Source organism: Vipera ursinii (genome assembly GCF_947247035.1).
Source record: "Vipera ursinii genome assembly, chromosome: 1".
Classification (NCBI taxonomy): domain Eukaryota; kingdom Metazoa; phylum Chordata; class Lepidosauria; order Squamata; family Viperidae; genus Vipera; species Vipera ursinii.
The window spans coordinates 153,688,149-153,832,327 of record NC_139512.1 but is presented as its reverse complement, the minus strand read 5'-3'; the positions used below and the strand labels follow the sequence as shown (position 1 = coordinate 153,832,327).

Here is a 144,179-nt window from a genome sequence, read left to right as displayed (position 1 = left end):
CTGTTAATGCAGCCTAGCACTATGTTGGCTTTTTTGGCAGCGGCGGCACACTTGCTGGCTCATATTTAAGTGATTGTCCACTAGGACTCCAAGATCCCTCTCACACTTACTACTATATGGGCTTGATCACAGTTAGTTTAATTGATGGCAGGTGTATACAGTACTGACTACTATTTAAGATCACTCTGAAAGTGATTGGTTATTACTGAGCACAGCCATATCCTTATTTATAAGAAGGTGTGAACTTATGAAGTTTACGATTATTCTAGTTTTGTCTTGTTATTTACTCGCTAAAAGATTTCAGTTTGATTTTCAGTTGGATTGTATAACTTATATGTTATATTAAAGGTGAAAAAAATTCTGAAGTGATTTATCTTGGTCTGGTTTGTTTTAACATCTCCAAAAATTGGCACACACAGAAATATGTAGATTTTATATATCCACTGTATTATGTATGTGTACATACAAATACATTTGCCTGAGACTTTTAGACCAGAATGAGTAAAGTCCACATTTTAGGAGTAATGGTGTATTTTTTTTACCATTTACTTGGTGTTAATATGTGTTGGTTTAGTGTGTGTGTTGATTTTTTCTCCTTTTTTATATATATGCTACTCAGAGTCATATCATCTGAATTGGCAATCATACAAATGCTATAAAAAGTATCCCTAAAATATTAGTAAAAGTTCATTGATGTATAATTACAGGCTACAGCCACCGCATCAAGATTTGTGTTTAAAATATGCTTATCATGTTAACTGCTCTGTATTGGATCTCTGATGTGCTAAATAATTCTTAAAGAATGTGCAATGCAGTTCCTTCAATATTTTCTGAAGAGCAAACCCTTGAATTCTGTGTGACTTAGTTCTCAGTAAAGGGTACAAGCATAGAATTTATGATTGTGAATTGTGATTGGCTGCCTTTTGAAGACTTTTTGGAAACTGCACTTAAGCCAGAACACAGCTACTAAGCTCCTAATGGGGAGAGGTAAAAAGGAGCACATATTGCTAGTATTAAAACAGTTGATTGTGAATCCATTTCTGTGGATTGGTGTTATATTCTTTTTTTAAAGCCAAAATGACTTGGGATGCATAAATCTGCCAGAACATTTAGCTTCTCAGCAGACTTTTTCCCCCCTTTCAGCTTCTGAAAGTGGGTGATAATTGATGAGAGAGGAATCTTCAGTTTTGTATCACATATATGGAATTGGACCTTCTCAGGGTAAATATACCTGGTGGCCAATCTGCTGAGTTTTCATAATCAGTTTGGATCCTGTAAAATGTCATCATAAGGTTAGTACTCTGTATATTTACGTGGTTTTTCTGCATTAGTAACAAAATATCTTGAGAGAAATAGTTTTATTTGGTATAGCAGTACAGACTAACTAAGAATGAACTCTGCACATTGACATGTTGTTAATCCCATTTCTGGATCTAAAATGGCTGCCAGAAAATGTTACATCTCATGTGATCTTTAGCAGTGAATGGAGTGCTATCTTTTACAAAAATGTCTGGCCGGGGCATCATTTATATTTCTTCTTCTTTAGTTACAAACATAACAACCAGAACTTTTTTTAAAAAAAACAACCTGTCTTTTCACAGGTTTCTGAGGATACTTTGATTCATCCGATAGGTAAAAAGTAGAGAAGATAGCCCTGTATTAGATTCCTCCAGTACAAATGCTGGGTGATGAATCCTGAGAAGGTTAAGCTTTTATTCTTTTAGAACTGATAAAAAGGAATTATCCACATGAATGTGGGTATGATCGCCAACATCTGCATTTTAAATTAAAGAACTTGTGTGACAAATAGTTCTTAGGAGACTAGTAGTGTTGCGATTCCTGAAATTCCTCTACAGCAGACATGTCAAATACAAGGTCCGGGGGCCGGATCCGGCCCGCGAAGTGGTTTCATGTGGCCCGCGAAGCCATCCTGGAAATAGTAAGGGAATGGCCCCCACTGCCTTGGCCCTGGCCCAGAGACCCTCCTCCTGCCAGAGACCCTCAGATCTGTCCCACTCCTGCCCAGGCCCCCATAGGCACCCTTGATGCGAACGACGTAGAGCTGGCCATGCCCACCCAGTAGGCCATACGCACTCTAGCCACGCCCACCCAGTACGCTATGCCCACCCTGGCCACACCCACCCAGCCCCTTGAGGGCAACCGCAATGCTGATGCGGCCCTCAATGAAATTGAGTTTGACACCCCTGAGTCTACATTATTTTCCACCAGGGTAGAATATTTTGTGTTGGATAATCATGGTTTTACATTTGTTGCTTCTGATCCTTATCTGAAGTGTGGGCCAAAGAGAGTTTAACTAAATCTAGTTGGCTATAGGTTTGTCATTTTAGGAAGAACCCAGCTGCTAGTAGGCACACAGTAAATCTGGAGCCAATAAAGCAGACATGTCAAACTCGCGATGTCACATGACATCGCACAACGTATCAAGACTGTTTTGCCATTGCCGGCAATGGGTTCGGTGCGGCTTCTGATTGACACCCCTGCAATAAAAGATAATATTTGAGGGGTCTTTGATATTCTCTGAGTTTGGTTACAGATATTTCATTATCCAAACTAGGTAACATCATCAGTGCCAAGTCTTGAGCTTTTGCTTGCAGCAGTGTAGATCAGTGTTTCCCAACCTTAGGAACTTGAAGATGCGTGGACTTCAACTCCCAGAATTCCCCAGCCAGCTGGGAGTTGAAGTCCACGCATCTTCAAGTTCCTAAGGTTGGGAAACGCTGGTGTAGATCATCTGTGTTTCTTAAAGGGAATAATTCTGGAGCCTCACAACAATAAGCAGTCAAATGTAACTTCCATACAGCCTAGATTTATCTTTTGAGTAGGTGAGGTGATTACGATAGGAGTTGCCTAATTACTAATTTTTAATATATGGCACAATGCCATACTATTCCATTCTTTATGGTTCCTTTTTCTATAAATTTCTTGAGGGAGTAAGAGAAAGAATATGGTTTGTGAAAAATGCCTTTGACATCAACATGAATCTTATAGTAACTTTAAACTCTTCTATGCTGCCTTATTTAAAGGAAAGTTGATATTCATCAAGGATTTGTTCCAGCTTTTTCAACAATATGAAAAATAGCTTGCTTGACTGTAAATATCTTAGCCAATTTAGCTTGATTTGATGAGATTAATTTCCTCCTTAAAAATAGGCCTGTCACCCTGGAAAGTGCTAATAGTGAAGGATTCATTTCTATAACGGACTATTGCGTGGATTTCACCCAGTACAAGAATATTCTGTCTTGTCTATGAAGTGAGCTCTGATTGTCTGCTGGGGCAATCTGAAGTAAGTGAAACAAATGCACCAATGTCTAGATGCTTGAGTTTCCATAAATATCCAGGCTATTGGACATGCTATCTGGAAATAACCCCAAATAAATTGAATCTTGCAATGAAGAATACTTGGGATATGTGGGAAACAAGAGGAAAATCAAGTAATGATGGTATCAAACAACAGGGAGAAGACTAAATAGCTTAATTCCTATTTTGCATCTGCCTTTTAATGAAAGGAAATATGGTCCAACCCATCAAAAACTGCAGCATGGCAGGCAAAAGAGAGATACAGAGATGCAGATCAAATAGGTGAGAAAATATCTAATTGCTTTGAGTGAATACAAGACTGCAGTCAGCTGGATTATATTCTAAAATAACTGACAGATATAACTAATCTTTGAGAACTTCTGGGGAAGCACCAGAAGATTGGAAAAGGGCTAATGTTATGTTTTTAAAAAAAGGAAAAAAATTGATCCAGGGAACTACAGATTAATCCAGTTGACATAAATAACTGGAAAAAATCTTACAAAAGACAAGCAAGCTGGGAGTTTGCAAGTACCTACAAAGAAGCAAGGTAATTACTAGAAACCAACATGCTTTTATTAAGGAATAGATCATACAAATCTTACTGCTTTTTTTTTACTAGATGACTAGATTAGTAGATGAAGATAATCCAGTGTACTTAGGCTTTGGTAAGGCAATTGGTAAAACCATAACCCACTTCGTGATGAAATAGAATAAGCACAAGCTCACAGTTGCATGGTAAGCTATTGCTGTTTGGTATGGTATGTGGAATTTAGAGTTCTTGTGTAGGGTTTGATTTTTGTAGTGCTTGGCTTTATTTTGCAGGCAGGTCATACAAAGTTGGTGTAAATGTTTTACACACAAATGTTGTTGCCATTGTGGAGATCGAGTATAAAATCTGCTAATACAATGAGAGGTTGATTTGTTGAGCTTTGATATGTACATATATTCCCATTTTCCTATATTTTATTCATGTTGAACTTAAGAATACATTTAAAAATGGAAAAGTTCTATTGAGGTCTAGCATGATTTGTTGGCGTTGGCTGTGTTGCAGTATTCATGTAGTTAAAATGCACCAGCTGCTGTCTGCTGTAATCTGTTAGTCTTACAATCTACAGGTTTTATTTAAAGAAACTGACATTTTTCTCTGCTGGTAGAGTGTTCTAATAAAAGTTTTTACTCTAAAGAGTTTTGCATGGCTGTGTGCCAATTTTTCCTATAAGAATTCATTTTAAAAATTTTTTAAAAAATGTTTAAAATCATTTTCTCAACCATTCTTTCCTGCAATTTGAATTTTAAATAGCCATCATTACAGACTACCACTCTAGCTACTCTTTTAGCCATTGCAAAGTATGCTGTTTGTTTCAAGTCCAGCCCTAATTTGATAGTAGGAAATATATTTGAAGAGACATACCTGGGTTTTATGACCTTCAGTTTAAGGGCTTCTCAGAAGATTGATAAGGAATCTTCAGAGGGCAATCTGGATTATTTTCTATTCTGTATTTTCCCAGCCAATGTCGTCACTGTTTTTTAATTCACAAAATGAATCCCAGTTTAAGGAAGAGAGAAGGCAAGGGAGGGAAGAAATTTAAGCATCAGGAGAAGGTACATAGTATCCTAGACAGTTGTTCCGAAAAGGAAGATGGGAGAAGCAATAGTCTTCATTTTAAAGGACTATATTTCGTTAGAATTGATAATTTGGAAATTCTTCATCTGCTAAAATAAGGATGAAGCTACAGTTGAGTCCAAATTAAGTACTACTAGGCAAGAACTTTTTTCTTAGGCAGCAGATTTCAGGAAAAGGTCAGAATTGGCTTGAAATTAGCATCAGAACTGCATTGCCCACCCTGTTACACACACTGACTTCAGTTGTCTTTAAAGAAGTCTGTATTATGTTAATTGGGTAAAACCTTAGCCAGGAGGATTCCCTGAACTCTGCCCCACTCAGTGTTTGTTTTCTTTATTCATCAGAAAAGAACATTGTCAAAAAATCTTTTTTATATAATTTTGTAAATATTTGCATGTATTTAACGTGACGGTTTCCATTATTTACTTGGTTTGTTGTTTATTATTGGATTGGTACTTGAGACAAGCTTTAGAAGACTTGTTGCAGAAAGGAACGTTTTGCAATTAAGTTAAGCAAGATTAGTAATAATATCAAAAGAGTAGGCTGGATTAAAATATAAATATTTTTATAAAATTGTCACCCTTGATTGGACATTTGTGTCTCTTCGCCACTCCTGCCTTTCTGCTGTAGATTCTGCGGAGGGAAGTTCATCTTCAATTTGTCTCCAAAGAATATTGCCAGTGCAATATCTTACTTTGTCGACTACCTGACAACAATACACTCTCCTCTTCTGAAAGAATAATCGTTCACCACTGAAACCACTTACCTGTAAACGTGGATCAGTTCTGCTCTTTAATGGTTTACATCAAGACAGTGCCAATACACATTGAGTAAGACAATTTGGAAAGTGTACCCTGGTAGAATGTTTATGAAACAATCCACTGGTGAAACTAGGAAAAGATGAGCTTGTTTGAAAAATTATAGCCAGTTCTTTTTAGTCCATAGTATTCTGCTGGACAGAGTAATACTATGAACATTTAAAACTATTAGGCTGTTGTTCCTACTTATTGCTAGCAAGCCTGTGGCTTATTTTGAACAAGTTAACTTGACCATGTTAAAAAGAAGTGAACACAAATTCTCAGTTTAGAGACTTTGAGGATATTTCCTAAATTCTAATCTGTAGGCTTTCTTAAAACTTACTGAAAATAACAGTTTTTAGAATTATTTCAGCTATATGCCAAGGACTTTTTCATATTTAAGAACTTATTTGCTGATGTAAAATAATAAAACAGTTTATAAACTGTTACAAGCAAGAGAAATCTATTTCGGTATGGAATTTTTTAGTGGAGAAATCTTTCAGCAATCCCTTTCAGAAGCTCTAATACTCTGCAGCTTTGTGGAGCAGTTGAAAGGATGCTTCATGCTTTTGTGAAAGTCCTTGAAAATGTTTTTACTGCCCGGATTTCCAGCAGGGATTGGCACTTAGTAATTGCTCCTGTGTAAGGAATCTCACTCTAACAATTTAGAATGTGTATAGAATGTGTTACAGTATAAGCCTGCATAGAGCCTTGGTGGAGCAGTGGGCTAATGCCTCCTTAAGTAACACCAGCTGCCTGCAATTAGTGCAGGTTCGAGTTCCACCAGGCTCAAGGTTGACTCAGCCTTCCATCCTTCCGAGGTAGGTAAAATGAGGACCCAGATTGTTGGGGGCAATAAGCTGACTTTGTAATAATGCCGCTTGGGGTGTGTGTGAAAGCCCTAAGAAGCAGGCATATACATAGAATGAAGGCTACTGCTAAGCTTGTGTAAGCCGCCCTGAGTCTTCGGAGAAGGGCAGGATATAAATGGAATTAAAATAAAATAAAATTAAAAAATATTGTTTTGGATTTATTTAGCCTTTTCAGATAAGCCCAAACATATCCTTGGTGCTCTTTCTCTTGTAAAATTCTGCCTGGTTTATAAAAGTGTTATTGAAAAAGCAGCAGAGCCTTGGGGAAAGCCACTAATATAGCATGGGATGATGGAATTGAAGTACTGTAGGATTTTTAACCTTTTATCATTTGCAACCAGCTTCCAGAATACATGGGGTTCTATTTTATAAGCTGATGTTTCCATGCAATGCATATATGATACAAAAATGACAGTCCCCTTAGGGTAGAACCAGTCCTTCCTCTCAGATCTTTCAGTTCTGAGATAACCACACCTACAGGTAGCCTTGCTGCCTCCCTCATCCCTTTCATTATAAACTGATTTATTCCTCAACACCAGCCTTCTGGGGGATCAGCAGAGGATGGAAGTGAGTTCTGTCTAAATAGACAAAGGAAACCAAAAAGAAAAGTTGGGAGTCTGTACCTCAGCCCAGCTAAGTGCGAAAAGGCAACCAGTCAAGATTGAAATTTTTTTTAAAAAAAAATAAATTTTATGAACGATACCAAGATATGTTTCCCCTCACACAACAGACATTGAACTACAAAATAACTTCCTAACACAATTCTAACTAATATTTCACCTTGCCTGAGGTCACCCGTCCAAAGACAAACCCTGTCACAAACTTGATGGTACCCATTTTTTTCCCTCTTAGGGTTCACAGGTAAGGTGACTCCCCTGAGGTACATATGACTGGCGTGCTCTTCAAAGAGCCAGCTGCTCTCCATTAGTGTTCCTCCTGTGTACTCTTGATGTACATATTAGTTGATTTGTTTTTTATTTATTTTTTGTATGTGAAGCCTATTAATGCAGGTTCTAGGTAACTTAACAATATGCATACATACACACAGAGACACACCAGAAAACCCCAAATACGTATAAATGTTTTAAAAATCAAAGAAATAAACACCAACAAATATAAATACCAAGGAGCCATGAAGGCCCTTAAATCTGACAGTAGGCATTTTGAATCACATTCAGAAGTTGACTGATAATCAGCTCAGTTTCCACCAAATTTATCACTGCTTAGGCTGCTGCATTCTCTACCAACTATACCTTCCAGATATTCTTCAAGAGCACCTCTAGGTAGTCCTTGAAGTAGTCCACACAAGTGATCAGGGAATGAGTGACTCTGAGAAGAGATCCGTGGCCTAGGAAAGTTGCAATTGGCGCACAAGGTGCAGAGTCCTTGGTGCTGTCTGAGGTGAGCCAAAGTTGCTGCCTATTCTTCAAAGAGACGGTATGAATTAGAAATCCCAAATTGTACGACAATCCTACCAGAGTAAAAAATGAAATTTCCTTGGAATCATTACTTTCACAAATGCATAGCCACTAACAGATTCAGTCAAAGTCAACTTCTTAATATCCAAACACCGACAGCCTTCAGGAACTGGATCACTACTTCCCCATATTATCTGTTTAGCTTGGGAATGAGATATTGGTGTCATCAAATCCAGTTTTCCTGTTCCTTAGGAATCCTTCAAGCCACATGACTTTATAAAAAAAATCACATTTATATAAATATTTGTATACAGTATTTATGCCTATATGTCTAACCTGGATATAATAATTGACATTATATAACTTGGAAAATTTAGCTGAGATAGATAACAATGTCCACATAATTCTTCCCCATATAGTCCTTTGAATTATACTGTTATAGAAATAGAATCACTATTTGACAAAAAGACTTGTTCTGAAGATCTTCCTGTAGTTCAAATAAAAGCGCATTAGGACCTCTTTCTGTACTCAAAATGTTATTTTCATTTTGGAGCTAGGTTTCTTTTTTTGCAGCGGATATTATTTTTAGATGATGAATTATTATTCCACAGTGAAGAGAAGCTGAGCTGTACTTGTATATAATATTTCAGTATTATTACATCGAGAAGTATTCAAGTTTTTGATCTTAATCAACGTCAAAACCATTCAAATCCTTCCAGATCTTAATACAGTGCTTATGTATACATTTACATCTCAGGTTTCCTCTAAAAAAATTCAGATTACATATGTAGTTGTCCTATCATGAAAGGACATCTCTAGATCAGAACCAAGCACTCTCATTTTAGCTAAATAAAGATTTACATTCGCAAATAAAGAATGCATTGCATTGCATTCAAATCCTTGGAGTTAGGAAACCTTGGCCTCCTGATCTACTCCTTAGAGAATCAACTCACGCACAAAAATTCTTTCCATAAAGAAAATGAGAGGAAACAAAGTGTGGATACTGAAAACAATTTTATATTTTTAATTGAACTTCTGGAAATGTGTCAGGAAATTGTCTTATTAAAAAATGAAGGGGAAGATAAGTTTTTATTTTACCTTTTATTTTAAAAATATATTATTACAAACCTTCTACCAAATTCTGTCAAAATTAAAATTAATTTTGGCAATTAAAAATAAAACCAGAACAATTTATTATTCCTTTTCTTAGAAAAACGCAATTATGGGTAAACATATGAATCAACAAATAAGAAAAGAACCCAAATTAAAATTCAGTTTCCGTAACTTATTATGATGGTAGAATAGAGGCCCCCAATCTTTGGGGCACCAGGGACCAGTTCTGTAAACAAAGATTTTTCTGCGGAGCAGAGGGGGTGTGGTTTTGTGTGCTGCCTGCATCCAGAATATGGGGCTTCACTTGTTTGTACGGCCTAGTTCCTGGTATGCCACGGACTGGGGGGTTGGGTACCCCTGTGGTAGAACATTTAAATGGTTTTGTCATAAGTATTACAAGCAGATAGAAACAGGTACAAGCAGAAATGCAGACAGGAAATGATGACATAAAGTAGACAAGAAGTCATCAACAGTTGCACATTGATATGTGTACATCTGCGCAGAACATTGGATTCTTTTTCTTGAGAACTATTTTTTTTCTTTGTGCTTGGGCAATGAAAAAGTTCTTGGACTGTGGCAACTACAGTATATCCTCGTACATAAATGAAGAATTTTAATCTAAAAAATACACCCCCAAAATTGTGTGTATATACAGTAGTGGCCCAAATTGTGGAAACCTTTTGGGAAAAGTGTACATTTGAGGTTTGATGGCTAATAACACCACTTTTTTTGGAGTAGTACCATAAAATTATATATCAATGGAAAGATAATTTAATCAAGAATGTAATGCAATAACTTTATGAAGGATTTGCTATTAGAATAGCAGTTATAAAGAAGAAAAGTGAAACACATAGAAAAAATGAGATATACAAAAATTATTACCATAGAAAAAACGAGATATACAAAAATTATCACCATAGAAAAAACAAGATATACCAAAATTATCACCATGTCAGTTAATAGTTGGGTAACCTTTAGCATGAATTGTGGCCTTACAACATCTTCCCATGGAGTGAACCAAGTCCTTTAGTTCTGCAGCTGTTATAATGTGAAACCAAGATTGATTGCTTCTATTAACTGGGTTTTATTGTGGGTCACTAACAAGTTTCTTTAGTCGGCTCCATAGATTTTCAATTGGGTTAAGGTCTGGGCTATTCCCCGGCCATTCCAGCAGTGGAATATGATTATCTTGAAACCATGTTTTGCACACAGCAGCAACCTAACATGGAGCTGAATCCTGTTGAAATATAAATGCTTCATTGTCTTGGAAAAGATCATGTGTGGAAGGCTTCAGTTTGGGCTCAAGTATTTCATTAATGTATTTTTGGCCATTTATATTCCCATTAATCACACAAATTCTGCCCACACCTTTTGATGTCATACAACCCCAGATCATAACACTGACTGGGTGTTTCACGGTACATGTAATGCAATCAGGATGCAAATCTTCTCTGATTCTTCTCCTTATGTATTTTTTTTATATACATATACAAGTTTTATTGATTTTTTTAATATTTACATATACTTGTGAAACATATATATTACATATATTTGTGAAACAATATGGTGGTTGGGTAGTTAAAATAAGAAATAACCACTTGTAAATAGTTCAGGTTACATCAACAGAGATGCCCTATCTAATTCCCTTAGTGATTACATAGTCAAAATAAGCAAGTTAGTACATTTCTAGTTATAACCTAGTCAATCAATAAAATTCAAAATATATTTTCATTAATACATATCAATATATACATACTGTTTTTAAATTTTATCTAATTGCAATAGGATAGAAAAAAGCTTAATTTTGGGTAACCCACAATTCCCTACTTCAATAAAGAATAATCTAACTCTTGCCTTCCTTTTGTGCCAATTATGCTTCCCTCTTGGCATCTTTAAATTCTCAAATGTATCTTCCTTTCTTCCTATACCCCTTATTTGAATCCAGGGAGCATATCCAAATGTCAGTTTTGCAAGGAGAATGTCCCCTTTGTAACCATTGTACTTTTGCTTTGATAATTCAGTTTTTGGTGGTTGATATAATATAGTTGTCATTAAATGTCAAATATTTTTGTTCTTCCAATTTTATCTGGGTTAGGTAGAAAGTAGTAGCTGGTATTATGGTTGTCATTTGATTAACTGAATTCTCAATATAGTGTATTTGAAGGCCTTTGGTGTCTTCACTCTTGGTGTTGCTTTCTTCAGGTGCTGTTGCTTTTTGGCTTGTAAGTTTTGTAGTTGCCATTAAAGTTTGGACTTTAAGGTTTTCTGTAGGTTGCTTTTGTTGTTCTTTGAAATCTCCTATTTTGGTGTTAGTTTCCACTTCTATTTGGTTTTGGGTTATCTTTTCCTCATTTAAAGTCAGAGTTTGATTTGGTGGCTTTAAGTTGTCAGGTTTTTCTTGCAGTTTAGCTTTAATTTGCTCTGTCATTGCCAAGATCGTGTACAGTATCAGTTTATAATCAAGTGGTGGGATGTATCATCCGTTTTGTTGTTGTTTGCAGTTAAATCTTCCATGGAGGCTGTTTTAATAATAGTCAAAGATTTTCCACCTCCTGAAGAGTTTTATTCAGTGCCAGGTGTTCCCACACTTATCTTCAAGGACAGCTCTGTTATTCAGTCAGCTCTCACAACAGAAAAAGGAAATTTACTTGCTGTACCAGGTTTCGCCACAAGATGTCATCAATAACATATAACATGCAATGTAAGAGGGTGTTTTTCCCCAAATTAATAAATAACTTTTGTAGGATTAGTCCAATTTTTTTCTTTAATTCACAGCTTAGAGAGAAGATAGGATAGTGAATCCCCAGCAACAAATAGAAGCTTTTTAGTAAATACAGATGAAATTGCTTAAATTCTTTGCTGAATTAATTGAATTTCTTTTGTAGCTTTGAGGCTTTAAGATTTGTTCCCAAAGTAGATATTCACCGTTTTCTCAAAAAATGGGGAAGGAGATTTTCAGGAAAGTCCTACAGGAAGATGGTTAAGGGAATAGGAAAGGTAAAAGCTCACCCAGATCCTCCAAGTTGCTTCTTAGTGCTAGGTAGTGCTTTTGGTTTTTGGCAGGGAGCGGCTTAGTGATCGGCCATCTTTATGGCCTGTCTCTTCTTCAGGCCAAAAGAGATGATCCCAGATTCCAGCAGAGGGCTGCCGCCCTTCCGCGATCACAGGGAAGTCTTCCTCTTGGTAATCGCCCCTCCAGGGCGATTTTTGACCCTTTTCAGGGTCCTCCAAAAAAGAAAGAAATGGACTGCAGGAAGCAGACTGTCCCTGTGCGTCCGGAAGCGCCGCGTGCGCAAACCGGAAGCCTTCTCCTTATGTATTTTATGTCATCACTACCAACCAGGGTAGTGGTAGTGATGGTCTCATCACTCCAAATAACATTGTCCCATTGTTCCTCTGTCCAGGTAACATGGGTTTTAGCCCAGTTTAGTCTTTTATCTCTTTGTTTGAGAGATAAAAGTGGCTTTTTTCATGGAATTCTAGATTTTAGGCCAAATTCCTGCAGTCTGTGCCGAACACTCCTTGCACTCAAGTTCACATTGCATTGCACCATTTCATCTTGTACACACCCAGATGATTTTCTTCTGTCACGTAGGCACAGTCTCTTAATTCTTCTATCATCACTTGCTGTTGTGCATCTTTTCTTGCCTTTACCAGTGTGGTTTTGTAGTGACTAAGTCTCCTTATACCTTTTCAAAAACTTAGAAATGCTACCTTTGGTTAAGTTTCCACCAATTTTTCTAATTTCTTTATAACTGTACCCTTGTTCACCTAATAATACTATTTTACATCACTTTCTGGGCGACCAGTCAACTCTTTGCACTATTATTTTAATTTTATTTTGTTTTACAAGTTTACTAAATGAAAGAACACAAAAACCCCCAACTAACTTGATAGAGATCACATAACACACTGACAAATGTCCTCTTCTCAGCTTCAATACATGACATCAATAACTGAATCCTACTGTGATCTGATTGGCTCATTTCCAAAACAAGATGACACTTGATTGGCTCTCTAAACACTCATGCTCATTGGCTACAATCAGATGAAGGAAAGCTACCTGATATCATCCTAAGCAAGTTGTGCTTCCTTTTTCTGGTTATTTGGCTATAACTTTTCAAAGAATACAAATAATTGAACAAACTTTGTTGCATTACGTTCTTGTTTAAATTATTTTTCCATTGATATATTCTTTTATGGTACTACTCCAAAATCAAGTGGTGTTATTAGCCATCAAACCTCAAATGTACACTTTTCCCAAAAGGTTAATCCCACTTTGGATAAGCCATCATTCAAGTTTGTAATCAAAATATCGTGAAAAATGTGCCATCTTCAGATAAGCAATTTTTGAAAATTTGAAATACACCAAAATTTTAAGGGTTGCTTTATATGCTGATGGTGCATTTTTCATGGTATTTTGGTTAAAAATTCCAAAGGTGGCTTATCTGCAGATGGGATTATCCCCAAGTAGTTAATAGCAACATGGGAACAAGAATCTAAATAGTGAAAAATAGGAAGCTAGTAAAATCCCAGATCAATCAAGATTGTTCCAGATTAGCTTGCTACTTCTGACAGTACATTCATTAAAATTGTGATATATGACATCATTTGTTTGCAACCTTGTTGATATGTTAGTCACTCTCAATCATATTTCACGTCAGTAAAGAAAATTGTATTGCCAGGTATAGTGGTTTTCACATAAGGTTTTATTTAGATTTCCCCTTGTCTCAAAGAAATAAACTGCAATACTCATAAATCAGCACTGTGAAATTCAGAAGAAATTACATTTCAGTATACAAATATAGCATTCTGCTGTTGTCACCTACTACTGCTATTTTTGCTTTCTAGCCTTGATTCATGCATTCCAACAATGCACTAATAGTTAATTCATCAGTAGTTTAATGTTACTTTATAAAACCTCATTTATTAACAATCCATACTAATTTAGAGACTTTAAAGACCCTAAAGCATATTGGATGCTTTTCTCTTCTAAAAAAAAATAGCGCTGGAAGTGGAAATGGTATGGAAAAAGGCAATAGAGAAAATTGAGGGACTACCGGTATATTGAGCTTCCCTACAAAAAAAATCACAGCATTTGATATTTTTAGTTTATACAAGTGAAAGGGCAGATAACAGAGCTAAAGCATGAAAAAGTTTTTCTGGAATTAAAAATGAGACAAAGTTTGAAGGTTCAACAGAAAGGACAGAAGGCACAATTCTATATTTTTTTTCAATTTCTTTCTTGTTTCTCTGTCTCATGTTTTCTATCTTCTTGTTTGTTTTGTGTATTACAATACATTAAAATTTTCTAATTAAAAAAGAAGGAAATACAGGTTTTTTTCCCTTCTAACAATGGGGATCATATATCGGAACTAAATGTGAGAATTTTCAGGGTGGGTACTAAAAGGCACACAATAAATAGTTACTATGAAATTTGCTTCCTTCAGATATGACGGAATGATGGCCACAAATTTGTATGGTTTTGTAAAATTCCTAGGCAGATTTGTGGAAGACTGAGCTGGGAGTGGCTGCTAACCTTGATGGCTATATAGAAGTAAAACCTTTGAATTGTGCTTTATTCCGTGCAGCTTTCTTGGTAACATACTACTTCTTGAATCATAAGTAGTGTATTTAAACACCAGATGCCAAGAAGCAACATAAATCAGTTACTTTCCTTATAAAGTTTCTGAGGCTTCTCCTGTAGTTGGCCACTAAGTGATACAGAATGATGGACTAGATAGGTCTTTTGCTTTGATCTATAAAAGATGTTCAGATACAGCGATGTGGATTCCTGAATCAAAAACATGTTTCACACTCGAGTTCAAGTAGAAGTAGATGGTTCATTCCTTCTGCAGGAAAATTGTGATGTTTGAAATCCCAAAAGTGCTTTTTCAAAAGGCGGCTTTCTTTGTTTTTCCTTGAAGACATTTCGCTTCTCATCCAAGAAGCTTTTTTAGCTCTAAGATGAAGAACTGAAGAAGCTTCTTGGATGAGAAGCAAAATGTCTTCAAGAAAAAGCAAAGAAAGTTCAAGTTGCCTTTGGAAAAAGCACCTATGGGACACTCATGACTAGATGACCGAGAATCTCCATAGACGTAATGTATGAAAGGTTGTGCATTTACAAAAGTTGTGCACCGCTCAGTGGAACCCGTTAAAAAACCTGATGCACAAATGAACAACATTATATAATATTAATGATTAACTGTAGAGCTTTTTTGAACACCTTTCACTTAATCACTTAATTCTTGTAATATTTTTTTAATCCCTACCTCTTTTTCAATTCCACTTTTACTTCTGTATGTATATATAACCTGATCTGGCCAGAAGTGTCAGACTAGGAACAGGAAATTCTGAGTTCTAGTCTAACAAGCCAGCTGGTTTTTAGGTGAGACACACACTCTCAGCCCCAATGGCCAAATAGTTCCAAAAAATACCACATAAAAAATATATGGATTTATCTATATAATCTACAAGAACAATATTTTAAAGAGCTATCATCACATCCTTTTTTCCAGAGGTTGAGCAATTTCTCAATAGAATTGCTTTCCAAGTTGCTAAGAAACTCCCTTATTTCTCTCTGGAACATATTTGAGTCTATTCCTTTGGTAGATCAATTTAATTACCGTATTCCAGTCCCGCTGCAGAGGCATGGCTCTGGTCAATCTCATAGTTATTAAAAGGTGATATTTCCAGGCTGGAGAACTAGGTACCATATCTATCCGCCCACTTCTCCATCATGTCTCAACTGCTAAGAGGGTATTGCAGCTGTAATGAATGATGTTCCTTACACGTTGGGCTCTGATGATCTAGAACAATTCCATCCCCAGAGCCAGAGAGTTGAAATCACCTGGAATTAGCATCCTTGTTTTTCAGTTACAAATCCAGAGGTGAGATCAACAAGCTCAGACAAGGACACATTTACATAAGCTGGGAAGATGATGTAACAGAAGCATCCCTAACTTGTCCCTCACTGTGGAGAGCCATGGATATGGCCTTGAAAGAAACGTTTGGAAGCGGTTGAAAAAACAAAGGCATATATTTTAAAATGAAATTATTGTTAAATAAAACTTGGTGGCCATGTGGCCACCTTCTTTTCTGTACATAGCTCAGTGAAGGTGAATAACAGAACAGATATTCTTATTCTCTCTCATTTACAGAATATTTATACAACTACCTGTTTAAGCGTACTATAGGCTGCACTATAAATAATTGCTTGAGGCTTTGATGCAAAGTCTTTGCACGTTATTAAAATGATTTAAAACAGCTGTGGTCAAAGGCCAACGATTATTTGTGCACGGTAATTGTTTTCTTATTTGCAAGAAAGCTCTTTGCACATGTGGTAAAAAATAAAGTTCTCTTCCAATAATTTGCTCTATATGTTTGTGCTCATCTTTGCTTAAACAAAAGAAAGAAGGAATAAATACTATAGTGCTTTAAAATTTGAAGTCACGCTATCTAGAAATTAAAATAAGATATTAAAAGTGGGAAATAATGCAGCAAAAATTTGTATAAAAAGTGTTGCAGATAATCCTTAATTTATTATAACAATTGGGACTGGAAATCCTAAATTATGAGTTCCTGAGATATGACAGCAGTTGGGACTGGAACCACTAAGCAATGTGATTGTAAATATTGGTATCATGTTACTTTATCGCTTAATGACAGCAATTCTGGCACTCCATTGTCATCATTAATTGAACATCACTAGTCATTAGCCATGGTTCCATCCCAATCTGAGCCATTCCCAGTTTGCTCCCTCCTTTTTTTCTTCCAAGGTAGGGACTACCTTCCCTTCAACTCCTTCCAACCACCTGTTCCCTCCCATCTCTGGCCTTTTGTCCATCCTTCATCCTGCCTTATAGGGTAGGCAAGCAGCCCCAGAACCAGAGCTTCATGGCATGCCACGACCGAGGGTCTTCTAAAAACCTCTGAGCCGCAGCACAGTCACTCCAGGAGCCACTCCCAGCCCTGCCCCAATGGGGTGGAACCATGGTCACAACTCCTGGAAGCCACAGATGACCTGGCTCAGTGGTACATCATGAAGCCTCAGCTGCCCTGGAAGCTTCCAACCTATCCTGGTCCAGCCCAGCAGCACAGCTGGAGCTGCCATTGTCATCCTGCACTCGGGGAGCCCTGCCACCCTATGGCTGCCCTGCGCCAAGCTGGCCTTTGCTGTCTTGTTCCCACTGCTAATGAGACATGCCCAGCCTTGACCCTTGACGAGGCAGCTGCTGACTACACAAGGCCTTCTCCCCTAGGTCTCTTGAGGAAACTGCCAGGCGTGGCCTCAGGAAGAAGGCCTCACACCGTCAGCTGCTGGTTTGAGAAGTGCCAGGTTCTCATCAACAGCAGAAGCAAGAAGATGACAAAAGTCACCTAGGGGCAATGGTGTGCAGGCCAGTGGGGGTCAAATGGCAGAAATAGGGATAGGCATATGAGAAAGTTGAAGCTTCCCCGTAGTTGTAACTGAGGCAGGCTGCCGAGTGTCTCAAGTTTGATCACATGACCACATAAATGCTGCAATGGCTATAACTTTGGGGACCAGACATAATTACCATTTGTTTAACATCGCCTTAACTTTGAAAAGTGCCTAAACAAATAATCATAATTCAAGGACTACCTGTACTAGCAAAGGTCAATATTAATTTCCAGGAAGAATTATATTACATGATTTAGTAACAATTTACCTTCTCTCCATGAGACTGTATGCTCTGCTGCCCCCTAATTTGGTCTTTGCAACCATTACATTCAATCAGCATTTAATTTATAAAACAAAAAGAGTCCAGATATGTTTAGAATATAAATTATGTATTTTAGGCCTAGGAAATGTGTTGCCACTGGATACACCTTGCCTGCAGACAACTTCTTTGGTGTCTGCCAGGTTTTCTATTCCACTTTAAATTCTTACAAAGATTATCATTTATTTTTTTTAAGAATTAATAGAATGTGGCATTTTACAGTCCAAAGCACTAGTCTCTAGGCTCTTCTTATTTACAAAAATGCCTTTGGAGTCCAAATAAGTAGTAGAGGAATTCATTAAAAATCTATTTATAAGATGGTAAATGCTGTGTTTCTAAATGCATTTACCTCTGTAGAGGATAAAAAAAAGGAAAATTAAGCTTAGGTACTAGAGAGTATCCGAGAATTTGGCTAGGGGCTGGGAAGTATTTTTACAGATGTCCTGCGAATAGCCTATCCAACCATTGTAGTCATTTTGTGAGAGCACTCACAAAGTAAAATTTTTCTGTTCAAAGATTTGGTGTGTGAAGAACTAAGCCATGATATTCTAAAATTAGTATTTTGTGGTATAATATCACTACAGGTATTCCTTGTTTTTGTTTACTAATTATTCAGTTATGACAATGATGGAAAAGTGCTTTTGTGATCATTCCTCACAAGTACGACTTTCGGGTCTGTAAAGGAAACAAACTGAAGTAAGATCCTAAGCACAGTCCCAATTTCATTTAGTGACCATTGTGCTTGACCATTGAGTTACCAGTCCCAATTGGGATAGCCAAACATGCCTATAATGAAACTATTTCTGGAACATGATAAGGAGGGAAAAGTAATTTAAAACTCAATTCAGTGCTGTATAAACACCATCATATCTTATTATTCATCAGATAAAAATAATGAGTTTAGTATTGATCCAATAAAGTAAATTTTAATTTGTTGTGATGATAACTCAAATAAGTAGGGGACCATGGCCCGAGATGAACTTGTTTTTGACAGGGAGAAGTGTGAACCAAGTATTACACATCAGTCATGCAAGAAAAGAAAGGTACCCAAAAAGAGAAGCCATCTTCTGGTTGGTGATTCAGTTATAAGGGATGTAAATTTAGGAAAGGATATAGAAGTTTCAAAAGAGGTCAGGTGTCTTCCAGGTGCTACTGCCAGTAGGGACCAAGTGACAAAATTAGTGGACCAGAGGAATGCTGTAGATATAATTTACTTGGATTTCAGTAAGGCATTTGATAAAGTAGATCACAACCTACTACTTGATAAGATAGAAAAATGTGGGTTAGATAGCATCTCCACCAGATGGATTCATAGCTGGCTGACAGGCTGTCAGCATCAATGATGGAACTGCATCTACATGGAAGAAAGTGTGTAGTGGGGTGCCTCAGGGCTCTGTTCTAGGCCCAGTGCTCTTCAACATCTTCATCAATGATTTGGACGAGGGGATAGATGGGGAACTCATCAAATTTGCAGACGACACCAAGCTGGCAGGAGTAGCCAATACTCAAGAAGATAGGCTTAAAATACAGGAGGATTTGGACAGACTCGAACACTGGGCGCTATCTAACAAAATGAAATTCAATGGTGAAAAAAGTAAGGTTCTACACTTAGGCTGGAAAAATCAAATGCACAGGTATAGTATAGGTGGTACCTTGCTCAATAGTAGTAACTGTGAGAGGGATCTCGGAGTCCTAGTAGACAATCACTTAAATATGAGCCAGCAGTGTGCTGCAGCTGCCAAAAAAGCCAACAAAGTGCTAAGCTGCATTAACAGAGGGACAGAATCAAGATCACGTGAAGTACTAATACCACTTTACAATGCCTTGGTAAGGCCACACCTGGAATACTGCATCCAGTTTTGGTCACCATGATGTAAAAAAGATGTTGAGTCTAGAAAGAGTACAGAGAAGAGCAACAAAGATGATTGGGGGACTGGAGGCTAAAACATATAGGGAACGGTTGCTGGAATTGGGTATGTGTAGTTTAACGAAGAGAAGGGTGAGGGGTGACATGATAGCAGTGTTCCAATATCTCGGGCTGCCACAAAAAAGAGGGAGTCAAGCTATTCTCCAAAGCACCTGAAAGCAGGACAAGAATCAACGGGTGGAAACTAGTCAAGGAGAGAAGCAACCTAGAACTAAGGAGAAACTTCCTGACAGTTAGAACGATTAACCAGTTGAACAACCTGCCTCCAGAAGTGGTGAATGCTCCAACACTGAAAGTTTTTAAGAAGAGATTGGACAACAATTTTTCTGAAATGGTATAGGGCACGGGTAGGCAACCTCAGCTCTTTTATGACTCATGGACTTCAACTCCCAGAATTCCTGAGCCAGCAGGAATTCTGGGAGTTGAAGTCCATGAGTCATAAAAGAGCCGAGGTTGCCTACCCCTGGTATAGGGTTTCCTGCCTGAGCAGGGGGTTGGACTAAATGACCTCCAAGGTCCCTTCCAACATTATTATTATTATTATTATTATTATTATTATTATTATTATTATTATTATTATTATTATTATTATTATTATTATCAGTAGTCGTAGTAGTAGTAATTTATGTATTGTTAAATAAAGTAGTGAAAAAGTTAGTTAAAAAATCTGGTATTTAGTTAAAAAATCTTGTATTTTTTCTAATTATTAAAAAAATAATGGCCATAATAATCCAAAATGTAATATTACACCAAATCAGCAAATACATTTGATAGTGCATAAAAGGCATTGCAATTTACCTACGGTATGTTTTCTGTGATACATGTGCCTGGATGTAACATTTTCAGTGACAAGCATGATTTGAAGATAAAATTAATTAAATAAAAATATACTTTAATTTAGTCAGATAAATTTTATTTAATTGTGAAGTATATCTAAAAATGCATTAGTCTGAATCAGTTTTCTCCAATCCTGTGAACTAATTTAAATAGGAATATTTCTGAAGGAAAGGAACCTACTTGATGAGTAGTTCTAGAGCAGCTAGAATTTGAATATTGGTACAACTTATCTGTGAATCCTCTCCTTTATTCTGACGCTGTTGGAAAAAATATAGTGTGTCACCAGTGTAGCCCTGCGTTAATTTTCACTCAGCCTTAAATGAGATAAAAATGTTCTAGAAAGAAAAACGGTGTTGGTAGTAGGAGAAAATGTGGCTTATCTCATAAAGCTCTCTCTTCTGTCTTTCAAGTCAGAATTTACTAGCCAATTTTTCAAGTCAGAAATTGCTGATTCTAAGTGATGAACATTCATTCATTAAATGTATTATCCTATCACATCAGGGAAACCATAATACCCCTTCCAATTGTATTCATAGGTAGAGGTATAGGTTCCCCCGCACATGTGTGCTAGTCATTTCCGACTCTAGGAGCCGGTGCTCATCTCTGTTTCAAAGCCGAAGAGCCAGCGCTTGTCTGAGGATGTCTCCATGGCTGGCATGACTAGACGCCAAAGGTGCAAGGAGGAACGCTGTTACCTTCCCACCGTAGTGGTCCCTATTTTTCTACTTGCATTTTTACGTGCTTTCAAACTACTAGGTTGGCAGAAGCTGGGATGAGTAACAGGCGCTCACTCTGTTATGCGGCACTCAGGATTCGACTTGCCAAACTGCTGACCTTCTGATCGACAAGCTCAGCATCCTACAGTAACCTTATTGGAAATGCTGGACAGAGATAGGATCTGAGACAGATTCCTCAAGCAAGTTTGATGAAAATTAACTTGAACCTGATTTTGTCTAGTCCTGTATCCTCCCCTTAATTGCATACTAGATGTCACCACATACGATTTATATTGTTTACTTCGTGTTGGAGAACATATTCAGAAAAGGCTGTGAGTTCAAGACAGTATTTAGAATCTGTGTGTTGGAGATCATATTTGAGACTTGATGTGCTCGGTCTCTTGAGTCGAAACCTATCAGAAATAAAGAAGCAATCTCTTTTTTGGGTCGTGCAGGCTATTCAGAAATAGTTATAACAGTTATCATAATGGAATTAATATTCTAAATGGAACTCTTTTTTGGAGGGGGGGTTAGACTCCTTTTTATATTTTGATTCACAGTTCATTTATATGGCTACCCAACTTGCAAGTTATAACTCTGAGTGGCTAACAAGGGTTTAGATCAGAAAATAAGCAACAAAAATAAAACCAAAGAACTCCATATAACTAATGCTAACCATAATCATAATCTTGGGTTCAGAAAATAGGCTTATCCAACCCTTGGCCCCAAAAGTTTTCTTCTCCTAAGAAATGGGCTTCTGGTTTTTTACCTTATTTCCCAAGGTGCTGGAGAATCTCCTTCACATTTTGTTGCTTATTTTATTACTGGAGTTATTATCTCATATTCATACTCTGAAACTTCCACAATTGTCTACACTTTCTCTTCTGAAAAAGGCCTATTGGGGTAGTCCACACAGAATGCTTGGTAGGGGGATTTAATTAAAGCATGGAAAGCCAAGGAGATGGCAGATCCTTGGAAATATAAACGGCTGTGAAAGTTGGACATAAGAAAGGCTGAGCGCCAAAGAATTAAGGCCTTTGAAGTATGGTGCTGGAGAAGACCCCTGCGAGTCCCTTGGACTGCAAGGCGATCAAACCGGTCAGTCCTAGAGGAGATCAACCCTGACTGCTCTTTAGAAGGCCAGATCCTGAAGCTGAAACTCAAATCCTTTGGCCACCTAATGAGAAGGAAGGACTCACTGGAGAAGAGCCTAATGCTGGGAAAGGTTGAGGGCAAGAGAAGAAGGGGACGGCAGAGAATGAGGTGGCTGGATGGAGTCACTGAAGCAGTAGGCGTGAGCTTAAATGGACTTCAGAAGATGGTAGAGGACAGGAAGGCCTGGAGGAACGTTTTCCATGGGGTCGCGATGGGTCGGACACGACTTCGTAACTAACAACAACATATATTAGGATCATTATTTGCTTATTTGAATGTGCCCTTTGGGTTATCATACATTATTCACCTGTTCATAATATAACCAATTATGAGTATTCGGACAAAGTTCTGAATTAGACCTTTTTGACAATGTTTTTACAGTATTTCTCCTGCCTGGATTTCTGTTTAGCTGTTGGTAGTTAATGAAAGGAACACGACAGCCATTTAACAGCCTTTGGAGATACGTTACCTCCATTTACCAAGAAGTTGGCAAGTGGCATGAATATATTTATTTATAATAGACATTTATTTTGTTAAATGTATGTCCTAGCTTTCATTCAGGAGCTGAAAATAGCATATCTAGTGCTCTTTACTCTCCATGGAAGACAGACTGGACTATGAGAGTGTGGCTGGCCCAGAATCAGCCAGTGAAAAATACAGTATTGTCCAAAGATTCTTCCAACAATAAAAATCAATAGCTTCACGCAGAAGTGCTGTAATATCTTTTCAAAGCAGCCATGCTAATTTCAGAAAAGATGTTGCTGCTTTAATTATTCAGCAAGAAGTCCTTTTGCCCACAGAAAGACTACTTTGAGGAGTACCAACATTCTCCCTAGTCAAAATAAACATGCCTCTGAAGTCTTTCCTCACCCATTTTTTCTGTAATATTTTCTTTGTGTTACTCACATAATATTGATTTATGATGTCTGACTGCCATCTAAAGGTACAGACAGTAGGAGTTAAAGTCTTTTTTGCCATTTATCAAAAGCTTTCCCTTTTTCTTTGTAGTGCTTTATAAAAGTGGCAGGTTTTAAAGCTGCCTGTAGAAGCTAATAATGGTCTGGTTGTGCCCATTTACAGTTTCCGCCAGCCCGCTGTCTTCCAGATGCATTTGATTTTACTTCCTATCATCGGGATTTTCAACTGGTGTTATCGATGCAGCATTATTGCTCTTTGCTCTTTATTCACTTCCAACTCCTAGGCTGTGATAATAGTTTAAAGAAACAAAGGAGAGACTTCTATTTTTAAGATACATTGTATTTTTACAACAGCCAGATGGCAGCCTCTAGCCAACTTTATCTGATTTCTAAAAGAATAAAGCCTAGTTAGGACTTGGATGGAAGGCCACCAGGGAATCCCAAGCTGTAGGCTAGATTGAGAAATTTAAAAAGAAGCATTCAGGAGGAAAGCAACAGCAAATCACTTATGTATTGCTAAAGCAAATAAATTCCTTTTAGTTACTAAGAAAACATTGTAAACCTATCCACAAATTCACCACAAATCGAGTTCAAATTGAAGGAGATTTTACGTTTTACTGCTCATTGAGGAAGTTATATTTTGCCAAGTGTTTCTTAAACCACAAAGTTTTAGAAGCTGCACTGCGCTTTAGTGTTGGGAGAAAGATTATACAAAAAGGTAAAATGATGAAATTATTTTGCTTAGAAGGATTTTCGTCCATGGAAATTTAAAGTAGGATTACAGATGGGGAAAATAAAGTATGGAACTAATGTCAGTGAGTGAATAGAAACATATCTTGTGATTTGTTAAATAATCCACGTGTCTGAAGTTTGGAAAATATTAGCAATTCAGATAAGCTGAATGAAGTTTTAAAATGAGAAGGAAATCTCAGCAGTACATAGATGTACGCAAGCATGCTTTTGACTTTACCCATAACAGGCATGCTGAAGAATTTTTGTATGCTTTAGCACTATTTTCACATTTTATTTGTTTATCACTGTGCCGCAATAACAGGTGCCTAAAGGCAGAAAAATTAAAGAGAGGAGTCTAATAATAAATAGTATAAAAATCATAGTAATATCAAAAGGGTTTTTTTCCCCAGAACTCCTGGAGCTGTACGTGCTTGCTATTAATCTGGACCCTGAATTGTAGTTTTGCTCCTCTCGGCCCTAAGATTCAATATTTGTCTGTTGTTTTTATACCAAGAGAGCCACATCAAAGCCACCTGCTAGAAGTAAACACATTAGCCGTTCCCTCACCTGCTTGGGCTCCCCTTTATGTAAACTAAGGGTGCCTCTTGAGATGTGAACAAGCTGCCTGTACAGATCAGCTAGGGAAAACCTCTCTTTGGGAAGGGTTGATCTAATTGCTGCTACTTCTCTGTGGAGAGAGAGAGAGAGAGGAGAGAGAGAGAGAGAGAGAGAGAGAGAGAGAGAGAGAGAGAGAGAGAGTAAGTATATAGGCCCCACCCTCAAAACCATCAGCCACTAGGAGTGTCCTACTAATAGCTTCAATCTCATCTCTTGTTACTTACTTAGCAGAGACAGAGACAAAAGGCATTGTTTTAGCCCTGCCTATGGACTGAGAGCGTTTTTTGCCTTGTGGCTCAGAGCTGAATATCAGCATCTTCGGGCATGTTCTGTTGCACTTCCAAACTCTGAGAAATTCAAGCAGCTCTTGGCTTTCTCATTAGTAAAATTATGGATGTGTGAGTTTTGTCTGTTTGCTGTACACCAGGGTTTAATCACTGTGCTGAATACTCCATTACCCCAAGCTGGTTCCCTCCTCCCCCTGCGGCCGCACCCCAGTATTTCTGGTATTTCTCAATGTGAAGAAGCCCTAAAATTTCCAGCATTGAAAGATATGCTGAACGTTTCTACGTTGTATAGAAATAAACACCCTGGCTAAACGGTAGTCTTAAACAGACAGTAGTGTTTGGCTGGCTGGTAAAAAGCAGGAGAAGCAGCAGATAGAAGAGGCTAATGGATGCCTTGATTCATTTCTGATTGGAAGCTGTCCAGAATTTGTTATAAGTTGAGTGACTATACAATTGTATTAAATTAATTTCTCCCGTGCGAATTGGGCTCATTAAAGATTGTATCATATACCGTATTTTAAGTCCTACCTAGTACATTTGGAGAACGGGACAAGGGGCCATTTAGTTCAGACGAAAAGCGTCTTGTAGAGAGAGCTAAACAAATAATATTGGTTGCACAGCAGAGGATCCCAATTCTGCCAGCTATGCCAGACTGTTGTGGGGAAATGTTCACATAAATAAGAAACAAGAGCGTCTGAAAAGAGATATAACAAATATTTGGGTTTTTTTTAATTAGCATACCCGGTTACCGCGATCATGGGCTCCCTGAAAGTTACAGGTATATACGGTTCAAAATGATACATAAGGGATACAAAGGGCAATGCAAATTATAAGAAAACCTTAGAATATAGTATCAGATAGGAGCATGAGCTAACCACAGCGCTGCCATGATCTTAGTATGGTCTGTTACAACCTTATTAACGGCTGACCTGGCATCTCTAAATTCCACTTTTCTAAGGAAGCTGCAGCCCAACCTTTCTACCGATATTTGCATCCTCTAACATAAACACTGTTCTTTATTGTGCCTACAGATTGATTCCTTTCACACCAAAGAAAAGGCAACTATTGGTTTCTGTTATTTGCTTCCTTTTCTCCAGGGATATTAAACTGTTTCACTTTGCCTAGTCCATCTGCGTAATTCAAAATCCCTTAAAGCAATCATGTTTATAAGCACCAATACAGTATTAGCCCTCCACAATATACTTGGAGGGTTGTTTGGGTTTCTATACGTTTTGAATTTAAAAGAGTTTTCACCATGTCTTCACACCATATAGGCAGATTTAACCATAGTTTCAGTTGGGAAAATGTGACCATCCTAGACCAAGCCAAATCCAAATATGCTAGGGAATTTCTAGAAGACTGGCACTCTGACAAATCAGCCATCAGTAGATATATAGACATTAATATCTATAGACTATGCGAAAGGGACTATCACCCAGCCCAAAAAGGCACAAAAAGACCCAAGCACCTTCCTACCAGCAATCAGCACCTAGATAAGCATGGATTAACTCCAAGATTAACAACAGACCAACAGTCAAGTAAACAATACCCCAATCAAGAAACTGCCAACAGCAAACAGCCCAACCAAAGAATCTCCAAGAACACCAGCACTAATATTGACAGGGCAAGCCACTAGAATATAAACTGACAGCAAACCACACTCCTTGTTAGCTAGTTTGCAAGAAAACAAGCAAGCTTAGAGAGCACCAAGGAACACACACCCACACCCCCGAGCTCACACTCTCTAGACTGGTGCCTTAATCACTATACCAAATTGACTCTGTACTTGGAGTAGCAACCAGTTTCAATTTTTCATTCTGAAACCTACTTTTAAAAACAATGGTTCAAGAAACATAAACCATTCAGTGCGCCTTGTCTTAATTGCATGTGACTTCCTCGCAAGGCTTTGGTGCCTTCTATAGCCTTGTGAAGGGACGCGGTGGCTCAGTGGGTTAGGATGCTGAGCTTGTCGATCAGAAGGTCGGCAGTTTGGCGGGTCGAATCTCAAGTGCCACGTAGCAGAGTGAGCGCCTGTTACTCGTCCCAGCTTCTGCCAACCTAGCAATTCTAAAGCACGTAAAAATGCAAGTAGAAAAATACGGACCACTACGGTGGGAAGGTAACAGCGTTCTGTGCGCCTTTGGCGTCTAGTCATGCCGGCCACATGACCACGGAGACGTCCTCGGACAAACGCTGGCTCTTCGGCTTTGAAACAGAGATGAGCACCGGCCCCTAGAGTTGGAAACGACTAGCACACAAGTGCGGGGGAATCTTTACCTTTACCTTTTTTATAGCCTTGTGAGAAAACAGCATGTGATTTGGACAAGGCAGCACAACCGGCTTGTGTAGGGTGAGGCCTGGCTTGCCTCATCAGCAGCTGGAGGAAGAAGTCAAGGAAGGTCAGCCAGAGTTGCAGGGCAGCAAGGTGAGGAAAGCAGCGGAGTGCAGGACATCTAAAAGATTAAAGATGGCGGCGGTGGGAGGGAGATAGGTGAGGGGGAGTTGAAAAAGAAAACAGTCTCTTATCTTACTGAAGCTCAGGGCTGAGATGGACCAAGATGGGAATGACTTGGATATAGGTGGTTCCTTGGCTAATATCCAGGTGATATTTGGTTAACAACAGCAATGGAGAGTCCTGGAGTTCATTCATTTCATTTCATTTTATTAAATTTATATGCCGCCCTTCTCCCTGAGGACTCAGGGCGTCTCACAACAATAAAAATTAAAAAACATAGAATAAAAAATTTAAAAGAGAATTAAACAATAAATACAAAATTACAAAACAATTTAACCCAGTAAAAGCCTAATTAAAAATCGGAGTCAGTCCAGGCCCACTTGTTGAAACAACCAGGTCTTCAGGTCACGGCGGAAGGACCGAAGGTCAGGGGCCGTCCACAGCTCCGGAGGCAACTCATTGCAGAGGGTCGGCGCACCCACAGAGAAGGCTTTCCCCCTGGGGGTCGCCTGCCGACATTGCCTGGACGACAGCACCCTGAGGAGGCCGACTCTGTGGGAACGAACCAGGCGATGGGAGGTTGACAATGGCAGCAGGTGGTTTCGCAAGTACCCCAGGCCTAAGCCATGTAGGGCTTTAAAGGTTATTACCAGCACCTTGAATCGCACTTGGAAGGTAAACGGAAGCCAATGCAGCTCGCGCAGGAGTGGTGTAACATGGGAGTACCGAGATTCTCCCATAAGCACCCTCGCAGCTTATGGGTTACCATTGCTAAACGATGCAATCACGTGTCATGCTTTATGGCCACATCGCTTAGTGACAGAAATTCTGTAATTAATCAAGGACTACCCATATTGGCAGCACAGTTAATGGCAAGAGTCTTTTATTACATTCCACAGCGTGTTCAGATTGTCTTGCTGTTTGATCATCCAAAAAAAAAAATGCTTTGCAGTTTGCTGAAATGTTTGCTGCATATAGAATTTGAGATTAGTTCTACAGTTGTTTACACAATACAACCCATTAACAATATGAAACCGTGTTTCTAGAACGCTGTGGCCACTTAGTCTCCAGTAGTAAGTAAACGTGCTGGTTTTCTTGCTTGGGTTAAAAAAAAAAGAAAAAAGTGCAATCACTTTTCTTGTTTCTAATTGATATGTTCACTCTAGTTCATTGTCAATAATTGCATTTATTTCACTGAAGCCAAAAAGCATATATCAGGTGTTGTCAACTTTTTTTAAAATTAGATTTTCCTCCTTTCTCTCCCCCCCCCCCTTTTTTTCATATACCACTCAAGGTGGCAAACATATCATGGTAGTTTTTTTCATTAAATGGTGAGTTTTGTCCTGTGGCCTGTAAATATATCTTAAGAAACTCTCAATCGTTATCTTGCTTGCATTTCAGAATAAAATATAGGTAGTCTTCACTGCCTGCATTTGGAACCAGCAACTTTGTTGGCTAAGCGGTTTGGTTATTAAGTGAAACACCATGTGATTGTACCGACTTGCAACATCAGTTCAGGCTGCTGTTGTTAAGCAAATCACCATGGGTTATTAAACATGACATCAAATGTCTGCAACTTCCTGCTGGCTTCCCTGTAGACGTTGCTTGTTGGAAGTCTGATGTGAAGGGCTCAAATGGAGATCGTGAGACCACAGGAACTTGCAAATACTGTAAATGCACACTAGTTGTCCAGCACCCGAATTGGAGCCTGTAATGGCTATAACTTCAAGAACTTGTTGTAAGTTTCCTTTTGCAAAGCCCTCATAACTTCAAAAGGACACCAAACAAGTGGTTAGTAAGCAAGGACTATAAAGTTTTAGGGCAGGAGTCTTCAAACCTGGCCCTTTAATGACCAACTCCCAGAATTCCTCACCCAGCATGCCTGGCTGAGGAATTCTGGGAGTTGAAGTCCACAAGTCATAAAAGGGCCAACTTTGAAGACCCCTGTTTTAGGGGAATAGGATTAGGGTGACGGTGGAATATCTTCCCATCATACTGATGATATCCCAGAGTATTTTCTATATGTCATCATTTTGTTGGGTGCAGCTGTGGGGGAAATACCTTGGTTTTCTTCATTTCATAATCTTTGCTTCTTTGTAGCACTTGCCTAGAAGGTGTGTGGTGAAATAACAAAGCAAGAGAAGGGTATGATGGATGTTTGAGTGAAGATGAAGAGCAGATTGGAAGCTTCTAGCATGAGCAGGGTAGGCAGCAAGATTGAAATTGCAAGGGAAGCCAGCCAGAACTTACGAATCTTAGTGCCAGCTAGGGCATTTGTCATTTATTGAGTGGCGGTGGCTCATTTCAAGCAGTGCTTTTAAAAAGAAAAATATGAGGCCTAGACTCCATGAAGGAAGATTGAAGGAACTACAGACAGTGTATGACATAGACATGGAATCATAGAGCTGGAAGGGACCATGGAAGTCTTTTAGTCCAGACATGTCAAACTTGCCACGTCACGTGATGTGCAATGTATAGGGACGGTTTTGCCATTGCCGGCGGTGGGGTGGGCGCAGCTTCCATGTGACGCATCCGGCCCATGTGCCGGCAGTTTGACACCCCTGTTCTAGTCCAACCCCCTGTCCAAGACAGAAGTCCTTATTCCATACTGGAGAAATGGTTGTCCAATATTTTCTTGAAAACCTCAGAGCCCACAACTCTGGGAGGCAAGCTGTTCCATTGATTAATCATTCTCACCGTCAGAAAACCTCTGCTTAGTTCCAAGTTGGATCTCCCTCTGATGAGCTTCCATCCAATGCTTTTTGTCTTGCCCTCAGGTACCATGGAAAATAAATGGACACCCTCTTACTTGTGACAACCCTTCAAATATTGGAAGACTGCTATCATGTCATCCCTAAGCCTTCTCTTTGTTAGGCTAGACATTTCTAGTTCCCTTAACTATTCATTGTATGGTTTAGCTTCCAACCTTCATCATCTTTGTTGCTCTTCTTTACATTATTTCAAGAGTCTGAGGATCTTTTTCCTATTGTGATGATCAGAACTGGACACATTATTCCAAGTATGGTCTTACCAGTGCAGTATAAAGCAGTACTATCACATCTCATGTTCTTGGTGCTATCCTTCTGTTGCTGTAGCCTAGGACTGCATTGACTTTTTTGGCAACTGCAGCAGATTGCTGGCTTAAATGATGGTCCACTAGGACACCTAGTTTTCACCTTATCAAAACCAAATCACCCATTAGTTATAAATATATGATGTGGTAGAGGAAACCAGCTGCCTTCTTACTCACTTATGCAGTATTGCAGGCTAATTCTGCCGAATGCCAGCAGTTCAATCCTGACAGGCTCAAAGTTGACTCAATCTTCCATCCTTACGAGGTTGGTAAAATGAGGACCCAAATTGTTGGGGGCAATATGCTGACTCTGTAAACCGCTTGGAGAAGGCTGTAAAGCACCGTGAAGTGATATCTATGTCTAAGTGCTATTGCTATTACTACACCTGCAATAGAAATCCTCTGGGGGAGGGGTTAGTTTTTTTTAATCACACCTTTGTTATTTTTATAAATAACTCAAAGCGAGGAACATACCTCCTTCCTCCTGCTGTTTTCCCTATGACAACAACAGCCCTGTGACTAAATTGGACTGAAAGAGCAGGACTGGCCCAAAGTCACCCAGTTGGCTTTCATGCCAAAGGCAGGACTAGAACTCACAATCTCCCGGTTTCCAGCCTGGTGCCTTAACCAGAAGAACAAACTGGCTCTCAGTTTTAATCAAACTATGGCCTAAATTGATCTCCCTCTGATTTCCCCTTTTTTCTATGTTTTCCTCTTCATGAAGACATTTTGAGAATAAAATAGTGAATAATGTTTTAGAATAGTTATTATGGACTTGGCATCTATAAATGCACAAGTTTATAAACAGCAAGTAATAGTTTGCCTAATGTACGCTGAATTTACATAGACTGATTAAAATAAATATTTACTTTAGTTGGATGGTGTTTCCATATTCCTTTCCATTTAAATTGGTGCGTAGGTAAAAATAGATCCATTAGGCAAGGTACACATGCAACACAATCGTGATTCTAACTTAAATCCTGTGTGTTCAGAAGGACTTGCTCCATAGTGCATGTAAGTGCAGTGTATATTAACTGTTCAGTAGTTCAGGGCTAAATTAAACAATATTATTCACAATATAGAAATTATTAAAACATATTCTTAAAATAGGCAACAAGTGCTTGGGGAAGGGGGCACATTTTGACCCTTTTCTCTGATTGGACTGGCTCTTCTGCACCTATTTGCATTGGGGAAAAAGCTTCCTTTCGCACAAATGCTTGATTTGCATTCAGCAAAGTGCAATGTGATGTTCTGCATTGTGTGGTTCTTGCATCTTCTTTTCAGTGTTCTGTTCCTTATGATGATCATCACCGTAAGTGCTCAGCTGAAGATTTGGCATCTAAACAGTTACAACTTGCCAAACGCATTCCTCTTCGTTACAGCTGAGATGGAACATTTTGCCCTTATCAGGAGGGTGGGGACAGAGTGACACCACATGTCATGATATGATTGCATAAGCTATGAGACTTACATACGCTGCGCTATTTGCATCATGGCACAATTCATGCAAATATCATAAATTACATCACTCACAGGTAACGTATCGGTGTGTGTTATGCCCCTGTGGCTCCTGCAGTCAAGATCCTTGAGCTTGAAAACTACTTATTTCTGTGAAAACATTGCCTGAGGGTACTCCCAAGGCCTACAGGGGCACCAGGAATGGGAAGTGGAGCATGAGAGTGGGGGGGGGGGGGCTTGGGAGGCCTGGGGCAGGTGGGCCTGTGCTAGGCTTCCCAGTGTCTCCTCCATCACTGAGGTCCCCCATACTCCAAATAATGACCAGCATAGTCGCTTAATGACCACATTGGGGAGAGCAGGGAGAATCATTAAGCAAGGTAATCATATGGTCATTGCCATTATGGTCATAAGTCAAGGACTACTTGTACCTGTGCCCATTTTTTTCTCTCCTTTTTAGTGGAAAGAGGCCACTAGAGCAGCTTGTATAAAGTCAGTTTACAATCCAAAAGCCATTCTTTCAGCCTGATAAATATTTTTGTATTACTAAAGAATAGATGAAGGAGATGGGTAGATGAAATTTCTTTATTGGTTATCAGGGGAATTTCTTGCTGTACACCTTTGGAACAAGAAAAAGTTTCCTGCCATATCATGATTCTGCATGCAAATACTTAATAGTAAGATGAGCTGGATCCAAACACTACATAGAATTTTCTGATGCGATTCAAATGTTTTAAGTCCTTAGGCTCAATTATGCCTAGATGGCATTTTAAATAAAAGAAAACTTCAGTTCTGGATTTTGAATATAGACGATTAGAGCTTACAGTACCATATCCCGTTGATTCTCACTGAATTTTAGAACTTTAACCCTAATTTCATTAGGAAAATCTGAAATTTTTTTAAAAAGATTTCATATTTGCCTGGCCAGGACCTATTTATTATTTTCCTGTTGCAGTTTGGAAGAATTTCACACAGAGACACAAAACCTGTTGTTGTTGTTGTTGTTGTTGCTTCTTTCTTTTCAACTCTTAACGATTTTTTCCTCCTTCCCATAGGTCATTTTTTCATAAGAATTAAAAACTAATTAAAACTTGCAGAATGAAAAAATGGCACATGCACTTTTTGCGCAGCCAGGGCCTGATTGCTTCTTCCGATTCACTCCGGAGTCACTTGCAGCAATTGAGCAAAGGATCGATGAGGAAAAACGAAAAGTAGATCAAGAGCAAAAAGAGGAGGACAACGATGAAGGCAAGCCAAAGCCAAATACAGACTTGGAAGCAGGGAAGCCATTGCCTTTAATTTATGGAGACATTCCTCCTCATTTGGTGTCTGAGCCCTTGGAAGACCTAGACCCTTATTATGCAAATAAAAAAGTAAGTGTTCATAAAGATTAAAACCAGAGCATGGTCTATATGTAAATGAGTATATATGCTCTGCTTAATGTGGATGAAACAGGTCAAGTGTGCAACCTTGACTCAGTGGTGGGATTCAGCCGGTTCGCACCACTTTGGCAGAACCGGTAGCTAATTTTTTTCTGGCCCAGGCCCAGAACGGACTTCCGGAAGCGGCATCCACACAGAGAACCGGTTGTTCGCCTATTTGAATCCCGCCACTGCCTTGACTGCAGTGATTGGCTAGTGAATGCATTTTGCCTAGCAGTTGTTTTAACATTATAACAAATGCACCACAAAGCTGCTCTTCCAGCTTAATCAACTAGCATTTGTACTGAAATGGAAAATGGGTGCTTCATTTGCCATATCCTTGTGGCAAACTGAAATAAGTAACAAATAATTACTTACTTCGATTTTTTTTTGGTCATAAATCCTACATGGTAGGTGCATTCCTATTCCCAGAGCAGAAAATTTCTCATTCAGCTGCCATAGGTATGGATTTAACATACAATAATAATGTAAATAGGGGAATAGGTCCCTTCCTAGAGTTTTTGCACATACCTGCTGTTTGTTGATAAAACTATCATACAATGACAATAAATCATTGGCTGAGGAATTCTGGGAGTTGAAGTCCACAAGTCTTAAAGTTTGTTTGTTTATTTATTTATTTATTTATTTATTTATTTATTTATTTATTTATTTGATTTATATACCGCCCTTCTCCCGAAGGACTCAGGGCGGTGTACAGGGCAATAAGAATAAGAATACAGGATACAAGATTTAAAGTTAAATGATTGTGCCCAATGCCATGTTTGAAGAAGCCTGATATGATACCTCACTATGGCATACTAAAAAATAGTTAAAGTAGGCAACAAGAGATGTACAAGTCTGGAAATCTTCCCGGTTCATTTACAGTAGATGCTATCTTTGCCCAGGCTTTCAACTGATTCAGTGCTTCTGGGTCTCATTAATCCTGTGGTAATTATTAAGATTTTGCAAGCTGATGATTTTATAGTTATAAGATGTCATAATTTGAAGGTTTTGTGGTTTTAATGTTGTACTGAAACCCCAGTATAATTGTTAAAATGAAAACTGGTAATGCATTGTATAAATAAATGAATACCAAAACAGAATATTATACAGAACTATGCTTAGTGTAAAATGAAATTCAAAAGTTCGAAGGGAAGGAATAGCACACGGCTTATACTGATTCCTTCTCACAATAGAAAACCGTGATTGTTTGAAAGATTTGAGCTGCAACTTGATGTAAAATTAAAGAAATAATATCAACACGATTACAGTATTGCATTTATATGTTTTGTTATCTCTTCTTAGACATTCATAGTATTGAATAAAGGGAAGTCTATCTTCAGATTCAGTGCCACACCTGCCTTATACATGCTGAGTCCTTTCAGTACTCTTAGAAGAATTTCTATAAAAATTTTAGTTCATTCATATCCTTTTACAACGGTAGTAGTAAAACAACAAGTGTCCGACGTATGGGCTTTTCAAATGTTATTTCTTGACAGCTCTTATTAAACTGCTTTTTTTAGGCAGCAGCATCAGTTTCTTCTGTCAGAGAGATGTACCTGCTCTTCCTTAATTTTGATTACTTTATATCCATAATTAAATAGATTAAAATATTCTATCTGTATTTAAATAGATAAAATATTCTATCTGTAGATATCATTTGATTTGGAATAATCTTCCTTCTTTTCCTTTCTTTTCTTTTCTTTTCATTATTGTGGCCACCCTGACTATCTGATAAAGTAAGCGACAGCTCATAAAGGCTTATGTTTTTTTTAACACAATTTGCTAGTTGTAAAAGATATTACCAGATTTCTTTTGATTTTTACCAATACAATAAAACTTTGGATCCATCTTAGAAGTAACTTTTTATGTTGGCATAACATTTTTATATGGAATTTATAGATATATTTTCAATTAAATTCATCAGTTCATACAATGAATGTTTATAAGCCAGTACACGGATACACTGGTGATGCAGTGGTTAGAATGCAGTATTGGAGTTTGATCCTGATAGGGCTCAGCGTTGACTCAGCCTTCCAACTTCTGAGATTGGTAATGAATTAAAAAAAATACAGTACGCTGACATTATAAACCTCTCAGAGAGTGCTGTAAAGCACTGTGGAGCAATATATAAGTCTAAGTGCTATTGCTATTTAGAGAATAATTTGTGCTCTTTATTTCACTCAATTAAGTGGACTTACTTTTGAATAGACATATATTGAAATGAATTGATAGATGTAAACATTTGTCTAGAATGTGTCATATATTCCTTGACATAATCCAACATTATTCAGCATGTTTATTATGTTTACTATTCTCACAAACTGTGTATTCATGACTTTGAAAGAACCTCCTGACTGGTCAAAGATGGTAGAGTAAGTACACAATTTGTTTGTTTTCCTAGTGTTATGTGTGTGTGTGGGGGGGGTAGTGTAGTGTTGGAGCTGGTTCATACTGACTTACAAGAAACAATTGTTAAATTTTCTGGAATTTTGTGAGCCAGCTGAAAATAGACTTCAGCCACAATGCCTGGTACTCTGATCCGCTGTTTGGCAACTCACGGTAGTAATCGAGACAGAAGGACCAGTTAATACATTTTTCAGAACATTAGTAGATATACCATGCACAATTTTATTAATGCAACTTAATGGGACATGATGGCTCAGCAATTAAAGGTGCTGAACGTGGCAGCTGGAGAGCTCCCATTACTTGCCTCAGCCCTTCCCCACCTAGCAGTTTGAAAGGATGCAAATGTGAATAGGTTAATGGATACCCCTTGGGCGGGAAGCTAACGGCCTTCTGTGCACCTTTGGCTTATAGCCATGCTGGCCACCTGAACATGGAAAGTCTTTGGACCACGCTGTCTCCCTCGGCTAAGAAATGGAGATGAGCACTGCCCTGTTAGAGCTGGACAGAGGAAACCTTTACCTTTACTTTATTAATGCAACTTACATTTTTAAAGGAAAAAAAATGCAGCACATTTAATTCAATTTCAACATTTATTTGAAAGTTATGCTCGTTGGAATAGAAATGGTAGTGGATTTAGCATTGGCATCCGTCAATAGACATTGCTCAGGATAGTCTGGCTAATAGTAGGAAAGGAAGATACTTTTTTCATTTAGTTTTTTTCTTTAGAGCTATGAACTGCTCTTATGAATATCACTAGCTAAAATAAATCCTCACTGACAGGTAAAAATTTATTGTAAGTCCACAAGAAGGGAAACAATTCTGCTCTGAATAGTTTTGTGAACAATATTCAGCACTAGATTTCATAGTCTTGAAACTGGTGTGCAAGTGTATTATTTCTATATATATATTTTTAGAAGTTTGTATATTGCATAATCTGGATGTTGAAATCTTTAGAAAAAGTATGTCAAAAGATGAAAGCAGGGAAATTTGCATTAAAAAGATTCTTGGGCAATTTACATTAACATTTTTATCTAATTATGTATTGTATAAATTTGAGAAATATGTATAAATTCTCTTTAATCTGTCAGTAGAAATGCAGATTTTGGTGTCACCGGGAGACAGGCCATGACATACTCAAGGAAAAAAGAAAATTTCACAAACCAATCTCATGGAATTTATGGAGAAAAACATGGAAGAATTACATGTCCAAAATAGAACATGTAATTCTTTCATATGCCTCCATAGTTGGAAAATGAATCTATTAAAACAATAAGGGCTTTGATATATTTTTATGACTAGTCTGTCACTTCAGTAATAAACTAACATAAGTTCCTTCTTCAAATATACCTTCCTTCTCATTCAGCAAATAAGGAACATTACCTTTCTGTATTAAAAACTTGGTACATTGGATTCCAACTCTCTTAAAAACTTTGACAGAATATAAAAACACCCCTCTCACATTGTGTCTAAAGTTATATTAAATATGTCTTAAAACTTTTAATGAGATATATGTCTTTAGTAGTGTTTTAAGCTCAGTATAAAAATAATGTGAAAAATCCAGAAGTATAATATTTTTGATAAAGAGAATGTTCCTGCCCTTAGCTCCAAGCTGTTGGAGCAGAAATTGAGAATGAAAATGGGGGGGGGGGGGGGGCAAGCGGAAAGGAAAATTATTTTAAGTGCAGAAATCTCTCCAATATTGGAAGGCCCCAAATAAAAGGAAAAGAAGTAGGAAATAAAACAAGTAGGAAAAACTAAATTCTACGGGAATGACAAGTTTGCTTGGATTTTTCTCCCCTTTAGATACACATTCACTGGGATATATACATTTGAGTCCCTCATAAAAATTTTTGCAAGAGGTTTCTGTATAGATGATTTTACTTTCCTTCGAGATCCCTGGAATTGGCTTGATTTTCTTGTAATTTCATTTGCGTAAGTATTCAGCCTTTTTTTACATTGCTGATGTATGTATTTTTTAAAAAATCAGTATCATTAATATTACACCTGCATGACAATTTTGACATACATTAATTGTATTTTTATGAATGGCATTTTCTTAGTGGAATGGGCATAATAGGCAAAAGTTATTTCCCTGCATGCCTCCCTTTGCTAACCACTGCTCTAGATAGGTGCAGGAATCCTAAAGTTAGAAAGAAAAAAAAACCAATGGTTATTTTCTCAGTGTGTGAGCAGAATAGAAACACTGTCATCAGATGCTACAAATAAACCATACTAATCTCATGTTTAGTTTCAGTAGTGATTAATTTTCTTGATCCATACCTATCTCCCTTTACCAGTAAAATCATTTTTATCAGCAAAATCCTGAAGTCCACTCCATGTTTCTTCACATTATGTTCTGGAAGTGTAGGAGCAGATTGAATGTAAAGGATGAATTGCTGTATCTAATCCATTCCCCCCCCCCGCTTTTTCCCCCCCTTAAGTGTCAGAAATTCATTTGTTGAAACAATAATGCAAAAATAAGTTGTAATTTACTCAGGTTGTCTGAAATACACATTCACATACAAATACACATTAACATTCACATATACATACACATACAGTACACACACACATATACTGTACATATACACCCTTGTGGCCCCACATTGCTTATGTAAATAAGCCATATCACTTTGAAGGTAGCACATAAATTTATTAATCATGCAAACAACTATGGTGTACACTAGGCTCCCAACAAAGTACTGACAGTTCTGTATGTGGGGTTGCATTTTATAGGGCTGAATGCAGCTCACTTGCAAGGACGAGATACTGCATTCCACCATAATACATCCACACAGGCATGGAAATACATACACCTAAGTTTCAGTCTGCTAACAAAACCAGTGCCGTATATAAGTGGTAAAGTGTCTTTAATCATTGATAACAAATTGATAGTGAATATTTCATTGATAGTAATTGCAAACTTGCACTCATTCACTTGGTGTTATTCCCAGTAGACACTGGGAGTATTTTTCAACTATATGCAAAATCACAAAACTAATTATAATGTAATTACCAAAAGGATTTAGCTCAAATAAATACTCAGGTAAGTAACCTGAAGTCTACCTCAACTCTGAATAACTGTGGTTTAATTCTACAGGTATTTAACAGAATTTGTAAACCTAGGCAATGTTTCAGCTCTTCGAACTTTCAGAGTATTGAGAGCTTTGAAAACTATTTCTGTAATCCCAGGTAAGATGTAAGTGGTGTAAGGTGTTAGGTCCCTTGTACCTGTTCCAACTTTTTATCCTGTCATTGTGTTTGTGTGTGAACTCCCCTATTACAGATATGTGACAGAGTTTGTGGACCTGGGCAATGTCTCAGCGTTGAGAACATTCAGAGTTCTCCGGGCATTGAAAACAATATCAGTCATCCCAGGTGAGAGCTAGGTTAAACCCAGAGGCTGATTTTAATTATTTGTCAGAACTGCAGTCATATCTGTTGGGCCAATTTAATTGTTAATCTAGATTATTTATCTAGAAATAATTCCTTGTTTCTTGCTGTGGTAAAGACATCAGCCTTTGAGTTTAACACATTTTTGCATGAGATAGCAATGAAAATTATGTATGTTGCACATTAAAATAGTAAATATTCTTTCATACAACAATATGAAAAATGGTTGCACTTTTCATATTCAGATAAACATTGTTTATTGAAATAATTTGGGAATGACGATGTTAGTATTTAGAAAATTAGATTGCTAGTAAACCTAATAATAATAATAATAATATGCTAATAAAGGAACTGCATGGATATTGCATGAATATAGCTTAAGAAGCCTTGCCTTCCAAGCAGCTTTCTGGCTTGAAAGGAGATGTTTCTGTTAAGTCATGCTTGAAAAAAATGTTCTATTGGTAAAAAAAGTTTCCTTACATCAGATCAGGGGTAGGCAACATGGTGCCCCTGGGCAACAGCATGCCCATGATGACACCACCTTGGCTGCTGAACTAGCTTGCCATCCTGCTTGGCTGTGTTTAACAAGTCCTTTTATATATGTATATAAAACCATCATGCTTGAAAGCAAGACTACACCCTCTAATGTTTTATGGAATTGTAAGAACTCTTCAAGTCCCACTGGGATCACAGATAACCTACTGGAGAGAAGGGCTAATTTGGCTTCTGGTAAATGAGTGTCTTCTCACATCAAATGTTTGTGACCGTAATTAACCCATGCTTTCAAAATTAGATCTAACCCCCCCCCCCCACCATCCCCTGGTTGCCTACCCCCTGCATTAGCTCTATGCAAAGAAAGAATAACTAAAATTGCTGGCTTCCAGTTGCATTGCTGTTAGGTGATAATGCTTTTTATATTCCTGCATAGTTGCCTTTTAAAAAAAAACATTTCATGTCTCAAAAGAGTTTGAAGGCTTTCTCTTTTAGCAAAAAGTAATGACTTTCAAAAAAATAGTAAGTGCTTACATGAAATGTTTTAATTCCTCTCAGTTGCCAGCACCCAGAGCTGGAACCAAAGCTAATTTGGGATAATGTTCTTCTCTTCATTTTAGGCCTGAAGACAATTGTAGGAGCCCTCATTCAGTCCGTGAAGAAGCTTTCAGATGTCATGATCCTGACTCTGTTTTGTCTGAGTGTGTTTGCACTAGTAGGATTGCAGTTGTTCATGGGTCACTTGAAGCATAAATGCTTATTTTGGCCCCTGAGTAACGCTTCTTATGAGGATCCATACTTTATGCAATACTACAATGGAACTGAGCTCATGTGGTCTAAATATATTGAAAATAAAGGTAAGTTTAAATAACAACAGCATCAGCAATAATAGTAATCCACTAGAGTACTTGGATATGGATCTAAGCCTTGCCAAACATCCACTTGGTGTATTTGGGCAGTTCAAAATTCAGAAAATAATCAAAAATGTGTTGCTGTGAATCAACCTCACATCATACTACCATCATTCAGTTGTTCCACTGGGTGGAATTGTGTTTTCCAGTATTTAGTTAATATGTGGTCTTTTCAAATAAAGTGAAAACATCATTTGTTTGACATTGCCTGGCAGTAGGATTGATGAAGAAATAATAATTAATCTAAGATTTTTTTCTGGGCTAATTTTATTTAATGGCTTCTCTGGACTAACTACCATATCAATTTAATTCATTTAGTATAGATCATTGAAAATGAATTGTTGAAATGAAGGGATATCTGTGCTGTTGCTAAAAACATCATTTCAAATAAGATAGTTGCAATATAAAACTGCAATAAATAACCAATTACTCATATTTTATATTTGAATCTAAATGCTCAGTCACAGAGATAGATTAATTAATTAGTAGTTTCAGTTGCAATAGCAAAAGAAAAATTAAAGCTCCTTGAAAATCTATGGGTGCTTTATTTGTAGAAAAATGATAATTTCCGTTCAATCAATCTGTCCAGTAGTATTGTTAGTTGTAATTCATATACACACTTTGGTAGTACCTTACCCTGAAAATCAGATTTTAGTCAATATTTACAGAATCACATGGATTCCTAAGATTCTTTTGTTACAAAAAATAAAGATATTAAATAATAATAAAAAAGAATCACATGGATTCAGAAATCTTAATGATATATTCAGGCTAGCCATCCTACTTGAATTTAATCCACACACACACAAACACACACAATTAACCTGCATTTCTAACTGCTTCCTCTTTTTTCATACAAGTCTAGTCACAAGACTACATTTGTATACATTATAAACAAGTTGCTGTTACAGATAGAAGAACAGATTGTGCACTGTTACCCCATCACTATGATAGTCTATCTTGTTTCCCCATTGTCATGCCTTCCAGATGTGTTTGGACTACTTTAAATTGGGCAAGGGAGTTGTAGAGGCTACACACATCACAAACACAAGTAAGACATAGTCATTTTGCACCTAACACAAATTTGAAATTAGTTTTTTGGATGAAAACCAGAACTGTTAATTATTTTACTTATATGTATATTGTGTTTGCACATACATTAGCAAAGACTTTACTCTTTTCAATACAGGAACACCACGTAAATCTGAGATACTCAATGAAGAAATTTTTTAGAAAAAAATCAAATTACAGTTTTTAAAAGTTTATAACTGAAAAAGGCATGTCATAAAGTTTTTGCTTGCTTTTGTTTAATTTTTTTTATTCCATATAATTAACTATTATTAATTAGAGCAGGGATGTCAAACTCACAATGTCATGTGACGTGTCGCGACGTATCATGACTTTTTTCCCATTGCTGGCAATGGGGTGGGTGCAGTTTCGCTATGATGCTTCCGGCCCGCGGGCTGGCAGTGTGACACCCCTGAATTAGAGCATCAACAGAAATTGCTGGATTTTCTTCAGTCAGCAAAGCAAAACTGCAAAATATTGGGCATGGAATGCCAATTTCTACCAAGAGTAAAAAAAATCTCTGTTCTGTGTCTGTTGACAACTTTCTATGTGTGTGGTCGGTTTATTGGATTGTGGCTCTTAGTCTGAAAATGTCTTTTGCAACAAATAGAAAATTAACTATGATATGAATGAAAATATCATAAGGGGTTGTTGTTGTTTTTCTTATCAGACAACTTTTACTTCTTGGAAGGTGCAAAGGATGCCTTGCTCTGTGGTAATAGTTCGGATGCTGGGTAAGTATAGTTTAAAAGAGAAATGCAATAGTAGTAATCTAACTAAATCGGCTAGTGGTCCATCAACAACTTTGCATTGAATGCTAACATATTTGAGCAGACGTTATAAGAGGCTTGGGGATGCTTTCAGGTATAATGGGACGTTATACAGAAAGCTGTAGCCTAAGGGAAGAAATGGGAGAAATCTAATATTTCCTCTTTGCTTTATAACATGGAAAGAATATTCAAGCCACCGAAATACTTTGTTTTGCAGACCCAGTTTAGTGTAAAGCACTAAATAAAAGTTTGGTTTAGTACAAAGACCGGGTTTCTTTAATTGGATAACAAAATATAATCGTTCTTGAAAGTCATGATAAGTTAATGGGAACTTTTTCACATACTTATAAAACTATATTAATTGAGAAGGTAGAGCTAGAAACCATCTGTTTTCTTTAAGAAGAAAAGTAGGAGGAAAAGGAGCAAAAAATGGAAAATCCATCAAAAGGGGACTGAAACTCAGAAATTCACTCTGATGGGACTCAGCGTGACGAATTCTTAAGTAATACATGACCTTAAAATTCTGAGGCTAGTCTGATTCTGATTCGTGTCAACCTTGAATATGTACCTAGTTTTTGTAATCCACAGGATCTTCAAATCTTTATAAATCCACATAGTAATTTGTATTTTGATTTTTAATGTACCTGATATATTGCTATATGTTCAATTACTATTTTAGTCTAAAACAAGCATTTTAAAGTGCATTTGAAGTTTCTGGTCTGATTGATGCATTTGATTTGATACATGAAGAAGTATGAAATTTCAGAGGTAATTTCTCATTAATCCGGGATATGGGATTAGTTTGGAATTCATCAGAATTTTCAAAGACGGAATTCTTCAAGAATATTTAAATAAGCTACTAATAAAGTTTTTATTCTCAACTGTTCCATACAGTTTGTGTTATTATACATCTCAGTATTTCGAGGTACAAAATGCAGTTATTCCTTTACTTTTGCTTTGAGGCATATTCCATATGCTTAATAGAAAGTGTAAACACATTCATTTCATCATCTTGTTTTATAGGCAGTGTCCAGAAGGATACACGTGTGTACCAATAGGTAGAAATCCAGACTATGGATATACAAGCTTTGATTCCTTTAGCTGGGCTTTCTTGTCACTCTTTCGGCTGATGACTCAGGATGCCTGGGAAAACCTTTATCAACAGGTGAGAAAAGTAATACTTTTAATTGTGAGACAGGACCAAAAATTGTTTATGAAAGTGACTGAACAGAAAAATAAACCACCCTGTCATATTGAATATGTCTTGGATGAGGAAATGCTATGAATCATTTGTTAGAGAAACAGCTAAACTTCACATGCAGCATTGAAAAGCCTGCTATCATTTAATACAGCTTCCCAGTTTCATTATACCCATTTTTGAACAATGGTGATAGAGCTGAATAGAATGTGTATAACATTCAGGAAAGATTTTTATATTTATTTATTTATTTATTTATTGATGGGATTTATATCCCGCCCTATCTCCCGAAGGACTCAGGGCGGCTAACAACAAAACATATAGTAAGTACAGAAATCAAGATAAAAATAAAATTAAAATCATCTGTGCAATAAATTAAAATTAAAAACTAAAAAAAAATTAAAAATTCTAAATATAATTAATTAAAATGCCTGTCAGTCCAGGCCAGCCTGGTGGAAAAGGAGTGTTTTGAGGCCGCGGCAAAAGGATAGGAGATTTTGGGCCATCCGAAGCTCAGGGGGGAGCTGATTCCATAGGGCTGGCGCTCCCACAGAGAAGGCCCTCCCCCTGGGGGTCGCCAGCCGACATTGCCTAGCTGACGGTACACTTATTGTTGAATAATAGCTCCAAGACAAAAACCTTGTTTGTTCATTCCGTGTATTTTAAGAGACAACATCAACAGAAGATATATATAGAGAGATACACACGTACTTTTAACATTTACTCTTTTACTAACCTAGTAGTTCCTACTTGGTTTCCCAGACTTTGCGAGCTGCTGGCAAAGGGTACATGTTCTTTTTCGTCGTGGTGATTTTCCTGGGCTCTTTCTACCTGATCAACCTGATCTTGGCAGTCGTAGCTATGGCTTATGATGAGCAGAATCAAGCTACTATGGATGAAGATCGGCGAAAGGAGACTGAGTATCAGCAAATGCTTGAGCATCTGAAAAGGCAACAAGAGGAAGCTCAGGTACTGGATATTCAAGAAATATTAAAAGAAAAGTAAATATAGATAAGTAGGAAATGCACAATTTTTTTTCCTTTTAGAAGGACTTTTGTGAGACTCCCATGCAGCACTGCTTTTAATCTCAAGAGTGTTCAAGAAATCTGTTGAATTTTTGAGGTATGTGTTTGTGAACTAGTGCTGGATATGATACGTTTTATAAAAACAGATTTCTATCTGGGCTCATTATGTCTTTCCTTTATCAACCATATAGAAAGCATATGAATCATATGTCATCTGTCAAATAACAGTTGTAGTACAGATGCAACAGCAACAAGGATGTCAGGAAATTAAGGGTATTAGATAGTATTATTACCCTTCATAAGGACGGGATTGAGTTTCAGAGCTTTAGAGCCAGATGGGTGCTCATGATGATGGAAAGAACACTATTACGATATTATATACAGAGTAAGGTAAAGGTAAAGGTTCCCCCTCACATGCATGCTAGTCGTTTCTAGGGGCCGGTGCTCATCTCCGTTTCAAATCCGAAGAGCCAGCGCTTATATGAGGATGGTCGTCTGGCTGGCATGACTAGACGCCAAAGGCGCACAGAACACTTACCTTCCCACCGTAGTGGTCCCTATTTTTCTACTTGCATTTTTATATGCTTCCGAACTGCTAGGTTGGCAGAAGCTGGGATGAGTAACAGGCGCTCACTCTGCTACGCGGCACTTGGGATTCGACCTGCCATACTGCCGACCTTCTGATCGACAAGCTCAGCGTCCTAACCCACTGAGCCACCGCATCCCACATATACAGAGTAGGAAATACAATACCTTGGCTTATTTAATGATAAACCTAAAGTTAACACACAACACACAGGCTAGATTCTAAATCTCATTATTACATATAAGCTAAATATTTACAGGTAGTCAACTTACGACCACAATTGAGCCCAAAATTTCTGTTGCTAAGTGAGACATTTGTTAAGTGAGTTTTGCTCCATTTTATGACTTTCCTAACCTTGTTAAGTGAATCACAGCAGGTGTTAAGTTAGTAACATGGTTGTTAAGTGAACCTAGCTTCCCTGTTGACTTTGCTTGTCAGAAAGTTGCAAAAGGGGATCACATCACTGCAGGACACCGCAGCTGTCTTAAATATAAGTCAGCTGCCAAGTGTTTGAATTTTGATCACATACTATGGGAATACTGTAATGGATGTAAGTTACTCTTTTCACTGCTGTTGTATCTTTGAACAGTCACTAGATGAACTGTTGTAAGTCAAAGACTACCTGTATATCAGGCATTCCTAACATACTGATAAATTTCAAGAGGTTCATGAACTTCAACAGGGAAAAATTGTAATTTTATTTTAATTGAAACTTAGCCTGCGTTGGTTAAATGGCTTAATAATGAAGCACATATATTGTATTCCATATTTTTTAAAATATTTTGGTACGTAGTTGAGTTTATACATTTCCTTTGTAATGTAGTATCTATTTTATGTATTTGGCTTTATGCATTTAAAGGCATTTTTTCTAAGGAAATATCCATAGGTGTCACAAGACTCTCAAAGGGATCCATGAAAGAAAAAAGATTTTGGTGGGTGTTCATTTGCTAGCCTTTTGATACGTGCATGTCTCTTTTTGCCCACTTGTATTCTACAAGCTGTGTTCTTTTGGAGTAATAAGCACCGTACTAAATAATTACATTGTGCGAAGAGTACTTACATAGTTGATCCCTTCATATGATAGGCACTGGCAGCAGCAGCAGCTTATAAAGACTTCAGGGATGATGGTGCGCTTGGAAGACTTTCAGAAACATCTTCAGAATTATCAAGCTCCAAAAGTGCTAAAGAAAGAAGAAACCGAAGGAAAAAAAGACGACAAAGAGAATTGTCTGTTGGAGAACCCGGAGGCAATGGCAAAATGTTTCCAAAATCAGAATCAGATAGCAGCATCAGAAGGAAAGGATTTCGATTTTCCTTGGAAGGAAATAGACTCACATATGAAAATAGGGTCATTTCTCCATACCAGGTCAGATATATTTGAATTGTTGAATTTGTATTTTATTGAATTTATATATCGCCCTTTCCCGTAGGACTCAGGGCGGTTTACAGGGCATATAAAACATCAATACAAAAATTAAGAGCAATTAAAAAGATTAAACTGAATCCCTGAAAAAATCTAAAACATATAAAACCCCAGTTAAAACCCCAATTAAAACTCAGCCTGGGCCGGAAAGCTCAAAGAGCCAGGTCTTCAGGTCTCAGCGAAATGATTGAAGGTCGGGGGCAGTCCTAAGCTCCACGGGCAGCTGGTTCCAAAGGGCAGGCGCACCCACTGAGAAGGCCCTCCCCATGGGTGTTATCCGCCGGCATTCTTTTACCGGCGGCACCCTGAGAAGGCCCTCCCTGTGGGAGCGCACAGGACGAAGGGAACTTGATGCCGGCAGCAGGTGTTCCCTCAGATATCCTGGACCCAAGCCATTTAGGGCTTTATAGGTCATCACCAGCACCTTGAATCTCACCCGGAGGGCAACCGGAAGCCAATGCAGCTCGCAGAGCAGAGGTGTTACATGGGAGTAACGGGAAACCCCCATCACAACTCGCACAGCTGCATTTTGCACCAGCTGAAGCCTCCGAGTGGTCCTCAAGGGCAGCCCCATGTAGAGAGTATTGCAGTAGTTTAAACAGGGGGTCACGAGCGGTGTGGTGTATCTATCCAAATTGTTGCAGATGAGGGCCTGAATCATACTTTATGGCCCTCATGTAAGGAAAGTCATATATAAACAGATTATGTCCTTCTGGGCTTCAGGTTCTTGTCATTAATTGCAGTAACTTGAGGAACTTAAAACATTAGTATCTTTTTGTTATTGGAAAGCCAAACAGAAAATAAGTGGAGGTAATAGTATGAAATTTGGGGAAAGAGGAATAGGATTTTTCTAACAAAGACAGTAGAGCAGCGGTCCCCAACCCTTTTGGCACCAGGGACCAGTTTCATGGAAGACAATTTTTCCATGGACCGTGGAGGGGGTGTGTGGTTTCACACACTACCTAGATCCCGCAGATACGCAGATGAAGCTTCACTCGCTTGTGCAGCCTGGTTCCTAAAAAGCCATGGACCTCCTCAGGGGTTGGGGACGCCTGCAGTAGGTCTTTGTTGATATATTGGAAAGACAGAATGGTGCTATATCTCTGATAGCCAAATGACCTATTTAAATGTACTGTATGGACATTTTCATGACTTATTAATAAGAACTTGGTAGCAGAAGGATTCTACCAGTGAAAGATTATAATCTCAATGGAACCACTAATTATAATTGAATTTCCCTTTAATGTGTAGAGCTTTATTGATAGCCCTTTGATGCAGTAAATTTTATATGTTTGGAAGTACCTTTTAGCATTTATTGAAATTTGGGGCAGTGGGGGAGAACAGTGCCCAAGGACATCACTCTTGATATGTATCAAGCTATTTGACCATGTTGATCTTGATTACTTCTTAAACATTCTTTTAATTTTTTAAAAAACAGAACAGCTCTCATATTTCAGGAACACTATTAACCATGTTCCTAAGAAAGCGTACAAGCCTCATAGAGCCATATAGTTATTTCTAGAAAATGAAAATAGTGATTGTTTCACAGTAGTGGTTGTCTGGAAGTATGGCTATCTTTCCCAAATAAGAGATAAATTGAGATTATAGACAGTATCCTTGGAGGCAAGAGGAGGTGGTAGAAAACAATATTTGAGTTTCTTTCTCATGTTTTCTACTTTGCCAAGACTTGAGTAACCTTTTTGTAATGACTTGTGGTTCTTCTTCCCTATTTCTGAGTCAAACCTACATTCCTTTATCCAGCTTTGAAGACAAGTGGGAGGGGATGGTTCCGGTTGAGCATGCAAGTAGCTCCATTTGCAGAAGCAGCAGGCATGCGTACCCACCACTCGCACAAATGGAGCTGCGTGCATGCTCTTGCCCACCCACTGTGCACACATGTGGAGCTATGTGCGCATCACTCTCACCCACCACCTCCACAGCCCAGTCCTGAACAGGCCATGTCCTAGTAGTGGGCTGCAGCCTGGGGGTTGGGGGGGACCCTGCTTTATCTCCTAGGAGGCACGTCTGACCCCCATGAAATCAATTTAGAAGTTTGATCATGTCATACTTCCTAAGATCAACTGTACGTTTCCTCTCAGACTTATTGCCTAGCTTGCTAGCTTGGATTTGTGTATGATTTTCACTTGATGGTTCAATTTCTGTCTCCTTAGTCAATGCTGTTTCCCACAAGGCGCAATAGCAGGGCCAGCTTTTCCAGCTTCAAAGGTCCAACTACCGAAGGAGGTTCAGATGCTGATAGTGAGCACAGCACCTTTGAAGAAAATGGAAGCCGGAATGGTTCCTATTTTATTGTACGCAGACATAGTGACCGACGCAGCAGTAACATCAGTCAGACCATGTTTCCAGTGAACGGGAAGATGCAGAGCAGTGTGGACTGCAATGGGGTGGTTTCCTTGGTAGGAGGACCACCTGTGCTCCTGTCGCCTACTGGACAGCTTCTCCCAGAGGTGATAATAGATAAAGCAACTACCGATGACAGTGTAAGGAAGATTTAAGTAGCTTAGGCATGATAGGCCTCCAGAATGGAATCCAAATCGTGAATGCCTCTGCATCTTGGAAATGCTTTTTCAGTATTGCCTCTTTCCAGGCTTTAAAACTGAGCTACACAAAAATAAATGGCCTGACTTCGGCTGCATGTATTTGCAAACACATACACACAATGTGATTTAAAGGAAAATAAGATTAAACTAGCAAAATTAAATTCAAAAGTATTGACACATTTACATTTAATTTATGCTTAGCAAATACCTTCTCCTCCTCCTCTGTTCCTTTTGCTTTGCTCCTGCTCATCCTTGCCTAAAAGATCCATTGTGTACCTTGTTTCTAGAGATGCCCACGTGGACCTGAGAGCCCTCTCCAAAAACAGCTGTTAATGTGGTTCTTAATGTGCAAAAAGGGTGAAATTCCACTAACTTTATCTGTTAGAAGTAAACTTTCCTTGATCTTACCTCTTTATCCTGGTTTCCTACTTTTGGGAACGCAACCCTTGCCACACAGTGTGGTAAGAGCTGTGGGGACAAAGTGGCTAGAATGCTAGAATCTGTTACAGGCTAACTCTGCCCACTGTCTATAGTTTGATCCTAACAGGCTCAAGGTTTACTCATCCATCCTTTTGAGGTGGGTTGTTGAGGGCAATATGCTGACCCTGTAAATCACTCACGAGAGTGCTGTAAAGCACTATGGGGTGATATGTAAGTAAGTCTAAGTGTTATTTCTAGTGCTCTTGCTACTCAGTCCCCCAAACTGTGCACCCCTACTTACTCTCTTCCATTGCCACACCTGTTCCTATCTCTTTTTAATTCTCCCACGGGTGTCTGTCTCATTACCTTTCCTTAACAAGAAGGCACTTCTATCACAATAGAAGGTGAAGTATTCCATGCTCTGGCTACAAGGCCAGCATTCTCCCATGGTCTGTGGCACTACAGCCTAGTAAGTCCACTTCCTGAGGCAGCAGGCCTCCTAGGAACCAGCTTTGCAAAAAAGGCACAAAGGAAGGCAATAAATCTTGCCTACACTGAGCCTGTATACTGGAATGTCTGTGGGTTGTGGTGTTTTTTTTTGTCTGTTTATAGACATAAAACTTGTGTGGAGCTGCAAAAATTTACACTTAGGTAATGTGATTGGATGGAGACTATTGTGGGCAGAATGGAGGGTGAAATCTTACTATCTTGCCATCCATGCTAGGATCAGGACCTTCATTTGTTCTCTGTGAAAGAACCATTTTGTATTCAAGGATATGTTCTAAGATTAACATTCCCCTCATTAACAAGCCAAGCTTTTCTTCACTATATGGTCCTTCAACTGTATTAAAAACTCACTTCCCGATTTTAAAAAGGGATGCAATCACATATACCACCATATTATGCTTGCAGCTCCATATAGTATCTTCCCTCTTTCTGGTTGGCCTGCTGAAGCTCAGTGAAGTCATGTTTTTATCGCTAGGCTGATTTAGTGGCAAAAGAGCATGTAACAAGGTGTACCTGGTATAAATTTGTTATTAATTTTTTAAACAATTGTCCAGAATGGATTGCAGGCCTGGAGGAGCACTGGCTCAAAAACATAAAGCTGTTTCCTAAAATGACTTCTGTTGCATGACCTAATTTTTCTTTCTGGACCCCCATGTGAAAGGTGTCCAGTTATCTAAGCATAAAACTAATAATTCTAATCTCTAGCATGAATTTTCATGCTTAAATGAATATTCACGACCGTTTCAATTAATGTTGCAGTTCCACAGAAAATACGACTCCTATTCACCAGTACATAGAAGACAATGGGACTAAGTTAATGGGATAGTAGTGACATAGCGTTGAGTGAGGCCACCATTTTCTGGAGATTTTTTTCCCCCTTATTGGGCAGTATTTTAACTTTTTTCACTTTCTTTTTTTAATATTTGTGTACAGTATGTGCCACCAGCATCCCATGTATTTCTAGAGACCTAAACCTACATTACATTATACTTTTTGTATATACTCCATTTCAAAATAGCAGGAAACTATGCCAACAGATTCTACTTGCACCAAAAAGGATCCGCAAAACTAAATTTATAAATGTGCCGCCTGAGGCTATAGATTGATTCCTGCTAGAGTCTGGGTCAAGAACCTAATCCATAATCCTGATCCAAGTGCGATTTGGGGAAACCTGAAATGTAGTTTCAATTATTATAGACGAGAACTTCAAACTAACATAGAAGATTTGCATGAGAGCGCTCAAGAGCTCCTGAGATGCAATATGGTCTGTTGTAGAGGTGCAGGGTTAGTAGGTTACATGTACAAGCATAAAATTCAGTCTACTCTTGAAGTATGTTTAAGCTGAAGAAATATGGAAAGATTCAGGTGCATGTGCAGTAGCATGAAATTCTTGAAGTTATTTGTGGGGTTATATTTCTAGTATACTGTATATCTCTATAATCATCATGATAATTTAGTCTTCTTACTTCACCGTAGAGTAATGCTTCTGAGATGGAAAGCAAAAAGAGACGGTCCAGTTCTTTTCAGATATCGATGGATTTGCTAGAAGACCCCACCGTAAGGCAAAGAGCAATGAGCATAGCAAGCATTATAACAAACACGATGGAAGGTAGGTCTCTGCATATAGTTGTGTGCCTAATATAGGAAGTCTGCTATGAAACTTTTGATTTACTTCTCTGTTACGTATATGGAAAGATTTAAAAAGCTTGTTGTTGTTGTTGTTAGTTGCGAAGTCGTGTCCGACCCATTGCGACCCTATGGACAATGTTCCTCCAGGCCTTCCTGTCCTCTACCATCTTCTGGAGTCCATTTAAGCTCACGCCTACTGCTTCAGTGACTCCATCCATTAAAAAGCTAATAAGATGCTAATCAAGGGGAAAAAACTGCTTAATTAGGCTTTGCAGAGATTTGGACTCAGTCAGTTAGAAAATATAATTCAGGATGTGCATAGCACCTATAAAACTTTAAAACACTCTCCCTTTTCTTGGAGAGTGGGTCTTTGTGTTTCTGCTGATGTGCCATCATTGGAAAAGGTGTATCTGGCTTTAGGTGTTCCTAGCTGGTGCGACAGATTTAGGTGGAAGCAATTAAGAAATGAAAATGGAATGATGGTAGTACTGGTGGATGGTAGAGAAACACATTCATTGCTTCATGTCTGCATAATCACAGGAAAAATGCTGATTTGGACCATTCAAGATCTAATGTGTCGAACAATTCACTTGGGCAGGCCTACAATCTCATGTTTCTCAAGGTAGCATTTTTTTTCTTAATAGTATATTTTATCATTTAAACTTTATTTATTTATTTATAATATGCTACCCACAAATAAAGTAACTCTGGGCAGCTTACAAAATAATAAGCAGTTAAAATTGGTAATGTCAAGTGCCAGGGAAATCAGGAGATTCAGGCAGTTCAAATGAGTATAAAAATTTATTAGAAGCTTAAGCCCTCTACAAGAATCTGGCCTACTAACAGTCAAGGGAAATTGGAGTTAAGAAAGGCATTCAAGGTGGGCTGGACTTAGATCTCTTATGGGCTTACAGGGACTCATGAATGATGAAGCGTTTGACCCCTCTCTCCGGATCAACCTGGTCATCTACAGGTAAGATTTAAATAAAAACTAAAACCAAGAAGATGGATAGTATGGAAGTGAAGTCCTCTCTCTTACATCTGCCTATTAAAAAAAATTAGTATACCAGATGTATTTTTAGAAAAGGATTTTTTCAAGTACTAGAATAAACCGTGACAGCCTTAATTAACACCTAATTTTGATTTAGGTGTCTTGTTATAGTAATAAAGAAACAGAGGGTGGAACAAATTCTACACACTTTTTTGAATTGAAGTTACATTTAGATCAATGGGCTCTCAGAGAAGAGCCCTACCTCATTATCGTCTTATATGGCTGCAGCTGAGCAATGGGGTGCAGGTCATAGAGTCCCCATTTGGGACAGGATTGTTCCATCATTTTTCCAGTCATCATACTCAAGATGATACAGGATATTTTTTATACAGTTTTGGGTTGTGCCTGTTCCTGTTGAAAAAGGCTCTACTCACAAGTCACTGACAGAAAAGTCATGCCCTGGTCTTCTCCTGGGTGGACTACTGTAATGAGTTCTACATGGGGCTGCTGTTGAAGAGTATCTGAAAACTTCAACTGGTGCAAAATATGGTGGCTTAGGCAGTTATGTGTGCCCCTAGGATGGCACATGTCACATCTTTGCTCTCCAAGCTTCATTGGCACCAGTTTGCTTCCAGATCCAATTCAAGATATTGATTTTGACCTTTAAAGCTCTTCATGGCATGGGGCCAGCTTATTTGAAAGACCACCTCCAACCAGTTACATCTGCCCTCTGTGAAAAGAGTTTTATTTGGTGTGACCCAGGAGGTAGGTAGCCTTTTCCACTGTGGTGCCCGTTCTGTGGACCACCATCCCTACCCCCACACCTTCAAGGTTAGATTGTCCCCATCCTTGATATCCTTCCAGATGTGCCTCAAAACATGGCTGCTTAAGGACCTCAAGGAAAAGATGGCTGCATTGTTTTAACAGCATTTTTTCTTTATTTAATAAATAATATTGCTTGATGTATTTTTAATTGTAATTGTTTTAATATTTTGATTGTACAGTAGTTTTTTATTGTGCACTACCTACAGTTGCTTTTCTGTGTAATGGCAGTAAATAAATAAAATATCCAGCACTTCATTCTTTGCCTTACCAACTGTTACAATATTTGTGAAATAGGTTTGCCCTTTTAAATATTTGAAATATTTGAAATGTGCTGTAACAGAAAATTAAATTAAGAAAATTCATAGAAATGAATCTGCAAATCAGATTTTTGGGAAGTTGTTTTCTGATGAGTGTAAATTATGAAATTAGTATAAGGTGTTGTTGTTTTTTCCAATTTCTTCAGAACTTGAAGAATCAAGACAGAAATGTCCACCATGCTGGTATAAGTTTGCCCATAGTTACTTGATTTGGAATTGTTCTGATAATTGGTTACAAAAAAAGAGAATTATTCGTTTAATTGTGATGGATCCATTTGTTGATCTTGGAATTACTATCTGCATTATTTTAAATACTCTGTTCATGAGCATGGAACATTATCCAATTGATGATTCCTTCAGTAGTATTCTTAAAAATGGAAATCTGGTAAGTCAAATTTATATTAAAGAATTTTATAATTCATAAACCTGCTAAACTTAAGGAAGCTTTCCAAAAATGAATCTCTCTAAACTTTTTGAAAATATAAATCTGAGTGAGACATTAGTCCCTTTTTAGCAGGAATAATCAATATAGCAAATAATATTGGTTTTTTCCATGATGATATTAAAATCCTTCCTGAGATTAAATCTGGAGTCTATTTTATGGAAATTGTGTATTTCCCATGGCCCTGTTCCTTCTTTTCAGAATTATAGTTCCAACCTTAGGACTATAGAGGGAATTTTGTTTGACTGAGAATTCTGGAATTTGAAGTCCCACAGATCTAGAAGGCTATTTTTGTATGATTGAAAGTTGTTAATTCATGTTGTTTTCAACAAACCCTTCCATGGTTCATGACCTGTCTTACACAGAACTTACCTGTGTTAGTTCTCCTGTACTTCAGCTCTTTTAAAATTATGTCCAGCCGTGTATTTCCTCAGCTGGGGCTGGAGCGCAAATGAGGTTTAAACATTTGTTTTTGTCACTGCATTTCAAGTATTGTTTCTTGAGTTGTATGCCTACAAACAACAAAATAATGCATGAAGTTTTCATGGGAATAACTGATTGCATTCTACATTTAGGTTTTCACTGGAATCTTCACTGCGGAGATGGTCCTCAAAATAATTGCCATGGATCCTTATTATTATTTCCAAGAAGGCTGGAATATTTTTGATAGCATCATTGTAACCCTCAGTTTAATGGAACTGGGTCTTCAAGATGTGGATGGATTGTCAGTCTTAAGATCTTTCAGACTGGTAAATATCAAACCTGCAGGGGGATATTTTTTTTCAGCACAGCTGCAATATTCCTTAGGATAAAAATCCTATGTGCATTATGGACTTGGTGCATCTAGCATATTGTGCAGACATCTGCAGATTAGCTCACTCAAGCAGGAAGACATATAATATCTCTGGAATTGACATACACTATTTATCCTATCTGGAGATTGTTTTAATAGAGCAGCAGTTTTACATTAGAAAAGCCAAACTAGGATTTTCAAATCTGCCAAGATCTTCATTAGAGGTTTTGCAAACACTTGGATGGAATTTCCATGTGTATAATTATTTTCTTAGAGAGAAACGGGCTGATTTGACACATTGTCATTACATATATACTCTGCTGGGTTCTGATTAGGGGAGAATGAAAACTCCCTGTTGGGATGTGCATTTTGGAGGAAGCAACCCCTCCCCTCAAAAAATCCACTTCATCTGGAATAAGTTGAAAATACTGGAGGGATCTACAGTTCAGCAGTTTTCTCCAAAGGAAGCATTTTAGCCATGCTTACTAGAATAGAAAACCTGTGTGGAATACCTAAAGTTGAGAGAGATGGCTATTCTGTTTCCAACATTAATAGCATCTACCTACATAGGATATAACTACACAGAACATAAGTAATCTCTGTGATAGGCAAGTGTTTGGTATAGGAAGGGCAGATTAAAAGGAAGCAGAATAAGCTTTGTATTTTATTTTATTTTTAATCCCATTTATATCCCGCCCTTCTCCGAAGACTCAGGGTGGCTTACAATTTAAAGCACAAATCAATGTGCTTAGCAATAGCCTTCATTCTATGTATATGCCTGCTTATTAGAGCTTTTGCCCTCCCCCCCAAGCGGCATTATTACAAAGTCAGCTTATTGCCCCCAACAATCTGGGTCCTCATTTTACCTACCTCGGAAGGATGGAAGGCTGAGTCAACCTTGAGCCTGGTGGGACTCAAACCTGCACTAATTGCAGGCAGCTGGTGTTACTTAAGGAGGCATTAGCCCACTGCTCCACCAAGGCTCTTTCCTGGAAAGAACTCAGGATCCCTGAGGAATCAGAAATTTCTAGGCCATTCTGGAATTGCTTACAGCCTGGATTTCACAAGCATTCAGAATGGTTGGTAGCAAGCCCCTTCAAATGTAAAGCTTCTACGTTTATGGCTTTTTCCTATACACAAACGTGGAGAGGGAGGGGGGGAGAGAGAGAGGGAAAGAGAGAGCTATGTGTTTTCCTCTCACCCTTGAGACGGAAAGAAAACATACCCGTTCATTGTCCCCAAAGCGTTCATAAGCTGCCTCCAAAACAAAGCTAGAAAAGTTGCTACATTCGCATGACAGGACAGTGGTTTGTGATGCTAGGGAGAAGCACAAGAGGTAAGGACCAGAAGCCAGACGGGAGAAGCAGAGAGGTTGAAACATTCCTTTCTATCTCAGATTTCCTGCTCTTATGGCCAGCAGCAGCTGAGGATAATGGAAGTAATGGCAACTTTCTGAAATTGCTACTAGAAACTTGGTAGGGTTGTTGGGACATTCTGTTGTCTCCAACAGCCAAAGCATAAATTGTGATGGAGACGGCAAACCCCATGACCAAATGGGAGGGGCTCTACTGCAGTGGTCCTTCAAGTGACCCTGCAAGGGAGATGATGTGTTTCCCAGAGGAATCCTGATGGATCATCTTGATCTGGATTCAGCCTTGATTCAGCAGCCGGGCTGGTTGTACAATGGAGGTTCCTTGATGAGGGCATATCCTCAGCAAAAGGTTTAACATCCATTTTGATGCCGTGTGAGAAAGGTCTTGGGATGAGGCCTTTGTTTTCCCTCCAAAAATTGTGACCGGTAAAGAAAGAATATTGGATGGTTTGGTGTGTTTTTTTCTTTTTTAAAGCCATTAATATGTTTTCTCGGTTTGTGCTAGCAATCAGTTGCACATCAACAATCAAAAAAGCAAGGACCCTAATGAAAACTGAAACATGAACATGTGTTAAAGAAGTCTGTGTTTTCAGAGCTGTAACTAAAGCCCGTTGTTCAGTATGTAACTTATTTAAGTAGAGCAGGGCACACTGGGTTTTTTTCCCCCCAATTTGGAATTTTTTCTTTATTTTGAGTTTAGTTTGGTGAAATGGGGTTCACTTTTATGGTGACATAGAAGCAGAGTTCTGTATTTGTCACTTTTAAAAAATAGATTGGAGAATTTTAAGAGAGACAATAACAACAACAAAAACCCACTGCTGAAAATTGACAGCTTTGCAATCTGAGAGGGTTTGCGGTGTTATAAATAGGTATCGGAGGAGTGAAAATAATTCACAGGCTACAAGTTTACAGCTAATAGTATGTCCTGGTGCATTTTAGCCAGCCTGTACCAATTCCTCATTTATATAAATTATGTAAATTTCTCTTACATACAAATTCTTCGTTACTGTTTTCAGCTTCGAGTGTTCAAACTGGCAAAGTCTTGGCCAACTCTAAACATGCTAATAAAGATCATTGGGAACTCGGTTGGAGCTTTAGGAAACTTGACCTTGGTGCTAGCTATCATTGTCTTCATATTTGCTGTGGTTGGTATGCAGCTGTTTGGTAAAAACTATGACAGTTGTAAATGCAAAATTTCAGAAGACTGCACACTCCCACGCTGGCACATGAATGACTTTTTCCACTCATTCTTGATCGTGTTCCGAGTTCTTTGTGGAGAATGGATAGAAACCATGTGGGACTGTATGGAGGTTGCAGGTCAAGCCCTTTGCCTGACAGTCTTCATGATGGTGATGGTGATTGGAAACCTGGTGGTAAGTATCTATGGAGATTCTCTGTTATTCAGCTCACGGTTGTCCCAAAGGTCCTTTCCAAAGGATGAGGGGCTTTTTTGTTTTTTCATTGAAGACATTTTGCTTCTCATCCAAAAAGCTTCTTCAGAACTGCAAAACCAATCTTGAAGAAAAAAAAAAGAAAGTAGTTGCCTTTTGAAAAGCACCTTTGGAACTAGTGGTAAGTATTTGTAGACACTATTGTATACAGCTGTGATAGGATTGTTTCTACTGTTGTCTGATACTGTACAGCTCTTACTGCTGATGAGGTCAGTTAATTAGTTTTGTTCAGAAAACTGCTGTCACACATTCCCACCAAAATTTAGATTCCATGGGAGCTACTAAGAGTACTCTTTTAAAATATCTTTTGTATAATCAGAAAGTTACAAGGAATTTCAGGGATCCCAGTATTTTCCCCACCCTGTTGGTATAATGAATCTTTTATATCTTAATGTTAGCTTCAAATCTTCCAAAACATCAGATTTTCTTCTAAAACATCAAGATTCCATTTGATGTAAATTTTGGGAGACTCACTGTAACCAGTTGAGACCCGTTGTGCAGCACAATGTCTGCATGTGCTCCAAATTAGTAAAATACCCTAGAACAGGGGTGTCAAACTCTCAATGTCACGTGACGTGTCGTGATGTATCGTGAATTTTTTTCCATTGCCGGCAATGGGGTGGCCGCAGTTTCGCCATGACGCATCTGGCCCCTAGGCCAGCAGTTTGACACCCCTGCCCTAGAAGTAGAAAACTCTTTCATGTCTGGCTTTTTATGGTTTATTCTCTTGATCTATGATGATGGTTGGTGGCATAGATAAAGAAATGCATGCCCACCAGAGAATAGGTGAAAAAGGAAATAGTCGGTGTCAAAGGTCTCCTGCACATGTAATTTTTTAATAGAGCAGTGGGTACAAAAGCTTGCGGTGACCATGCAGCATCAATATTTTCTCATTAAAGACACTTAACTTCTTTAAGAAGGATTAGAGCATATACCTATATGTGTGTATAATTATGCTTCTGCAGTTCTCCATCTATCCCAAGTTCTCACCTCTAGGCTATTTCAGGTAGTCATTTAATTAAAACCTTTTAGTGTAGTTTAATTTCAATTTTACCAGTTTTTTAAGACTATTGAAAAAAGCATTCAGAATTTACAACACCAGCCAAATACTTTAGTGACTGTATCTCAGGGAGGTAGAGCTGTTTCCTGTTTCAAATTATATGATGGATAATATACTAGTACCACAGATATTCCGTGCCCGTTATATAGGCAGATAGATGTTTAAAAATCACTGAGGTGGTTGTTTATGATGATATCTTCTGCAACTTTAGATAGCTGTCAGAGCCTTAAAGTGCTGTGATGGGTACAGTGTTGATTATGACATAATGCTAAACTTAAAAGTCTATGCAACTCAAATTCAAATATTGCACCTTCAATTTCCTCTATCGTAATTGGAAAAATATGATGGGCAATCTTGTTTCTGTTTCAAGTAACTAAATTATATAAGGGTGTAAGTTTATACATTTGTTGTATATAGCATATTTAAATGTGTGTCATGCATGTGTACACTTTTGAGAGCAAGCAATAAAATGTTCATTTTTAATGTGCGCCAATGTGCCCACAGTAAAAAATGATAATAAATGTTATAATATCTCATTTTACACCTTTATAGGCTTCATAAACAAGGCCAGAATATTTTATTACTTGCCTGGTTAAAACATAGTAAAATATTACTACTTTACTATGTTTTAACAGTTTACAGTACAGACATAATTTAGTACAGACATAAAGTTATGTGTGCCAATGTGCCCACAGTAAAAAATGATAATAAAGGTTATAATATCTTATTTTACACCTTTATAGGCTTCATAAACAAGGCCAGAATATTTTATTACTTGCCTGGTTAAAACATAGTAAAATATTACTACTTTACTATGTTTTAACAGTTTACAGTACAGTACAGACATAATTTAGTACAGACATAAAGTTAGTTAATGTAATTGATTTCAAGAGGAAGGGAAACTTGTGATCTCAGATAAGAAAGTGTGCAAATGTTTTAGAAATTACATTGGTTCAAAAAGTCACCTATGGGAGTCTGGTCCTGTTAGAGGTCCTGACGGGACGGGGTCTGGGGAGGTGGCTGCTGGTTCTGAGAATGTGGGGGTGGGGCTTCAAATCCCCACGGCGATAGGGAATGGCAGCAGGTGTTTGCGCGGAGGGCCATATCAACATCTGGGATCACGCCCCCGCTATCTCCGAGCGGTGGCGCGCTCCGACCCTCCGGTTAGCACCCTCTTACCCGGGGATGAGGGTGATCAGGCCCCTGAGCTCAGGTTGGTCTATTTTAACGCTAGATCCGTAGTTAACAAAGCTCCCCTCATCCGTGATCTGATCGAGGAGGAATGTGCGGATCTAGCGTGCATCACGGAAACTTGGTTGGGTTCGGAGGGAGGGGTGCCTCTCACCGAGTTATGCCCGCCAGGTTTCCGGGTGCTGCACCAGCCACGGGCTCAGGGCAGGGGTGGTGGGGTGGCAGTGGTTATTCGGGAGACCTTGTGTCCCCGGGAGGCCACCATTGTCCAGATGGCCGGGAGTGAATCCCTTCTCTTGAGATGTGGTCCTCGGGTTCAGTTGGGCTTGTTGCTCACATACCTGGCGCCCAGCTGTGTGGCAACAGCCCTGCCTGGGCTGCTCGACACCCTCTCGGGGTTGGCGGTGGAGTTCCCCAGGCTTATAGTCCTGGGTGACTTCAACCTGCCATCACTGGGGGGGTCGTCGGAGTTAGCTCGGGAGTTCATGGCTTCCATGACAGCCATGGGCCTGACCCAGGTTATTGAGGGCCCTACTCACGAGGGGGATCATACTCTCGACCTGGTGTTCCTGTCTGGACAGTGGTTGGATGATCTGGGAGGGGGTTCTCCATCTATCACCCCCCTGTCATGGTCAGATCATTACCTCCTGAGGCTGGTTTTCCGTCATGCCATCCCCCGCCGCTGGGCGGCGGAACCGACCAGGTGGTTCCGCCCCAGGCGCCTAATGGACCCGGACCGGTTCCAGAAGGCGCTTGGGCCGATACCTATCACCCTTACCCACAGCCCAGTTGATGCTCTGGTGGAGGCCTGGGAAACGGCTGCCACCAGGGCACTCGACTGCGTTGTACCCATGCGACCTCTGATTCGGCGCAGATCCCGTTGGGCCCCATGGTTCTCTGTGGAGCTCCGGGAGATGAAGCGTCGGAGACGAGGTCTAGAGAGCGGTTGGAGATCCAGCCGATCCGAATCCAACCGATTGCAGTTAAGAACCTTTATAAGGTCTTATCTTGCGGCGATAAGGACGGCGAAGTCTAACTACTTTGCCGCCCTTGTCGCATCCGCAGATAATCGCCCGGCCGCCCTGTTTAGGGTGACTCGCTCCCTCCTTAACCAGGAGGTGAGAGAGGATCCCTTGCAGGGACGAGCCGAGGAGTTTAGTCATCATCTGGCGGACAAAATCGCTCGGATCCGGACCGGCCTGGACTCTGACTGGGCAGAGTCTGATGTGGAGGAATCAGGCGGTCTTGAGCATGTTATCTGGACTGAGTTCGACCCTGTTTCCCCTGATGATGTGGACAGGATCATGGGGAGACTGAGCTCCACCACCTGTTTGTTGGATCCGTGCCCCTCCTGGCTAGCTTATGCGGCTCGGGAGGGAACACGAGGCTGGTTCCATGCAGTAATAACTGCTTCTTTGAAGGAGGGTGTCTTCCCTGCCGCCCTGAAGGAGGCGGTGGTGAGACCCCTCCTCAAGAAGCCTGCTTTGGACCCGGCTGTTTTAAACAACTATCGTCCAGTCTCCAACCTTCGCTTTCTGGCGAAGGTTGTTGAGAGTGTGGTGGCGCATCAGCTCCCTATGTTCCTGGAGGAAACTGATTATCTGGACCCGTACCAATCGGGCTTCAGGCCCGGACACAGCACGGAGACGGCATTGGTCGCACTGGTGAATGATCTCTGGAGGGCTAGGGACAGGGGCTGCTCCTCTGTCCTGGTCCTATTAGATCTCTCAGCGGCTTTTGATACCATCGACCATGGTATCCTGCTGCGACGTCTCAGGGGGTTGGGAGTGGGAGGCACCGTTTTACGGTGGTTCTCCTCCTACCTCCGGGGCCGCTCGCAGTCGGTGTTGACAGGAGGGCAGAGATCCGCCCCGAGGTCTCTCGTTTGTGGAGTTCCTCAGGGGTCGGTTCTCTCGCCTCTCCTGTTCAACATCTACATGAAGCCGCTGGGTGAGATCATTCGTGGTTTTGGGGTGGGGTATCACCAGTACGCTGATGATACCCAACTTTTTCTTTCCACCCCGAACCAACCCAGTGATGCCCTCTCCGTGATGTCCCGGTGCCTGGAGGCGGTTCAGGTCTGGATGGGGAGAAACAGGCTTCGTCTCAATCCCGCCAAGACTGAGTGGCTGTGTATATTGGCGTCTCGGGTTAACCATGTTATTCCACCTCTAACGATGGGGGGGTGAGGTGTTGCCCCCCGTTGATAGGGCTCGCAACTTGGGCGTCCTCCTGGATTCACGGCTCAATTTTGAAGATCATATAGGAGCCGTGACCAGGGGGGCTTTTGCACAGGTTCGCCTGGTGCGCCAGTTGCGTCCCTATTTGGACCGAGACGCCCTACGCACAGTCACTCATGCGCTTGTGACCTCCCGTTTGGACTACTGTAACGCTCTCTACATGGGGCTGCCCTTGAAGACCACTCGGAGGCTTCAACTGGTGCAGAATGCGGCCGCGCGAGTTGTAATGGGGGTTTCCCGATACTCCCATGTAACACCTCTACTCCGCGAGCTGCATTGGCTTCCGGTTGCCCTCCGGGTGAAATTCAAGGTGCTGGTTATCACCTATAAAGCCCTACATGGCCTGGGTCCGGGTTATTTGAGGGAACACCTGCTGCCGGCATCAAACGCCCTTCGCCCAGTGCGCTCCCACAGGGAGGGTCTGCTCAGGGTTCCGCCGGTGAGAGATTGCCGGCGGGTGACACCCAGGGATAGGGCCTTCTCGGTGGGAGCGCCTGCCCTCTGGAACCAGCTGCCGGTGGAGCTGAGGACTGCCCCCGACCTCCGATCATTCCGCCGGGGCCTGAAGACATGGCTCTTCGAGCTCTCGGGCCCAGACTGAGGAGGAATTTTTAATTTGGGGTTCTTTTTTAACTGACTACAGGGTTAATTTAATTTTTTTAATTTGGTTCTTAATTTTTGTATTTTGGATTTTTAATTCCCTGTAAACCGCCCTGAGTCCTCAGGGAATAGGGCGGTATATAAATATAATTAAATAAATAAATAAATAAATAAATTCCCAACATATCTAGCTTGGACCCTAGCAGGTCTGTATTTTAGTTATTTATTTGTGTTCCTTCTGTCCTTTTCATCACACAGATTTTCCTTGCTTTTTTTCTACAAGTTAATTTGTTATTTTCCAACCACTATACCATTCCATTTTATTTTCAAAAACAAATGCTGATGTGATGTTATCAACCAGCCAACTTACATTCTATTATAGAATTTTTTTTAATGGAATCAGCCTCCTATTCTGGTTAAAGACTCTTTTTCTCTCCCCCTGCCCCCCCCTCACACACACAATCATGCAATGTAATTTTATGTCTGCCAAAGTTGAAAACCTAGGGTCAGTAATTGGGTGGGTTTTTTATTATAATCAGAAACTAAAAGGTGAATGCATGCAATTGGTAGAAAGTAAAAAACAAGAAGTCAAAATTATTAACTAGAGAGGGGGGAAAAATCTAATTAATTTATTTCCCTACTCCATCCTCCAGCTGCTAAACCTCTTCCTGGCATTATTATTGAGTTCTTTCAGTTCAGACAGCCTTGCTGCTCCAGAGCAAGAAACTGAAGCAAATAATCTACAGATTGCTATATCAAGAATTCAGAGGGGAATAAATTACGTAAAGAGGAAGATGTGTGAATTTGTGCAAATTGTTTTTTTGCAAAGATGCAAGGACACTTCTGGATTAAGTGAAGCTGATCAACAAAATGTTAAGAAAGATCAGTGCATTCCCAACCATACCATAGTGGAGATCAATCAACCTTTTGGTTATCAGAGGTCTAGAATAATGACTACCAGCTGCATGGACAACAGTGATCACATGTCATTCATAAATAACCCAAATCTTACTGTGACTGTACCAATAGCAGTGGGAGAGTCTGATTTTGAACATTTCAACACAGAGGAACTTACCAGCATATCTGAACTTGAAGAAACCAAAGAAGTAAGACATTATTTTATACAGTAATACTGTTTTATATGCTTGAGTTATTTTTCTGTATATATCATAGTGCCATTAGCTTTTAAAGGTATGCTTAATTTTTCAATAAAGTAAAATCTATTTTTATTGGACTAATTGGGAGAGGAGCTGTTCATGCATGCATGGCCAATAGAATTGAAAAGCAGAGCATTGCAGCAATTTACTTCATTTGTATCATTTGTTTAATGATACGATTACACAAATGACATAAATAACTGGAGAAATTTGGTCTGCTCGATATGAAGTCTGTTGTGTTAAAATCTGGTAAATTGGGATTTCTTTGAAATTACTGATTTTAATCTACATATTAGTATTGACTTGTGACCATTAAACAGTGACAACCTAATTATCTTTTCACCATGTAATACAAAACTATGCATGGTATGTGTCCTTTCATTCACAGAATGGCACCTAACATGTACCTGCAAATTGTTGAGTTTCAGAGATGTCCTAAAATTTAACATATTTGCAAAGAGTTGAGTGGAATATTGAAAGTTAGGGAGGAGATGCTGTGTGGAGCAAGACACACACCATGCCAAAAATGGAAGAATTCTGTCAACATGCTGTTCTTGAGTGCTGTCTACAAACTTCAAATCAATGGCTGAGTTAGGTTCATTAAGGTGACTCATTTTGGTAGGTTTTTTTCCTCTAAAAAAGGGACACGTGACAGGACCCAAAAATAAAACTCAAATGAAGCACAGTCACTCACACCTCTAATGGTACTTGGCTTAGAAGATTACTTTTAGTTCAGAAATGATATTTTGGTAAGGCAAGTGATTCTTCCAGGATGATTCAAGACAATCTGACACCATCTATGTGTTCAAAAGATTTATCACTAGTATGAAATCAAAATATATTGCAGTTAAATCATTAAAAAGTCATATACATTTTTAATAGGCAAAAAGTATATGTGGAAAAGATTATGGCTTTGTATAATCTAGGCAAACCACTTTATGTTTTAATTGGGCAATTATTTAATCCTTTTTTAACTTTTGTATTTCTATTTATATGCCCTGTTCACCGCCCTGAGTCCTCCGGGAGAAGGGCGGTATATAAATTTAATAAATAATAATAATAATAATCTGAAGTCTGTGGTGACTTCTCATAATTAATTTTCATAGAAACCTCCGTAACTTTTAGAGTTATTTTTTCAGCCCAAATATCTAGGAGATATATCTTTAACAAAATGCTGAAATGAGCTATGTATTGACTTAATAAATGTATGAATATAAAATTCTGTTGTGTTTGAAGTAGGAACTACCATGTTTCCCCAAAAATAATGTTTCCTCGGGTCTTATATTTATTTTAGGGCCAAAAGACCCATTAGGGCTTTTTTGGGGGGGGTCTTATTTTTTCCTAAGGCCTACATGTGGGATTAGCCTCCCGCAGCAGCCAACCTGACTCTGGGCAAGCCGAATTGCTTTACACAGGGAGAGGTGGCATGTTGCAGGAGGACAACTGCAAAGGGTGCATGCGATTCCTGGAAGCTCTGAGCGCTGTTTTTTGTGCCATTCAGTTTCCCACCCCACCCCAGCCAGGCTGATCTGGTGGGCAGGATTGCCTTCCGTCTTCCCTGCCGCTGCATTGGCAGCTGACGCTACCCTTCCGATAGGTGGTGTGGCGATTGGACAGCAGCCATGCTGCAAATGGGGATAGAGATAGACCATCCCACAAAGCGCCACCGAAATCAGTGAGGCAAACGCGCACACAGATGCCGCACCAAAAACAGCATAATGAAAAACAGTGCTTGGAGCCTCCAGGGGCTGCAGGGATCTGCGCGCGCACTAATTACTGTACAATAATAATCAGGCAATAATATCATCGTCATTTTAGCTGTTGTCTAATATTTTATCTATTTAGATTTATATTCCTTCAGGAACTCAACTGATCTACCTAGATATCTTTTCTCCCTCACAATAGGGATAGGGACTAATTATATGTCACCCTGTGAGCTTCCATGGTTAAGGATGGATTTCAACTTGAATTTCCCCAAACTTAGTTTCAAATCTTAACAATTAGATAATGGAACTAGGATTCCGCCCTAGTGCAGAAAGGCGGGCGGCTAATAAATTATACAAGTAAATAAATAAATATCAGGTGTCTTTTTCTCTATAAGTAGACCTGCCTCATTCTCCAAGAATTCTGAGCATGGAATGTTATTCACCTTCACTTCTCTATTTGTGGATATAAATTGTATCCTGTCCTCCAAGTAGGGAAGCGTCTTCATTGTTTATAAGCTGTTGGCAAACACTGAATGCTGTAAGAGATGAGACTAATGAGGGTGGGAGCCAAAAACGGCATTCCCCGTTTCTTCCTCTTCCTGCCAACTCCTTTCTCTTTATCTAACTATCTAGTAAGCTGTTCTTGCCAAACGTCTGTTAACAAACAGTCTTTATTTCCAAAGTAGTTCAAGTGCCACTTGATGTTCTAGTACATCATCTTCTCCTGCTGAATCACTTTCAGTCACAAAAGGCACTTGATACCAACATGATTATGGGAGGAAGGGACAGAGAATAAGGTACGAGAGAACAGTGGGTTAACAATTTATATTTTTTTTACCCCAAGTTCAGAAGCTTTGGACAAACATAGACAAACTTTACTTAGACTTTATTAGATTAATGGAAATAATTTGGCTTCAGATCAAATTTTATTCACATTATTGCTTTTTCTTATTGTAAATAAGATTGGCTGCAAATTAGGCAGTGAATGTAATGTTTGTATAATACTGTATAAAGTTCAATATCCAACTTCAGAGATGCACAGGAAAAGAAGGGAGCTGAAGGCCGCAGTGACTTATCCTACATATAATGAACATATTGTATTTATGTATTCATTTCCTGCTTTTATTATTTTCATAAATAACTCAAGGCAACTGTCATACTTAACATTTCCTTCTTCTATTTCCCCCTGTTCTGTTTATTAAGCAGTTAATGTCCCACGGTGTCTGTGTGAGTTTGCTGGAGTATCCCAGTGTTGCATAGCTGACTTTCTTTTTTCTTAATCCTACAACAATTTTTCAAGAGGAAAATTTCCGCCCTGTAGAAAAGTGTAATGCACAGATTCATCTATTTGGAATCAATTTGTTTTGGTCTAACAGATATTTTTCTGGGATTGCTCTGTGGAGGTTTCCACAGCAGCCAGTATTCCTTTTGGTTGATAACTTTATTGAAGTCTTTAACAAACATAGTAAAACTTTTTTAATATTTCAGTTTTGCAAACCACGTCAAAGTTGACACAAGCTAATGAACTGCAGAAAAAGTAAATAAAGAAGAAAGGAAGAAATAATAGAATCTTCCAATTACTTTTGCAGAAAATATAAGCATATTTTAAAAAAATTCTATTACTGTATGATTATAAAAAAGTTATAAACATTAGTAAAAATGAATATAAACTAAACTAGAAGAAAGAAAAATAAAAGTGCAGAAAGTGCAGAATAAAAAAAGGTAAAGGTTCCCCCGCACATGTGTGCTAGTCGCTTCCGACTCTAGGGGCCGGTGCTCATCTCCGTTTCAAAGCCGAAGAGCCAGCGCTTGTCCAAGGACGTCTCCGTGGTCATGTGGCCGGCATGACTAGACGCCAAAGGCTCACGGAACGCTGTTACCTTCCCACCGTAGTGGTCCCTATTTTTCTACTTGCATTTTTACGTTCTTTTGAACTGCTGGGTTGGCAGAAGCTGGGACGAGTAACAGGCACTCTGCTACACGGCACTCGGGATTCAACCCACCAAGCTGCCGACCATCTGATCGACAAGCTCAGCGTCCTAACCCACTGAATAAAGAAAAGAAGAGGAAAAAAGGCAACAAAGACAATAATGAAGAAGTGTTTCCAACCTTCATCACACCAAGCATAAGCTAGTATATTAACTTTTCACCCTCTCTTAAAATTACAAATAAAAAAAAATCTTCTCCCCATAGCCTAACGTTTGAAAGTAAACCCAATCTAGAAATCATCATCTTTTCAATCCTAATTCAGCAAAAAGTCCAGTAGGGACTTTTGCCAGAAATATCAAATAAATAGCTTATCCAGGCCTGGTCAAGTAGCCCAACTTTGTATTCTCTTTTTTCCTCTGCAAATCTTGACTTTTAAATCATTCCAATGGCATTTCAGGATTTGATGTTTCATCACTCTTTGGATTTAAAAGGAGTCTTCAAAGGCTTGACCAGCCTACTTTGTAAATCCCATAAAGAGGCATTTTCCAGGATTTCTTGTCACAGCTGTTTTCCTGCCCAGATTTTTTTGATTTGCGTTTGATACTCCTGTTTTGGTAATCTTGATTTTATTGCCTTCCGTGCTTGCCCTGACTCTATAATGTCTGTGTCAGGTAAATGTTTTTTTTTTAGTTTTTCTCTGTATTTTCTAAAAGTATATCTACTCAAGTCTGTATCCTTATTGTGTATTAGTTATTAATATTTCAGTCCATATTGCAAAAACTTTCTTAAAAGATAAAATTATAACTGGCTTAGTCATTTTAACTCTTTTCTGCCTGGTCCTTTAGATCCCTCTAGTGTCCATTTGTAGGCTTCATCAAGCCTCAATTCCTAATATAGGTTTAGTTCCATTTCAGTCATTTTCCATAAGTATATTGAATAAATTATATATTTATTTTTGAAATCTTCCAGCAAAAATAATCAATATTCCAAATCACTCTGGTCTCCCATCTATCTAAAACTTTGTTGGTTTATTTATTTATTTATTTATTTAAATAAACATCCTCTCTTTTTTTGCTTTTTGCCATTACTTTTGGTTTTTTGTATGTTATTTTAAATTTTTAAGTCTCTGCTTAAAATTTCTTAAATCCAAAGAAGAAAATAAAACTTACCAGGTGTCACAGATTAAGCTCCCTGTTTTGAAGATCTCTAATGTCCATAAAATGGTTAAATTGAACATTTCCAAATGTAAATAGAAAGTTCTGCTGACTTAGTGTCCTTACCAAAGGCTCCACCGCTGAAGACAGCAAAGATGTTGTTTCCCTCAGCTCCAGGTGCTCAAACCAGTGGGAGATCTGTATTTTATGGTTTCCTGGAAGGAAGTTGCCATTCAGAGCACTCAAGGTGATCTCTCTATCTCTTCTTCAGAGAGATTTGAAGGCCTCATCTACTCGTCCATTTTTAGTTTTTCACAGCAGTTGTCATCTCTGCTCATTCACACAGGCATCTTCAGTCAGCCATGGTTTATACAGAAGCCACAGCAAGCAATATTGTGTATTTTTTAAAACTGAGTTTTCATTTACTTGCTATGTTTGCTTACTGTTCACAGGTTTTTGTTTTGAATATTTTTGTAGAAATATTTGAAAACATACACATCACATTTACTGAAACAGAAACAAACCAATTACTGGTTTCTTCAACCCTGTTTCCTATCATTCTTATTTCTCACAGGACTAGAATCAAGCAGGATCTGGTGCTTTTAAACAAGGCAGATCATCATGTGTCATCTCTTTTGAACAGGTTGTCTTAGCAAATCTACATGTTCAGTGTTGAATAAAACTTGACTGGCATGCACGCTAATAATTTACAATATATCTGCCACTTTCATCCATTGCAAATGAACAGAAACGTGTATGAATTGATCTAGTATTTGAGTCATGTGACTTGCATTACAGCATGATCAATGCCCAATATTCACCATGTCTATCGTTACATAGCATTTTAATGCATGGTCTATGGATCTACTTTGTCTTGGATTATACATTTCTGATAGGCCTTGGGTTTAAAAGAAATTCTGATTTTAATAAAATCGTTGATTTTATCCAGTGGTTTTCTCCATAGGAAATAAACTACTGAACATAACCTAATTGAATATCATAATGTTAAAATTATGTAATATTTAACTTTCTAGTATTTTCAATGGACTTTTTTTTTGCTTAGGTTAAGTTTTTTGCTGAGCCTTATAGAGTAGAAAACAATAAATTACATACAGATTTTGATGGTACGGATTAATTTAAAGTTTTTGTCCATAAACCATCAAGGTTGTGTTAAATTTATAACGTGATTGCTACATGAATAATAATTGACTATGTCCAATTAGAACAGGTCTTTCTATAAGTATAAAACTACGCTAAGTATGACTAACTATAACTACAACTATAACTATAGGTACTAGGAGGTAAACCTATCCTGAAAAGTGCCTAAGGTAAATTCCATGTTCAATCATAATTTGAGTGTTTTTACACATAGAGAAAAAGACAAGTTTTATTAGAGTTCTGGGTGCATAACTCAGAATCTGTAGATAGCCTGTTAAGAGATCAGGCATAGCCTCTTATAGCACCCCAGCTTCATCTGGCAAATGTTATGGCATTACAGAGGTGCCACTCAAGCACGTCTATTATTTCTATAATCACTGCTGCCTTCCCTTCCCTTTTCCTTTCCCCATCCTCTCCTTTGTCCTTGCACTCCTGGCTTGGCCTCCCCGTCCCCAATCCTCTTCCTTTCTCCGCACTTCCCGTAGCTTTCCTACTACACTACAGCAAGAAACTTGTGTAAAAGGTGGAGAACACATTTTCACAGTTCTTGTTGAACCATTAAATTCTTCTTTCTCTTCTAGCTTTTGAACTCTCCTTGCTGGCCTGATGAACTCCATTTCATAGTATTTTCATGTTGAGAAATTGGTTTTCCTGATTCCGCTGGGTTCAGGAAATAGACACAGTTCCTCACTATTATTACTCCCCAGAACGAGAACTGGCCTGGCTCCTGGCTTTCTCCACCAAACAGGGAGATTATTACAACTGATGATCTGGTGATATAAGCTGCCATAGTCAATCACAAATCTTTTCTGTTTCTGATGCAGGGATGGAAGGCTCCAGGATGTATGTGCAGGGTATCATATTCAATTTAAAGTGGGGAAGGCAAGGCCTAGTGAGAAGCTGACTCAGTGAGATGAGGAAAAAAATAATATCATGAGGAAAGAAGAGTTGGGATGGGGAAGGTTGAAAAACGGTGGAAATGAGAACTTCATTACTCTGGAATGCTGTGGCACCATTCAGATCTGTTCTCAGATGTTCTGCTGAAGAACTGAGAAAAGGGCTAAGGTTGAAGGATAAAGAGGAAGATGGGAGTAACTATTTATTAAACAATTAAAAATAATCTGAAATTATCTAGCATGATATACGTATCTAGCTACGTAAGCATTTTCTATTACCTTTGTTTTATAATCCAGTTCAGAATATGTCCAGTCGTTCTCGTAACATTTGGTAAGAAAAAAGTCCATATTAGAATGATGAAAGCAAAAACATTACAGCTCAGCCTACAGTAATAAGGAGAGAGATATATGATTATTTTAACATAGACACAATCCTTATAGCCCCGTTGTTGTTAGCACTTCGCAATTCTTATATGGCCTGTTTTTCCAATAACAGATAAATCATTTTGTGTAACAGACAAGGAACTGAATACAAGTGTCTTCCCTCAGGCAGTTTATCAGCTCTTTGGTCATCTGAATGGGAAAGTTTCCATTTCCTCAGAAAGTAGCAGAAGATTAAATAATATGCATTCCTGCCCAGTTACAGAGGAGCGATTGTTGTAATGAATCGTTCAGGGGGGGAAACTAGAAGCATTGACCAAATTGGCATCCCCATTGTCTCCTCACTTCCATGTTCAAGCACCCATTTTGGTTTTTGAAATCAATAATGCCATAGAAATCTTTGCCTTGTTCAGCTGAGGCTTTCCCCAAGAGTTGGGAGATCTCCGATAGCATTCTTCCCCAGCCAAGATGGGAGAAAATGTTCCTATGACATAATTTGTTCTAGCCAACAGTGATTAGGACAAATGCTGTCAAAAGTTCAGAGAACCCAAGGCTTACGCAGCCTTGTCAGCTCTGTGAAACAGAAGTTAAAACTCTAGTGGTTCTCATTAGGAGATTGTAGAAGGTATATTTGAATATCTAGTCTAGTTTGTTTCACCCCGGTAATTATAGGAAGACAGTTTCAAGGAAGACAACATAGCAGGATGATACAAAGACTTTCCCTTGTGAAATATCATTGCATGGGTTGGATAATGCAGCCCAGTCATGCTGTGGCAGATAAATAGCCTTGTGTTATAAATACATATTTTGTTTTCATTCACTTTGTACTCATGGCCTTCCTTTAAAAAAAAAGGGGGGGGGAACTGAATGAAAAACACTATAAATTTACAATTGTGTGTATTTTTATTTTAAAGAATAAAATATATTTTAGTTTGTATCTTTCAAATTAAAAAAGGAAATTGGATTGCACCAATAGTGGTATGAGTGATCCTGTATTGTTTTAAATATGCTTTCATCATTCGTTATATTCATCCAGCTGTGTAGCACTGAACTCATTTCTGATGTTATACTTTATGGTAATAACATTGCAACAGATTGGAAAACACCATTACCAAAACTAATTTGCTTTATTTTGGAAATTCATATAGGTCAATTGTTTATCCAGTTTGCATCAGTTCTGTACTTACCCAGAATGCCACATTAAATCACATTGCATATGTGATGATGTTTTCAAGATTGGTAGATATCAAATCCGTATAGTCACAGTCTGAATTTTTCCCCCCAGTAACAATCTGGATATCTATATCTTATATGCGTACCAAAATAACAAATAGTTTTAAAATGTGCAGAAATTAACACATTTGTGCTTCCGCAAGAAAGAATGCAAAACAAAGGGCTGTTGGAATGCAATTTATTTGTTATCTTTCACTGTAGAGATTTCAGTGTTGCCTTGGCTGTATTGGAAACAAAATGGTTTATCATCTGTGATACTTGTTCAGTATTTTAGCACTGTTTTTCCTAGCTCAAGTGATCTTCAATTAAACAAAATGTTTCAATGATAGGAAGTGGCAAAGTGACATTACAATACGTAAGTGTGTGAATAGCAGACAAGACAGCCCATTTTTATCACCAGCTTTGCTCAGGTAGGAATCTGAAACGACCATTAGTTTATTTATTTATTTATTTATGGGATTTATATCCCGCCCTATCTCCCGAGGGCACTCAGGGTGGCTAACAACAACAGAACTTAAAGGTCTCTGTACAGTAAATTAAAAATAAAAATTTGAAATAAATTAAAGAATAGAGTTAGAGTTGTAAACATAATTAAAATCCCTGTCAGTCTAGGTCAGCCAGGTGGAAAAGGAGTGTTTTGAGGCCGCGGCGAAAGGACTGGAGATCTTGGGCCATCCGAAGCTCAGGGGGGAGCTGGTTCCACAGGGCTGGCGCTCCCACAGAGAAGGCTCTTCCCCTGGGGGTCGCAAGCCGACATTGTCTAGCCGACGGTACCCTGAGGAGGCCTTCTCTGTGTGAGCGTACTGGGCGATGGGAATTCGTTCCCGGTAGCAGATGGTCCTGCAAGTATCCAGGGCCTAAGCCATGTAGGGCTTTAAAGGTAAGAACCAACACCTTAAATATCACCCGGAGGGCAACCGGTAGCCAATGCAGCTCACGTAGGAGGAGTGTAATATGGGAGTATCGGGGTGCTCCCATCACTACCAGTTCTTATGAGGTGTCAGCAGATAACAGAAAGTGCTGAACGTAAAACAAGACAATTGACTGAGACATAACTTGTTTTTTTCTAAAAGGGATAGTGACTGACAAAAGTAACAGAATGGAATATTTACTGATGGCTACAGCACAACTCTCTCCAGATTGATGCCAACACTTTTTTAGAATATTTCTTCTCATCTTCATGAAGTATAATTAAATTATGCTGAGCTATAGAAATAATACCTATGAAAAAATAGTAGATGTTTCTAGGTATTTCCCCTCTGGAAAGTCGAGTATACCACACTGGGTATGCAATGGTTAGGCCAAAGGTGACTTGATATCTCCTGGATACTTTTCAATCGATCAGCGATAATTTCTTTTGGACTTCTAATTGTCCAACTGAAATACAGGGTAGTACTTGTTCAGCAACAACCTTGTTTAGCAACAGTGATGAAAAACCTAACGTAGCAACCGATCCTCACATTTATGCCCTTCTCAGATCTGCAAAGCAAAAAAAAAAACCTGAAGAAAAATTGTAAACCCTGTCAGGCTTTCACTTAGTGACTGCTTTGCATAATGACTGAATCGTTGATCCCATTGTTGTTGCTAAATGAGAATTGACTGTAAGTAAAACACTTCTCATTCCATTTTCCTCAATTAGGTTACTGGAAAGGAATCTTTGAAGGGAAACCCAGTATAGCTTTCTAGAAGCTTGGCTGTAATACCATTTATAATTTTCTGAAATATGCCGAGTGCTAATTCTTAGCATATGGCTGCTTGCTTGACTCACTATTTTGCATATAACTCATAGAATAGAATAGAATTTTTTATTGGCCAAGTATGATTGGACATGCAAGGAATTTGTCTCCAGTGCATAGCTCACAGCGTACATATAAACATCAAGTAATAGGACATAGGTCATAAATCATAGTTGCAGTCATTAATCATAAGTTACAAACAACAGTTGACAAATCATAAGAAACCAACAGGAGAAGATAATAGGAATGATGAAAAGATGAGAAATGAGACAATGCTCTGGGAATTAAGGGTTCAGCAGAGCAAAGGCACGGCGGGGATGGGGGTGGGAAGGACTTTCTTTATGTCTGGTTGCTTTGGCATGCAATGCTCTACAGCAGCATCCTGAGGGGAGAAGTTGAAATAGTTCGTGTCCAGGATGTGAGGGGTCTGTAGCTATTTTCTCAGCCCTCTTTCTGGTTCATGCAGTATACAGATCCTTAATGGAAGGCAGGCTGGTTGCGATTGTTTTTTCTGCAGTCCTAACTGTGTTGAGGTCTGTACCTGTCCTGTTTGGTTGCTGTGCCAAACCAAACAATTACTGTGGTACAGATGACAGACTCAATAATTCCTCTGACTTGATGCAGGAATAACATTCTTTGTTGTCTCTTTTTAAATGATGGTTCTAATGTTAGGTGTTCATTTCGGTCCTTGAACCTAGAAGGACTCTACTGTTGATATTGTGTTGCCTAACACTAAGAGTGGTAGAAAAGGAGTAGGTCCTCTTAAGTTTGAAGTTTGCTTATCCCTGAAAAGCATCACAACTGCATGCATAACTTCCATTCAGAATAAGTATTGTTTTCTTTAAAATGCCTTGTGGGATTTTATTTGCAGAAAACAAGTCTTTGTAGCTCTACAGAAGGTAGCACAATTATTTTTGCATCTGTTGGAGACAAAGAATCTGATGCTGCAGCAAAAGGCCCACCACAACCAAAACCATGTTTTACTGATGGTATGTATCAAAGGGACCAACTTTATTGTGGTGATTGTAGATTGCTGTTTAGAGACTGCAAAGGAAGAAGTTTCCTATTGATTTATTTTTTTATGTGATTAAATAGAATGCAAAAAAGATTGTGGGGCGTTTTAATCAATAAAAAAAGTATAGAAGGTATGGGAACTTGCCTTAGAAATATATTTAGTTACTGTTTGTTTAACCTGGGTAAGAAAGAAATAACCAGCCTCTGAAGAGGTAGTAGTAACAATGACAGTGTAAGTAGAGGGGCATGTTTCTAGAAGCCAAAAGCGCAATTGTGAAGAGTGGGGCTTAAATTACTTAATGCAGTTTTAAGAAGTTGTAATAATGAATATAGCCGCTGCAGAATCAAATCTTTTATTCATAACTGCAAATCTTAAATCTTATATATCTTTCTCCCTTCCTTACATAATAATGAACTTCTTGTTGCTTGTTTCTTAATTATGGACATGGAGGGCACTTGTACCATGATTTAATAACAGTCCTGTCTGGTCTTAGCTTTCTGGCCTTGCCAGCCTCAGTCTTCACACTATTATTTCTGAAAATACATGCCATTTATCCCTCATAATTTGCAATCAATAATGCAGTTGGAGTATTGGGAAAATGCAATATGCCTACAAATGGAAAAGTAAAACATGTTCCAGGCAAGAAAGCAAACAACTAGACTTGTTATCTTTACCTCCCTCCCTCCCTCCCTCTCTCTCTCTCTCTCTCTCTCTCTCTCTCTCTCTCTCTCTCTCTCTCACACACACACACACACACACACACACAGGGAACATTTGAAAAGATTGCTTATTTCCCTGTAGATTCTTAAAGATTCCCCAGATCTTTAGGAGGAATGTCTTAGAAGAAACCTGAACCAACCTTTCTAGCTCTCTAAATTCAGTGCCATGTAATAATCTATCATGCATGCTGAATAAATTCAGCATTTAGTACTAGTAATTTATAAAATTTAATTGGATATGTGAATCTGAGATAAGTGAGTCTAATGCTGATTTAAAGATAAACAGCAGAAAATTACTTTTATCATGTTCTTCCCTCAAAGACAACCCAGGTAATCAAGGGGATTGTATTGTTTCTTCCATCTTTTTATTCATACGTTGAGTGTTGACAAGCTGTAGCCACGGCTTTAGAATATGTAAAATATGTAAGAAAAGACTCCAGAAATTAATGAGCAGAAATAGTGTAGTAAAAAAGCAAATCCCATTGGTGTCTTTGGCTCCTACTTGTACCTAATAAAAATTTATTCCAAATCATTGGGGTTCAGACAGAACTTCTGCAGACATGTTACTGTTGTCAAAATGATGAAACTCACCCTGTACTGTTGTGAAACTAGCTTTGCCCTTTTGTGTGTGTAGGCAGCTATAGAAGGTACATACCTAAAGGGCAGAGCTTGTGTCATCACAATACTGTAGGACTCTGTTTCAACATTTGACATGTTTGGGACACCTCTGAGTTAAGGACATTAGATTAGCGGGGAAGGTGGCCTAGGAACTTGCAGAGGAAGTGGAATCTGAAAAAAAAACATCTCCTTCCCTTCTGTTTGCTAAGACTTTTGCTAAATTGCCATTTTGTCAATTAATAGAAACTCACACTTTCCATGTGCTAAACACAATTCTGGAAACAATTTGCAGAGGTTTCTATAAAGAGTTTAGGTTATCATAGGTAATGGTTATTTTTTATGACTTACAGTAAGTTTGTTTAATGCAAATATTCTGTTTTCTAGGCTGTGTACAGAAATTCAGATGTTGTCAGATCGATATAGAATCTGGGAAAGGCAAATGCTGGTGGAACCTTCGCAAAACTTGCTTTAAGATAGTGGAACACAATTGGTTTGAAACCTTCATTGTCTTCATGATTCTTCTAAGCAGTGGTGCTTTGGTAAGTTGAAAGAATTCCATATCCAATTGGAAATGAAACAGTTGTAGGATAATCAAGTTATCTAGGACAGGGGTCCCCAACCCCCAGTCTGTGGACCGGTATCAGGCCGTGGCATGCCAGCAACTGATCCGCACAAATAAGCAAAGCCCCATCCATGGGATGCAGTCAGCACACAAAACCACGCACTCTCCAGTCCACAGAAAAACTTTCTCCACAGAACCAGTCCCTGGTGCCCAAAAGGTTGGGGACCTGTGATCTAGGAAAACTGTTGCTTGTGGTACAACAGCATTCCATATCACTTCACATATATATGCTTCCAAGTTCTATTGCTTGTGAAATTAAGTAAATGAACTAATTGTAGGGGCAACCTTGATATTTATACAAATGAAATTGAGTGTGTGACCGCTAAGAAGGGAGAGGCTTATGGTGACATCCTGGTTATGAGGAAAACTTGTCTGGTAGTATCAGTGGTCACTTCAGCATCAAATAGAACCTTTCATTTAATTTATGTAATATAGAGACATATGAAATCATATGATACCTGTACATGTTTCATATGTTCTTCTCTTACAGCTTTATTATTTCTCATTTATTTTTGCCTTGCTTCATTTTGTTAAAAATAGCTGGCTGAGGTTAAAAAAATTTCTCTAGGTCACCAAGGTCCTAGTAGTTCTTTGTCATGATGTTGTTGAATAGATTAGAAAGAATGTGGTAGAACCTGCCTCATTTCGAACAGATTCTTTCTGGAAGCTCTTTTAAGACACAAATATTTTAAACATGTATAAATGCAAGGGATCAGACTCTTTAACACTGTTCAATTCTGAAAATATAAAATGTTTGTGCTGTGGTACATTGAACATAAAATGTCAATTATGATTAGTTTGACATCTATGGGGATTTTGCATATATATATATATATATATATATATATATATATGTGTGTGTGTGTGTGTGTGTGTGTGTGTGTGTGTGTGTGTGTAAAATATGGGATATAAGAATGCTATATATGGGCTTAAAATCTTCTCAACCACCAGAGGGCAATGAAGAGTTTCAGAAAACTTTGGTTCTTTTTCCACACTGTCTCCCATCTCTTTGGATTTCTGCATCGTGTATATAATAGCCATTTATATAAGGCAGTTTGTTAAGTGCATACGATAGGCTGATCCAGGTAGAGCTCATTAATGAGCTTCACCTGGGGTGCCAAACCTAGGACAATAGCTCTACAGTAGGCAGGCAGAATATGCCTGCCCAGTCTGGTATAAATCATCACACACTGGGAAAGCAGAAGTTGCTCTGAATGAAGCTAGCAGAATTATTACCAGATGCCTTAAACCTATCCCTCTAAATAAGATCTACAACTTAGCCGGCATTGCCCAGCCTGCCGTTTACAGAGAAGCAGCAGCATACAGAGAGAAGCTTAAATCATCCGTAACTAGACCACACCCTCTTTATGGCCTACAAGCAGTTCATCAGAGATTAAAATCCAGGAAAAGCTTCCTTGGGTCGACAGAATTTGAAAGCAGAGTGGATCTAGGGAAAGCTACAAAGAACAAGCACTAGACGGAGCCAACAGAGGAACTGGCACCTGGGTCTGACGAAAGCTGGCAAGCATAAAAATCGTTGCACGGGTACAAGAAGATCCAGAGGCACTCTACAAATGGAGCTCTTCGGTGGCTTCTGCCCTTTGCGACTGTGGTGACATGCAGACAACGACACTTATGCATACCTGCTCTTTGTGTCCTGATCAGTGTATACTCGAGGACCTCGCGGCAGCGTGACAGAACACAATATGACTATTAACACATACCACCACCACGCTGCTATTCAAGAAAACGCAGAAAAAGAACCCTTTTCTTAATGCAAAGATGGAAGGGAAAAATAGAATAACCTTGAATCCCCCACCTTAAGGGGAAAAGTTGTTTTTTTTTTTCCCCCTTAAAAATTTATGGAGTGGCAAACACTTTTTCAGTAACGTACCTGTTTGGCCAACATTATAAACCTGTAACCATACTGATTTTTTTTTTTAAAAAAAAAATAGAAATAGAAACAAGTGTGCAAAAGAAATCTCTTTATTACTGATTGTTAAGATGGGTAGGGGAGAATGAGAGGAATGAGTTATTACATTAGAGGAGGCGAGATAGAAAAGAAACAAGCCGGATAGACAGATAAGAGTAGGTAAATGGCAACAAAGATGGGAAGGCCCCAAAGCAACTGGGGCAAAAAGGGTTATCCTGTTGACTTTGAAATATAGGGAACTATTTTATAATGGGGCAAATAAGTGTGATTCATAAGTAGGGCCTATGAAGTAGTAAACATTGTGCTATTTTAAAAAGCACCAGAAATATTCCTGATGGAATAACAAAATACAACTATCCAAAATATAATTGAGATACAAACTAATGCAAAACAAATCTGTGAAATATCTAAGACAGTATGGACGGAGGTGTTTTCTTTTTTATTTTCCTTCCTTCCTTCCTTCCTTCCTTCCTTCCTTCCTTCCTTCCTTCCTTCCTTCCTTCCTTCCTTCCTTCCTCCTTCCTCTCTCTTTTTTTCCCTCTTACATCTTTAATCTTTTGCCTTTATGACCTTACTTGTAGTAGTATTTTAATTCATAGGCTTTCGAAGACATATATATTGAGCAGCGCAAAACTATCAAGATCGTACTGGAATACGCAGACAAGGTCTTCACCTACATCTTTATTCTAGAAATGCTTCTGAAGTGGGTGGCTTACGGCTTTCAAGCCTATTTCACCAATGCCTGGTGCTGGCTGGATTTCATGATTGTAGATGTAAGTCCTGATTTCATTTATTTTATTTATTTATTTTTATTTTAATTCCATTTATATCCCGCCCTTCTCCGAAGACTCAGGGCGGCTTACAAGCTTAGCAGTAGCCTTCATTCTTTGTATATGCCTGCTTATTAGGGCTTTCACACACACACCCCAAGCGGCATTATTACAAAGTCAGCTTAATTGCCCCCAACAATCTGGGTCCTCATTTTACCTACCTTGGAAGGATGGAAGGCTGAGTCAACCTTGAGCCTGGTGGGATGCGAACCTGCACTAATTGCAGGCAGCTGGTGTTACTTAAGGAGGCATTAGCCCACTGCTCCACCAAGGCTCTTATTTACTTACCTTAATACCTTAGTCTGAAGCTAACAATGCAGCATGTGATTGTGCCTGACATCAGAGCAATCACAATGGTCTCCATAATCTTAACATTTAAAAAAAATGTTAATAGTTATATTTTAAAAGAGAAATTCTTGAAAACTTGTGAGATTGTCATGTTTGGCACGAGTGTTGTATTCTCACGTAGTGTCTCCTGATATTTTCTGTGTTACGGGGAGGGGGGGATGCTTTGAGTCAATGTTGACTCCTGGTGATTGCCTGAACAAGTCCCTGCAGTTGTTTTGGCAAGATTTTGGAAGTGGTTTTACCCTTGCCTCTTTCCCAAGGCTGAGAGAGAATGAGTAACCTTAAGATTGGGGACGATTATTAATTTTATTATTACATTGAATTTTTTGTTTGGTTTGTATATAAACATTTCATACTGCCTGGCAACTGAAAATAATGCTGACTCTTTAGAGCAGAGAGGTAAAAGTTTCCCTTTTCAGTCTTGCTAGGGCACAGTGCTCATCTCCCTTTCTTGGCCAAGGGAGCCAAGACATTTTCTGTGGTCATGTGGCCAGCATGGCTATACTGTGCGCCAGCAGTTTCCCACTGAAGTGGTACCTATTAATCTACTCAAGGGGTGTCAAACTCAATTTCATTGAGGGCCGCATCAGCATTGTGGTTGCCCTCAGGGGGCCGGGTGGGTATGGCCTGGGTGGGCGTGGCCTACTGGGTGGGCGTGGCTAGAGTGTGTATGGCCTACTGGGTGGGCGTGGCCAGCTCTACATCGTTCACAGCAAGGGTGCCTATGGGGGCCTGGGCAGGAGTGGGTCTCTGATCTGAGAGTCTCTGGCAGAAGGAGGGTCTCTGGGCCAGGGCCAAGGCAGTGGGGGCCGTTCCCTCACCGTTTCCAGGATGGCTTCGCGGGCCACATGAAACCACTTCGCAGGCCGGATCCGGCCCCCAGGCCTTGTGTTTGACATGTCTGATCTACTCGCATTTGCATACTTTCAAACTGCTAGTTGGGCAGGAACTGGGGCAGAAACCGGAGCTCACTCTGTTGCACTGCATTCGGATCTCAAACCCGGGCTGACAGCTTTCCAGCTGTCAAGCTCAGCGTCTTTAACTGCTGGGCCATCACACCTCCTTCTTTAGAGCATTAACTTATTACATTGACCAATGAAAAAAAATTCACACGCTGCTAAGCATAAATACATATTGATATGGTAAACGTTTTATTTTACAAGGTGATAAGTTTATATTCCTTTAAAAAAAACACGAGAGGAACTTGTGGGCACAATGAAAATAGAAGATATTTAAGAGCCTGAAACCTTCTGTTGCATTTGCATACTTGCTAAAATGCAAAAGCTTGGGCCTATTTTGCCTACCTCATGAGACAGATGCAACAAACATCCAAAATTAGCAGGATTTTACATAACCCCTGAACTGCTCTTTGCCTTCCAAACTTGACTGCTGTTTTCAGGTGCCCTAGAGAAAGTGGCTAATCATCAGTGGGGAAAAACATCAGTTGCTGGCCTGGTCACCTTTACTCAAGGCATCACAATGTCTTGGCTCATAATATAGCTCCAGCAAATATCAACTGCCATCAGGAAATTTGTTAGTAAAAAGTTAGAAGATTGATACAGCCACACTTCGTAACCATTCTCACAGATTTCTCAGTTTTAGGTTTCAAAGCAAGGAAGAATAAATTTTCTTTTTTTTGACCTCTTTAATCTTTATGTTGTATCTAGTTGATCATGGCCTTGTGCATGAAATTGAGAAATCTTATCTCCCATAGCCTATATTTTATTGCTAGAGTTTTGCCTATATTAAAAAACGGCCTTCTTTGCGCTCCCTGTTGAAATCGCAGATTTGAAGTATCTGTGACTACAGTTGATATTTCAGTGATCTTATTTTGTGCCTCTTGATTTTGCATCAGGGGTTCCCTATGGGCTACCTACTCCTTCCATTTGCACTCAGGACTCTTTCTCCTGTATTTGATACTTATTCATTTCTCTTCACTTGGGTATTCTATAGATGCAGCAATCAGAACACTTTTAGATCTAAAACCTGAATTCTGTGACCAGCCATTGTGGTTTTAGATTTTCATTAGTAAAAGCCTGCCATTAGTGAGAGTAGAATAGGTGAGAAATTGTATCCTTTTTTCAGGCCTTAGTCCCCTGGAAAGGACATGATATGATAAGAAATGACAATTAATGTGTAAAAACAGTCTAGTCTAGAACACTTAATGCAATAACTTTGCTTAAGAAGACTACAGTTCTATAGGCAGGACTTTTTTTGTCATAGAACGCCCAGAACGGAGTTCCGGCACCTTTTTTGGATGGAACCTTGTAGGGTAGGCAAGGCGGGTTGTAGGACGTGTGAGTTCCGGCACCTTTTTTTTTTTTTTACAAAAAAAGCACTGTCTATAGCAGACATGTCAAACACAAGGCCCAGGGGCCAGATCCGGCCCGTGAAGTGGTTTCATGCGGCCCGCGAAACCATCCTGGAAACAGTCAGGGAACAGCCCCCACTGCCTTGGCCCTGGCCCAGAGACCCTCCTCCTGCCAGAGACCCTCAGATCTGTCCCACTCCTGCCCAGGCTCCCATAGGCACCCTTGATGCGAACGATGTAGAGCTGGCCACGCCCACCCAGTAGACCATACACACTTTAGCCACGCCCACCCAGTAGGCCACACCCACCCAGGCCACACCCACCCGGCCCCCTGAGGGCAACCGCAATGCTGATGCGGCCCTCAATGAAATTGAGTTTGACACCCCTGGTCTATAGGTGTTGTGACTCAGGGCCAGCCTGTGGGTCCGACAGCCGGCTCCGATGTATCGGATGACTCAGATGAGGGGGAGGGAAACGAACCGGCTGATGATGGTTTGGAGGCTTTGCAGAGCCCTCAGCCGGGGACCTCTTCTCAGCTGCGTGAGCCCGAGAGTGCGGAGGAAGATGACCCACAGCTGGCCCTGTTCAAGGACGCCCGACGCAGGAGGCAGTCGAGCAGGAACAAACAAAGAAAGGCTGTGGGACTCCTCGGGAGGAGGCACAGGGAGACCACGCCCTGAGCTCTCTATAAAAGGAGTGTTTGGGGAGGGGCTGGTTGCTGAAAGCAACTTTTCCGCTTGAGAAGACAAGCTCTAGTGTTTTTGTTAACTGCGTAATTAAATCTTGGCAGATGCCTTTTAGCCTTGGACGCTCTCCAGTCTCTTCTTTCTGAATAGGGGTTTGCCTTACTACAAGGCCAGAAGAGGGCTGGTTCAGAACAATAGGTATCCTGCCTTGAATTCCACCAGTGTAAAAAGCAGAATCTAAATATAGGTTACTTTGAGGTGGTAACCCATCTGGTAATTTATTTATTTTTGTAGTTATGTTTTCAAACATAATACCATAACTGTTCTTCAGCAACTCTTCAGTGACATGATTTTGATAATGGTATTGCTTCTTATTTTTGAACAGGTTTCCTTAGTAAGTTTAGTTGCCAACGCCTTGAACTATTCTGAACTTGGTCCTATTAAATCACTTCGCACCCTGAGAGCTTTGAGACCTTTAAGGGCCTTATCCCGCTTTGAAGGAATGAGGGTAAGTAAGACCAACATTACTGTATTGGTGACAAACTATTCCATAGATGCAGACTCATTGGGGATTTCTGTAGAGTATTTGCTGGGTGAAGTTATCTGCTGTTTGGCTTTTCCACTATTAGAAACATTCCCTGTAACAGGGATAAAGATTTGCAGAGAAGGTTATCATAGCCACAGTCATTCTGGCAAATAGTTTTACAGCCAAGTGTATTGTTCTTTTAATGCTATCTGTAGAACCATTTGAGAACCACCTTGTGCAAAATTGCAACATAAGGCGACGTAAATTAATCCTAGAGCAGATTGCTTTGCTTTGTTTATTGCCAAACTAGCTGTAATTTAAAAAGCAAAACGAAGTGTGTGAAAAACGAGTGCTTTATAGACTTATTCAAATTAAAAATAAGATGTAAATCCTGACAGTTAAGATAGGTTGAAAAAATATACCTTAAAATAAATTAGATTAAATTTTATACTTGATGAAAAATCTTACATATAAGAAAGGTGACCAAGTGCAGCATAGAAGAAGCACCCAGCAGTAACAATGAAGGGGGTGCCCCAAACCCACTAAGTGGGTTGCCTTCTGTTTCTCATTTCTTTTCACAAAACCGCAACCTTGGGCTGACCTACTCTCCAGATGCCTTCCCAGGGCAGACAAAATCATGATGTGCAGATAATCCTCGACTTACAGTTACGGTAGGAACCAGAGTTACCATTGCTAAGCAAGGTTGTTGTTAAGTGAATAACACCTGATTTTATGGCCTTTTTGCTGTGGTTGTTAAATCACTGCAGTTGTTCAGCAAATCATGTGGTTGTTAAGCAAATCCAACTTCCCCCATTGACTTTGCTTGTCGGAAGGTGACTGAAAAGGTTGCAGATGGCCATCACTTGATCCCAGGACATTGCAAGTGTTGCAAATACATGCCAGTGACCGAGTTCCTGAACTCTGATCACATGACTCTGGGGAATCCTGGGATGGTCATGTGAGGACCGGTTGTAAGTCACTTTTTTCAATGCCGCTGTAACTTCAAATGTTGCTAAATTAATAGGTGTAAGTCGTGGACTACCTATACGGCAGCCTTTAATTCAGAGTCAGGCTGCATAGAGCTTTATAACTAACAACTAACATACAGGTAATTCTCGAGTTACGCATGTAATGGAGCCTGCCAATTACATTCGTAACCTGAGGATTCGCTGGAGTGAATGTGAAATGAATGTGAAAATTCCTTGCTTTCGCCCACACATTTGCTAATCGAATGCACGGGTCGTTAAGTGCACATGAGGTATCTCAGAGTGGGGAAGGCCATGGGAGATCTAGTGATGGAACAGCCCACCTGCTTAAGACCACCCAAGGCCTCCCCCGACCCACTGAGATACCTCATTCTCTCCACAATTGCTTCCCCTCCCCCAATCCTGTTGCGCTGGGTCTCCACAGTCACTGGGCCTATGGAGACTCACCTTGCAAAGATCTAGCAAGCTGTTTCCAGCCGTTCTGCCATGGTTTCTTTGCCTGCTCCTGTCACACCAAAAGCGGAGCAGGGAGAGGGGGATGAGCGAGCCCTCAGCTTCTCTGACTCACCGAGGCTGCCTGCTGCTTCTGGAGTGGTGCGCAGCTTCGTTGAGTTTCCCCCAAAGGCTTCCAGTCTCGGTGCAAAAAGCATTTGCAAGCTGAGGCTTAGGGGCAGCGAAATCTCATTGCTTCGAGCCTCCCGTTGGCTTGCAAACGTTTTTCATGCAGAGACCGGAAGCTTCTGTGGGCCACGATCTCATGGGACTTCAGGCCTTCATCCACTTTTGCAGAGAATGAGAGCCTGAAGGCCCGTCAGATCATGGGCCCCCAGAAGCTTCCAGTCTCTGCGCGAAAAACCTTTACAAGCCAACGGGAGGCTTGAAGCAACGTGATGTCATCTTTTTGCGGTGAGACTGGAAGCCTTTGGGTAGACTCACTGAGACTGCCTGCCACTCCAGAAGCGGCAGGCAGCCTCGTGAATCAGGGAAGCCAAGCAGGGCACGCTCGTCCCACTCTCCCTCTGCTCTCACCGCTCCACTTTTGGAGTGCCAGGAGCAGGCAAAGAAACCGTGCCAGGGAGGCTGGAGGAGGAGATACCTCGCTAGATCTTTGCAAGGCCCAGTGCTTGTGGAGACCTGGCCGAGGCAGAGCGAATACTGCAAGGCCTCCACGGTCCTTCACAAGGGTGAACGACTGCTGTAGTGCTACAACATTCATAATCTCGGGACTGTGTCATGAGAACCTGGGGAGGTTATGTTGTAACTTCGAAAGGTCACTAAGTGAATTGTTGTAACTCGAGGATTACTTGTACTGAGCTGCTTGTGAAAGCTTATTGGCAAGCATTGCAACAACTGTGAATACACAGCATTCTGCAGTAATAGGTTTTCTGTGCTACCAATTTGACGGCCACATTTCGAACCCATTGTAGCTTCCCAGTTGTCTTTGAAGGCAGCTCCTCTCTTTACAATAATTCAACTCTCTGAAAAGGGTGTGAATAACACCACAGAGTCTTTCTGGTTGATTGGCTTTTATAAGTAGAAATAAGATTGAGAAGGTTTCTTTGATTATGTGGACATATGTGGATTGATATATATACTGATATTCCGTTTGTTCGATTGGTACATTTTTGTTAATAAAATAGCTGGATTGAGTTGAAAGGGCGTTGTATTGCAAATTAAAGTGAAGCTATTGCTGATACTTTGTTTGCACAAAAATCAAGTTGCCCATAAAAAAAACAAATATCCAAGAGTGCATCAGAACACTGACTTTATTATTAGGTCAGTTCAGAAAGCTACACAAATGTGAAAAATATCAGAAAGTCTTAAGCATGATATTTTTACTTACGTTTGTTTCATTGTTTCCTTAATATTTGAAGATTTCATCGTTTACCTAGTCTTAGTCTGGGGGGAAAAAACAACAACCAGTTTTCTTCTTAGTCTGCAGTCCTTTATTTGACTGTAGCCATCCCATCCCTCTGACTTTGGCCCATGTTCATTTTGCTTTCTGGTTTGTCTTCATTGTACTGTATTATTATACCTGCCCTTCACCACATCTTCATTATTTTGTTTTGAAGATGATGTTGCTATTTATAAGCTGAAATCATAAGTACCTGGTACAAGCCACAGCAATAAAAGATTGCGAAACCTGTCTCCCAGTGCAAATCCCACCATGCCTTCTATATGCATCAGGATGTCAGGATGAATATTTCATTATTCCACCCACCACTCCTTTGCCCTACCAATGCATTTGGCTCCGACGAATTCCCCTTTCACAGCAAAACTTGCATACTCTTGAAAAATCAGTCCAAATATGTCAAATAGAATCATTATAAATTGTCAATCCCTGAAATTCCAGAGGTTCTTTTTTTAAAAAAAAAACAACAACAGCTACCCTATAAAATAATTGTGGAAACATAATATTTAAGATTTTTCTGTTTTTATATTCCTGAGATTTCTTTGGTGCTACTGACAGAGAAGAGCAGTTCTTACTAGCTGCTGCTTTTTGGTGGCCCACATCAGCATAATGTGATGTTTGTTATGAGAATGTTCCTAGTGAATTGTCTATGATTAGTTTTATATATTTAAATTTCAGGAAATGTCTCCACATTGCTCTAAGTCCTCTTTTTCTTTTTCATCGTTTTTGTAAATTTTGGATAGCAACTCATGCATCTGATGTGCATCTGAGTCCTCTTTGTGTTGGGACAAATGTATTTAATCTTTCAGGTGCCATAAAACTGTTGGATATAGACCGACAACCTTTTGCACCATTTTTGTTCCCCTGTCTCCAGGTGGTGGTGAATGCCCTGATAGGAGCCATACCCTCAATTATGAATGTGCTTCTTGTTTGTCTTATATTCTGGCTAATTTTCAGCATCATGGGTGTAAATCTGTTTGCTGGCACATTCTTTGAATGTGTTAATAAAACAGATGGAGTAAGGATTTCACATTTAATCGTTCCGTTTAAAAATGTCTGTGAGACTTTAGAATATGCCAGATGGAGAAATGTTAGAGTCAACTTTGACAATGTTGGAGCTGGATATCTCTCTCTTCTTCAGATTGTAAGTAACTATCACTTTGATGCTAGTAATAACTTTCCATCTATACTAGGTTTCATAGGAAAAATGGAAACAAATGGAGGCATTAGCCAAACCTTATCAGTTGATATCCCTATTTTCCAAGCAAGCAATATTTAGCATATAGGAACAACATATCAACAGAGCATTTTGTTTGGCAGAGTTTTTGCTGTACCTTCACCATTTTTCATTTTTGTCAAATGAAAGCCATTGAACTGATCCAGCTCAGTAAATTCAGTGACTTGCGTAACATAGCCATGACTCACCATTTCAGTTCTTCCATTCTAACATATTTATGCTTTGCTTCAACATCATTCTTCTTTATGAAGGAAACGTGTGAAAATGAGTACTGGTTGTTAAAAATAAGGATAGTAAAGAACTAGATGGAAAGTCCATACCAGCAATGCTAAATATATTGGCATTTGCATTAGTCACTATTGCTGGTCATCTTATGCAGGTATCAAATGCTAAGTTATAAAATTGTAGAAAATTTACTTGGCTTAAATTTACTTAAACTTAGTTCAGGGTCATTTGTATACTAGCACAGTTCTTTATTCTGAAGCTTTTCATTTCATTCAAAATACAGTAGGTGTTTTCATTTTGAAGTCTAGGTTGCATCCATTGTTCTGTTAATGGAACAGCATCCGCTATATATCAACACTGATACTTTTTTTATAGGCTACCTTTAAAGGATGGATGGAAATAATGTATGCTGCTGTTGATTCAACAGGAGTAAGTATAAGATGACAAATCTCCATGTGCTCATAATAAGTAGATTTTGCTTTGCTTTCAGATTATATAAAGGAACATTACCAAACTAATGTTACTGCTTTTAGTCAGATCCATTCAGTAGCCAGATGCTTTGAACATCTTTCTTGTACATCAAAGCTTTGGTGTCTAGATGTCAGAAGATAATCTGGAGTTTAGAAGGCTTAATTCATTAGGACTAAGCAGCAGAAAGTTGACTTTTATCCTGGGTTATGAATTAGGAACAGCACCATCTCCTTAATTTTGCCTCGACTTTTACTTTTTTTCTTTGCTTCTCTGTTTTGGTAAGAATAACAAGACCTTCAGAGTAATTATTTGTCAGATACCTAAACCTAAGTAGAGGAATGTTGCTTTTCTTTCCATGTTAGGAGGTGTCCCACTAATAGCCAAGAATACAAGATCATCATTCATTACTCATTGCCAAGAGACCTTTGAATAGTTGTCATTCATCTCCCTCATTTCTCTCGGCATTTATAACAACATTGAGAAAGCGTGTGGTACATGAGCTGAACTTTTCCTCACCAACAGAGCAGCCATTTTGTTTTCTTCAGAACTGCTTGGGACGTAGTTTGACCATCCTCTAATTCGTCTAAAATGAATTCTCAGTCTTCTTCTTTCCAGTATTTACTATTGAAGAGAATAACATCAAGGAAGCTGATACCAGATTCTTCCATTATTGCAGCAGTGTATCCCACACTGCTCCATTTATAGAAGTATGTTATCCAGGTGGACCTCTTTCACGTTGGCTTGCTGCTTCTAATGTGTTTTCCTCCTAGCCCTCCTGGGAAATTAATGAAGGAAATAGATTTCAAGATATAATCATATATTCTGTATAGACTAGAGCCAGTTTGGCCTAGCAGTTAAGGCAGCAGCCTAAAAATCCAGAGACCAGAAGTTCTAGTCCTGCCTTAAATATGAAAGCTGGCTGGGTAACTTTGGGGCAGTCATTCTACCTTAACCCACGGCTATGACAAACTGGTCAGTCAATTCCTGTCACAACCAATGGATCAAGACTCAGTTGATCCAAAAAAAGTGGAAGCTGCATGTGTGAGAAAATGCTAGGAAGGAAAAAATAAATTCTGTACATTATTTCATTGTTCCTTTATGGTGATATTCAGCAAATATTTAGCATACAAATTCTTCATCATTCCTGAAAGCTCATTGGATAATATTTTGCCATGCCTCCTTATTTTATAGGTAGAAAAGCAACCACAGTATGAGTATAACTTGTATATGTATCTTTACTTTGTCGGATTCATTATATTTGGTTCATTCTTCACTTTGAATCTTTTCATTGGCGTCATCATTGATAATTTCAACCAACAAAAAAAGAAGATAAGTATTCATTAACATTTGTTAATTGTTTTTATTGGTTGTGTTTTTATAATGGATGATTTTAATGGTTTTCAATGTTTTTTATGTTGTAAGCTGCCCATAGCCATTGGATACAAGATGGGCAACCAATAAATTTCATAAATAAATAAAATTAAATAATTAGTTTTCACTTCAATATACTAATTGTTATAACATCCTACAACATTGAGAAGGCTGTCCACAATTGACATAATTGTTATAATGGAAGAATAAATTCTCATAGATATTTGTTGATATTATTTATCTTTTCATAGCTAACATTTTGGAATATTAAATGGCAAAAATTCAATAGTCTAGTGTTCTTTTCAGTATTTGTAATGAAATAAAAAATGTATTCCATTTTATGTTGTTGCATAGAAAAGAATGGACAAGCACTTTTCAAGATTTTTAGAGAGCTCCTTTTCTCTTATCTCCCTTGTTGTTTTACATACAGCCCATTAAATGACTAAAAAAAGTCGAGTCTCTGATTACTACTTTTAAAATATTTATTTTTTAAAATTCTTAATTCTATTTTGGAATACAGCCATTTTATCCAACAAAATAAGACACTTTAAGATTTATACAAAATCCTCAGCTAAAAGTAATTATACAATAGTAAACTTAACAATATAAACCTAAATCATATGGTAACAGATTAAGAAAGGTCAACAACTAAAGTTCCCAATATTAATTTTGCCTGCTACGCAGCAGCTAGATCCTAATGCTTTCATTAAGCCAAAGTCCCCAACCCCCGGTCCTTGGACCAGTACCGGGCCGTGGCATGCCAGCAACTGGTCCGCACAAACAAGCAAAGGCCCATCCGCGGGATGCAGGCAGCACACAAAACCACGCTCCCTCCAGTCCTCAGAAAAATCTCTCTCCATGGAACCGGTCCCTGGTGCCCAAAAGGTTGGGGGACTCTGCATTAAACCATCCACCACATTTAGCACACCTTATCCAGCTGGGACGCGGTGGCTCAGTGGGTTAGGATGCTGGGCTTGTTGATCAGATGGGCGGCAGTTTGGCGGGTCGAATCCCGAGTGCCGCGTAACAGAGTGAGCGCCTGTTACTCGTCCCAGCTTCTGCCAACCTAGCAGTTCAAAAGCACGTAAAAATGCAAGTAGAAAAATAGGGACCACTACGGTGGGAAGGTAACAGCGTTCCGTCCGCCTTTGGCGTCTAGTTATGCCGGTCACATGACCACGGAGACGTCCTCGGACAAGCGCTGGCTCTTCAGCTTTGAAACGGAGATGAGCACCGGCCCCTAGAGTTGGAAACGACTAGCACGCATGTGCGGGGGAACCTTTACCTTTATCCAGCTGGCATGGCCAGCAAATAGCAATAGCACTTAGACTTATATATCATTTCACAGTGCTCTATAGCCCTCTAACCAGTCTGCACAGTCAGCATATTGTCCCCAACAATCTGGGGCCTCATTTTACTTTAGCAACATAGGCTCTTGACCGAGTTGTACCCCTGCGGCCCCTGACCCGGTGCAGATCCCGTCGAGCTCCATGGTTCTCTGCGGAGCTCCGGGAGATGAAGCGTCGGAGACGGGACCTAGAGAGCGATTGGAGATCCAGCCGATCCGAATCCGACCGATTGCGACTAAGAGCCCACATTAGGTCTTATCTCGCTGCGATAAGGGAGGCGAGGTCTAACCACTTCGCCACCCTTATCGCGTCCGCAGATAATCGCCCGGCCGCCCTGTTTAGGGTGACTCGCTCCCTCCTAAATCAGGAGGTGAGGGAGGATCCCTTGCAGGGTCGTGCCGAGGAGTTTAACCAGCATCTGTCGGACAAAATCGCTCAGATTTGGACCGGTCTGGACTCTGACTGGGCAGAGTCTGGCGATCAGGACACGGGCGGTCTTGTCGATACCACCTGGGATGAGTTTGATTCTGTGACTCCGGAGGAAGTGGACAGGATCATGGGGAGGCTGAGCACCACCACATGTTTATTGGACCCGTGCCCTTCCTGGCTGGTTTATGCAGCCCGGGAGAGGACACGCAGCTGGTTCCAGGCAGTTATATCGGCTTCTTTGAACGAGGGTAGCTTCCCCGCCGTCTTGAAGGAGGCGGTGGTGAGGCCCCTCCTCAAGAAGCCTGCCTTGGACCCAGCTGTATTGAATAACTTCCGTCCTGTCTCCAACCTTCGCTTTCTTGCGAAGGTTGTTGAGAGTGTGGTCGCACATCAGCTCCCTCTGGTCCTGGATGAAGCGGATTATCTAGACCCGTACCAATCGGGTTTCAGGCCCGGGCACAGCACGGAGACGGCATTGGTCGCGCTGGTGAATGATCTCTGGAGGGCTCGGGACAGGGGACATTCCTCTGTTCTAGTCCTATTAGACCTCTCAGCGGCTTTCGATACCATCGACCATGGTATCTTGCTGCGGCGTCTCAGGGGATTGGGAGTGGGAGGCACGGTCTTACAGTGGTTCTCCTATCTCCAGGGACGTTCGCAGTCGGTGTTGGCAGGAGGGCAGAGGTCGACCGCGAGGTCTCTCGTTTGTGGAGTTCCTCAGGGGTCGGTCCTCTCGCCTCTCCTGTTCAACATCTACATGAAACCGCTGGGTGAGATCATTTGTGGTTTTGGAGTTTCCTTTCAACCCCAAACCACCCCAGTGATGCCCTCAACGTGATGTCCCGTTGCCTGGAGGCGGTTCGGGTCTGGATGGGGAGGAACAGACTTCAACTCAACCCCGACAAGACTGAGTGGCTTTGCATACCTTCATCCCGGGTTTATTCGGACATTCCACCTCTTGCTATGGGGGGTGAACTATTACCCCCCGTAGATAGGGCTCGCAACTTGGGAGTCCTCCTAGATTCACGGCTCACCTTGGAAGACCATATAGGAGCTGTGACTAGGGGGGCTTTCGCCCAGGTTCGCCTGGTGCGCCAGTTGCAGCCCTATCTAAGCCGGGATGATTTATGCACGGTCACTCATGCGCTCGTGGCCTCTCGTCTGGACTACTGCAACGCTCTCTACATGGGGCTGCCCTTGAGGACCACCCGGAAGCTCCAACTGGTACAGAATGCAGCCGCGAGAGTTGTGTTGGGAGTCTCCCGATACTCCCATGTTACACCTTTGCTCCGTGAGCTGCATTGGTTACCAGTTGCTTTCCAGGTGAGATTCAAGGTACTAGTAATGGTGTTCAAAGCCCTCCATGGCATGGGGCCGGAGTACCTCAGGGAACATCTGCTGCCGGCATCAAGCTCCCTGCGCCCTGTGCGTTCCCACAGAGAGGGCCTCCTCAGGGTGCCACCGATCAGAGAATGTCGATTGGTGGCCCCCAGGGGGAGGTCCTTCTCTGTGGGTGCTCCGGAGCTGTGGAATCAGTTACCGGTAGAGCTCCGGATGGCGCCCGATCTTCGCTCCTTTCGTCGCGATCTCAAGACGTTTTTGTTTGTACAAGCCGGCCTAGCCTGATGGGGATTGGTGGGGTTTTTTATTTTTTGTATTCTTAATTTTATCTTTGGGGTTTTATAATTGTATATCAATTGTTTTAAACTTGGGCAATCATTTAATTTCTTTTTAATGTTTGTATTTTGTATTCTATTTTTGCCCTGTGAACCGCCCTGAGTCCTTAGGGAGAAGGGCGGTATAGAAATATTATTAAATTAAATTAAATATTAGATTTTTGGCCCCCAGATAATTATTTTCTACAGCTGTACCGTGACTTAAAACAGTTCACTTGCTGACTATTCAGAGTTAACAGTGGCAATGAAAAAAGTGACTTACCACCATTTTTCACTTATGACCATTTTTTTACAACCGTTGCAGCATTCCCCCATGGTCACGTGATCAAAATTCAGATGCTGGGCAACTGACTCATATTTATGACAATTGCAGTATCCCAGGGTCATGTGATCACCTTTTGCAAACTTCTGGCAAGCTAAATCAATGGGGAAGCCATGTTACCACTGCAGTGATTCACTTAACAGAAATGTTGGGCTCAGTTATGGTTGTAAGTCGAGAACTATCTGTACATTGAATTATTTGTGCCATTTTAATTCCATTATATCAATTTGGAAATATTTTTTGAAACTCGTTGCCATCACTTATTATTCTATCTATCGTGAATAATATAGTATTAAAGTACATTTCGCCCATTCTATGTTCTCCTATCTCCAGAATGTTTTATGAAAACATAATAACCATTAGTTGCAATAGAAATACATGAAAAATTCCACTGTTCCACATTCCTTCATTTGGAGAATTTTTCATAGCTTTGTTTTAGCTGGTTAGTAGAATTTCAAGGGAAGAACTTGCCTTCTATCCTGTGATCGCTTAGTTTATTGAGGAAACTGTTAACCGATTTCTTTCAAAACCTTTTTAAACTACCATATACAGCTTTGTCCTTGTGAGGTAAATGGGTTATAACCATTTTGTTTTACTTTTTTTACTTAGGAGGTCAAGATATTTTTATGACAGAAGAACAAAAAAAATACTATAATGCCATGAAAAAATTGGGATCCAAAAAGCCACAGAAACCTATACCCAGGCCATCAGTAAGAATGCCTTGTTATTTATTTAACTGGCTAAAACAAATAGGGATAAAATACTTTGTTTAATTGAAATAAAAATGTATCCTTTTTATCAATAACTGAAAAAGTAACTTAATAAAATGATTTCCAATCCTTCAGGAAATAATAATAAATTGGTTTTTTTCTCTTTTAGAATAAAATACAAGGCTTTGTTTTTGATTGTGTAACCAAACAAGCCTTTGACATCGGCATCATGATTCTTATCTGTCTTAACATGCTCACTATGATGGTGGAAACAGCTGACCAGGACCCTTCCGTAGAAGATATTTTATATTGGATTAATTTGATTTTCATTGTCATTTTTACTGCGGAGTGTCTCCTGAAATTGATTGCTCTCCGTTACTATTATTTCACTATTGGCTGGAATATATTTGATTTTGTGGTTGTCATATTCTCCATTGTAGGTAAGAAACTTTTGAAGTAAAATCAGACTAAATTGTCTTTTGAATATTCTGGACATTTGGTATAAATTACTAAGCACTGCTGATGACATACCCGGTATTCTTGGCTTCACATTTTACAAAGCCTGTTTGTATTATTAATTTGTGTATGATAAATTGTTAAAAGCATTATATTACCTCAGAGATCATAGAAAGCACTTTCATGTGATTTCACGTACAGATGAAAAACACTATTCTTAGTGCAAGTCATAATTAATTGGTGAATTTATTGGCTGCTCCCTGAGATAGCTTTTATCCTTTGTTTTCTTTGAGTAAACAAATATATTTATTCAGTTATATTATGAAAACACACACTTTAATATTCATATTTCTAAGAAATTATCACAAATAGACTGTAATAAAATGCTAGAATTTTTTCTTTTTTAACCATAGAAAAAAAGGTTAAAATTTTTAAATAGTTAATATGTCAGAAAAGAGCCTGTATTAAATAAGTAGATAACTATAATTTACTTAATTACAATAATCCTAAAATTATAATTAAAACCTTCCTGTTTTAAACATGGAAGCCTCTTTCCTCAGGATCTTACTTAAAGACCAAACGCAATTCTAAGCTCTCAGAATTCATGGATCTCTGTGAAAAACTCTGAATAAAAATGAGTTGCATATGTCGTGTGCTGTGCACAAAAAATGTTTTGTTTTCTGATAGTTCTCCCACTTTTGCTAAAAAAAAAAATGATTCATTTTTGTGCACAGGATACATTGACTTAGTGTCCTATTCCTGTTTTCTCAGTCATATGACTTAGAAAAGAGGGATAGAGCCAATTTCTGATAAAAGAAGTCATAAGGATGTTATTTCATCCTAATTTAAAGTTATGGTAATAATACACTCCTGATTTAAAGTTACAATAATATATAATAAATGTATGAAAATATAACTACAATTTTAACTCGTAGTGATTTTTTTTTTGTAGGTATGTGCCTTTCACAGATCATTGAGAAATATTTTGTATCCCCCACCTTGTTTCGAGTGGTCCGACTTGCCAGGATAGGTCGAGTCCTGCGTCTAATCAAGGGGGCAAAGGGGATCCGCACCCTGCTTTTTGCCTTGATGATGTCTCTCCCTGCCTTGTTCAACATTGGTCTCCTCCTTTTCCTGGTCATGTTCATCTACGCCATATTTGGAATGTCCCAATTTGCCTATGTTAAAAGGGAAGCTGGGATCGACGACATGTTCAATTTTGAAACGTTTGCTAACAGCATGATCTGTCTGTTTCAAATTACCACTTCTGGTGGTTGGAATGCACTGCTGCTTCCCATTCTCAACAAGGAGCCAGACTGTGACCCTAAAAGGGTTCATCCGGGAAGTTCTGTCGAAGGAGACTGTGGCAACCCTTCGGTTGGGATTTTCTTTTTCGTCAGCTACATTATCATCTCATTTTTAGTTGTAGTGAACATGTACATTGCTGTCATTTTGGAGAACTTCAGCGTGGCTACTGAAGAAAGTGCTGAACCGCTAGGGGAAGATGACTTTGAGATGTTCTATGAGGTCTGGGAAAAGTTTGATCCAGGTGCAACACAGTTTATAGAGGTCAGCAAACTCTTTGATTTTGCTGCCTCACTAGAGCCCCCTCTGCTAGTACCAAAACCAAACAAAGTTCAGCTAACTGCAATGGACCTGCCCATAGTGAGTGGTGACAGAATTCACTGCCTGGATATCTTATTTGCCTTTACAAAGCGTGTTCTGGGTGAAAGCGATGAAATGGACGCCCTTCGTGTGCAAATGGAAGATCGGTTCATGGCTGCTAATCCCTCAAAAGTCTCCTATGAACCAATTACAACTACCCTGAAACGGAAACTTGAGGAGGAATCAGCTAAGGTTATTCAGAGAGCCTTTAGGCATTATCGCCTAAGGAAACCGGTGTGCAATACATCATACTTATATAGGGATGGGGATGTTTTTCCTCCCAAAACTGAAATGGCTTTTGATAAATTAAGTTTGAGCTTAGCTCTGGAAAAGACAGAAAGAAGCTCCTCCACAACTTCACCTCCTTCCTATGAGAGTGTAACAAAACCAGACAAATATGAACAAGAAAAGTCAGAAAAAGAAGAAAAAGGTAAAGATGACAAGGATTACAGAAAGTAACCCTGAAGCAGACCTATAATTCTGTCTACACCAAATTGTTTTCAGCATGAGAAAAGTAGTACTGATACTAACAGGAATCTTGCTGAAAGCTTATGCCAAACTACCGTTTCTACTATATCAAAATAATATATTCATGCATCCAAGGTACTTGTAATTTTATTGTTGACTGCATAGTATGGTAACAGACTTATGAGGACAAAATCAATTCTTCTTACCAGCTTGCACAGATGAAGAGGATTCACAAAATTACTATAGGCTGTAAGAATGCATTAGCATTTGTGTGCGTGCGTGTGTGTGTGTGTGTGTGTGTGTTAACAACAACCAAAAATTATTCCCTTGCTGCAATAATTGTATCCGATGTGTGCATCTCAATTGCCATTTACTTCACGTTTGACAAAATCGTTAGTGCGATTGTACTTCTGTTCACAAATCATTGTTTGTGATGATGTCCAGCAACAGAATTGATTTTTCAAATACATTTATATATACATACATACATACATATATATTTAACTTTATTACTTATCATAAAGATAGGATCATTGGGGAACTTAACCATTGTAGGCTTAAAACTTTTGTCAGACATTTGTAGGCTTGTCCAAAGTTATCTGCAAGATCCTTCAGTCCTGCAAATTTCACCCTGAAAAAAAAAATTATTGTCCAGCTTTGTTTACTAAAACCGAGCCCAGAATAGAAACGAGGGGACTGGAGTTCCTCCCCCATCACTGTGCAAGGTCAGCCAGCAGCTTGACCTACCAATCTTCTTTATTGGCTGTTGCTGATTCCAGAATTTATTTGCAGTTTATCACTGTTCACGCCATTGGCTGTTTGAATTTATCTGACATCTGCTCACCTTTAAAGAGACTGATAGCTTCTTTAAGAATATACAGTAGGCTGCTGTCTGGCACAACTTGAATGCTAAATGTAGCTTCGTGGGATTTTCCTTTCCAAAACAGTCTGAATTAGCTGCTACTTGGGGTATCAATTCTGACTTTTTTAAATAGATAGTTTTTCATGTTTTGGCAATACATACCGTACATATATTCATATTTTAGAAGAGGAATGTGTTCAGAGGTGATACTTCCTTAGAGTAAAAAGTCTTGAATCCTGTGAGATATGGTACATAAGAATGCAAAAGCTAAATGAATTTTGCATTCTCATATGTATTCTCCTGTAACTACTACTACATGGGGGAAAAAACTATTAAAATAATCAAAAATGAAATACACATATTCTAAAATGCAGTACTATAGCATACAATGTATGCATTGCATTTGATAGTAAGACTAGCTTTTACCATTTGTTCATGGATTCACTGATTGATATGATTGATTGATTGATTCATTCATTCATTCTAAAATTATATGACAACTACAATAGGGTCCAGTAACTTAAATACTTATGATGGCATTTTGTGAGCTGTCCCAAGTCTCTAGCGCATTAGGTATCCCTTGAATTTATTTGGCCAGTTAGTTTACTGTTATTTTCAAACATGTACAGATAACAGATTTGCATGAAGGCATACTCTACTTCTTACCCCTTGCATGATGGAGAAGTAAGCAACTACCAGTAACAAGGAGCCATGACTTATCCAAATTTCAGGGTTGCATAAGTTTGTAATTTTTACCTATTTATGCTATATAATACAAGAAAAGTTTCTATACAGTTTATAATGTATAGGTAAACTGAATCAAATAACATGTTGACTTTTCTTCTTTTATTGTGAATGTTTATATTTGAATTAGTATATTTCAGTTTCTTTTATGTGGATCATAATTGTTGTTACTGTTTTTTATTTATGTTTAAGCCATCTACAGCCTTCTAGAGTGGGCAGCCATAGCAATCTAATAAATTAAGTGAAATAAACCAAAATAATTATACATTTGGCTTATTTAAATATGTCATTTCTTTTTTCTTGCAAACTACCAGTAGCTCTAGAATTACTGGATATAAGCCTAGCTCTCAAAAGATTAGAGAATAATTATCATCACTATTTGAAAGATAATTGTTCAACACATCTACAGCTGCAAAGGTTCTAGGTTAATTTCTTAAAATATTTTTATAGATTGAAAATGCCCACTCAATAAACAGTGCCCTTGTGCCTAGAAAAGGGCAAATGTCAGGTACTGCCTTAGGAAAGGTAGTCCACTTAACTTTCTCACATAGGAGAAAGGAAAACTTTCTTCCCGTGACACATGTGGAAGCTTTTAAAAAAGAATCGAGATTTTTGGAAAATACTGTTTAACCTCTGCGGATCTGGTAAATTATACAGTTGTTGAATGCTCATTACTGTAGTTGGGTGAAGTGTTTTTTTTTTAAAAAAAGATCACTTGATAGTTTTTTGTATACTCCTTGTCACTTTCAGATAAGAGCTTTGTCACCTTAGTTAGCTCAAAGGGGAAACAGAGAAAATCCTAAATTAATTGAACGTGCCATGCTTGGAATTGGGGCTGATGTGTATAATTTAGTAAAGTTCTACAAATTATTCTGATTAGAGTGATTTGGATTTTATTTACAGGATCTAGATCTTTTGGCCCAAAATACCTTTGTTGATAGGGGAAAACGTGTGTCTGAAGCTGAAAGAAACTAGTTGAAGAGATATTCTATTTATATTTGATGCTTCATATAACTACTGTATAATTTTTACTAATTATTCTATGACTTGTAACATTACTGTACTAACAAAATGTACTATGAACATTGTAATTGGGTTAAAATATAAATGCATAAAACTTTTTATAAAAGCATATTTTATATTATTTTTAAATCACTTTGATTTGTCAGCTTGCAGTTGATATGTTTTATTTATTTATTTGAACCGTTATTTTATAATACATTTTAACACGCCAATGGGGGTGGGGGGAGACGATCAGATTGTTATTGCTATATTTTGTGTCTGTACCTAGCAGTTTCAGTTAGAAAAAGGGAAGAAATCTGAATGTGAAGTATATTGCAGATGTGTGATTTGCCTGTGAAAGGAGAGCTTTGGGTCTGTGATTTAATGAATGCTTGATTCTCATAGTACTTGCACAAACATCTGGGTCTTAAATTTCACTACTGCTACATCTGCTGCAGCATTCTTCTTGATCTGTACTGCATTTAGATACATCATAACTATAACTTGGTCCCCAGAGGCTGACTAAGTGTCCTCTTTCTGTAAGAACAAAATAGCAAAACGAAAACCAATGTATCTGGCCATCTTTCTTTTGTCTGTTTCTTACAGAGGAATGAAGTAAACCTATTCTTTTACTTTGGCTACTGACTAATAATATATATTGATGAATTGCATGTAGAAGAATATTTTAGCATAAAGAATTATAAACCATCTTACTAACAAGCCAAAAGAATAAAGCTGATAATTTTTATCATGGATTAATTTTGTGCTTCTTTTCCTTTAAAATTTCATTAAAGTAAAATAATGTTTCAGGATGGGGGACAGGATTTTAAATGGTGAAAACACACCAAAATAAGATCCAATTGTTTACCCAGTTGGGCCCAGCTACATCAATAGATACCAAAGATTCACATTTCTTAAAGAGTCAGCTCGGGACTGATCTGTGGGTCAATAGCACCAGTTTGTAGAGAAATAAGTACAAGAACAATGCAGACACTATTGCTCTTATATAAATCCAGCTGTGGTTTACTATGCCATTGTGACCATTTTCACCCAGCTAGTACCAATGTTTTACTTGTAATGTCTCTATTAGCGTGGAAGAAATAATTACAGCTTCTCAAACTATCACATAGAAACCATCTTGATCCAGAGATTAAGCTAAATTTTAAAGCCAAGGTAACATCAAAGCAAGATAATGTAACAATAGCCAGATCTCGTATTCTTTCTTCAGGGGAGGATCAACCAGTCTCCTCCATGCTTCATTTTTGGTAAGCAATAAGGACATCCTGAAGCTTTCCTTTGGAAGGCTTGATTTAGCACATTACTAATCTTTGGGTGTTTATTTTTATTTATATGATGAATTTGTGAGTTTGTACCTCCAAGGAGATCTTTATACATTCTCTAATATTCCCAGGAAAAATAATCTCTCATCTTTTTCCATTAATACTGAAGTATGTCTTTCCTGAATTCAGCTAATCTCCTACAATGTCCTGATAATGTCAAATATTGTTACCCTGGTATGAGGCTTTTATCTAGTTTTTAGAGTGTTATGATCTCATGTATCATCTCTGGAACCTTTATATGCAATTAATGTTCTTAATCATTGGTATCAAACCCTTCACATTAATTTGCCAGCAAACAATTCATTTATTTACCTGCTTTTTCCTGGATTTGCTAGATAAATCATAATGCTGAATTTTCTACTGCCCTATTCCAAAGTATGGCCCCATCCTCACTAGCCAACCCATGTCCGTTCCAGTTGTTCTGTGGCAGTCTGGTAATTCATTATCTGTGCTCTTGCCTAAGGAAATAAACTGCAATCCATGAAACAAAGCAAAATAAAATACAGGGGAGTATATACAGTATTTTGGGATAAAATTATGAAGCTTGACATATTTGGAAACTAAACAATTACCGTATATACTTGAGTATAAGCCGAATTTTTCAGCCCACTTTTTGGGCTGAAAAATTCCACTTCGGCTTATACTCCAGTCAACAAAAAAAACTTACTGAGGACTTGTGCGCGGCCGAGGCTTTGGTGCTTCCGGGATCGCACGCACCTCTCCCAAGCCACCGCCATCCGGAGACCTGCTGAAGTTTGGGGAGGTTTGGGGAGGTGCGCGCGCACCTCCCCAAACGTCGCCGGGTCTCCGTTCCTCTGCGCCCTGCCTGCCTGCTTCTTTCCACAGCGGAAAGAAGCAGGCAGGCAGGGGGCGGAGGAACGGAGACCCGGCGACGTTTGGGGAGGTTTGGGCGCCTCCCCAAATATCCCCAAACGTCGCCGGGTCTCCGTTCCTCTGCGCCCTGCCTGCCTGCTTCTTTCCACAGCGGAAAGAAGCAGGCAGGCAGGGCTCGGAGGAACGGAGACCCGGCGACGTTTGGGGAGGTTTGGGCGCCTCCCCAAATATCCCCAAACGTCGCCGGGTCTCCGTTCCTCCGAGCCCTGCCTGCCTGCTTCTTTCCGCTGTGGAAAGAAGCAGGCAGGCAGGGCGCAGAGGAACGGAGACCCGGCGACGTTTGGGGAGGCGCCCAAACCTCCCCAAACGTCGCCGGGTCTCCGTTCCTCCGCCCCCTGCCTGCCTGCTTCTTTCCGCTGTGGAAAGAAGCAGGCAGGCAGGGCGCAGAGGAACGGAGACCCGGCGACGTTTGGGGATATTTGGGGAGGCGCCCAAACCTCCCCAAACATCGCCGGGTCTCCGTTCCTCTGCGCCCTGCCTGCCTGCTTCTTTCCACAGCGGAAAGAAGCAGGCAGGCAGGGCGCAGAGGTCCGGAGACCTGCCGAGGTTTGGGGAGGTGCGCGCGCACCTCCCCAAACCTCCCCAAACTTCGGCAGGTCTCCGGACGGCGGCGGCTTGGGAGAGGTGCGCGCGATCCTGGAAGCACCGGTAAGCTCCGGGCGGTCACTTGCTTCGCGTCTCCTGAGGGAAGGGGGGGCGACTGGAGCGGGCGTGTTTCCTCGCCTGCTGGGCGCCGCGATTTGCCCGGGGGAACGCGCGGGCCCCGAATAGCAGCGTGGAGCGAGGAAGCGGACAGCCAGGGCTTCCCGGAGAGCCAAGGCCACACAGGGTATTCCTGTGTATTCAGGCTTGCAAAATGGCGGATCGAGCCTCTGCTGGCGGCAGAGGCTTGCAGAACGGCGGATCGGCTTATACTCGAGTCAACAACTTTTTCCAGTTTTTGGGGGTGAAATTGGGGGTCTCGGCTTATACTCGAGTCGGCTTATACTCAAGTATATACGGTATATTGCTCCCAGTAATTAAAATGTATTTCAGAAGACAGGAGTGACAAATAGGTCCTCCAACTTTTTAATCCAATCAAGGAGAACATTCTTATGAATGTCACAAATAATGGTGAATGTGATTTATGTCAAGGTCTTTTTTCAAAAATGTAAAATAAAATGTAGCCTTACAGCAGACATGTCAAACACAAGGCCCGGGGGCCGGATCCAGCCCGCGAAGTGGTTTCATGTGGCCCGCGAAACCATCCTGGAAACAGGGAGGGAACGGCCCCCACTGCCTTGGCCCTGGCCCAGAGAACCTCCTTCTGCCAGAGACCCTCAGATCTGTCCCACTCCTGCCCGGGCCCCCATAGGCACCCTTGATGCGAATGATGTAGAGCTGGCCACGCCACCCAGTAGGCCATACGCACTCTAGCCACACCCACCCAGTAGGCCACACCCACCCGGCCCTTAAGGGCAACCGCAATGCTAATGTGGCTCTCAATGAAATTGAGTTTGACACCCCTGCCTTACAGCAATCACACAAGTTAACTGTGACTTGTGGAAGGTAATTGATTTGATACCTATGCTGCCAGTGGATCAAGCTGAAGATCTCTTAAAGGATTTTTGTTTTAAGGACAAAACTTAGATGTATTCTTCCTTTTCATCTTGAAATATGCACTGTTTCACATAGATCAACATATATTCCAAGGCACATCTAAAGAATATGGTCCTTTTGTCAGCAATCCTCCAAATGGACAGCAGTAGCCAACCTGTCTTGTTCCCACACAAGCATCAGCCTTTCTTTAAAGCATTCCGACTGTAGTTCTGCTAGGCAACTACATAGGCTCAATCTTTCTCTATACGTTAGATCAGGGCTTTTCAACCGGTGGTACGCGTGCCACTTGTGGTACATTAACGAGTGGCAGGTGGTACGCAGCCCTGCCTAGCCAAGTGTAGTGGGGGAGGGAAAGAGCCAGCGCAGGCAAGGACGTCCTCCAAGAGAGTCCTCTGGAGCTGCAGAGTGGCTGGGGTAAGGCAAAGGGTGACAGAAAATGTTGGGTTTTTTTCAAATTCTTCCTTCAGAAGGAGGTGGGCATGAGAAAGAGGGAGGGAAGGAAGTCCTGCCTTAGCACTTGGCCACCAGCAGCCCTGCCATTGACTTTGCTTGTCAAAAAGGTTGCAAAAAGGGATCACATGACCCTGGGACACTGTGACCATCATAAATATGAATCTGTTGCCAAGCATCCAAATATAAATCACATGACCCTGGGCATGCTGCAATGTGAAAAATGGTCATAAGTCATTTCAGTGCAATTGCAACTTTGAACAGGTGTTTTTTTTTGTCAAGTTTTTAACACCTTGCTAGGTGGTACTCGAATATTGCCATATCCCAAAAGTGGTACAATTGGTGAAAAGGTTGAAAAGCCCTGGGTTAGATGTCCATTCCCAGACACTTGAAAGGGCCAACTTATTTCAGTAATGTTATGGTACCTGAACACTACTCCAGGTAGGCAACTTTTTACTCACTTGTGTTAAGAAACAATGTTCACAATAAATAATTACTTATCTGTAACTGCTGTTCCTTGAGCAGTGGCGTAGCGTGGGGGGTGCAGGGGGGGCCGGCCGCACCGGGCGCAACATCTGGGGGGGGCGCTCGCACTCGGGAGGGATGGAAGACGCGCCGAAGCGCCCTTCGCGCGGCTGGAGTCCCGCGGGGGGGATCCAGGGCTGAGGCGCACTCGGGGAAGCAGCAACTCACAACCAGCTACTCTTGGGGGACGGAGGCACAAAGCCGGCCAGACAGGGCTCGGAGCCATCCCAGACCACAGCTGCACTTCCACCTTTCCCAGGGCGGCCCCCGCAGACGGAGCGCAGTGCAGGGCACCAGCATGCCCCACTGCCAGAGAAGCGCCCGCCAGTGCGGCCCCGACTCCCTCACCCCGCGGCAGGTGGCGGCGGCATAGCGGGGCTTGCGAAAAGCGGGGCGGTCGGCGGCGGCTGCTCCTGGCGCCGGGCAAGGGCAAGCAGGGCAAGGTCGCTCCTGCTCAAAAGCCAGAGTTCAGCGGCTGGCGAGGCGCTCGCGCGGGGCTCTCCCGGGGCTGGCGGGCTGAACGGGGACCGGCCTCCCCCTCTCCACGCTAGAGCGGCCCCCGCGGTGGCAGCCCGGCGCACGTGGCTGAGGGGGCGGCGGTGGCGGGAGGGGGGTCAGAGGAGCGAGCCGAGCTCTCCCGGGGCAGCAGGTGCGGGCTGGTGCGGCACCAGGCTCAGCCGCAGCTCCGGCCAAGGGCTGCCAAGCTCACGGGGCGTCGTGCCGGCCCCCTCCCTCGCTCCCCGTGCTCGGATGTGCCCCCGGCGGAAGCCCCGGCCAGCCGCGGTGCATGCCTGAGCGAGACGGGCAGCTGCGCTGGCGGGTCCCGCTCTCTTCCAGGCATCAGAGGTAAGAAAGGGACGGCGGCGCCCCCAGCCCCCCCCGCCGGCTCCGAAACGGAGGCTCCGCTGCGCCGCCCGCCTCCTGGCACGGCCTCGGGTCCCGGCGCTTCTGCCGTACGTGAGGGAGGGGATGCTGGACCTTCCCCCTTTTCCCGGGGGAGGCGTGGGTGGGGGGTGCGGCGGACGCCCTTCAGGTCCTTTCTGTCAAGAATTGGAGATTCTTAATCATCCAGTCATGTGCTATATTGGACAGAAGGTGTTTCTGCCAAGTAATTGTGTTCTAAAATATTGCAAATGAGTCTCTGCCTCTATGTGTGCTTTCAAATATGATCACTTCAAGAACTAGTTGCAGATAGAGTAACTAGTATATGGGATGCGGTGGCTCAGTGGATTAGGATGCTGAGCTTGTCGATCAGATGGTCGGCAGTTTGGCGGGTCGAATCCCAAGTGCCGCGTAACAGAGTGAGCGCCTGTTACTCGTCCCAGCTTCTGCCAACCTAGCAGTTTGAAAGCATGTAAAAATGCAAGTAGAAAAATAGGGACCACTACGGTGGGAAGGTAACAGCGTTCTGTGCGCCTTTGGCGTCTAGTCATGCCAGCCACATGACCACGGAGACATCCTCGGACAAGCGCTGGCTCTTTGGCTTTGAAACGGAGATGAGCACCGGCCCCTAGAGTTGGAAACAACTAGAACGCATGTGCGGGGGAACCTACCTTTACCTTTAGAGTAACTAGTATTTTTTTAAAAAAAAACATGTTAAACAAGCTATAGTCACCTGGTTTGTATATAACATTAAATCATAATGGGTTCAGAATTTCACAAAATAAACCACATTACAGAAAGGGTGACCCATCTATAGTTTAAACCCAATTTTTCCATTGCATACCCAATATGCACCTTATGATAATTTTTATACTATTCATATCATGAACCCCTATATATGAAGAATCCTCTAGGAATGCCATGCTATTTCCTCTGGCTCAATTCCTCATCTAGTCACAAGAAACTATCAGTGTCAGAGCCAAACCCACTTGGTGTGATAGCAAGTCAGTTTTTTTCTGCTAAAGAAAAAAAATATTCTTTGCTGGAAAAAGCAAGTGGTTGGGACATCTGGGAGAAATGTTCAGATTCTGGTCATGGCAGAAACAGCACAAAAAATCCTTGCCATGTCTAGTATTAGCTGAAGTATCAGTAGTACTATTTTAGTGCAGTACTCATTGATTTGGCAAAGCTAATCAGATTAAGTAGAAGTAGGTGAAGTGTTTTCCAAAAGCCCACAATCCTTGCTGCATCTAAACAATATTCCAAATCCATGCTGGTACTTACCTTTAAAGCTCTACATGGCCTAGGCCCGGGATATTTGCAGGACCATCTGCTGCCGGGGACGACTTCCCATCGCCCAGTGCGCTCACACAGAGAGGGCCTCCTCAGGGTGCCGTCGGCTAGACAATGTCGGCTGGCGACCCCCAGGGGGAGGGCCTTCTCTGTGGGAGTGCCAGCCCTGTGGAATCAACTCCCTCTTGAGCTCCGGATGGCCCCAGATCTCCGGTCCTTTCGCCACGACCTCAAAACTTTCCTTTTTCATCAGGCTGACCTGGACTGACGACGGGTTTTTAAAATGTTTTAATTTTTAATTGTTTAGTTAATTTATTTTGGGGCTGTTTATTTAATTTCTCTTAACTTTTGTATTGTTGTTTTTATTGTTGTTAGCCGCCCTGAGTCCTTCGGGAGATAGGGCGGCATATAAGTCCCAAAAATAAAATAAATAAATAAATACACCATGGACTTCAAATCTCAATGTCTGGTTTCATGTAATAAACCCAAGCAACTTGCATTTTGGCTTAGCCTAATGTGGGAAACAAATCAAAATCACCCATATAGCATGTTCTCAAACGTCACTTAAGACATGAAACCATTCACAGCAAATGTGCATACACTAATGTCTTTGGGTATAGTCACAATTTTGGAGGCAGGCAGGAGATAACTATCATGATGGCAAACAACTGGAAAGAAATTTGATAAAACCATGAAGATGTTGTGCTTGAACTTCAATACTATCCTTAACTTTATTGATCTTTGCCATTATAAACAAGAAATACCTTTCTTCTCTTTCATAGAATGAATTTATCTAATATTAGGGTTCCTATTGAGGCTTCTCTAACTGGTACATGTTTATATCCCATTAATCAATTTATGTCCCACACAACATTGCACTCTATCAATTCTAAGGCTGGTTTTGTGCCTTTTATCACATACTTGGTCTTCTTTGTACTTAATCTTTCCTATTTATTCACTGTGCTCCTTAACTTTCATTACTAGTTTTCAGATTATTTGCATTTTCAGCTATCAGAGTGTCATCAACATAACATGTGAGATTCGAAAGGGTACAAGACAAGGAGGCCCCGTGTCTCCACTCTTGTTTATTTTGGTGCTGGAAGTCGTGAATAGAGATATCAGGCAAGATGAGAAAATAAAATAAAAGGTATTAATGTTAAGAAGGAAGTTTACAAATTGAGGACCTTTGCGGATGATTTGGTGATATTTCTACAAGATCTAAAAAATAATGCAGAACATTTGATGAAAAAACTAAATGAGTTTGGTTTCCTGGCTGGTTTCAAAATTAATAAGCAGAAAACATCAATGTTGACTAAGAATATGACCGCACAGGATGGTGATATAGTGACTAAAAAGTCTGGTTTGAAGGTTGAGAAAAATGTGAAATATTTGGGGGTTAACAAAATCAAACACAAACTTATTCAAAAATAATTATGTGCCTCTCTGGAATGGTATCAAAAAAGATTTATTAAGATGGGACAAATTGCATTTATCATTACTAGGTAGAATTTCTGTGATTAATCTGAATGTTTTACAAACGATGCTCTTTCAAACATTACTAATTCCTGCAACTGTTTAAATAATGGCAGAGGTATATCTCTAAGTTTATATGGTAGGGGGGAAAACCAAGAATTAGATATAAATTATTGCAAGATGTTAAGGAAAGAGAGGGTTTGGGCTTACCCAATTTGAAACTGTATTTTGATGCTTGTTGTTTAGTTTGGTTAAAAGAATAGGTGAACCTTCAAAATAAGAGGTTACTGGATCTAGAAGGCCATCAATGAAGGTTTGGTTTGCATGGTTACTTGTGGTATGACAAAGTTAAAGTAAATGTTGATTTTAATAACCATTTTACTAGGCGTGCCATTTTGAGAGTTTGGAATAAATATAAAATAAGTTTCTCTATGAAAGTGCCACTTTGGGTTTCCCCACAAGAAGACTTTTGTTAGAAAAGAGATGGCGATGAGACCAAATTGGTGGACCTATGGTAAAATAATATCTCTTAATTTGGGTGAGCCTACCCTCAGATCCAAGGAGGAGCTAGAATCAGAAGGTCATGTTTGCCATTGGTTTGCATATATGCAATGGAAAGAAAGATTTAAGTTAGATAAAAATGTTAAAAATGAACTGGAAACCCTACTGTGTGGTAGTGATGAACATATTATTGCTAAAGTTTATAAAATGTTATTGAATTTAAATCTGGAAAATGAACAAGTAAAACATTGTATGACTCAGTGGGCAAGGAATTTTGGGTACAATATAATGCTTGAACAATGGGAAAATATGTGGAATAAATGATGAAAATTTACATTAAATTATAATTCAAAAGAAAAATTTTACATGATGATGTACCATTGATATTTAACATCAGACAAGTTATCAAAAGTGTATAAAGGTATTTCAAATGAATGTTGGAAATGTAAAGGTAAGGAAGGTACTTTTATGGTGGGCGTGCGATAAAGCAAGAAAATATTGGAGTAGGATTCAAATGTTCATACAGAAAATTCTTAAAGTGAATATAGAAAGAAAACCAGAGACTTTTCTCTTGAGGCTAATGGACAAAGACTTGGAAAAAAATATGGAACTTTGATATTATATATGTTGACAGCAGCAAGATTACTCTATGCTCAGAAATGGAGGACTACAGTACATCAATTCCCACAACGGAGGAATGATTACAAAAGCTGATGGAGCTAGCAGAAATGGCTAAACTGACTGTACTGATTAAAGAAAAGCATACAAACACTTTTATTGCCACATGGAAACCACTTCTAGACTTTATGCTTGAGGTTGAAAAAAATGAAATTTAAGTTGGGTTTTTAATTTTGGCTTTTAATTTTAATTTAATTTTGGGTTTTACCAATTAGATAGACGTGATGTTATCGAAATGGCTAGCTTATATTATTTTGTAAAAGTAAAAAGTTGAGGTTTGAAGTTGATGCTTTACTTTGCTGCCCCAAAGGAAGTTGGAAGTCAATCCCTTTTTTTTCTCTTCCCTACCTCACTTCTCTATTCCATTTTCCCTTCCCTATCTTTTCTATTTACTTCGTATTTTCATTGTATCATATACGATAAACTAATAAAACTTTATACATAAGAAAAATTAACACAGGTTACAGATGTTCCTTCTTCCAGCTTTAAGACTATACTTATCTTCTTTCAATCCAGTTTTAGTACACACAGAGATTGAACAAATAAAGAGTACAAAGCCTTGTCTTGTTACTTTGCCAATATGAAGCCACATTGTTTTGCCCTATTTCATCTGGACTGTGCCCTATGTACAAGTTTCACACAAGAACAATGAGCTATGCTGGGATTCCCATAGATCAGGGGTGTCAAACTCAATTTCATTGAGGGCCGCATCAGCATTGCGGTTGCCCGCAGGGGGGCAGGTGGGTATGGCCAGGGTGGGCATGGCCTACTGGGTGGGTGTGGCTAGACTGCGTATGGTCTACTGGGTGGGCATGGCCAGCTCTACATCGTTTGTATCAAGGGTGCCTATGGGGGTCTGGGCAGGAGTGGGGCAGATCTGAGGGTCTCTGGCAGGAGGAAGGTCTCTGGGCCAGGGTCAAGGCAGTGGGGGCCGTTCCCTCATTGTTTCCAGGATGGCTTCGCGGGCCGCATGAAACCACTTTGCGGGCCGGATCTGGCCCCCGGGCCTTGTGTTTGACATGTCTGCCATAGATATTCCCAAAGGTATTTCATAGCATTACATAGTCAACACAATCAAAAGTAAATTTGATTTCTACGTATTCCATCTGGTCGTGTCTATACAGATAGCCTGTTTCAAGCAAAGCATAGAGAGGCAGAAACTGGTAAGACATTTATTTATTTATTTATTTATTTATTTAATTTAATTTAATTTAATTTAATTTAATTTAATTTAATTTAAATTTTTAATTTTTTTTAAAAAAAATTCTGCTTCATTTCTGTTTCCTAAGTCATACAGTCCAACTACATTTCCCACTTTGGCTTTCCATCTTGCTTGCCTGTTCTGTTGATTTCAGACTCAAGTTGACCTTAACGTCTGTTAATCTTTTCCTCTTCTGCGCCAATGGTTAGAGCATAAACCTGGATAAGTCTCATATTAAATGATCCACAAAATCTGGTATTATTTGTTGATAAGACTGCATTGTTCCCAGGTTCCGTCTTAGTTGTATCTTTCCTACAAAGGCAACATTACTCCTTCTTTGTTTTTATCCTGGATAGTAAGCGGTACAATCCTTTTAATGAAAGGGTCCAATTCTAACCCATTTCAGTTCACTGTTCCCTAAGATATCAAATTATAGCTGATTATCTTTCAGTGTGTCTAGCTTTTCCATATTCATGCTTCTTATGTTTATGTTCTCACTATAATTATGTCAACGCTTTGAATTTTTCTGTAGGGCAACATCAGCAACTGGATGTCCCAAAGGTTTTGCCTAGCTAGCTGCATCATAAACACAAATAATATTTTGAAATACCTTCTGTTCTTTCTCAGTAGCATGTTGAATGCCTTCCAACATGTGGAGCCCATCATCTTGCACCATGTCATCAATCACTTTATTTTGTCCAGTCACATGATCTTTTGGTAAAATATTGAAGTGGTTTCTCCTGAGCAATATAAATTGATGCCTTTGCCATTGTCCCTAAAGCAATCTTCCTCCTCCAGCAACTTCCTATATGACTCCTGCTCAATATAGATAATTGCTTGCTTTAATGGGGCACCTGGGATGACCTTCACACCTTGAATGAGCCTGCTGGGACTCTTACATACTCTTGACATATTCTCCCAGCTTGTTACTCATCCCTTCCAGTAACACATAAAACACATGACATGAAGAGGCAGCATAGCAGGACTTATGGAGGGGGACAAATGATACCGTATTTTCCGGCGTATAAGACGACTCGGCGTATAAGACGACCCCCCAACTTTTGAGGTGATTTTAAAGACTTTTCGTCTTATATGCCAGAAAATCACAGGGCAGGCTGGCGGGAGCAGGCAGGGCAGTCCTGCGCACGCGCGCACTCCCCGGCTGCTCCTTAGCAGCTGGGGAGTGCGCGCGTGTGCAGGACTGCCCTGCCGGCTCCCGCCAGACGCCCTTCCCTCTTGAGGCAGCATCGCTCCCTGGCTCCTAAGGAGTCCTCGGGGATGCTGCCTCAAGAGGGAAGAGCGTCAGATGGGAGCCGGCAGGGAAGTCCTGCGAGGGTTTGCGAGACAACCAGCAGCTGCCGACCCGAATTATTTCCTGATGAAGACAGAACAAACCCCCGAAGCGGCAACAATGGGCGCTTCTCTTGAAACGACCATAATACAACGGCCAATACCAAGTATGCGCGGGGGGAGGAGAGGAGAGATAAAGAATGGAAGCCGAGCGTTTGTCTAGAGCTTAAAGCTTCTTAGGAAAAGAGGGGAGAGCCTCTCGCCGAGGACACGACGGCAGCGCCCTCTCACCTTCCAGCGTACAGGCATGACTCTTCGCCTGCCTGGAACTAGACGTGGACAGCGAAAACGTGCAAGTCTTCTAAGGGGAGAGAAAAGAAGGCGGTTGCGGTGGAAGCAGAGAAGGACGCAACAACTGTAAACAGAGGCGTTTCCTTGACAAAAAGCCCCGCAGCCTACTTGGCTCTGGCCTTCGGGCGCCTGCGCGAGAAGTCACCAATCAGAGCCTGCACACGCGTTTGCCTTCGACGCCCCTCTGACTCTTCCCTTTCCAACTGCCGGCGGGCTTACTTGAGCAGGAGCGCTTTCTTTGCTAGCGGGGGAAGAGTAGTCACGCGTCCGAGGGGGGGGGAAGGGAGGGGTTAATGTTGCTCTCTTCCCTCTTGGAGAGATCTCTATAATCGTTGTTGAATTCCTCCTTTGGGTGCTTGTAACTGCTGTAGGATAAAGTGGGTTTATGTTTATACGCAGATTCGTGTCCAAATAAACCATTGGTGAATGGGATGATCTTTCGATACTTACCCCTCCCCCCCCAAACAGACTGTTGAAATAAAATGAGGCAGAGACGAGCATCACTCCGGGTGCCTTAATGTGTAATTAATACCGCTTCCCTTCCACGTTGCTTAGCCTTAATTCATGAAGCAAAGGAGGATTTGGAGAATTGGAAAGGAGGACGAATGGGGGCAATGCAGGACAGTTGAGGCAGCATCCCCGAGGACTCCTTAGGAACCAGGGAGCGATGCTGCCTCAAGAGGGAAGGGCGTCGGGCGGGAGCCGGCAGGGCAGTCCTGCACACGCGCGCACTCCCCAGCTGCTAAGGAGTAGCCGGGGAGTGCGCGCGTGCGCAGGTCTGCCCTGCCGGCTCCCGCCAGACGCCAGATGCTGATTTTCCGGCATATAAGGCGACTGGGCATATAAGATGACCCCCCAACTTTTGAGGTGATTTTCATGGGTTAAAAAGTCGTCTTATACGCCGGAAAATACGGTATATACATACACACATACACATACACACACACATATATATTTATATATATATATAGTGTTTTGAACACCTTGCGGGGCAAAAGGCCCATATTTGGGCAGGCAAGGTGTTCAAAACACCCAAGAGATAGATAGATAGATAGATAGATAGATAGATAGATAGATAGATAGATAGATAGATAGATAGATAGATAGATAGATAATCTGTGTGTGTGTGTGTGTGTGTGTGATTTGTCCCCCTCCATAAGTCCTGCTATGCTGCTTCTTCAAAACACTGAAGACATATCTCCCCTGCCTCTTCCCTCCCCAATACAGTTGACAAAGTGAGAAAGAGCCTGTGGCCTAGAGGTTAAAACAACTGCCTAATGTGCAATTAGCCCAGGTTCAACTCTCAGAAGGGTGCGGCTGACTGATGAGAACAAATAAGTTTGAAATGGCTATATGGTCTCCCTTTAATTCTTTGTTAGCAATCCAGAGAGAGAGAGAGAGATCAAATATACACGCATGCGCACACACACATATTGTTTCATGTGTAATAAAGGTGTATCACGCTTCAAAGGCATGAATGTAACTCCTCTGACTTTTTAAAGCAGCCACAATTTTTGTTGGAGGTCTGCAGAGGTTTGGACTTGCAATCAATATTGGACATACTGTTTCTGTTCAGACATCAGTTTATACTGTTTATAAAATCTTTAAAAAGTAAATATAATTAATTTCAAACGTAAGAATTCAGTGAATGCAAAATGTTCGCTATTACTATTCTGTGGGCTTTCTATTTTTAGCCCAGCTGCCTTTGTTCAACAACCTGAATTCTAACCAAATAAAATTAATTTCAACTTGCATCAATCTCTTTTAATGATTCAAATATATTACTTATCCCAGGACGTAACTATCATTAATTGCACTATACCAGGGGCAAAACTTGCCGACTCCCGACTCTTCCTCAACATCTAAACCAGATTTTTTTTTTCAACAGCACGTGGTCTCGAAGGAAATCTGCATAAAGTATAAGGATGGGACGAGAGGGATGTCTTGCTTTCCCCCCCCCCCCCACCTTCTTGCAAAATTCCTTTTTGGGGGTTTAATTCGAGAGTCTTGCACAAATCATTAACGCAACCCGCTTCTTTATGCAAAGAAGCGGATCGCATCAAGGTTGACTCAGCCTTCCATCCTTCCGAGGTAGGTAAAATGAGGACCCAGATTGTTGGGGGCAATTAAGCTGACTTTGTAATAATGCCGCTTGGGGTGTGTGTGTGTGAAAGCCCTAACAAGCAGGCATATGCACAGAATGAAGGCTACTGCTAAGCTTGTAAGCCGCCCTGAGTCTTCGGAGAAGGGCGGGATATAAATGGAATTAAAATAAATTTAAAAAAATAAAAATAAAGATCCCTGCGCTTTGTTCGCTGGCCCTGGAAAGCACGCGGTGGTGGTGTTGTTGTTGTGTTTTTTTTTTCCATGCATCGATGCAAGACCTAACCGCAATGTGCTAAAATGGCAGCAAGTTGGGGAGCTGATAATGCCAGGAGAGGGAAGTGCCTGATAAAAATAGCCGAATACCTCTAAAAGCCAACCACCTAAGGACCCGAGGCTTTTTTTTTCTTTTTTTTTTTTGGGGTGGGGGGTGGGGGCGGGTATGTTCTTGCAGGATAAATGACTCCATTTTTCTTTCACTGGAGAACGACTCCCAAACGGAGTACCTGGCTTGGAAACACTTAGGGAAGGTGGGAGGGGGGGGGAACAATAAAACAAAAAACAAACCCCACCTTCCCGCAGGAAAGGCTCGCTGGGCGGGAAGGCGAGCAGGGCTGGAGACTCGTGCGTTACGAGCCGCCCTTTACAGGCCGGGGGAAAGGCGGCGCGAGCGCCCGCCTTTCTTCGGCGACGCCTCGAGACGGACCCGCGCTTCCCTTCCCCGTCGCCCCTTCAGCCCGCCTTTTCTCTCCCGGCGCTTCTGAGGAGACGCGGCGCCCCTCCCCCGCGCCGAGCTTTAAGGCAGGGGTCTTCAAACTTGGCCCTTTTATGACTTGTGGACTTCAACTCCCAGAATTCCTCAGCCAGCAAAGCTGGCTGAGGAATTCTGGGAGTTGAAGTCCACAAGTCATAAAAGGGCCAAGTTTGAAGACCCCTGCTTTAAGGAATGGCTGGGGGGGGCCGGTGGAAATGACACTGCGGTGCCGCCCAAGCCAAGCCAGTTGCGGCACTCTGCTGTCCGGCCGGGGGGCGGGAGGTGGCGGGGGGACGTGCGGCACTTCTCGCCATGTTCCCGCGCGGTTCCTGCTGCAGGAGCACGAATTAAGTCAAGGAGCGGAAAGACGCCCCGTCTGACACGAAATCAGAGCCGCAGTAGACCGGCTCCTTTTTTAAAAAAAAATAATAATAATCAGTCCTTCACGGCTGCAAGCTTTGATCTGCGGAAATCGAGAAGCGGGTAGAAGCTTTTTTTATTTTATTTTTTCCTTTTTCTCCTTCTCCGCCGCGTTATTTATTTGGAGATGACGGGTCCTATAGGGTAGGCGTTCTTCCTGGATAGCCATCCTGACTGAAAATGATAGGGCGTTGCGGTATAAGGGTCCGAGTGGTTGTCTAGGGTGCATCTTAGAAAAATGCGCCTTTTCAAGGAGAGCGGATGAGCTTTGGTGGGAATGGAAAGTTTCAAGCGGCAACCGTAGGTGCTCCAAATCTGCAAACTCAAATCCTGTATCAGGGTTTTGCTTTTATTAATGGCTTTCTGAATATGCCACAATGGTTATTCCCGCTGGAAGGTAGTGCTACAGCAATAAATATTTTACAAGTGCAGAGGGGTTCTGCTTGATCCGTGGCTATTTTTGGATTTTTCCAGCCAAGGATTTACCTGGCCATATATTTTAATACAAGCATCATTGAACACAACTGAAATATATATATATATATATTTATATATATTTATAAAATAATTCTGTCTCACCTCCAGGTAAAATTTGAGGCAGATAAGAGAGAAGAGACATAAACTTCACATCTGTCTGTCTGTCTGTCTGTCTGTCTGTCTGTCTGTCTATCTATCTATCTATCTATCTATCTATCTATCTATCTATCTATCTAATTAGCTTCTGAAAATAGCAAAACATCCATGTGGGTTTTTAACTCTTTGTTTTAATAGAATATTTTAAAACTTTTTTTTTTCTTTTGGGGGGGATGGAATATGAACATACTAATATCAAAGTATGATGAAAAGTCCAAACATAAGAGAAAGGGTTAGTTTTTCTGTCTCTCTCTGCGTATGTGTTCATGTTCCTTCCAGTCAGCTTTTGGCTCCTGACAACTACCTGGAGAAATCCCCACAGTTTGGCAAGGTTTTTCAGAAGTGGTTTCCATTCCTGCTTCCTAGGACAGAGAGGGGACTGGCCAAAGATCACCTAGGTGGCTTTGTATCTAAGATGGGACTAGAACTCACAGTCGCCTGGTTTCTAGCATATTGTACTAAATCATGGTTCAGTTTGAGCATGGTTTGTTGACTAAATTGCAGTGGCTATGCTCACACACTTGAAGTATGTTTCCTTAACAAATACTTTTTTAATCGATACATCAAACGTGCTGGAGTTGAGATTATAATACCAGTGTGTAAAGTTTGTGCAAGCCATAGTTAAGAGGCAGTGGTAAACTACAGCTTGCTGTCGGACAGGAATTTATGAGTTCAGACTAGGCAGTGGTGTGGGGTATGTTATACCGGAACTGATCTATTGAAAGACGTGCAAAAAGAATAACCATAAATATTTCTTTGAAATGGTTCACATAAAAAAATAAAGCAAAAGCTTTAATCAACATTTGTTCAAGGAAGATGAGGTGGTACCATTCTGTCCGTGAGGGCTGAACATGGCAATGGGTGGGTGAGTGAGGATAAAGGCTGCATAGGGGAAAAGACCCATAGATGCATAATATAGGCTCCACACATAAAACATCTAGCTATCGTGTTTCCCCAAAAGTAAGGCCTATCCCAAAAATACAACCTAGCTTTATTTTTGGGGGTGGGGGTGGAGCTGCCCCTTGCGCCCCGCACCCACTCACCTTGCAACTCTCCTTGCAGGCCCACTTCTGCGGCGGGTTCTGCAGCCAGGCCTGCATTTCTCAGTCACAGTCCTTTGAATAGAATAGAGCTGGAAGGGACCTTGGAGGTCTTCTAGTCCAGCCCCCTGCTCGAGCAGGAGAACCTATGCTATTTCAGAAAAGTGACTGTCTAGTCTCTTCTTTAAAACCTCCAGTGATGGAGCGCCCACGATTTCTGAAGGCAAGCTGTTCTACTGGTTAATTGTCCTCACTGTTAGGAAGTTTCTCCTCAATTCCAGCTTGCTTCTCTCTTTGATCAGTTTCCAACCATTGTTTCTTATCCTGCCCTCTGGTGTTTTGGAGAATAGTTTGATGCCCTCTTTGTGGCAGCCCCTCAGATACTGGAATATTGCTATCATGTCACCCCATTTCTTCTTTTCTTTAGACCAGGGCTTTTCAACCTTTTCACCTACTGTACCACTTTTAGGATATGGCAATATCCAAGTACCACCAGTTGCCTAGCGAGGTGTCAAAAACTTGATGACCAAAAAAAAAAAAAGGAAAAAAGTGATGAAGTACAAGTAGTCCTCAACTTACAACAGTTCGCTTAGTGACTGGTCGAAGTTACAATGGCACTGAAAAAAGTGCCCCCCAAGCCACAGCCGAGCTCTTCCTCCTGTCCGAGGTGTTCATTGTTGTGAGCATTTCTGTTGAGGATTGGCAGTGGGGGTGGGGTGGGGGGGTGTTTGGTTTTTATTCCCCCTGTCTGCTGGGTGATTGCAGCAGGTTTTGGTCACTTCACATGACCCTGGGACACTGACCATCATAAATATGAATCAGTTGCCATTCCTAAAAATTGATAGGGACTACAATATCAATAAATCAAGAAGAGGCAGGCAATAGAGATGGGCTGCGAAAAAATTGCTGGGATCCTGAAGAAAGCAACACACATCTATCCAGGATTTTGAAGGTAACAGTATCAAAGTAGCTAAGTTGCTGAATTTCTGAAAGCAGACATATATTTGTGTTTGATTATGTACCAAGCTCAAATATATGTCTGCTTTCAGAAATTCAGCAACTTAGCTACTTTGATACTGTATTTGTGTTTGATTATGTACCAAGCTCCCCTTCATGGATTACTGCCTTGTCGTGGCGAAGGGGCTTGCGTAATTCAATGAAGCTATGAGCTATGCCGTGCAGGGCCACCCAAGACGGACAGGTCATAGCTGAGAGTTCTGACAAAACGTGATCCACTGGAGAAGGAAATGGCAACCCACTCCAGTATCTTTGCCATGAAAACCCTATGGACAGTACCAAAAGGCAAAACGATATGATGCTGGAAGATGAGCCCCTCAGGTCGGAAGGCGTCCAATATGCTACTGGGGAAGAGCAGAGGGCTAATACTAGTAGCGCCAGAAAGAATGAAGCGACTGGGCCAAAGCCGAAAGGATGCTCAGCTGTGGATGTGTCTGGTGGTGAAAGGAAAGTCCGATGCTGTAAAGATTTTTTCTCCATAGGAACCTGGAATGTAAGATCCATGAATCAAGGAAAGCTGGACGTGGTCAAACAAGAGATGTCAAGACTGAACATCGACATCTTAGGTATTAGCGAACTAAAATGGACAGGAATGGGTGAATTTAATTCAGATGACCATCAGGTATACTACTGCGGGCAAGAATCCCTCAGAAGAAATGGAGTAACCTTCATAGTCAATAAAAGAGTAGGAAAATCAATACTGGGATACAATCCTCAAAATGACAGAATGATCTCAGTTCGAATCCAAGGGAAACCATTCAATATCACAGTAGTCCAAGTCTATGCCCCAACCACCAGTGCTGAAGAGGATGAAATTGACCGGTTCTATGAAGCCCTACAGCACCTTATAGAACTAACACCAAAAAATGATGTCCTTATCATCATGGGGGATTGGAATGCTAAAGTAGGAAGCCAAAAGATAACTGGAATAACAGGCAAGTTTGGCCTTGGAGTACAAAATGAAGCAGGGCACAGGCTGATAGAATTTTGCCAAGAGAATACGATGGTCATTGCAAACACTCTTTTCCAACAACCCAAGAGATGGCTCTACACATGGACATCACCAGACGGTCAACACAGAAATCAGATTGACTATATGCTCTGCAGCCAAAGATGGAGAAGCTCTATACAGTCGGTAAAAACAAGACCAGGAGCTGACTGTGGCTCAGACCATGAGCTTCTCCTTGCAAAGTTTAGGCTTAAACTGAAGAAAGTAGGGAAAAGCACTAGGCCACTCAGGTATGAATTAAATCATATCCCTGTTGAATATACAGTAGAGGTGACAAATAGATTTAAGGAATTAGATCTGATAGACAGAGTGCCTGAAGAACTATGGACAGAGGTTCGCGACATTGTACAACAGGTAGCAACCAAAACCATCCCAAAGAAAAAGAAATGCAAGAAAGCAAAATGGCTGTCTGAGGAAGCTTTGCAAATAGCTGAGGAAAGGAGGGAAGCGAAAGGCAAGGGAGAAAAACATAGATATGCCCAATTGAATGCAGAATTCCAGAGAATAGCTAGAAGAGATAAGAATGCCTTCTTAAATGAACAGTGCAAAGAAATAGAAGAAAACAATAGAATAGGGAGGACCAGAGATCTTTTCAAGAAAATTGGAGAGATGAAGGGAACATTCCATGCAAAAATGGGCATGATAAAGGACCAAAATGGCAGGGACCTAACAGAGGCAGAAGAGATTAAGAAGAGGTGGCAAAATTACACAGAAGAACTATACAAGAATGAGCTTAACGTCCCAGATAATCACAATGAGGTGGTCACTGACCTCGAGCCAGACATCCTAGAATGTGAAGTGAAGTGGGCCTTAGAAAAGCTGAGGGAGGGGGGGAGGGGGGGGAAGGGGGGAGGTAGGGAGGGGAGGAGGGAGAGGGAAGGGGTTTTTTAAAGGAAAACTGTATTTTTAAAACTTTTCAATAAAAAAAAAAAAGGAAAGCTGAGCAACAACAAAGCTAGTGGAGGTGACGGTATTCCAGCTGAGCTATTCAAAATCTTAAAAGACAGTGCAGTAAAAGTGCTACACTCAATTTGCCAGCAAATTTGGAAAACTCAACAGTGGCCAGAGGATTGGAAAAGATCAGTTTACATTCCAATTCCAAAGAAAGGCAGTGCCAAAGAATGTTCAAACTATCGCACCATTGCACTCATTTCTCATGCTAGTAAAGTCATGCTTAAAATCCTACAAGCTAGACTTCAGCAGTATGTGGATCGAGAACTACCAGAAGTACAGGCAGGATTTCGAAGAGGCAGAGGAACTAGAGATCAAATTGCCAACATACGCTGGATCATGGAGAAAGCTAGGGAGTTCCAGAAAAACATCTACTTCTGCTTCATTGACTATGCTAAAGCCTTTGATTGTGTGGATCATAACAAACTGTGGCAAGTTCTTAAAGAGATGGGAGTACCAGACCATCTTATTTGTCTCTTGAGAAACCTATATGCGGGTCAAGAAGCAACAGTGAGAACTGGACACGGAACCACTGATTGGTTCAAAATTGGGAAAGGAGTCCGGCAAGGCTGTATACTGTCGCCCTGCCTATTTAACTTATATGCAGAGCACATCATGAGAAAGGCAGTGCTAAATGAATCAAAAGTTGGAATTAAGATTGCTGGAAGAAATATCAACAACCTAAGATACGCAGATGATACCACTCTAATGGCAGAAAGTGAAGAAGAACTAAAGAGCCTCTTGTTGCGGGTGAAGAAGGAGAGTGCAAAAGTTGGGTTGAAACTTAACATTAAGAAAACCAAGATCATGGCATCTGGCCCTCTCAATTCCTGGCAAATAGATGGGGAAGAAATGGAGGTAGTGACAGATTTTGTTTTCCTGGGCTCCAAGATCACTGCAGATGGGGACTGTAGCCAAGAAATTAAAAGACGCTTGCTCCTGGGAAGGAAAGCCATGGCAAATCTAGACAGCACACTAAAAAGCAGAGACATCACCCTATCGACAAAAGTGCGTATAGTCAAGGCTATGGTCTTCCCAGTTGCAATGTATGGCAGTGAAAGTTGGACCATAAGAAAGGCTGAGCGCCAAAGAATTGAGGCCTTTGAACTGTGGTACTGGAGAAGACTCCTGCGAGTCCCTTGGACTGCAAGGCGATCAAACCGGTCAGTCCTAGAGGAGATCAATCCTGACTGCTCTTTAGAAGGCCAGATCTTGAAGCTAAAACTCAAATACTTTGGCCACCTAATGAGAAAGAAGGACTCACTGGAGAAGAGCCTAATGCTGGGAAAGATTGAGGGCAATAGAAGAAGGGGACGACAGAGAATGAGGTGGCTGGATGGAGTCACTGAAGCAGTAGGCCTGAGCTTAAATGGACTCCAGAAGATGGTGGAAGACAGGAAGGCCTGGAAGAACGTTGTCCATAGGGTCGCGATGAGTCGGACACGACTTCGCAGCTAACAACAACAACAACATGTACCAAGCTAAACAAAGGTACAAAGGGCCTCATGTTAAAATTCATATTGATACCTCCAGTTTAAGGCCCCATTTTTGTGCAATGTTGTAATAAACATTAGAAAACTGGGTTATTGTCTTTACGTAATGAGAAATAAAGGAGCCATCGTATGGGCATGGAAAAAGGAGACTGACTCTTTTCTGCCATATCCTGCCCTGCCCTATCAAAATCAGTCCTCCCATACAGACTTTTGCTTAGGTAAAGTTCCCTTTACCATCCAAGATTGTTTCTTCTGTCAGAAATATAATAATGAGACTTTACAATAGGATTGTGCCTGGAAAAACCACCTGCCTATGATTTAATATATAAAATACATCATGGGTTGTTTGGCCCAAAAAGAGCTTGCCTACCAATGACATAATACAGGGGCTTTCACCAGGAATGGATGAAATCAATGGCCCTGATGGCTAAGATGCTACCTTATTAATCCATTAAGTGTTTACTTCTAGTTTGAGAATTAAAACAATCACTGGCTACCTGCTAAAGTTGGCAAAGAGAATCTCCATTATCAATTGGATTTTTGCCCTGTTTTCCATAAATGCCAAATAAATTGGAATGCTTATTGTTACCTCCCTTTCCAATAAATGATGGCAAAATTAAAACAATTTGGGGAGATACCAAAAAAAGGAAGCTGATGCAGTATAGAAATTCCTGTCAGTCCACTTCCTTTTAAGATAAAGCAAAAGATAGATTGTCCAACATAGTAAAACAAGCTCAAAGGAGTACATAATGATATTCATATCAATATCTGTAATCCTGGGCTCAAATCAAAATCAACTTGAGAGAGCCTATGTTTTTCTCCTTTAAGCTCTTTTTTGGATTTTTCTCTTTTCAAAGTCATGAAACTCGCTATCTTGCATTTGCTAATAAAGATCTGATCTGGTTCTGTAATGCAACATATTATTACGTATTAGAGGTTAGGTATTGAATAAAATGACCTGGATCTGGCCCAAATTAACTCTTAAACTGAGTTATAATGCAAAGCTGTAATTTTTAATCATGTCTACTGAGTAACCACAATTGGTTCAACTTATATGACAATAAATCAATAATAAATAGAAAATGGTTTCTATTTATGCTAAACCAGGGGTGTCAAACTCCCGGCCCATGGGCCAGATGCATCATCCAGAAGCCACGTCCACCCCATTTCCAGCAATGACAAAACTGTCCCGATACGTTGCACAATGTCATGTGACATCGCGAGTTTGACATGTCTGTGCTAAACCATAAATTTATGCCAAACCATCATCATGTGTGGTTGGCATAATAAACAATTTAGTGCAATTTATTCAATGAACCAAGTTTAAACCAAATAGGGCTGTTGGCTGTTGAGATCTTACATAATACGAAGCCCTAAACTTTGATTTATTGGTCTATACAATGTGCTGAGCTGAAATTAACAACTTTTGACAAAGGAGCTTCAAATTTGCAAATTTCTGTTAATGTAACCTTACAATAAAGTTAGGGCTAGTACTTCTGGGTGTGCTTTTTGTCTGGATTACTTCACAAGCCTAATACCAATTTTGCAAGTCTAAAACTACATCTCACTACTGCTTTGTCTAGTCTGTGGCTCTTCCCGCTATCTCCCATAATCACTACCACATACCATTACGTCTCTAGGTACAATGCATCTCTTTGATCAAAATTCTCAAACAACAGAAAGTACTGCAATTCTCCTCACCATTTATACCACTGCATCATTGCCATTCCTCTCTCCATATGGTCCTTGGAGGTTGGGGAAAAAAAAGAGAGAGAAATGCAACCACAACAACAGAAAAGTTGCCATCTCTTGAAGGAGAATCCATGTCTCCTGTTGCCATGTACATCCCGGGACACCTTCCCTCCTAAACCAGGCCAGGACTTTAACCACTTCTGGCAACCCTTCCCTCTATGCAAAACCACTCATGCAGAAGATTGACACGTATAGGATATTTTGAATGAAGGGAGTTGTCCCTTACCAACCTGGGCCAATGATCCTGGTGGAGGTACAGCTTAACTGCACTTTTCAAAGTGGAGTCTACAGTTGTTCATCTGTGATGATTTGAGATTATTCAGCATCATTAAATATACATGAAGCTAAGTGCTAGGAAGTTGCAAATTACTGCCTGACACAACGGCTGAAACATTTCCAGGGACACCTCACATTTAAAAAAAATCAAAGTGCCAGCAGACTGAACTTATCTGCAGTACTATATTTTGATTTTCTGTTTTGCTGACCTTAAATGAAAATGGCTGAGATTTTGGCTTGTTTTTCATCTGATAGAATTTCCCACAAATGAATGCTTCCACGCCCTCTGTTACTCTGCCTCCAATAAAAGATATTGTGCGTGCTGAAGTCTCACGGTATCTGTAGGATATTGGTATACAGCAGGGGTGTCAAACTCAATTTCACTGAGGGCCGCATCAGCATTGCAGTTGCCCTCAAGGGGCCGGGTGGGTATGGCCAGGGTGGGTGTGGCCTACTGGGTGGGCGTGGCTAGAGTGCATATGGCCTACTGGGTGGGCATGGCCAGCTCTACATCGTTCGCATCAAGGGTGCCTATGGGGGCCCGGGCAGGAGAGGGACAGATCTGAGGGTCTCTGGCAGAAGGAGGGTCTCTGGGCCAGGGCCAAGGCAGTGGGGGCCGTTCCCTCACTGTTTCCAGGATGGCTTCGTGGGCCACATGAAACCACTTTGCGGGCCGTATCCGGCCCCCGGGCCTTGTGTTTGACATGTCTGGTATACAGGATATTTCTAAGCACATGTTAAGCACAGGAAACTAACTGATCACTACACAAGCCAAGTTCAAAAATCCTTTCACACAAAAATGGGCCCCTGATTTCTCCCAGTTTTCCTTTTTTCAGCAACACAGTTTGTGAGAAAGCTTTCTAATTGTTGCCATTCCTAAAAGTGTTTTATCAAAAGGTGTATCTTAATTTTTATTTATTTTATACCTTTGAGTCAGTGTTGACTGTAGGCAACAGCCCGGACAAATCTCTATACTTTTCATGGCAAGATTTCAGAATCTTGACTGACTGCTTCTTCCTAGCACTGAGAGACAGCCCAAGTTCATTCAGCTGCCTTCGTGCCTAAGGCAGCACTAGAACTCAGGTCTGCTGGTTTCTAACCTGGTACCTTAATCACTAAACCAAGCTTAACATCTTAATTTACCTTCTGCCTATTTGTGGTGTGCAGGGCCTCTTTCCAGCTCCACATTCTTGTTTCTAGAGAGGAGGAAATTAACTACCTGTTCATTAGCTCAATCTTGCATAGCCTTCCTGTTTCTCTTACTGCAACATGGGGGAAAAAATCATTCTGATATTTAGCTTCTTTCCATGTTGCCTCTAAGGAAAAGAGGAAAGGAAATGCATTGTATTCCCTTTGATCAACAGCAATGTTGTCGGGATGAAAGGAATTTCTTGTTGGATCTGATCGCAAGAAGGTGAACAGATGAGCAGGGAAATGACTCTGGCTTCTCCTTCCTCCGTCCAGTCTGCCTTGATTATGTTTTTAATAATGACCTTGTTTAAAATAGAAACAATTGTAGGCATGGAGTTTGGTAAAGAACTGATATAAGAGGTTGATAGCTCAGTTGGTTTTATAGTCTAAAAGAGTTCCATAGAAATAACCAAGGAACTAAGGAAATTTGTGTGTGGGGGGGGGGGAATGTAGGCATCAAAAGAATATATGATTATTTCAATTGTGCACTCTCCCTACGATATGATATAGAGCAGGGGTGTCAAACTCAGTTTCACTGAGGCCCGCATCAGCATTGCAGTTGCCCTCAGGGGGCCGGGTGGGTATGGCCAGGGTGGGTGTGGCCTACTGGGTGGGCGTGGCTAGAGTGCATATGGCCTACTGGGTGGGCGTGGCCAGCTCTACATCGTTCGCATCAAGGGTGCCTATGGAGGCCTGGGCAGGAGTGGGACAGATCTGAGGGTCTCTGGCAGAAGGAGGGTCTCTGGGCCAGGGCCAAGGCAGTGGGGGCCGTTCCCTCACTGTTTTCAGGATGGCTTCGCGGGCCACATGAAACCACTTTGCGGCCCGGATCTGGCCCCCGGGCCTTGTGTTTGACATGTCTGATATAGAGTGATGTGTCTTGGATTTAGGGAATGCAAAGCATCTTCAAGATCCAAACAAATTATTTTTTACCCGACCAACTTGGTGTTCGCTGATGCAAGGGTTGAATTTAATTAAAATCATTGCACCAAAACGTTTGTTGTAGTTTCTAGTGTTTACAACAGATATTAATTATACATCATAACACTTACGGAGATGTGACAGCTGTCTTCAACAATAAGATGAGCTGTCCTGTAGAAGTTGAGGTAAACTTAAGAGTTGTTCCAGAAGACAGACAAGAAACAAGAATCCAGAGCAGATGTTAGCACTTAGCAATAGCACTGAAGACTTATATACCGCTTCAGAGTGCTTTACAGCCCTCTCTAAGTGGTTTTTCAGAGTAAGCGTATTGCCCCCCAACAATCTGGGTCCTCCTTTTACCAACCCGGAAGGATGGAAGGCTGAGTCAACCTTGAACCGGTGAGAATCGAACTGCCAAACTGCAGGCAGCCGGCAGTCAGCAGAAGTAGCCGGCAGTAGTGCATTCTAACCACTGCGCCACCACGGCTTAACTGGCTACCAGCAAAGAATTCCTAATGGTCAGAGTTGTTCACCAAAAGCTTAGACCACCTTTGGAGGTGGTGGACTTCCCTGGTAGTCAGAAACAAAGGCTGGATGGGGAATGTTGTAGCGAAGAGGGTTGGACTAGGCGACCCTGCTCTGTGAGTTAAATTAGATTACGTTCAAGGACTCTTTCAGTCCCAGCGTTCTGCGATGCTGTGATTCAGCTAATGCTGAGAGCTCCCAGATGTTCTGAGACTCAGCTCATTCAACCATGCTCTTCCTACTGATATCTTGCCTCAGTTGAGCTTCGTTTAGTTTCTAAGCATAAACAAGTCTAAAAGGATCAAACTTATGTAAATGATGGTCAGATTGGGTTCTGGGAGAGGATTCTGAGGGAATTCATTGGTTTCCTTCCTCTTGTCGACCTTTGATATAAAGGCTGGTAAAAATGTTCCTGTCCTCTACTAGGCTTCAAAACAGGATAAATATTGGCAGCAGCATCCATTATTTATAATCTGTAAAGGGTGCCAACAACAACAAAAGGACCGGAGCATATATTGCATTTTCCCTACTTTTCTTTTTCCGTGGCCTCAGCATTTTCAGCCTTTCTATATTTTTATTCCCACCCCCTAAGGAGAACCCCAGATTGAAACCTCATGACTTGAGGTGTATGCCCTGACGAATATACCTAATGTAGCACAACTGCAGATGATTGTGTAAGAGAGCATATGCTGTTGTTGTTGTTGTTAGCTGCGAAGTCGTGTCCGACCCATCACGACCCTATGGACAACATTCCTCCAGGCCTTCCTGTCCTCTACCATCTTCTGGAGTCCATTTAAGCTCACGCCTACTGCTTCAGTGACTCCATCCAGCCCCCTCATTCTCTGTCGTCCCCTTCTTCTATTGCCCTCAATCTTTCCCAGCATTAGGCTCTTCTCCAGTGAGTCCTTCCTCCTCATTAGGTGGCCAAAGTATTTGAGTTTTAGCTGCAGGATCTGGCCTTCTAAAGAGCAGTCAGGGTTGATCTCTAGGACTGACCGGTTTGATCGCCTTGCAGTCCAAGGGACTCGCAGGAGTCTTCTCCAGCACCATAGTTCAAAGGCCTCAATTCTTTGGCGCTCAGCCTTTTATATGGTCCAACTTTCACTGCCATACATTGCATATGCTATTCATGTAAAAAAGCTGGGGTAACATCTTCTTTTGTCTCAAAAACTTCGCAGAAAAACAGAACTATACCTATTTGCCAAAATTAGCCTACAGTATACCGTATACAAAAATGCACTAGTTTAAAGGCTGATGCGGGGGGGGGGGAGAAGAGCACATATTGAGATCGTGGGGTCTTGGGTGGTGCTTGGAATTCATTGTCTCACATGGGCAGACACAATAATAATAATAATAATAATAATAATAATAATAATAATAATAATAATAATAATAATGTTGGAAGGGAGGTCATCTAGTCCAACCCCCTGCTCAGGCAGGAAACCCTATATCATTTCAGACAAATGGCTGTCCAGTCTCTTCTTAAAAACTTCCAGTGTTGGAGCATTCACAGCTTCTGGAGGCAACTTGTTCCACTGATTAATTGTTCACACTGTCAGGATGTTTCTCCTTAGTTCTAGGTTGCTTCTGTCCTTGATTAGTTTCCATCTGTTGCTTCTTGTCCTGCCTTCAGGTGCTTTGGAGAATAGTTTGACTCCCTCTTCTTTGGGGCAGCCCCTGAGATACTGGAACACTGCTATCATGTCACCCCTAGTCCTTCTCTTCGTTAAACTAGACAGACCCAATTCCAGCAGCCATTCCTTATATGTTTTAGCCTCCAGTCCCGCAATCATTTTTGCTACAGGAGGAAAAGCCAGAGGTCTGCAGAAGGTCTCCGAAATAGATGGCTGCCTTCAGAAAGGCAGATGGACTGCAGATTTCCTTCCCTGCCAAGCATTTGCCTTCTTGGTCCAACTGGAGGCCATGGAGATCCCATCCTTTTCTCACTATCTTTCACCATAACTTGTACAGGGCCTGACAGCTGTTTATTGCAATCAGAGCCAAGGGCAGTATCTAAAAAAAAATTCTAATTGAAGTTAAATTATACAATATTAAATTGAAAGGAAAAGAGGAGGGGTACGGCTTTCAGGTATATATGCAGTCTTGTCTGATTAATTAAGAAGTGCAGTTACTGAAGTAATCGAAAAGTGAAACAAGGAATCTTCTTCCTTTTTTTGCAATTTAGTCTTGACTATGGGACAATACTGTAAAGTAAAACCAAACAGTCTACATAAATAATAACTATAAAAGCAGTGGTCCCTTAAAATATGTAAAATACGCTGAGACACAAGTCTGTCAATCTGTCAATTAAAAGATGTGTTGCTTGTTATGTAGTACTAAACTGATCTATGTATTATTATTTACAACAGCTGCTTGACATCATGATATCTTAGGCTGCTCTTGCTATTTCCTCCCCTTGTTTTACAATCAAGAACAACATTCACAAACTGCACTAAGCCCCCTTGGGGTTTGTCTGATTGTGATTTACTGCATTGTGAGAATCCAGCCACTAGAGTTGCAAACCATGTTTCATTTCTAAAGGCAATGCACAAGTTCATCCTCTTAAATTCATCCTGATAACCGAGTAATCAAAGGCTCAAATAAGTATGACTTAGTGAAAGGTACTGTATGAAAAAGCCAACCATATATGCGATATTCCTTGACTTATGACTTCAATTAAGCCTAACATTTCTGTTGCTAAGCGAGACAGTTGTTGAGTTTTGCCCCATTTTATGACTTGCCACAGTTAAGTGAATCACTACAGCTCTTAAGTTACTAACACAATTGTTAAGTGAATATGGATTCCCTGTTGACTTTGTTGGACAAAAGGTTGTAAGGGGTGATTCACACAACCCTGGGACACTGCAACCAGTTGCCAAGTGTCCAAATTTTGATCACACGACCATGGGGATGTTGCAATGGTTGTAAGGGTGAAAAACGGTCATACGTCACCTTTTCCAGTGCCGTTGTAACTTTATCACTAAATGAACTGTTGTAAGTCGAGGATAACCTGTACAAGGAGTCTGGATGTAGATGAGGCAAGGGACAAAGGCTGAGTCCCTTCCCACGCCCACTATTGAATGTTTTCTATACAGACTCCTGGCAGTTACTATCTGAGCCTCCTCCTGGTGGTGCCTATCTTTGGCTTTCAAATTTAGAAGCATTTATGTAGGAAAAGAATGATCACTTAGCAATGCCTGCAAAGAAAAGATGCTGCACTGATTTTTGGCTGCTACAGCATGTACCTTTTAAAGGTGGCACAGGATCAATAAGTCTAGGAACAACCTTTTAAAGTAATCCGTCTCTCTCTCTCTCTCTCTCTCTCTCTCTCTCTCTCTCTCTCTCTCTCTCTCTCTCTCTCTCTCTCTCTCTCTCTCTCTCTCTCTCTCTCTCTCTCTGTGTGTGTGTGTGTGTGTGTGTAGACAATTACTTTAGATCTTGCCAGATAGCCAGGCACCCAGTGATTCCCAAACATGTTTTTATTATATATAATGACAAAATGATACTGTATTTTCTTTACACCAGCACAAAAAAAAATAAGGTAAAGGTAAAGGTTCCCCCGCACATGCGTGCTAGTCGTTTCCGACTCTAGGGGCCGGTGCTCATCTCCGTTTCAAAGCCGAAGAGCCAGCGCTTGTCCGAGGACGTCTCCGTGGTCATGTGGCTGGCATGACTAGACGCCAAAGGCGCACGGAACGCTGTTACCTTCCCACCGTAGTGGTCCCTATTTTTCTACTTGCATTTTTTATGTGCGTTCAACCAACTGCTAGGTTGGCAGAAGCTGGGACGAGTAACAGGCGCTCACTCTGTTACGCGGCACTCGGGATTCGACCCGCCAAACTGCCGACCTTCTGATCGACAAGCTCAGCGTCCTAACCCACTGAGCCACCGCGTCCCTACAAAAAAAAATATACACGGACACAAATAACAGTATGGATCTTAATCACTACAAGAGACTTTCCACTCACAGAATGGAAACTAATGCTTTTATCTGTGGGGCACTGGTTCTTGTGTTTATTTTATTTTAATGATTGACTTCGCTTCTGTTATTATTATTCCAGTGAGTACTACTAAGAACTCATAAAAGTAGGGATTGTTCATCCCTAGTTTGGAGGCATTAATCATAAATACTTAACGGTTTTCTTTTCCTTGAAAAAATAAGTATACTGAAAAAGAATAGAAACATTTATTTTGTTAAGAGCTGCATAGAGTTTCAAGCACAGAGCAGAATGTTGTTGCAGATATTTTTGGATTGAGTTACAGCCATTAACACGACCATTTCAGCATTGTGTTCATATGTTCCTCCAGGGCAGAGGGCCTCGCTCAGGTTTGCCCTTGCTAATACATTATTTCTCAGGTTTTGTCATTCAGTCTCTCTGATAAAGCAGACATGGCAATACAGCGGTTTGGAAAGGAACCCGGCAATTAAAGCTAAAATTGCACTGCTTATCCTAAGCTGGCTGGGGCACTCTGGGACTTGAATTTCACACATCTTAAAGTTGCTAAGGTTGAGAAACACTAACTAATCCTAATCCTAAATTTCCAGAAATGATTGCAGAATCAGTTTCCTTAAATTTCACAGATTAACCCTGAATCAAAGCCCATGGGCATCATATGCTAATAATACTATCTATGTAGACCATTGCTTAAAGTGAACACTAATCTCACCACATGCCTGCCCCCCCATTTCCTCCAGTATTTACTGCCCAGCTGCCTAACCTATATCATTCATACATTTCTGTCAAACAGTCCATTCATACATACGTATAGCCCCAGTACTCTCATATAATAATCCATATAACTCCATATAACACATAACTCCATATAACATATATAAACTCCATATAACACAAGAAAACGGTTTTACTCTCTTTGGGTTTTCAGCAAGGGGGCATTGCTCCAAGGATTGGCTGACATTCACAAGTAGAAATGCAGCCATGACATCTAACGTGCATTCATGTTTTTTAGTGTACAAGGAGTTTCATATACATTCTCTTGGCTACTCCTTATACAGCAATGAACCTGGAAAATAGGCCACTAGTATTCTCCTCTTGTTGCAAATATAAGATTGAGGCCAAGAAGGAATGGCTTAATCAACTGGCCAATGAATTCATACCCCAAGTTACATTTGAAGCAAGGATTTTTGCCAATTTCTTTGTTAGCTTCAATCTTCTACAATGCCACCCCAAGAATTATCTAGATAAATGTTGATAACTTGGAACCACATTTTCACAGTGTATTTGGCCATTCTCCTTGACTCAAAATATCTAGAAACAGACCAATATTTATTTAAACAATGTAATGCCACATCAGTGAAAGATTTCTGATCCTATCCTCTTCATAAAAGAACTGCTTTCTATAAAAACTTAAAATTTCTTCCTAATGAAAAATATTTGTTTATAAGGAATGGAGCTGAACAGGTTTAATTATCAAGAGGATATTTTACAGGTCTTGAAGAAGCCTTCAGACTTTATAATTGAACAAGTTTCAGCTACTGAGAGCCACTATATAAACCTGGTTGCTAGAAATTATATTGACATGGCTTTCATTTTTATGGCACCACCAGAGATATACTAGGTGTTTTACAAAGCTGTTTAGCTAATTGATTTAATTTACTGGTGGACCATATAATGGCAACCAAGGTTTTTAATTTATTATTCAAGCCTTCAATTAATTGTAATAAAATTTTTAAGTTTCAAAAACATTCTTATTTTTAGCTCCTCATGTTATGTACAGTATTTCCACTTGGATTATTTTAAAAATATATCTATCCATACTTGATTGGGTAAAGAATTGCTTTATGGGATGTGGTATAGTATCAGTAACATTAGTGTTACTAGGAAGAAGCATGAAGTTGTAGTTTAATGATATTTTAATTATCAGCTATTAATTAATACAGTACAAAGTTGAGAGCCGGTTTGGTGTAGTGTTGAAAGCACCAGACTAGAAACCTAGGCAGTGTGAGTTCAGGTTGTACCTTAAGCACAAAGCCAGGTAAGTGACATTGAGCCAATCACTCTTTCTCAACCCAAGGCAAAGGCAAACCACTTTCAAAATCTTGCCAAGAAAACTACAGTGACCTTTCCAGGCAATCATCAGGAGTCAACACGAATTATATTATAGCAATGTAATAATGTTTCTCCATACGCTATTAGAAAGATAATGATTTTTTGAGTTCTTCTCTTACCCGTCTGTGAGGCTTTTATAAAAGGTTACAAATGAAGTGCCTTGTATCATTAAATGCTGATGAAACATTCTGACTGCAACAACACAGTGTGTGTTTTGGAATGTCTTACCAGAACACATTTGAAATATCAAAGTAGATCTTTAGAAATGGGGTTAGAAATTAGGAGCTACAAAATCTGCTGCTGTGGATAGATAGGTTGTATTTAAATGAAGTTAAGGAATGACAGCCTATTTGTGAAATAAATCTTGTTTGATGCACAAGTAATGAAATTGGAAATAAAGGTAATCCTATATGACCACAATTAAGCCCAAAAATTCTGTTGCTAAGCGAGACATTTGCAAAGTGAGTTTTGCCCCATTTTACGACCTTTCTTGCCATAGTGGTTAAGTGAATCACTGCAGTTTTTAAGTTAATAATATGCTTGTTAATGAATCTCACTTCCCTATTGATTTTGCTTGTCAGAAGGTCACAAAAGGGGGTCATGTGATCCCAGGACACTGCAACCGTCATAAATACAACACCGTTGAATTTTGTTCACATGACCATGAACAAAATGTGAACAATGGCCATGAGTCATTTTGTCAGTACTGCTGTAACTTTGAACGGTCACTAAATAATCTATTGTACGTCAAGGACTACCTGTATTGAATTTTTAAAAAAATAGCGGAATGCAATATAAAGAAGATTTTTAAAAAATAGGAATACAAGTGGCAGGTTATGAGAATCACTCAAATAAAGATTGTTTACTGGATATACAAAAGAAGCTAGCTGAGGTTTTAAAAAGTAAAGGGGACGAGCAAATGATAAACCATGAGTGGACAATGTTTTTAATAGATTTTAAAAAGAAGCTTGTTAAAACCTTAAAGAAGCCTATGTGATGGCACAAAGAAGAATTGAAGAGAGATTAAATCCTACAATGATATTTGAATGAAGACATTAAAATTCTTGGAGATAAAATGAAGAGATATAACATTGCTTTATTTGATCAAGGTTAAAATAAGTCATGTTTATATGAAATTCTGGCAACTTTTATGGATTGTTTTGTTGACACCAGATTTGATAATTAAAATTGATGTCTTATGGAATTACTTATAAGGAATGGATTATGGGAAGAAGAGGTACCTGTTTGTAGCCTTATAAAAGGTGAAAAGTTACCAAACTTGTTTATACTTGTGATGAAGATTGGAAGACACTTCTTTATACATATTTTTTCTTTTTCCTTTCCTTTTCTTTATTTGCTCTTTTTTACTTTCTTTCTGAGTTTATTTTGTATTAGTTTTCATTTTTGTAATTGATTTCCAGGGTTGTGCATATACATTTTATCAACCTTTTACGATTTCCATAATCTTCTTAACTCATTTACTTAGACTTGGAAATACAGAAACTAAAGAGACAGTTCAGTGGTTTAAGGACTGCCGCCAAAGCTTTGTTCTCTTCTTATAAATGATGTAGCAAGCAAATATGATTTGAAAAAGACAGCAGTACTGTGTGACTTCATCCTCATCCCTTTTGATCAAGTAACACTTTGTTCTCTGGGACACAAGTCAGTAAATCTGTTTTTAATAAACCAGTAATATGCTGACCATCTTTTCCCAAATGGACTAGGACAGAAGCATTCTTAACTCAAGAAGGGTTCAGTTCAGGGACACGTTGATCACCATTGCCGTCGTGACTAACCAGCCCTCAGATAGACTGGCATAGAAGCAATGTATCAAGGACAAAGATTTCAAGAAGAACCTGGATGTTTATGATCCTGTCTATTTTGTCTGATTCAGGGTCAGCCTGTGGGTTCGGCAGTTGGGTCGGACGACTCAGAGGAGGAGGGGGGTGTTGAAGAGCTTGCTGAGGGGGTTGAAGATCTTGCTGATGAGAGCCCTCAGCCAGGCCCCTCCCACCTGGTCATGAGGCAGACCCAGCTGTGTGAGCCTGACAGCGTGGATGAAGATGACCCACAGCTGGCCCTGTTCAAGGACGCCCGACGCAGGAGGCAGTCAATCAGGAGTAAACAGAGGAAGGCAATGGGGCACCTCGGAAGGAGGCAGAGAGAAGCCACGCCCTGAACTGTATAAAAGGGGAATGCGTGGGAGGGCTGGTTTGCTGAAGGCAACCGCTTGATTAGTTCCTGTTTCATAGCTCCTGTTTCATGGTTGGTGTCTGTTTCATGGTTTGCTCTGTTTTATGTTAATAAATTTGGCAGGCTTAATTCCAGCCTCTTGCCGTTTGTAAAGGGGATGTCCCTGCCTTTTCTGCAGGGCCGGTAGCAGGCTGGTACAGAACAGTAGTTTTCTGAAGATGATTTGCCTGGAGACACCAAACTCTTTAGCATACAAAGCATGTGCCATATAATGCAGCTGTTTGTCAGAATATACAAAACTGCTACTGATTGGCCCATCTAGATTAACAACATCTGCTTCGGTGGACAGGTATATTTCTCATCGTTTGCAGTCTGGGCTCCTTTTTATTTCGGGTAGCAATAACTGGACTTGGTGCATGCAAAGGGAAGGAGGAATTCCTTTTTAAAAACGTAACTTAAACAATCTGTCCTGCTCATAACTCAAAATCTTATTCTGGATGATCCTCTTATTCAGCAGAGCATCCTATTACCCATGCATACATTGACATGCAGCCGTACTATATGTTTTTCCATACCTGGAGTAATTGTAGGGTAACTTTGCCATTGGAGCTTCCCCTCTCTATTTTATTATTAATATTAAATGAGACGCCGATTCTTAGCTAAGATACATGTATTGGTGATCTGAACTGAACCCCATTTCATTATATGTATGCTATTCTCTCGATAGCCCATTTGTTTGCAAGCATGAATGGACACTTATTGTTTTAGAACGTGGCACAATGTAAAGAATGATCTGTAGAGTATATTTGAGAAATGGAATAACCCAGGGTCATCATTTTTGCTGTTGTTGTTCCATGAGAACTTTGTAGCTACGAAACTTGCTCGACAGTAAAGACAGAACCTCATAAAATACTATTGGGTGTGTGTAAGTAAGTTAAATAAATGGAAGAGGAAAAAAATACACCCCATAGTTTCATCCCGTACTAATTTCTGCAGCAAGTTTTGCATGACCTCTCTTGGCATCTGAAACGCAAGTCCTACTAGAACAGGAATAGACTGTCTTACAAACAAAGAAGGCGGCCTTTCTCCAACTCTGTTGCTTTTTTTTCTCCTTCTTCTCCCTCTCTTTCTGCTCTAAACCCCCATTGTGATCTGCACAGCCTAGGGGAGAACACACCCTCCCACTTGAATATTCATAGTTGCTTGGTTGTCCGGAGGAAAAGCAAACCACAGATTAAGAATAGGTGATGAGCGGTAGCTACTGCGCCAAAAGCAAATGATTAGGGGCAGTCATTGGCAAATCACTTGTTGAAAGCGACCGAGGATTCAGTCATACAACCTTCAGATCAGAGGTTTGTCTTCAGCAGATGTAGAATTACAGTACATTAGAAGGAGTAGCAATGGGTAAAGAAACCTCGGCTCCAAGATTCTGACATACTTTAAAGTCCTTAATTTGTTTAGTAGCAAATTCCTAACAGAAATCATGGAGTATTTAATTAAATGTGTTTACAATGTTCAAAACTGCGGTTTCGAAATGTGGGTGCTTGATAAGCATGTTCAGCTCTGTATGCCTATAAAAGTTTCCCGGAGTTTTTCACCAAATTTGCAAAAAGACTCTTGGCAAAATTTGGAATGGGATTAAGTTCTCACGCTTACGTTCCCTTCCTAGTTGAGATCAACTGGTATTACAGGTAGTCCTCGACTTGCAACCACAATTGAGTCCAAAAATTCTGTTGCTAAGCGAGCGAGTTCTTAAGTGAGTTTTGCCCCATTTTATGACCTTTATTGCCGCAGTCGTTAAGTGAATCATTGCAGTTGTTAAGTTAATTATTCTGCCTTCCCCATTGACTTTGCTTGTCCAAAGGCCACAAAAGGTGATTGTGTGGCCCTGGGACGCTGCAACCGTCAAAAATATGAGTCAGTTGCCAAGCAACTGAATTTTGATCACGTGACCATGGGGGATGCTGCAACGGGTCATGTAAAAAACATAAGTCACTTTTTTCAGTGCCGTTGTAACTGAATGGTCACTAAATGAATGGTTGTAAGTTGAGGACTACCTGAATACAGCCTTCTCCATTTCACAAAGCCTCAGCCAAGTCCCCTGCTCACCGACACAGCCATCCTCCTGTTCCTACACTTGGAGATTTACCTGTGGAAAGTGGGAGGACTAAAAGATGTCAGGAGTTTCTATTTGTCCTGCTTTGTGCTCTCTGGTCCTTCTCCTGAAATAACAACAAAAATTACCGTGAGTTGTTTGCCTGTCAAAAACAATATGTAGAGGAGAACTTCTGTTTTATCAAGAGAGGCTCAGTTGTGGCCATAAGTGGAGAACAGGTAGTTCTTGATATACAACCACACTTGAGCTCAAAATGTCTGTTGCTAAGTGAGACACTTGCTAAGTGAATTTTGCCCCGTTTTATGACCTTTCCTACAACATTTATTAAGTGGATCACTGCAGTTGTTAAATTAGTAACATGGTTGTTAAATGAATCTGGCTTCCCCACTGACTTTTATTTATTTTATTTATTTTAATTCCATTTATATCCCGCCCTTCTCCAAAGACTCAGGGCGGCTTACAAGCTTAGCAGTAGCCTTCATTCTATGTATATGCCTGCTTGTTAGGGCTTTCACACACACCCCAAGCGGCAAGTGACTTTGCTTGTCAGAAGGTCACAAAAGGTGATCCCATGGCCCTGGGTCGCTGCAACCGTCATAAATATGAACCAGTTGCCAAGTGTTCAAATTTTGATCACATGACCATGGGGATGCTGCAACGGTCTTAAGTGTGAAAAACGGTCGTTAGTCACTTTTTTCAGTGCTGTTGTAACTTTGAACGGTCACTAAACGAACTGTTGTAAGTCAAGGACTACCTGTATAGGCTGTGTGAATATATACACAGATGGATTTGTGTGGGATTTCTCCAATGATATACTTCCATTTTCACCTCTTCTCCCAGTCCTGTGTTACTGACTCTTCAGAAATCCTTCTAAGCAATTGTGTCAAAGAGAGCGGCAGAATATCTGGAGCCAGACACAGAAATCTACACACATTCAATACAGTTACAGCAACTGAAGCTTCCTTGCAACAGGACAAAATAACTTTGCCAAAGTTTTTCAGAAAAACACAATCCTTAAGGAGAGATTTGAAGGAATAGAGGCATCTATTCAGGGGCTACCGCAAAGAAGAGGCAGTCAAGCTATTCTCCAAAGCACCCGAAAGCAGGACAAGAAGCAACGGATGGAAACTAGTCAAGGAGAGAAGCAACCTAGAACTAAGGAGAAACTTCCTGACAGTTAGAACAATTAACCAGTGGAACAACCTGCCTCCAGAAGTGGTGAATGCTCCAACACTGGAAGTTTTTAAGAAGAGACTGGACAGCCATTTGCCTGAAATGGTATAAGGTTTCCTGCCTGAGCAGGGGGTTGGACTAGATGACCTCCAAGGTCCCTTCCAACTTATTATTATTATTATTATTATTATTATTATTATTATTATTATTATTATTATTATTATTTATTATTATTATTATTATTATTATTATTATTATTATTATTATTATTATTATTATTATTATTATTATTATTCTCAGCAGATAATGATTGTGAAGAAAACGAATATGCAGGTGAGACCTAATTGACATAATTACACAGACCTTAGGACCATGATAGGAATATCCAGTTTTAGTTGAGATCATCTCTATGGTTTGCTGCAACAGGCAAAGGGGGAAATTAGCATTTGAAGGAAACATTAGCAATAGGAAAGGAAGGACACTACACCACCTCCCGCTGCCAAATCAGGTAGAGTCATATAATATTTACATGGTGCAAGCAAAATTAGAATTATCGTATATTTCTGATTTCTCCAAATCAAAATGGATATCCTTAATTCTGCCAAGCATAGGTAAATCTCAAAGAACTGCAAGAGAAAAGGGTTAAGAGAGGGATGGATAGACGGATTAAAAAGAGGATCTTTTGGGGGGAGAGTGTGAATGGATATACATTACTTTCTATTAATTTTTATGTACAAAGTACTATTAGCATATAAGATCAAACTATCAAAGGGATGAAGTCCTGTTTACCAACACAAAAAAAGTTTTTTCTTCACACCTGTTATGAGATTCCTATTTTTTAGATAATTCTGATAGTTAATAGAATAAATGGTCTGAATAGATTAAATTCATGATAGAAAATTCCACCCATTACTGACACTCATGGTGGTGTTAATTACCATTATGGTTAATTGATTGATCCTCCTTCTTAAAAAGAAACTAACCTATACCTAAAACAACAAGAAGAGGGGAAGATCTATTTTGAATTTCCCAGGATAATTCATCTGAACTGTAGATGACTGTCTTATAGTTTGATAATACTATCAATGTCATTTAATACACTGTAAAGTCATAATCAACTTATACAATAATTCAATTAAGGTTTTTAAAATATATTCACCTCGTTTGAGAGTTATTTTTTTTCTTCCCCATCATTTTCTAAAAAATTAAAAAGTACTTTGAGGGAGGAGAAAGAAATTGAACAATTATACAGTAATTCATAAAAGTCTTAAGATTACCCAGTAACAGAATTCTGCATACATCTCAATTCAAAACATCCAAACCAAGCATTACCGTTCGCTTTTACTTGCATTTGGTACATTTCTCAGCCAAATAACCATCCAAGGAATTCTGAGATTATAATCTCTAGAAAATAATGAACTAAAATTCTAGCTAACCAAAAATGAAAAGAAATTCCAGGGAGTCCAATCTGCACATTTAATCTACGCTGACCACCAGATGTATCAAATACCTTTAAGCTGAAAAAGTGACCCAGTCTTTGACCGACAGAAGCTGACCCAAAGGATTTTCTCTAAGCAGCAACACATTTACCTATGTTCAATGAGTCATTTGCTGACTTAAACATCCCTTTAGAAAATTCATTTTAGAGAATCTGACCTTCAGTTCCTCTTCCTCTGCCTTCCGCTCACCAGCATGAGACACCCAGGCAAAGCATGCCTCTTTCCTTATTTTGCCTCACTGTAGCTCACACTAGCTGCTGCTATGCAGTCCTGTGGCATGATAGCAGGAACTGTGTTAGGTTAGCTTTTGCTGACTGTCACGCTTCTCTAACGCTCATCTCCAGTCTGGCTATTCCTTCCAGGAGAAGAAGGACATCAGCTTTTCAGGGCTAAGCTTGCTTTTCCCAGAGCAGTGCAGGAAGAAAAGAAAGGAAGAGACTTGAGTATCTTCCTACAAACCAGCCCACCTGCTTGCCAGCGTTTTGCTCTTCCTGCCAAGGATGACAGTCCAGATTCAGTTCTGACTCCTCATTATGTAAGGCAGTGTAGGTCAAGTATAGGAGAGAGAGAGAATACTGACCTGAACAAGCTCCGGCTTCAGCCTAATGCTTCATGGGAGCATGGAAGTTGGATTATGACCTTTTGCTACATCTACTTAGGTAATATTTTTAATTGCATGTTTTAATACTTTGCGGAGAGATTCCCCCCTCCCTACAGTCATGCAGTACAATGAAGAGAGTGGGTTGTATGTGTGTGTGTGTGTGGGGGGGGGAGTTATTAGGAGAGAAAAATATGTTCAGCTTTCTGGCTTGGATAGCATATTTTCACTAGGTTTTAGCTTTGAAACAGTCTGCAAATGAATCAATAATATATCAGATATTTGCTTAGCAAACATCTTCTCTGCCTGCGGGAGAATTTCTGTTGATTAGATGGATTAAGCAATTAAAACAATTCCGTTTCCTTCCTGGTATGCTGTGAGTGTGGAGAGATATTCGTGAAAAGGGCTATTCACTGTGACTTTTTGCATTGCTTGGGATATATATATATATATATATATATATATATATATATATATATATATATATATATATATATATGGAAGTAGAAGCTATCCTCCTTTCACAAGAGACCTGTTTATCTGGGCTTCTGGGTTTTGTTTTTAAAAAGCACCGGAGGAAGATCTTCACTAATAATCATGTATATATATATGTGTGTGAACGATACTGCAGACAAAATTCTACAGTGACTGCTCTGCAGAGTCTAGACAAAAGCTCCTTTGGTGATGGTTGCGGTAGATGATTTGTGCAGGTACAGCGGCTTAGGAAATATGCTGAACTCTGTTCAAGCAGGCTGTGGAGGGGAAAATACTGATTCCCTAAGAGGCTCCCATTGTCTCAGTTTACTGCAGCATTGACAGGAAGAGAGGGATCGAGAACACTCCGATACGAGCTGCATCAGAATAGGCCTCCAGCGGTAGGGAGAATAGTTGTGATGCAGCAAGCTTGTGAATGGACTCTCAAGCCCGAGAGCTAGGTTTGTCAGAGAACTGGTGCTTAATGAGGCAGCATGATTGCTTTGAATGTGCCCTGAAGCTGGGGAGATTTCTGCAGGACCTTGGACAGCGGCAGCAGGGTGGGGGGGGCTAGTCTTGAGCGCGACAAAAAGCACAGTTAAGGTTGCTGCTTTAATAGCGTGCGTATACAGATGTGTTTCGGGTGAGTGGGCATTTGTGTGTGTGTGAGAGAGAGAAAGAGAGTATTTAAATTAAAAGCTACCAGAGTGGGGGTGGACAATGTATTTATTCAGCCAGCACACTTAACTCATTAATTTGCCAGCTGGTTCTTGCATTCTGGAACGCAGTAGTCACACATGCTGCTTCTTTTTTTTTTCTTCTCCTTTAAGCAGTGAAGCATCTCTAACATACAAGAGATAGGAAGGGCTGTCCTTATTTAGCTGCAGGATGTTGCTTGTGCCTTTCATTTCTCTCACTTTGGTCCAAACGAGCGGTGAATATTGCTGTTGTTCATTCACATCTAAGGGGTAAGTAGCCCGATTCTCATTTACTAATTATTATCGGGGTGAACGTTATTGTGGACTTTTAACGAATACTGTACTTGATGAGAGGTGGTGAGACGTGATAGCTTTTTAATTGCTGCTATTTATATACAGGTTTAATGCACAGGAAATGGGCTACAGAGTGAATTCCAGCCTTAAAGTCTTCTAATTTATGTTTTGAAGAATTATACAAGATGTGATGTTTAAAAGATAAATTTATGGTAGTTAGAAATATCACTGAAAAGTTTTTCTTTTTAAAAAAATGCCCTATCTGGAGAGACTAGAGAATTCTGGATAAAAGAAGACATTTTGTACTATTATGCAGTTATATGTTTTAGTCCTCAGGGTAACAAATTTTATATTTCAAACCTATGTCCAGGTTTATTTAACAGAAATAGGTCCTGTTTGTTTCAGCGAACTTTGTTTATGAATATAAGATTGTAACCTTAAGGATTGTTTAGATCTACAGGGGTTTTTTTCTCCATTAGGAGGGTATGTAGTATATTCTTCTGCATTGGCAACTGAAAAGAATGTGTGTATTTTACAGAAAGTTGTGGGTATTGATTCAATTCCATTCAAACTGACGTATTTCTGTTCATCGTTATGATGTGAATTCACAGATCTGCTTAGAATGTTCTAAAATAAGCATAGGATAGTAGGTGTAAGGCAGAATGACAATGCAATTCTATATTTGTGTAGTTGGAAGCAGGTCTCATAGAGTTTAGTTAGGACAAGTGAGGTAAACTGCCTTCATCTCTAGACAACACAGAGAAGGGAATGATGGGTGTTATAGTGTAGAAACCTCTAGAGGGCACTAGGCTCAGACAAGTAATATAATTCCCATTGAACCTTTTTATTAACACCCCACAAATAACATTAATTCAATGTAATTGTGAAACAGGATTACTGGTTGAGTTCACTTATCATGTTAAGCCAGAATGTCATTTCATTGGCTTTGACTTAGCATGTTGCATTAGTTAATTATAGTTTGTGGCTTAAATATCTAAACCAGCCATTCCATATTAGTAAGACATGATTAAAATAAACCATAGCTGAGATATATATTAACCTATGCTATATCTCCATGAAGCTTCAATGATTATAAAGAGGTGCTTGGAAAATTTGTGAGACTCATTGCAAAGTTTAAACAAGGAATAAAAGCAGTTTTGGGAACATTGTCCATAATTTGATTTGGTCCTACAACATACATCGTATTTGAAACATGCTTTGTTTTTATTTAGTGCAGAATGTGACCTAGCCATTGTGGCTTGTGAACTATGTTTTATGACTGAGCACATTCTGTAGTAGTCCCAGCATAATTATTGTGTATGACTTTTAGAACAAGGGTCTTCAAACTTGGCCCTTTTATGACTTGTGGACTTCAACTCCCATAATTCATCAGCCGGTGTACCTGGCTGATGAATTCTGGGAGTTGAAGTCCACAAGTCATAAAAAGGCCAAGTTTGAAGACCCCTGACTTAGAATGTTTGAATAAGACTGATTTTCTTATAGAATTGGGTTAAGCTGCTTTCTGGCCATTGGCGTTGCATGTTTTTCAGTAATGGCCCTTATATCCTCCTAACCAAAGCAAGTTGTAGAATATAATCTTGGTCATGTAAAAGCTCTGTAAACGGAGTAGGAGGGCAGATGCTTACAAAATGTCCCATAGGAAGTTATAAAAAACTCAGTATTGCTAAAATCTGGGATTGGCCTGTATGGATGAGTTTTGTGAAAAGCCTCTGCAGTTTGGGACAAACAACTCAACAGAATTGTAAGCAAAGGACATCTAATATTGTTACATATCTATATGTGTATTGTTACATCTAGAAACAAATTAACATCTCACATAATGGGAAAAGAATAAAATACAATGTCATCAGACATTGTGCTTGTAGCAACCATTTCTCTGTTCCCCTTTTTTATTCCCAGTTCACATTCCCATTATTCTTATATTTGTTTTCTCTTGCAAATCATTTTCTGAATAAATTAGTTAGATACCATCCAAATAAATTGGACCTAGAAAAGCCATGGTTAACTTTGTATTGAATTTACAAAGGACAGCTAACCTGAGATTCACATCTTAACAGCTTTATAAACTCTAAATCTTTGCCCCCCATTTAAAAGTTCAACAACAGAATTACTGCTAATGAAATACTGGTGTGTGTGTGTAACTGCATTTACCAATGTGTCTAAAAACCATGGCATTATTTCTATTTATTTTTGTATCTCTTAAATCTTAGAGCATTGTTATTTTATGATGGATTAATAACTTAATCTGGTAATGAGAGAGACCATAGAGTTTTGATTGGTTGAATGAAATGAAAGAGATGCACTCTGCTATGTAATGGCCTGCTGGAGCTGCCTCTGCTTGCTTGGACAGGATCATCTTAGGCACTCTCACTTTGTTCTAAATAGGAAGAACTTTCCGTGTTATACCCTACTGCAAAAACTTTACTTGCACAGGAGGACAAATGTGAAAGTTGGAATCCATTCTTTGGAAAAAGTTGCATTTGACAGTGA

The 144,179-nt window shown here is 40.1% G+C and overlaps 1 protein-coding gene across 1 annotated transcript; it reads left to right on the top strand.

The window, feature by feature from the left end:
- Window positions 1–33,161: 33,161 nt before the first annotated feature.
- Window positions 33,162–97,376, top strand: LOC310632510 (sodium channel protein type 2 subunit alpha-like; the record flags this gene model as incomplete). Its single annotated transcript, XM_083349740.1, has 26 exons — window positions 33,162–33,428; window positions 34,782–34,901; window positions 35,763–35,851; window positions 37,689–37,817; window positions 38,986–39,077; window positions 40,391–40,627; window positions 42,420–42,483; window positions 43,543–43,684; window positions 44,480–44,686; window positions 46,413–46,694; window positions 48,923–49,252; window positions 51,716–51,848; window positions 54,148–54,386; window positions 55,019–55,192; window positions 57,625–57,981; window positions 63,804–64,256; window positions 75,372–75,489; window positions 77,237–77,391; window positions 80,007–80,180; window positions 83,968–84,090; window positions 87,881–88,150; window positions 88,844–88,897; window positions 90,131–90,272; window positions 94,696–94,796; window positions 94,966–95,236; window positions 96,205–97,376. The coding sequence occupies 26 exons, from the start codon at window positions 33,162–33,164 to the stop codon at window positions 97,374–97,376; spliced, it is 5,895 nt and encodes a 1,964-aa protein (XP_083205866.1).
- Window positions 97,377–144,179: the final 46,803 nt, after the last annotated feature.